This window comes from Onychostruthus taczanowskii, unplaced genomic scaffold (genome assembly GCF_017590055.1).
Source record: "Onychostruthus taczanowskii isolate IOZ18803 unplaced genomic scaffold, ASM1759005v1 scaffold21, whole genome shotgun sequence".
NCBI classification, from domain to species: Eukaryota; Metazoa; Chordata; class Aves; order Passeriformes; family Passeridae; genus Onychostruthus; species Onychostruthus taczanowskii.
In genome coordinates, this window is record NW_024499351.1 from 3506091 (window position 1) to 3650269 (window position 144179).

The 144179-nt window shown below is 40.3% G+C and overlaps 2 protein-coding genes across 2 annotated transcripts; one reads left to right on the forward strand and one right to left on the reverse strand.

The window, feature by feature from the left end:
- The first annotated feature begins 2095 nt into the window (after positions 1 to 2095).
- BFSP1 (beaded filament structural protein 1) lies at positions 2096 to 19854 on the forward strand. The gene is made up of 8 exons (XM_041404410.1): positions 2096 to 2696; positions 8720 to 8780; positions 11709 to 11804; positions 12596 to 12688; positions 13384 to 13491; positions 15611 to 15831; positions 17130 to 17215; positions 18520 to 19854. The coding sequence occupies exons 1-8, from the start codon at positions 2326 to 2328 to the stop codon at positions 19461 to 19463; spliced, it is 1980 nt and encodes a 659-aa protein (XP_041260344.1). The 5' UTR covers positions 2096 to 2325; the 3' UTR covers positions 19464 to 19854.
- A 2693-nt stretch (positions 19855 to 22547) lies between these two features.
- Positions 22548 to 121348, reverse strand: PCSK2 (proprotein convertase subtilisin/kexin type 2). Its single transcript, XM_041404409.1, has 12 exons — positions 120817 to 121348; positions 102950 to 103054; positions 72743 to 72856; positions 71211 to 71319; positions 69131 to 69168; positions 52903 to 52979; positions 47304 to 47392; positions 44599 to 44774; positions 33480 to 33695; positions 32170 to 32270; positions 29407 to 29634; positions 22548 to 25676 (listed from the first exon to the last, which is right to left on the reverse strand). Exons 1-12 carry the CDS (start codon positions 121000 to 121002, stop codon positions 25190 to 25192), a joined length of 1926 nt encoding a protein of 641 aa, XP_041260343.1. The 5' UTR covers positions 121003 to 121348; the 3' UTR covers positions 22548 to 25189.
- Between the last annotated feature and the right edge of the window lie 22831 nt (positions 121349 to 144179).

Below are 144179 nucleotides of genomic sequence, written 5' to 3' on the forward strand. Positions count from 1 at the left end.
TCCCAAGTAACAAGTGACAGGATGAGAGGAAATGGCCTTAAGTTGTGCTAGGGTAGGGTTAGATTGGATATTAGGAAAAAATTTTTGCTGGAAGGGTTATCAAGCGTTGGAACAGGTTGCCCAGAGAAGTGGTGGAATCACCATACCTGGAAATGTTAAAAAACTTGTGATGTGATAGCTGGGGACATGGTTTAATGGTGAACATGGCAGTGCTGGGCTCTTATTAGCCTCTTCCAGACTTAACAATTCTGTAATTTCTATGATTTGCATGTTCACAAGCTGTCTGGAGGCCAGGGTGACTCCTTAAGTCACCTCCATCTCAAAAAGTCACTAACACAGAGCCTGACAGTCAAGTAAGCTTGCCTTGGCTCTGGTAAAGCTGCATCTATTACATACCTACAACAGAAACTGCCCAAGATGAGGTCTTGGAGTCAGGGATCTCACCTTAGAGACATGCATGTAAATGTAAAGCATGCTATACCAAACCTAGATTTTCCCAGTAGAAGGCGTGGGAAAAATTTCAATAAGAGAAACTGGGACTGCAAGGGTTCTCCTGCAGACAGATCGCCCCATTTAGGGACATGGTGAATCACTGAAAGGCCTGTCCTTTTACTACCCAAGGACTTAAGGTCAGCACGGAGTCAGTGCTTCTTCCAGCCACTGAGAGAGACGGAATAGCACTTACAGGTTCTATTATTTTACTGAAAGGCTATCTGAATCCATAAAAACTCTTGCCATGAAAATACACCGCCCACAATCCAGCAGAATCTACTTTCTGATCTCTTCTGAAAGACTAACTTTGTTAAAAGCTCAGCTACATTGTTGGAGTAAGCAGGCTGCTCCTGCCAAAGAGCTGCAAATGCCGATATCTTTATGCAGCATGGAGACCAGTGGTTTCACGTTCACTGGTTCATAAAGATCCCAGACATTTCTGAAAGATCTATCTCTGTTTTGCTATTTATATACTTTGGAAGCAGACTGTGGAGCTCCACAGTCTGTGTGCACAGCCTAATTTAATTTTCTGAGAAATCATTTGTTCTTTCCCCATGGCACTTCCAAATAATCTGAAGTAGAAGTAAGTAGGAAATGTTTAATGAATTTTCCCCCATTTTGATTCAGATTTAGTAGTGGTGAACCCAGACTTTCTTTTTGAAGTTGAACTTTTTGAGTCACCTGAGCACCAACTGCTTTTTTCACCTCTGTACTTGCCATCAGTGCCTTGAGATATGTTGAGCTTCAAAATACACGAGTTCTAAGTATTCATTTAAGATATGACCATCAAGAAGTGAAATTGACTTTTATATGAACTATTAGAAGAGATCTCAAAATTGGAGTGGCTTGGTGTTGGGCTTTCTGTCTGGGCAAATAGATTAGGGAAGAACACGTCCAAGAAATAGTTATTCAACATGAAAGATAGGAAAAAAATACTAGAGGAGATGCATCAAGGGGAAATTAAAGCCTCTTAGGGAATGGCAGCACACAAGACTCCATTACGGTGGAAGTAAAGGAAGAATCCCTGGGATTCCCTTGGGATGATATGGAAAGTTCACCATGAGGTGGACTGGCTTTTGGCTATCCCCAAATAAAGTGGCTTCCCAAAGAGGCTCTGTTAAGCCAGGATTTTTAGTACCGCTGCTGCTTGGATGCTTCTCATGCCAGGTAGAATTAACCTGCAGAAAATCCTGACATGAAGCCTGAAGTGAGAAGCAAATGATCAAATCTTGCCCATGGAGCTGGAGTTACATGAATTTTTATATACTATCCCATCATTCTAAATGATCACAAAACTGTCAAATAACAAAAATCAAGGGCTGCCATCCACTCACACCAAAATCCTGTCTCAGCAGAAGGCCTCTGTGCACAGCCCTGGGGACACCCCCATGGGACAAAACTCTCCCCCCAGCACAGCCATGAAAGGCTTTGAGCTCAGCCTTCAAAACTGCAAAGCAGTTGTTTTGTTTTCCATGGATAATGCTTTAATCCACCGGGTGAAAGCTGGACGTTGCTCTCTTTTATCCTGGCTGTACACGATTGCAATGCTGGAAAAGAAAAGCCCCTAGCCCTTCTGTGCCCGCCGCTCCTCCGAACTGCTGACGCCTGGGTGGGCAGCTCCAAGGCGGGGCCATTGGGATTTATTTAGTTCACTGCCGCAGATGATGCCTTTAGTGCCACAAACCACCCTGGAGACAAGTCCTAATCATCTGGGGGTGGGGATTATGTTCAGTTCTTCTTCCCCAAACCCCCCAGATATAATTCAGATCCAAACTGGAGAGACAGGCAGGTACACAAGAGGGGACCCCGGCACTGCACAGCCCCTCTGAAGCCATGTACAGGAGCAGCTTCCTCCGTGAGGTACGCAAGGAGAAGTATGAGCGGTCAGATGCCTACGATGAGCTGCGAGGCTCCCCGGAATTCGACAGTTTGGCCCAAGCCCGGGGCTTGGAGAACCTGCAGGAGCTCAACGAGCGCTTCGCCAGCTACATCAACCGCGCGCGTGTGCTGGAGCAGCGCAACACCATCCTGCGCAAACAGCTGGAGACCTTCCAGCGCATGGATGAGCTGGTGGGCTTGGACGAAGCCTTTGCTGGGCAGATTGAGTTCAACCGGCAGCGGATGCGGGAGCTGGCTTCTGACCGAGCCAAGCTGGAGCGGGAGGAGAAGGATGCCCAGCGCATGCTCGATGAGTACCGCAACAAGTAAGGCTTGCAATCCATGGAGGATGGGTGGTGTCATTGCCTTAGTTAATCTTTGTAATAAGGATGGGTTCAGTGTCACCAGCTACTTCTTGTGCGTGTGTGACGCCTCTCCGTGGGTATCAGGCTTGTCAAGAGGGACGGAGTGTAAGCCCATGGTGAAAAGTAAGGTATCAAGACTTGGGGAGCTGCAGCTCTGCCTTTCCTGGTCTCACTGTTCATAGATGGGAAAATGCCCTCTCCATTCCACAGCAGCAGCCCTGGCACACGTTGACTGCTGTTGTTCATTAGCCGTAGGAGAGCTGTGCTCTGAGTTGCAAAGACGAAATAACCCTATTTGCCTACCAGGTGTCTCAAAGCGAGTCTTGTGTCTGAGCAACCCAGAGTTACGCCATGCCAAACATCTCCTGAAATATGCAGGATGTCTCTGAGAAACTCTTATTTACGGCCACTATGAAGCATGTGGGCCAGTCTGTGCCAACCACATCTGTGATGTGTCATGAAAAGAAAGGAGATACATTTTTTCCTGGTGTATAAAATTTGCCCTCCTCTTCTTCCTTGCATCTTGTATTTCCATCTCATGCCACTAAAACAATAAGAATAGGCTTCCCCTAATTTCACCTCTCTAACCTCTGTGCCACCAAAAATCAAAGAGCAGGAGCCTCACATGCTGATGGAGATGAGTGCCTTCCCTCCAGCAACAGGCAATTTTGGTCACATGGCTTAATTAAGAGTTGGTGAGCATTGCTCATAGGACAAAAGAGTTTAATCCTCCTGTTGCTTATTGGCCAGGGATTTTTTACCCCCAAAATGGCTACTTCACCCATGAAAATTTGGCACACTGACAAATAAGCAGCCACGTGGGGGTTGTGAGCTACAGCATACCTATAGAAATGCCAAGCCCTGATCTCTCTTTTTTCATCTGACAGGAGAGAATAGCCCATCCAGGTCACTGAGGCTTATTGCTGCCAGTGGTCAGATGCCCACAATGTCCTGACTCAGTGCCAGTGGGTAATAAGCACCTGATTAGGCAGAATTGTATTTCAATATTTATGAGCAGGAAATTCAACTATGAGTCAATGCTGTAGTTTAGCTGTTGACTCTGGTACTTGCTCATGTGTTTTTATTGCACAGTGCTCATGAGTATTTGACTACGCTCAGTACTTAATTTTCTAGCTGCATATTAGTCAAAAATCTGTGTGAATAGGACAGGATTAGTAATGTGACACAAAGTAATTTACTTTATTAGAGCTGCTTTAAGCAAACTGTAGAAAGGCGGGGAATAATACAGGGCATTGAAAATCCAGAGGAGGAGGCAACACCCAGGAAAAGGGCTGTTCTTTCAGAAAGCAAGATTTCGGACCTGCTAAAGGGGTAGTTAGTGGCTTCCTAGAAAAAAAGGGGTGGCACTTTCTTGTTCAAGCCTGGGATGCTCACTCAGCAGCTGTAAACAAAAGAGGGAAACTTTTACTAAATTCAAACCAAAAATTGCAATTTAAAAATTAAAGATACACAGAGCCATGACAGTGGAAGGACAGTGGGTGCTTTTTAACCAAATTGCACCAATTGGTTTACATCAACAAGTGAATTTTGATGGGCTTTTTTTTTTTTTTCCATTGAGAGCTGCTGAATTTGTCTAGAGGACAGGCGTAAACATTTCTTCAGTGTGAAAAAGTTGGGATGGTTTTGAGTTGCAGGTTTTAAAACAATGCCCCTGCTCTGGTAACATGTACTCTGCTATCTGATGGCTCTGATTTCAGTTCCTGAAAGTTATAAACAAAGCTCCCCAAACAAAATATGGGAGGAATTATCTTCTGTGCCCTATTAGGAGCTGCTGAAACTGGAAACATTCCTGTGCTGAAGACCTGTTCTCCTCCCTGAGTCTGAATTCTGTTGGCAACAGGCACTGCAAGTTCCTTGCTGCAACTTGAAGCATAAAGCTTTTGGTGCACTGGGATTAACAAAATCTCTTAGAGGGGAGCATTTTGAATCAATTAATTGACAAATGTCTGTGTCCTTCACTAATGCAAAGAATTTTGACTGTTACAACCCATTCTTTCACTCACCTTCACTGTTGGGGAAATAGATTTGTATCTAAGTAAACCTTTTAAGCTACATTTATATAAATAGGCCTTTTAAAGTTGCATTTAGACAGAGTAGGGCCTAAGACTACAGGGTCAGTGCAATTAAATGTTCATGAACCATTAAAAAGTAGAACTTACATTAAAATTTATTTTTAAATCCTCTATGGACACATTCATAGCTTTTCTCATTAACATGAATAGTTTGGATTCTGTACCAGGGAATAATTCTTTCTCTTGAAGTTGGAAAAAGAAAAAAAAAATCAATGCTGGGAATAGTCTGGATGCATCTTGTAAAAACCACTAATTATGCTACCTATTGACCACCTGACCACCAACATTATAGCAACATTGCATCTGGATGTGGGACAGGATGGTATTTCTCTCTCCATGATATTGGGAAAGATACTGGAATCCAGATTTTAGTGGCCTTGACTGAACAGGATACACAGACTTCAGAAATTAAATGTCTTGCTAATCATTTGTTTAATTAAAAAAATTGTGCACTGCTAATGCAGTGAATTTTGAACATACAACATGATTCCCTGGACACGGTAATTGGCACAGTGCTCTCCAGAACAAGATGTGCTGTGTGGTGATACTCTGATAAGCTAACACCCTTTGGGGCCACAGTGGAGACCCAACAGAAAAGAAGTGGTAAAACACAATAGCTAGGATATGGGGACTCCACTGGAAAAGCTGCCTTCCAACCCCTTCTGCAGGGATTGTCTTGGCACTGCTGCTGCTTCTCTGGGGATAGGAAGAACTTTATCCTGCTGCAGCTAAGATGAGGAGCATTTGCCTGCCCTCCACTCTCTCCACAATCTGCCAGAATATTGTCCTGCGACTGTCAGCTGTGTTATCAAGAAGCAGGGGCTTCTTGATAACACAGGTAGAATCTGTTCATAAATCAGCAAAGCACAACCCTCTTGGGCTCATCTGAGCATTCAGGGTATGACCCTGGATGACAAATATTACTGGCCTGCCCATCATCCTTGTAGGACCTCCCTTTCATAGTCTGTGCTGTCCTTGGCACCCAAATTGCTGCTGTCTGTTGAGAGAAGGTTAGTGAGGTGCATCAGGGAAAGAGAAAATGACAAAGGTACTAGCCAAGAGGTGCTACTGCCTTTCAGTAGCATTCAGCAGAGAGGCACCATTTTTATTCAGATGAAATGCTCAGGTTTGACGCCAAATTGCGTATCTGGCCGTTGTGCATTGCTGGGATGGATTGTCACTGTTTCCTCTTTGGAGGGGAGCGAGCCCTTGCAGCAGAGGCAGGGTCCAAAAAAAAAGAGGTGATTGAAATCTTTAATCCTCTGATCTGCTTTCTTTGAGCCTGACAGCTCCCTCCCCACCATTCTTTTTCCCCGTGCAAAAAAAAATAAAAAAAGAAAACCAAAACAGTTAACATCCCTTTTCTTTCAACAAGTCCAAAAACATTTGTCGCTGACATAAAGCTACATGACTAGGTGGGAAGGTTCATGTTTTGCTGGTTTTTGAAGGATTTTTGGTTTTTGTTTTTGATTTTTTTTTTAATGAAGCAAATTAACTTAATGGCTCTTAAGCTCCAGCAATGTCTGACTAGCAACCATCTAATAAAAAAAAATTTGGACATGACTAGCTAATTACTAAACATGAAAATCAACTTTGAAGCTTAACAGGGTTGTGACTTGTCAGTCATTGCACTTACAAATACATTTCAGCAGGCACAGAGGCATCTTGAGTTCTCTGAAGCATTTCAAAGAGGTCCATAGCACTTTTGCACTGATCTTCTGGAAAAGACTGAACATCACTTGAAAGAAATTCTCCTTCAAAGGATAATCATGCAATACTAACTCTCTCAAGCTGTCAGGTGGATTTACAGCTGTGTGGCACGGCACATATTTGGGTTACTTGAGAGTAAAGGAAAATGTAGCTGAATATTTTAGTCACTGAAAAAATCTTTTGAGTGAGGATCTAGCAATGAGGGAGATCTGAATTACATTAGGGTTGAGGTTTAGACGCTGAATCCATCAGATGGTTGTGTATTACTGTGAATGGAAAACCAGCCTTTTATTGTAACTGTGTATTTGATTTTCACAAGATGCCACAATTTGCTTCATTCTTGCTCAGCTGTCAGAAAGTATCAAAGTTAGGAAAGTGTTTACTGTCAAGCACACACAAAAAATTTTTAAATAAATAGAAAACTGTCTGGAGTTGAACTACTTGGTAAATACCTGAAACAAAGGCAGTCTCACTTCTGAAGCTGAAAAAATATTCTAGCCTTCTAAGTGAAACTGCTGTTAGTACTAATTGGCAAAAAGGATGTTATTTTAGTCTTATCAGCAATTTCTTGAGGTGATGATGAAATAAAACCTCATCATTTTCACTTGGTTATTTGCTGTTCATGTAAGAATTGAAAACAGACCAGTGCCCAACCCTGCTAATATTATGGGATTTCAGAAGAAGTTGGTAAACCAGAGCACCAGGTTAAATCCATTTCCTTGTTCTGCCAAGTTCTTCCTTTGTGGTCCTGGTCAGTTTGTGAATGACATCATCCACTCATCTTTCCAGTATGTGTTGAAAGAGATGTGAATAAAGTTCTTTGTTCATCCTTCAGGAGAACTTAGGTTGACGTGATCATTATAACTTAATCCTTGATGTGCTCAGTCCAGAAACTGTCAAGTTCCCTGTTGACTGAAGGAAATTCCTTTGATATCACCAGCACATCTGGGCTGGATCAATGAATTTAGAAGACAGACAGGGAGCTATGTTCTGTTCTGAATTTTGGCTTGCATTGGCATCCATTGCTTTTACTGCAAATGAAGGATCCTTATCACCAGAGCTGACTTGTCACCTCCCAGAGTGTTTCTTATAGAAAGTAAGATAATTATAGCTTTTTTATATATATCTACATCTATTTTTTTTAGGGAAAGTAAAGTGTTAAACTTAAAGGGTTAAGACTGTATTTCTGCTGCTGTTGGAGTTTGATAAGTCACTTGTTGAGTACTGATGGCAAAGTCTCACTGCCAAAGTTGCTTCTGGCTGGTGGTTTTTCAGGGGCTTTTTTTGTTTGTTTCTTTGTTTGTTTGTTTTTTAATCCAGTCTCATTAAATTAAGCCACGTCTACTGTTGAAATTTCATATTAGGTTTACTTAAGGAAGGGAATAAATTACAATAAACAACAATTAATTTTTTGCTCTGTGACTAAAAGGATTTTCTAGAAGATAATTCTATTTACATAAAAATGTGGAGTCCTAATTCTTAAAGAATATGTGCTGTTTCCTCAAATCAAACATAAACATATTATACATCCACCTCAGCACCAGGAACATGCAAGTCATGCACTTGTGGATGTTTTATAAAAGCGTAAGAATAGTTGGTTAAATGCAGTCCTTACTAAGGCTCACTTGTTGTTTGACAAAGTTAATATACAAATTACCATTAAATGGGACACAAATCTTGATCCACCTAAGCATCCTAATCCAATGTCTTTCCTACACGGTCAATATGCAAAATTGCAATCTTCATGTTTAATGTGTCTGTCATTAAAACGCTTATTGAACAGCAGCAGGTACAGTAGAAAACCAACAATGTAATTAAATGTTCATGTGCCATTGTAGCAAGTCCTCACAGAGTAATCACTGCTGAATGGCTGTCACTGTAGTTCAATACCAATGGAATATGCTTTTATTGTAGATAATCTATCCTTGGGCATTCTGTAAAAAAGTGATAGCAAATATATGGTATTTCATTGTATTCTGTTATGTAAGCCAAAGACCAGAATTTAGGCAATTCTAGGACCAAAAAATAACTAATGCTAATCCATTAATAAACCTTTTGGGCCCTTTCAAGATTCATATTCTCCTTTAGTGTGAAGCATATCTTGTGCATGACAGTGCAGATAAAAATGCAGTTGCAGAGGGATGAACTGCTGAACTTTTATCTCCTTTTCTCTACTTTCAGGTATAGAAATGAACGTGAATATCAGCAGAGGCTAAAAGAAACCCTGGAGCACCTAAATAAAGTAAGTCTGGGAAAATGCCAGGGGAAAAGTGTACAATTTTTTCCTTTTGGTTTCATTTACTACAGCGAGCTGCTTTGAAGAAGCAGTGGGAAGATAAAATGTCAGAGCAAGGCATTTCTTGTCATTATGCCCTTCTTCATCCTCCCCCTCCCTGTGTAAGCGACTGAGCCTCAGCATGACAGCCTTTTCCCCATGCTTTTTAAACATAGCTACTGTATTAAAATACAGTCACTAGTGATAACCATGCCATGAATAATTGCTGATTAAGTCCATGTTTTGAAGCCTGGAGTGTCTCAAAGCTCCTTAGTCCCTTGCAGGATACGGTCAGCCCTTCCCAGGACAGACCCTCAGCTTCCCATTAGGTTTCCAAAAAAAAGAGAAGCTGCAACTCCCCCTGGTTTGTTCCTTTTACATCAATATAGTTTTTAGTCTAATACCATGGGAAAGCAATAATAAAAATAATAAGATTTAATATAATACAAAGCTTAGAGAAAGATAAAAGTTGGCTGAAGTATTTTGGAAGTTTCCAAACCAGGTCTGTGAAACTGAAAAATCTCGAGGCGTCCTCTCTCACTGCTAGCCTTCATCTGGGTGAAGAGCACAGTATTATATCTTTCCCCAGTTCTACTTTGCACAGGCTATCATTCATCTTCTGTACTGGAAAAACAATTAAAGGTGGATTAAATAGAGATTATTTTTTTATTTCCTTGCTACAAGTGGCTGGACCTGCTCAGCTGAAGCATTGTCATATCAATGATATGTATGTTTTATAATAAGAAAAGACGGAAAGTGCATTTCAGCTTTTCTATCTCCAGTGAGCTCTTGACATTCCGCATCAGTTCTGTTTTCCAGAACACTCTGCTGTTGAACATCCTGCAAACCCTTAAAAATTTTTGTGAAGGTAACCCTTTTGTTATGGGTTTGTTAGAGCTGGTAAGTCTGTCTTCACAGTTCCTCTCAACGAATCTGCAGCTAAAGAAAAGTGAATTGATTCACTAACCTTAGGCACAACTCACAAAATCTTGAGGCATGAGGGTGTTTTTTATCCCACGGTGTCCCTGGACACCTCTGTTGCAGCTCCTTCCACTGGGAGCACCAGGTGCTGGAGAGAATACAGCTGGTTTTGTGTACAGGGCCCAAGATGTGACGTGAAAACCTGCATGTGCAGGTGCAAACTCATTCTTTATCTGACAGCTGGGAAAATACTGGTTCTGGAGAGATGTAAAAAATTTTTCAACCACAGTAATAAAAGTACTGCTTCAGCACATGGATCAATGTTCTGGAATCATAACATAAAGCACAATGGCTTTTCAGAAGTTGAGTGATTAGCAAATACTGCAAAGTTCAAAAGAAAATGCGCAGACACTGCATGGTTCTGATACACAACTCCATCGAGGAAGCTGGTCTCTTTGAAAGCATGGAATAAAAGCAGAAGTATTTTTCCCCTTTAAGGGAATATTTGGAAAGCCAAAACCTGATTTTGTTTATTGCATGCAGAAATATTTGCTTATAGGTGTTATCTAAGGGCCTGGGGGCTCTTTTTGGCTCCCTCCCTACCCTCCCAACATGACCATTGTCCTGCTGATCTTCCTCTCAATAGGATGGGAGAGGAGTGCAGAAAAGCAGCGGGCATTCCTGATGGCTGGCTCTGAATGTGCTGGGCTGGATGTGTCTGAATCAGCCCCTGGCTCACAAAGCAGAGCCTGCTGGAGAGTTCTGTGCCTGGGAGGCTTAGCAGCACAATAAGACAGCCAACATCTACACATTTTTGGAACAGCGCATGCTGTAGGCATGCAAAAGGAAAAAATCCTCTTCTACCAGTCATGTGCTGCACCCACAGTGGTTTGTTTGCAGCCCGTGATCCACTCACAGAGGTATTTTTACAACTGATAAAGGCACATGCGTAATTTGAAAGAGGTACTTTCAAATACTTCTTTTTGTATTCTTTGAGTTAAATGCAGAAAGCAGGACTTTCTTGAGGCAAATTGCAAACTGGTGGAGGAGCTGGCACGTTTTGTAGAGTTGCAAGGAAGACTCAGTTAAAATTTTTTAAGATGCTTTCCCAAAAATTATATTTTATGGTCATAGTTATTGCCAAATCTAAAAAAGAAATAATTCATTAAATAGAAAAATAAAGCATATTACTACTCTCACATGTTTGTAAAATATATTGCCAGGTTCCGTGGAAATTACTCTAAATTCCATGTTTTGTGTTAAATAACGTAACATAGGAAAAATATAAATGAAGCCTTTGAACAGAAATGAAGATTTCATTAGATATAAAGACCAGTGCCACTCATACCTGTGTACTCTGAGATCATGGTTGCTAGTCATATGGTTTGTTCTTTGAACTAATTGGATGTTAGGAACTTTTGTCTTCGCAAATCCCAGTGTTATAAACTTGTGCAGCAAGGTGATTTTTTCTAAACTTGGTCAGCTGTCATTTTTACTTCCAGAAATAGCTCCAAATTGACAAAATTTGTAGCATTTGAGAACATACCAAAGAGGGTGCAAATACTGCGGACCATCCTGTGTTTTTAGAAGGACTTCTTAGGGATCTTAAAAAGGCATCAGGATACCTCAGATCTTGTCATGACATTAGAGAAATCAATGCCTTAGTCTGCTGATGTCATTTGTTTAAGACTCATCCACCATTTCAAGATTTTAACATCAAAATCTGATGTTGCCTCCCAGCATTATTTTGACAGTGGCAGCACCAGACTCTATTGTAAATCACATTTGTGCAGGGCATGGTGAATAACATGGCTCCTGTTTGTTGGTTTCACGATCCTGCTGTATGTTTCAGTAGGCTCACGCTCCAGGCAGGCTGCTCCATGTGCACAGTGACTCACGCAGTGCCTGTGGGACTGCTGTGGCTTTGGCACTCCAGCCACATGTACCACCATGCCACGTGTCTCTGCATTGCAGGAAGCTGATGAAGCCTTGCTGTGCAACCTGGAGCTGCAAATCGAGTCCCAGTTCCTGCAGGATGACATCAATGCTACAAAGGACAGATACAAGAAGGTAACTGGCTGAAATTGCTGTTTTCCTTGTAGAGATGGATGTGGAACTTTGCCCTTCTCCATGATCAAACGGTGGCAAATTAAAGCAAATTGCATTTATATTTTGGTGGGTGCATATAGTACTATTTATTTTCAGTGGGCACCACAGCCAGATGGTTTGCAGCACCCAAACACACTTCTCAGGGTCCAGTCACTACAGCTGTAGCAGAGTCTTGAATTTGTCAACCTCGTGTCATGGTTTAACCCAAAGTGCTGATCAAGCTGTCTTATATTTCATGCTAAGGAAGCTGTTGCTTTCATCATCCAATTTTTTGGGAGAGGGCACTCCAGGTAATCAGCAGACATATGCCTGTGGATCTGTGATTCCACTGCAGCTGACTTTAACATTTGTTGCCTTCTTCATGGGAGAACTGTGGGTCTTGGGATCAAGCCACTGTCCCATCTTTGCTGCTTTTGAAAAAAGTGACTTTTTTTTGGTGCCACATGCAAAGATATTTGTGATTCTTGTTTTGAAAATCTCCTATGAAATTGGAAATCATAAAATCTTCAATTAAGACTATGAACTGTATAGTCCTTATCCAAAAGTCTGTTATATACCCTCAGTATGATGAAACTGCTAGCACTCCTGCACTCAAAAGCAGTTATAAGTTGTATTCCAAACCCAAGCCTGAAGAGGAATTGGACTTTCATGGGCTAAAAGCATTACATATGTAAAAATAAGCCCCAGGAGTACATGGAAATGTCTACCTTACTATGGCATTTTCTAATGAAAATGTTTTTACCTTATCACAGAACCTCATGGAAATCCAGACCTACGTCAATGTCTTGCAGCAGATCATCCAGACAACTCCTCGTGTGTCCCCAATAACCACTGGCATATGTGAGGCAAGTATTGCTGTTGGGAAATACATGCAGCTCTAAGTAAGAAAGAGATAATGTTTACACCTAAAGTGTCCCAGATCCTTTAACTTCTGCTCCAAGGTTAGGTGACAACTGTCAAAACAATGTGTGAGTACTGAATAGTGAATATGGGAGAAAAAAAATTACTGTAGCTTTGAAAAACTGTATCAATGAGGAAAGAGAGATTAACTTTGCCAGGTGCAATCCAGCATATATATTAGTCCCAAAAATGTGTGGTACAAAGGTATTTGAAGTAATTGTGCTTCTTCTCTGAGGAGGAGCTGGCAGGATATATGAATATTTTAAGAGAAAGGAAATCTTATCCTGAAGGGGTGAGATGGTGAAAAATTTAAATGAAATTAATTGATACAGACTAGATGAAAACTTGGTGATTTCCACCAATACGAGTGGCTATGGCAGGAATGTTCAATATTTGTAAGAAGATGTGAACAGGTTTACAGGGTCTAAGCTGTACTGTTACAGACCTGCCATCTGATATCTTTATTCTTAAAGCTGTGCCACTATTCAACAGAATTTGGCCCGAGGTTCAATGCCCACCTTTTATCTGTCATTTGCCATTTTCTATTTGTCTTTACAGTTTACTTCCAGTAGCGCAATTTTTGGCTCTTTTTAGGAGTGAAACATAATTTCCTGTACACACATTGTTTTCTTCCAACCAGGAAAAACTGATAGCAGAGAGGAGGATCCCTGTTCTGCAGAGCCAGCTGGAGGAATACAAGAGCATCCTCTGCCAGCTACAGGCACAGAAATACAAGCTGCAGACAGAGGTACTGGAATCACTAGCCATAAACTCAACCATGTTGCTCATGAACTGCTTTTTTTATGGTTACTTGGTAAAACCTCTAACATGGCTTTAACATGGTTATGTTAACTTGGTGGACTTGGAGTGTGTTTTCCTTTTAGATTTCCATCTTTTTCTTCAGCTGTTTCATTCCCATTCTCTCAATGGAACAAATTGTCAGGTTTAGATGGCCAGGGTGGGCTGTAGGTATTGTAGGTGCAATGAAGCTTTGTCTTTATCAGAGTGGCTGATGAGGGAAGATTTCCACAATGCAACTGGATTCCTGCAGGACAGAATCAGCAGGATATTGTGAATGGAAAAGTCCCACAGGGCTCGTATGACTTTCTTAATTGCTGAGCTCTGGCTGGAAATTGGCTCCATGAAAACCGATGGGGAACCCTTAGGGCTCTGCCCAATCCTCTCTACCACTGCCACATCCAATGCTCAGGTTGCTGTGGGAAGAACTGGACAGGTTTGGGGAACAAAGCTGAGAGGGCTGTTGAGCTACATTTGGCCTTCTGCCTTCATTGATGTCACTACTAAGCATTAAGCCAGCATCTCTCCTGTGCTTGGACACTACCAGCAGGAAAAACCATATGCTTTTTGCCATCCCCTGATTTGCTAAAAATGTCTGGCCAAGACTTTGACTAGTTGTCCTTGCCATCTCCCAGCCAAACCTGCCCTAAATCAACCTTCTGTCTCCAGCCAGTGCCTACAAACATGAGTGCAGTGCAAGGCCGAGGGAGGAGGAGGAGGAGGAGGAGCAGCTGAAGGCTGCAGTGGATAGAAACCAGATCTGAATAGTTGCCAATGGTGTCCCTGAATATTTTTTAGCAGATGGGGTGGAGAATGACCCCAGGTGCAGCTTCCTTTGTGCCTCGAGTTGTCCATCCAGGTGAGAAGAATGAAATATTGACCAAAACATCTTTTGGTGGGATTTTGTGGACAGCCATAGCAGCAGCTTATAACATCCTGAGCATGACTTCTTTGATTAGGGTCAGGACAGTGTATTTTCCTAGGTCTCTTTCTCACATCTGATGCTCTGGGGGAAAGGACACATGCACTCTGGGATGGACAGGAATCAATATGGGGATGAGATAGTGACTCAATATAGAGAAAAAGGGGAGGAAATCAGCCTTCTGCTGGCAGGTGGAGAGAGGCAGTCTTTGGGGAATTAATGGTGCTGCTCTCAAAATAAAATCTTCCCATCCCAGTTAGAAATAGATTATTCATTCATTCATTCATTCTTGTTCCTTGAGATTAAAAGAGTGAAATAGCTTTATGAGTGGAGATCAGTAACACAGTTGCTTGTGATGGTGAAGGCTGGATCTGATGACTGAGGTGTCATCAAGTTTCTTTGCTTTCCTGTTTCTCGACCTGACAGCCATGTGCCTGAGAGGTCCTGGACCCCACCCCATGAGCACTGAACAGAGAAGAGTCTCAGTTTACTTGTACACTACAACATAACCAAACTAATGACAAGGGACATCACTTCTATATTTAGGCTCTTAAAAGTCCCTTTTCTTATCATGCCTGAAGCATATAGAAATAAATCAATTATTGAATAATTCATTAGTCACTTATTGCCCCATTAACTTTTTGTGAGTTCATCTCTTTGAAATGTAGGGAAAAAAGGGACAAAATAACGATAATAACTAGCTGAAAATAGCAGAAGAAAGTGAGAGGAGATTTACAGGGTGAAATATCCCACCTGAAACTCAGCATTTATTTTTGGAAGGTGACTTTTGCCACCTCCTGGTTAATGTGCTCATTGATTTTATTGCTGAAGTAAAAAGACTGAGGAATTGAACTCAAAAGGAGAGTTCTTTGTTTAAAATGTGACTTTTGGTCTTATTTGCCCTGTCTGCAGACCACAGAGAGCTCAGCTTCCCAGTTAACAACTTTTACTGTCCTTTTAAGGTCTTGCCCACTCTGATGAGTTACTGCTTTTTGAATAACCGAACAAAGGTACTGAAATTGCTCCTGTGTTTCAGCAGTGCAGCATCATATTGTGATAAAGCATGACTTGCCTTTCATTATGCTTAAAATATGGGAATGGTGAATTTTTCAAAGCTGCTTCTTTCATCACCGATTTTATTTACCAGACAACCATGCTGGAGCAAGCAATTAAAAACACCCAGGAGAGTTATGACGATGAAATTCAGCTTTACAATGAGCAGATTGAAAACCTTAGGAAGGGGATAGAGGAGGCTGAGAGGATCTTGGAGAAGTACACCACTGACTGCCGCCAGCTGGTGATCTACCAGCAGTCCCTGGAGAATGAGCTGGAACGGTACAAACGGATCATCGAGAATGAGGACAGCCGGTAAGGCTGGATTTCTGGGCACTCACAAAGGGACCAGTGATCTCTATTATTATCTCGTTTGAAAAATATATGTTTAAGGACATTTCATTCACCCAAAGCTATAGCATTTTCACACCTTTCACTGGTAGATATCTAGGGATAGAAATCTATCTAGATGCAAAATCTGGTTAAACTTCTGCCAAGGAAAGGGTCAGAGCCATTTTGGGCTTTCCTGTCCGTGCAGTCTCCTTTCCATATGCTGTTCTGGCATCAGTGTACAGAGGTCAGGAGCACACAAAAGCAATCTGAACATCCTCTCCTCAGACAGGGTTTTGGTGACACTCGCTCAACACAACTGGCAGGTTGATTTTTGGAGGGTGCAGACAAAACAAATGCCCTGTAAAGCAAAGCATTCTTCACAGCAAAGCGATTCCTCAGGCATGGGGAGAAAGAGGAAAAATACAAGAAATTGGCAGGGATTTGGGTTGTGCTTAAACCTACAGAGGAGCACTGTCTCCCTCTAATGTCAACCATCAGCCACAGTGGAGAAAAGGATCTTTCACAGCAGCAGAGCCAGACCCCGAGGCACCCCAACTACTGCTCCAGGCTGTGCAGAAGATTCAGGGGAAGAACACTCACTAAAAAGTCCATCCGATGTGTGGGGAATGGGAGTTTAATTAATTTTCAGGGTCTAATTTTGGACACTGAGTTCTAGTTAGATGTATCTTAACAGAGTAATTCTCAACACCAAAAATCTTATTGACACTGGGTCTCTGACAGGACAAAATATCTCAAATTCCAGCAGAGCAGACTGGGGAGGCCAAAGATGCAGTAACTGTTTTGCAATAGGACTGCCTCTCAATTTTAATTTTTAACCCTTAATAGTACTGACTCCTCAAATGTTTTCCAAGGAAGACTGCTCCAAATTTCTATTTTGCCAGCCAGCATGGTAAAAATGGATTTAGAGTTCTTGCTGACCTCTGGTAGGCTTGGATTTACTGTTTGCCCATCTAAAAACTTCCCATCTTTTCAAAGTGCCATGCTAAATGCAAAGCTGTTGCTATGTGTTGTAATTACTGGTGTACTTTACCTACTGGAGTATCCCATGTCTCCTGCTGGCAGAAACCAGCCTCACTCCAGTAAAGGTGCTGTGGCTGTCTTGATTTTCCCCAGACAACAAGCAGGTTCCCGTCATTCTTTTTGACTCCTCACCACAGAGAAGTAGATATCTTTAACCTCTGTGCTTAATTTTGCACAATTTCACTTGCTTTCACTGAAATGGTGGAGAGAGAACTGATGGATGCACATATTCTCCACAGGTTAAACTCTGCTATAGCAGGAACCCCAGTCACACTCTTCACACAGATTTACCGACCTGCCCAACCTCAGGCTTCAAGAGGAAGAGGTAACCTGTGATGTGTCTTTCTGTGTCTGTCAGGACATCTTTGCATTTTAAGCTCTTTGTCCATCTGTCTTTAATATGGCCACCAGTCACAACAGCCTGACTACAGGTTTGTAAATGCAACCACTTCAGCTTACCTCAGCTGGCCTTGAGACAAGCTGTCAAAGGCCAACACCACAAGCAAAAACATTTCTTTGCTAATTTCTACAGTTTGCTACTTAGGCCAGTCAACAGTAAAATCAAAAGGCACCTGAAATGGTGGAAAGAGCTGTAGGTTTTGTGTTGACTCATTCTGAGTTTGTTTGCAGTTGAGTGATGTGCAAAGAGCACCAAGGTGTGTTAAGTGCAGCAGGCCATTTTTGAGGCCTGTTTTCCTATGAATTATGTTTTCTCTATGTTGTATGTTGGCTTGACTTGTTAGAATTAGGATGCTTGTAAACCTGCTGACAAGGAAATGGCCAGGGCTAAATGAGCAAGACTGCTCTCAATGAAGGAATTGATGTGATAGGTTCTAACATATGGGATGACTTAAACCCAAGGCTCACAGGGGTTTTAATAATGACAAGCTGCCTTGAGAATGGAGACAAACCATCATATGAGGGATGTTTTTGGAATGCAGCTCTAATTTTTCTAACTGCTTTGTGAACTGTAGCAGTTTTATATTAAATGGGTCCATAATGCCTGAGGCCAGACCCTCAGCAGCTGTAAATAACTGCTGTTGTGCAAAGTGGTGTTTTACATGCTGAGGATTTGGCCTGTCTCTAGACACACCACTGATTTCTCCTGCATGACGAGCATGGTATTTCATGTGTGTTACTGTACTGTGGCAGGGGACAAAACAGCTGCCTTGGGGAAAGTATGTTAATATCTGTCTGTCCCCATGTTCTTGTAATTACCAGTACCTACCCCTGTCTCCTCTGCTCTAGCTGCTTATGCCATGGAAATCAGTGACTTGCCTGTGCTCCTGCTGCTGCTAAGCTCTCATGGGATCTGTGCCTACCGATTGCCCAGGAAATCAGAATCAGGGGGTTCTAAGAGTGCAGTGACAGTGTCTGAGTGATGCCTTTGTAGGTGGGTGGCTTCTCAGCTCTGTGACCACCAGCCACTGCTGCTCCCTCCTTACATGACTCTCAGCATCTGTCCATACTCCAAATTTTCAGGAGTGGAGGTGCCTGGCTTGCTTTTAGCCCTTCCTGGGATACAAAGGCTCTCCACCTGCAGTATTGAGGGCAAGAGGCAGCTCTAGCATTTGCAGTGACTGTATTCAAGCACTATTTGTTGTTCTCTTTGCTTTGATTTTTCTTTAGATATCACCCAGGCCATGCAAGACATTGCCAGTATAAAGCCCAGACAAAAAGGCCTGACAAAGAAAATTGCCAGGAAAAAGGAGCTGATGTCAAAAGACATAACCAACAGTCACTCGCCTGAAAGAATGTACGAAAGAACTCTGGAAGGTTTTGACCAAGACCACATGGAGTTTAGGCGTGAAGGCTCAGTTAGGTGTGAACCTGAGCAAGAAGGATCAGAATTTGATGAAAAAGAAATGGGCCCAGAGGATGTACCTGATGGAGCCCAGATAAGTAAAGCCTTTGATAAATTGTGTAATATTGTGAGGGAGAAAATAAGAGTCCACAAGAGACCAGAGGCTAAGTCTGATGCCCATCCCAAAGGGCGTTATGTGCTGGTGACAGGGGAGGAAGGCTATGAAGAACCTTGCATCTTGGCCCCCTGTATTCCTGCTGGGGGAGGGATCACAGTTTCCACTGGCAATGGGAAGGTGATGAATGGTGGTGTGGAGCCCATACCAGAGCTGCCAGAACCTGCTGAACCACCAGAAAAAGAGAAAGGGGAAATCTGTGAAAGGAGAGAAGAGTTTGAACTCCCAGATAAACAGAGAGAGGAGGGGAAAGAAGATGTGCTTGAGTGGGGGAAAAAAGCAAGAGGAAAAATTGAGCAAATCACAAAGTACCCGGAGATCTCTGAGCCTGAGACAGTTACTCCCTCTGGTCTGATAAGCCCAACTGAGCCAGGACTCCTTCGAGAGACAGAATATGAGCGAGAAGATAAGCAGGGCCTTTTGTTCAGGGAAGCAGCCTTACCTGGCTCTATGAGCTATGAGAAGGTGGAGGTGGTGGAGTCCATTGAGAAGTTTTCAGATGACAAAATTCAGACGTATGAAGAGACAGCAATGATTGTTGAGACAATGATAGAGAAGACAAGCAAGAAGAAACCAGGCGACAAAGGCTCTTAAGTGACACATACCCGCTGATAGTCGATTTGTCTGGCATAGTTATTAAATGACTGTGTTTTTTTTCCTGGCCGAATGATACAGTAGTGAGATTTTTGCTGTTTGGTATGGAACAGATTGAAACCTTGATGGCAATTCTGTCTGATGTAGGCTCACCTTTGGTTCAACAACCATTAGCACTCTCCAGGGCACATCCTATACAACTGATTTTCATGATTAGGACACATGGGAAGAAATTATTATGACAGAGCTGCCTGGCTTTCCACAGTATCCGGGACAAATTTGCATATTCCTCTACTACTCCTTTAACTGCCATACAACCTCCCATCTTTGACACAGCTGCAAATGTTAACTTGTGACATCTGGTTCATTTAATAAAAGTTTTGCCTTCTACCAAAGATACCCGCTGTGGGTTTATTTTGCCTATAACATTGACTCACAGACCCTACTTGTAAACATCACCTGACTGGTGTGCAGGAGGTTTCCCAGGGAAAGGGCTGGATACCTCTTAAACAACCTGTTCCAAATCTCTCCCTTTCAGAGTCTTTAAATAGCAATAAGCTTGGCAGACCTTTCTTTTTGGCAATAAAGACAAACTTCCTGTATTCAAGATAAGCTCTTACTGCTCTTAATAAAATTCCCTGAAGGGAGATCTCCCTTACAAAATCTACTGTCTGTCTTTCACCAGCACAGCTAATGTACTTATGAATGCCAACGAGCTTTTGAGCAGACTGGAGCCAAAGACTGAGTATTTAGGTATTTTCTTTTTAAGTATTTCCTTGGACTGTAGAGTTTCATACTGCCACAGGATCCTGTCTCACTCCTGTCACCTGCAGGCAATGGAGCTCCACAGGATTGTTGAAATAAGCAGTGCCTTTCCACCTCCCCATGCCTGGGCAAGCAAAAATCAACACTTGCAGCAACAAGAGTCTTGCGGCTCCCAGAAACCTTCAGTTCAAGAAAACAAACAAACAAACAAACAAACAAAAAAAAACACAAAGAAAAAATCAGGGAAAGGAAATATTTTGCTTGTATGTGTGTAAATAGTGAGCTCTACACCATCTAGGCCTCAGCTTGACTCCAGGCACACAAATGATCCCGCTAAAGCCTAAGACTTACTGAAGGGTGGTACTAGATTAGTCTCCACACATTTCTTGTTCAATCCGATGCCAGTTCTCTGTTTTCATTTCAGCTTTCAGCATTATTGTGCCTTTTCTTTTTGCCTGTTAACTCCTGTCAGCTGCAGCAAAGCAAGGTTAAAAGCCATTTGAGCTGACAAGTCTGAGATTCAGGAACTCCTCACAGCACCCAAGGCTTTCCTTCAATAATATGTTGAGTTATTTCATTCATGAGGTCCAGCACAGGGGTAGCATCTGATCTACTGTGATTGCTGCTAGGTCTGGTAAAGTGGCACCTCATTCTTTGAAACAGGGACAGGTGACTCTCACAGTCACAATTTTAGTCAGGACTTTTTGTTGATGCTGGTTTATTGGAGTGCTGTGGGAGTTTACTCCAGACACGGCTTACTAGAGTGTGTTGCTTTTCAGTTTAATATATTAACAGTGTAAATAACTCCAGAGAAGGAAGTTTATCAATGCCTGTGCAGGCTGGGCTCTGGTGACCTGGTAGCAACTGCCCAGAATAATTGGTGCTGAAGGAATTAGACTTCTGCAAGGTAAACAAAAAAAAAAAAAAAAAAAAAAAAAAAAAACCAAAAAAACAAAACAAAACAAAAAAAACCAACCCAAACCTACCCTCATTGCAGCAATAGGCAGGCTCTTTAATAATTCTGTCACAAAGCAGAGTATAAATAGGTTCAGGCAGGCAGGACATAGATGGAACTGGGCATTCTTCCCCTTCTCCCACTCCATCTGATTTCACTGCAACACAGTGGACCCAATGTTCAGAATACAAAAAGCCTCATTCAATAGCAAGGAGGCAATGTCAGGACAGCCTGGGCGAGGTGTCCAGTGTGTGAATACCTCCACCACTTAATCCTTTTTGTGCTGTGGTGTCATCACTGGCTGCTGACCCAGACCTGGTTTATGATGCCTGTAACCCTTGCTCAGGATTTCAGTGTGATGTAAGAACTGCTCCTAAATCTGGTTTGATGGCACTTACTTAGTGCTAAAGGAAATCACATAAAGCATTGCCTGGGCAGCAAACAGCAGAAGTTGAGGACTAAGAAGAGGTGAAGGCTAAATTCTGCTATGATCTGTAAACTTTCTGTACATTTGCATGAAAGTTATATAGAAAACCACTAGTAGTATCTAGTTAATAGTGACCATGCTGAAGTGTATAGTAAATCTCGTAATTTTAGGGGCTAACATCTACATTAAATGCAGATCCTCAATGAAGTGTTTAAATGCTAAAGTTTAATGGTGAAATAGTTGCAAGCATCTATTCAACAAGAGACTGGAATGAGAACCAGGTTTCTATAGGCACATTCTCACTTCTGAGGCAACCAGAACTAGATCAGGAGGTTCCCTTCCAGATCTTACTGCTCCAGACATGATAGAGTATTATAAAATGAAATATACTTTCTGCTGTGGGAACACAGGAGCTAAAAAGTACCCAGACGTTATGGGGGGAAGTAGAGATGAAAAGGGAAACAGGGGGTTTAATGTGAATCAAAGTGCTCCAAACAGCAGAGGAAAAAAAAATCTGCTGCAGCATTTCCTTAGGACCAGAGCTGCTTATGAGCTGAAGTGAAAAACTGCCACAGTCTCTATTCCTGATCCTCCTCCTCCTCCTCCCAATGCATCTCAGCACCTGCCCTGCTGCTGCTCTTGCAGAGTGACCTTGGAGCAAATGGGTTTGAACCATGAAAATAATGCCACGTAAATTAAAAAAACCTCCTCCCAGCCTGTGGCGTGAATCTTGTATGTGACAGAGTTTCACAGTTAACATAAAATACTTTATTCATAATCTGCTGCTATCACCTCTTTATCTTCTCCATATCCTTAAGTAAATGCAGGATATAAATTTCTTTACCAGTGTAAAAAGCAGAGAAGTAGGAAGTCATCACACTGAGAGCAGCATTTTACCTCCCGTATACCTTCAGATAAGCAATGATGATAGAACCTGCCAGTTTATAACAGCTCTTTATTTTACTGATATTATAAAACATCATCACAAGGCTCACCTATTTTGCATCATGAGCTTAATTTTCCCTTTTATTATAAATACTAAAAAAATTAACTTTCTTTTGCATCAGCAATACCATAAAAAGTCTAACTGGACATATTTTTCAGTGATCCCTTGAAGCAAAAATCCCCAAGAATTTGAAGTAGATCTCTATATTGTATATAAATGTAGTTTTATATATATAATTATATAAAAATTCACCATTTCTGTATATCAGTCACTATTGTGATTTTTCAATTACTAAATTATCAGCATTATGAAAATATGGACAGCCATCTAGTTATTTTGCTGCTTTATAAGATATTTAATAATTTAACAGACAACTGCAAAATTACATGAATGCAATGGAAAGTCATGTACATGTTCATTTAAGAGTTCCACATGGACTTTTCTTATTCCAAAACTTTTCCAAATTTTAGAAGTCCAGTAAAAGCTTTCAGTAACCTCTTTCTTTGATCACATACACACAAAAAGTTACGATGTATGTGTATTATACCTTACATACCATATGTAATTCTAGACATATTTATATGAAAATATACATAATGTACTCTGAATATATACATTGTATGTTAGATATATATATAAAACACACACAGACAGTGATAGCACAGGTGTGTGCATAAATATATATATGGTAAATTTTTCTGATGGGACTGCTGCACACAGTGAGAAACGTGTGAGTAGTGTGAGGCTGCTTGGCTTGGCTTTAGAGTGTAATTCACATAGACTTTGAGTAGGTTGAGCTGTTTGTTTTTCATTTGGAAAAGGAAAGAACAGGCCTCTTATGGAAAAATAAAAGATGGATACTCTCTTGAATTAACATTATTCTCATACATTCTTAAGTGAAACATGTCCACCATAGAACCTTTGGGTTATGTTTTTAATTTGTTAGATAAATATTTACTTACTAAATGTGTTTCTACTACTATGCACCGGATCAACCAGGACAACTCTTATTAAAACATCTTACATTCATACTCTGCATATTAAAAATACATAATAAAAGTCAGAAACTAGTCACTGCTAAAATGTAGATCTTGGATCCTGCAAAGATCTGAAATACCTGCTTAAAATTACCATTTGAGTAGGTCCACTGATGGGCTTTAGTGCAAGTGCCTAAATATTTGCAGAATGAAGACCCTTTATTTCTCAAAGGTTAAATTTGGGATCTCACACCTGAGAACATGTAGTGGTTGCTTCCGTCAGTAATTCTCAACAGGGAGAATATTATCGTTTGCAGCAATAGCCAGAGCATACTCTTGAGGATGAGAGAAATGGACTTTAACTCATGTCCAAAAAGTCAAGGTGGGACTGACTTTAAACAGAAAAAACAATGACTGCCAACAAATCTTCCCAAATATACTACATTTTATTTCTCAAGAAGGCCAACATTGCATTACACTTTAATAACTTCAGCATATTTTTCTCCTTAAATATATCTGTATAACATAATACCAGCAAATATATAGCTTTAAAAAAAGAAATTTAAATTAAAAAATGCTTTGGGACTGAAACTGTGTGCTTCAAATTTTCCCCACAGCAGTATACTGGCAGCTGGGTTGCAAACCCCAGAAAATGGGTGTCTGTGGTTGGTAATGCTGACACAGCCTCATTTTATAGTGCTGGAGAACATCTCAGTAGAGAGACCAGCAGATGCACACAAGCTGCCAGAAATCCTACAGCTAATCCCTATGTGCTTGTTCTGCTGTAAGATGGTAAATTGATTTAAATTGCCAAAATTACAAATAATAATAATAATAAAAAAAACAAACCCAAAGAACAGCAACACAGGAAAAGAATCCCCAAAACAACCAAACTAAAAAAAACTCCAGCAAAACTGGGACTTGTGCTTCTAAGAGGCCCCGACCCGGTTTGCAAATCACTTCTCCCTGACACCCAGCTTTGGCATCGCTTTGCCTTCCTTATTGCATATCTGTTGATCCATCCTGTAGCTGAGGTGTGTATGTAGTGTAACTGTAGTATGAAATAAAACTCTCAAAACAATTGGATTTCTGCCAATCAGACTGGTGAATTTTCCTTATCTCTGGATTATTTATTTTTGTGGGGTCTAGTGGTACTTTGGTTGAACCCAATGGAGGAAGTCCCACTGAAGTCAGTGATGCAGAAGGAGCATGTTCAAAGACCTCTCCAGACAACCTCTTTGTGATTCCCTCTCTCTCAGTCATTTTTCAAAATGTGCTCAATTATCACCAACTTCCAGTGTTAAAATTCATTCTTTTTTTAATACAAACATTTACCACAGAAATATGAAGGGAAAAGCCATTAACTTCTTTGCAGGTTATTACCTATTTGTATGACACAAAAGAAAAATCATCATTTACAGTCACAAACTGTACACAGTATTTGGTGGGAATATATTTTGTGGTTTAGAGATAAAAAATGGACTGCTTCAGTGGCAATTAAAATAATTATTGACGAGATAGAAGACTTTAAAATCAAGAAGGTGATAATTTGTCTACAGAGACAATCATTGTAATACGTCTAACACAGAGGTTTGGATAGTAGAACGGTGAGTAGAGGGGTCTGGGGAAGGAAAGACACCGTCATGCAACACAGCACTACTTCTTGCTCAGTATACTCTTCAGGCTTCTCTCCACTGCTTCATCTAACTCTTCTTCCAGCTCTTCCTTCTTGGACATGGCCAGCTTGGACTGATAATCTTTTACGATTTGGTCTATATACGGTGCACTCTGAGTCCCATGCAGCATCAGTGTCCACTCCTTCAGCACACCCCGCTGGGGCTGGCTGCCAACAAACCCAATCTCCAGGGCCCAGGTGCCTCGGGGGTCTTCTCCCCAAGTGTGAGTCGTCATGAAAGGCCATTTGTCAAAACCCACCTTGGAGTCGTCATCCCTGGGGCGCCGGCTCAGCAGAATGGACTTTGTTCCCATCGGTGAGGTCATGTTGATGTTGAGGTCTCCTCTCCGAGTGGAATTCACAGTTATAACTGCCTGCACGTGTTCCAGGTACCGGACAAAGTTCTCCTTCCCCTCACACGCATCGGTTGTCAGTGTGAGGAACAGTTTGCCACTTGGTGGTATCTTTCTGTGGGTCAAAAGACAATTAAGCAAATTAAAACAGTACAATATGGCTTATGCTAAAACTACTAGGTTTTAGTGCCTCACAGAAAAACACTGTATGATTTTCCTTATTAATACATGAAGAAGTAAGGAAATAATAGTTGCAAACTTAGCCGGAAAGCAAATGTTCCCCTTTTAGAAAATGATACCAAAACCTTAATTTGAAAATAATTATGAAATGTACACCTACACAAAGAGAGAAGTAATACAAATTTAGAAGCACATACTGCTCTTTAAGGACTAACATTAATGGTTGTCTTTACTTATCACTCCTATATTGGGTAATTGCATAATAACATGCATACTCAGCAAAAGAACCATGAGTAGTCAGTCATGTCAGTTTCCTTAAATGACAGCAGAAAATGCCTCTCAGGTGTTGGAGGAACCAATTGCACAGAATTTCAGTGCAGTCACATTAAAGCCTATGTCCTTGTTCTGCTTTGGAAACCAGCACAAACGTGGGATGCTGGAGTCGGCTCATTTGACAAATAGTTTTCCACGAAGATTTCCATCCTTGATCAGCTCCCGTACATGAGTACATGCATCAAGGAAAGAAGCTGCCCATGTTTACTGAGTTACCAATGTGCTGTCTGGCCCAGGAGCTGAGGCTGTAAAGTGCCTTCTAAACCTGTTGGGGTCAGGATACAACTTCAATTACCCACTGCCTCAGAAACTGGCTGGCAAAATACATGGAAAGTGTAAAAATGCTCTACATCTTCACCATCAGTGTTCTTCGAGCAGTGTGACATTTTCCTCTGTCTACAAGAAAGAACTGAAAGACAAGAATTACAGCAATCATTACAAAAGGGACCAAGTCACAAAAGACTCCAGTCACCTTGTTATTATCTTGTCTTCCAATGGCTTCTCCCTGACCTTAGTTGTGCAAATTGAGAATCTTTTGAAGGGCATTGACTACACTGTGGTAATGAATACCTTCTTTTCAAAAGAAATCAGTACCAGCTTTTTCCCTCTGCTAATGAAATACCATATTCTTTGGAGACCAGTGAAAGTATTTCAGTCAAGCCTAGCTTCCAGGAATTCTTTTCTTCTTGAGATGAGCTCCAGATATTACACTTGGTACCTCACTAAGTGGCTCAGGCCAGTCTCTGCCCCACTTCCATAGAGCATTACCTTCTTGGAAGTACTTGCAGAGCAAAACATCATTTAGATCTAGATCCTCAAGGCATTTAAACACTTATCTTAAAGTGAAAAACCTGTGTTGTTCTGAATATTATGGAGGAGAAGTTGGCATAACATAAATATTGTATAGCTAAAACATTTGAGCATCTAATATAATACCCTTGAGATACTTATTTTACATGCCAAAGCACAAGAAAAATGCACTACATGCAGACAGAGGTGAAGGATTGTAATTTCACAGTTGCCACGTGCTTGCAGTTTCTCTGCATGGGAAGCCTCCATCTCAACTCAATCTGAATTCGTGTTGTCTCAAAACATTTTCATGCAGTGGACAAAGCTTTGTCAAACACTGCTTCATTCTCAGAGATGTGACAAGTGTTTTATCTCCTTCAGTTAATGAGGAGGGACATCACAGTGTAAGTCCTTTCTTCCTGTCCAGACTAAAGCCCAAAGAAACAAGAGCAATGTGTTCCCACTACATCTGCTCTGCAGAAGGCTTGACAGCTGCAAAAAGCTTTTCTTTCCACCTTCTCAAGTACTGCAGTGCAAAAGTTCTCTCAGCTCTCTACAAACACGAGCAAAGGCTTCTTCTATTTCCCTTTCCTGTTAACTAGGATCGAATAGTCTCTGCTTCACTAGGGTAATTACTGTAGTCTAGGTGAAATTTTCCTAAAGAGACAAAAAGAACCAGGGTTAGTGGAAAAAGCCTGACACAAAGGTGAAGAAGAGAAAGTGGATTTTCCTCAGCCTTACCATGTGCCACTACCCAACTTGTGTATGTATATATATATATATATATACACACACATATAGTATGTCCATGGCATAGTAGCCAGTGGGAGATTATATATAGTATATCCACTTTTGCATGTGTAGTACCTAGTGGGAGATGAGCAGAGGAAGCTCTTGTGTAATCCTGTTCCTCAGTTAATGGACTGAATTGTCTCAAAATATTGCATTTCCCCAAATGAGCCAGAACCCTTGTCAGGAAAAGTTCCTGTTGCTAACAAATGTTTCTGTTTTAAACACTGATTGCTTTCAGCACATGGTATATTATGTCTGTTAATTATTTCCTGGCCTTTTGCTTAACTGACAATGCTGCTCTGAAACACACTTCCATATCAACTACTCATCTTCATAAATCTATACAAAATACATATGTTATGTATACAAATACCTATACTTAAATAAAAAGATAGAGAATATATATATATATATATATATACACACACACACATATATATATATATATATATAATGTTGCTTCAGCAAACCAAACTGAAAGGATAACCCGCTTATCCACAACAGAAATGCAGAGTTTTCATTTCCAAAGAATCTCTGGAGATGCTGGGACTTAGCTAGCTATTTTTTTTGCAATCCAAAAAATTTACATGTTACACTTCATAATGCTTATCAGCTCCTGTCAGTGACATTTTCATTGGGGAACACAAATATTACAGCAGTGCTGTTAATGTATAGATGTGTCAGGCATTCCTTACAGCCTCCAGAAATAAATGTTCTCTCCTCCTCTAGGATGATCCCCGTTTCAGTAAATGGAGCTGCCCTAAGATAAATGAGATTATTGTGCATTTAATTATTAATAAACTAGAGATATCCTAAAACTAGCTTTGGTATTCTCATTTGTTTTTTACCTGTGAGTATGCATAAGACAGATAAATTAAAACTCAGAGCTCAGCTGTAGAACCTTGAATCATGCAAATTCAATTTGCAAGGTTGGGGGAAAACTCACTCTTTCCCTGGCTGAGCTATGTGCTAGGACAGAATCCTGGTTTGTTTTCTTTTCCCAGCAGAATAATGTTCCCTTCAAAAATGGCACTGAAAAGTCAAATTTCAAATTGTATAGATATAATTCAGGCCATTATTAAGTTAGTATTTCAATTACTTAAATTAAACTAAAGCTATTGTAGTCAATTAGTATTCATTCATTCATTTGTTGACTCATTCACTTTAGCACATAAAGGTAAATCAGAAAATAACCTGACTACCTACCCTGAAATTAGAGAATTGAAAAGCTTAAGGCAAGCAAAATTAAATACTGTCGTGCCTAGTGCTGGTAGCTGTAGATGATTGTTTCAGTCTTCTGGAGATAAAACTGTCTGCTGAAGAATCTCACAATGAGATATGACCTGGCTGATAGATATTTCATGTGGCAACAGCTTACATAATTTACAGTGCCAGTCTCCCACATTCTCATTTGGGAATAGGCTCTTTATTCACAGAAACTTTAGCACAAACATGCCTGTGAGTGCCCAGAAGAAATGGATGTTGCTATTAACCCTACTGGCACTAACACATAGGATGGGCCATAGAATGTCTTGCCCCAGCAAGCCAGGAACTGGAAGATCATATAGTGTCATCAAGCATTGTTGATAAAAAATGTTTTATCAACTTATTACTGGTAATGTTATGGTTTCTTAGGAAACAAAAATCCTCATTAAGTTTCTTTAACTGTCTTTGTCAACATAATTGTATGCTTGCAGTCTCCCTAGATGCCTGAAGAAGCCAAACACATCCACCAGACTATTCAGACTTACTCAGGTTCCTGTATTGACCCTCCAACACAATGGAATCTCTCAGGAACAGTCTTCCAGTCTTTTGCCATCTTAACCATGGCTCCTGCATCTAGGACACCATAGCCAAACAAGTGGTTGAACTCCAGCCCAACGCCGTTCCTACGCCACCTGTGAACCTCATCATGAAGCTGGTTCCTCTTGGAGGTGAGCACTGTCAGGTGCTGCATGTCTCTCCATGTCAGATGCAAGCTGTGGAAGAGCAACATGTGAAACAAACATTACACAATTTCCAAGCAGATATTAAAGAAAAACTGTGCTTGAGTAAGGCTTTGGGTGAAGTTTGCTTCTATGAGTAACACTGGAATTGTAACTACACACATATCAGCAGCAAAGCTTCTATTGATCTCAGTGGGAATAAGAACAGGTTTGAAGTATATAGCACTTTTCCAACTATGTTCTCCAAAATTGCAAAACCACTTCTGATTAAAAACTTCTTTTAACTAGACATTACAGATCCAACATGCAATTTTTAAACTAATAAAATGAGTAAGATATTATACCAGATCCTGAGAAAAATGCAAAAAATTCAAGGTTTATAAAAAAACTTCACCTGGTTTTCCTCTTAGATTTTGCCCCCTATTTCTTGCCTGCTCCTCCTGCTTTTCCCATGGAGCTTCCAGGATCCACCCTCAGAAGCCCTAATCTGATGAAGCTGCTGAGCTCTCACGATCCAGGTGTTAGTAATGTCGGGATTCTGTGACTATGGATATATGGGCCGTGGGTGGCTGCAGCTTTGCAGTATAAGGTATGGCAGAGGTTTTTCATCCATGTTATATTAGCATGGATGGATGCAGTCAAGTAACATTTCCCTAGTTGCAATGGTTATTTTTCATCATTGCTTGTCTTCCTAGATATACAGTGATTATGAAAACAGGAAGGGCACTTGTTATTCTAAAAAGCTTTAGAACTGACATTCTAATTCTACATAACTAAAGCTATTCCAGTAGTTTTATGATGAACTCTTTCAACATCACAATATGTCTGATTCAAACCATCAGCCTAAAAGGATGTGCTTTTCAGCTTTCTGTGCCCCAAGTAATAAGCATGTGTGCGTGCTGAATGTATACCAGAATAGCCAATTACTGTCATTCCCCCAAGGTGACACAAGACAGCTGAAAAGAAGATATCACTTGCATCATTCCTATTGAGATCTTTTAAGAGCTTGCTACATATCTTAAAGCTCTACTTTCTATTTCATGGATTGGTCTGGTTCGAGAGAAATGTCAGTCCTATATTGTGTATGAGCTGACAGACATAATGCAGGCAAGAACAGGGTTCATGGGAGATTGTCAGTGATTCCTGGCAAGGCTTGTCCAGGATAGTTCTGCACAATAAAATTCAATACAGCCAGAAGGATATGGGAGACACTGACAGCTCCTTCTCTCCCCTGCTGCCTTCTCAGCAAAGCCTAGAAATTCTAGTGCAAGCCAGGGGTATTAAGTCTAATTCCTATTCATTATAATGGGATTTATGAGTAGCTCAAATGAAGAAGAATGATAATTATTTCTGAAATATTTAGGTTCCAGTCCAGTTTAAACATTCAGTGTTCAGAAAATTCATTAAACATTTACATTTTAATGGCCATATTAATATTTTATATAGTGGCTGTCACTGAATGAATTTGATAGTAGAAGGAATGATCATACAAAGCTAAACATTTGGCATGTGTTTTACATGTATATAACCTGAAAAATGAGACTTGGATGAAGTCATGTTCTGAGCATGACAGCTATTGCTCTGCTAATGTAAACTTGGCCTCCTCTGACAAATCTTCGTTATTCTGCACTGTTGAAGGAAACTATGCACATAGTACTCACTTCATGCCATGGTTACAGCAACTGAAGCTCTCTATCTAGGCAAATGTTGCCTCAGTTCATGAAAAAAAAATAACATAAAGTAAAAAGGTGGTGTAAGTTATTGATAGGAAAACTTTTCCTAATCAATAGAGAAAAAGATAATGATTTCAAGAGATAAAAAAGGTTCCAGTGTCAGGAATACCATGGAAATGGTAAACAGACAATGGATATTTACTCCTTCAAGTAACAGAGCAATTACACAGCACAGAAGCAAGCTACTGGCAATGGGTTAAGAAAATAAAGAAAACATTCCACACCACCATTGCAAAAAAATATTGAGGAACTGATTGTTACTGGATGACCTAGGTGCCAAATACAGACAATGTGAAAAAGAGTTAGACAGCTTCAAGGAAGATCAATCTGCCTGTGTCTGTTAAACAGAAGAGACCCACTGCTGTCTCTACAAATCATGGATCAACAAAACTCTTGTTGAAAGATCACTCTTAATCCCCATTTCTTGTCCTCTACCTAAGCATCTGTCATTGCAGACAGTGCCCTGGCACAAGATGAACTCCTGTCTGGTATTACAGGGTCATTCTTATGTTTCTGTAGGCTGGGCATTTCACAGAGGACATGTGGAAAAAGTAAATAATCTCTTCCTCCAAACAGTGCTAGAGAAGTCTAATCCCTAGATGCAGAAGATGGGGAGGACACAGAGAGAGCCAGACAGCAAAATACATCTGCCATGCAACTTTGGCAAGTTGCTCCATCTGCAAGTCACCATGCACGTCACTACTGTACGAGTCAGCTTTAGAGCTGGTTATTGCAGCCTCGTGCCACAGCCAGCCAACTGAAATGATGAACACCATTAAACAAACCATAGGCCCTCTCCTCCCCAGAGCTCATGAGGAATTTCTCCACAGCATACTTAGCCTCCAGCGCCAGGGCGAACACTCCGGCCGCTTCAGGGGCAGCTGCAGACGTGCCTGAATGACGCAGGGTGCAGTTGCCATACAAATCTGTTGTAGCCTGCAATGATATTAGATGCAATTAATGAAACCAGCTATCCCATTTTCGTTGCAGCTACAGACTCAGAAAAATACAGAAAGTGGAGTTTGTGCCCTTGCTCTTTAATTGTGTTCATACCCACGATCTGTTCTCTTTTTTGGAAGAGTGCAATCAATTTAAAACCATGGTGAGACACATTTAGAGCATAAATGAAAGAGCAAGTCATCAGGTAGTCAACCAGTGGTCATTATCACTTAGAACCCATCTATTTCTTACAAACACAGCTTAACCAAAGGCCTTAAATTCCTTTCTAATTATCAAAAAGATTTGAAACTAGAATTGTTAACATTATTGAGCTTTTTAACATTTGTCCAACTCTGAGACCAGAAACAGCACCAGGCTGCTGTCTTCTGTGCAGATTAGTCACTAGCAGAGACCAGAAGAAAACTTCAGAAATGCATTTTATGCCACAGATCATTTTGGCTGGTATCATCACAGAGCTTACTGAAGACAGAAACCAGTGCTCTGTCTGCTACTGCATGTGGGCATTTAGGATTGCACAGTGTGTCTTGGGGATTTGAGACAGGGTCATGGAAACTGTACAACAGCTTTTTGCAAAAACTAACCTTGAGTCAGTATGCCTGCATTTTCCACTCAGTAAACTGAACTGAGTTCTGGTTAGTCTGAAGGTGCTGAAGAGCAGTGATCACTACAGTGGAAGAGAATCCCAAATACAACTGGACAGAACCTGCCTGTTTTCCAGCTGTAGGTATGGCCCTGCAGGAACAGCAGACTCTGGTAATCTGAACCCCTATATATCCTCCGTGGGTTACTAAATGTCATTCTGCTCTGTGCTGCTTGTACAGCAGAAGTCTGCCAGTACAAGTAAGCATGATCTCAGATGTTAACTTAGATTTTTACAGAGACCTTTTGTCACACTGTCCTCCAGAAAGATGGCAACTGAACTTTGTAATCTGGTTTCTGATAAAGGAAAGCACCAGCTTTCCTTTGAAGCTCTAAAAGATGGAAGATCATTGCTGTTCTCAGTAAAAATCCCATATCTTCTCAGCTGACAGTTTTGGCACCATCACATACTGCGAATGAGAAAATATTCATCTCAACAAAGAACCATCTGCTGCTCCAAAGTACCCAGAGTTGCAATAGGTCATGCAGATAGACATACATCATGCACAAAGACAGCAACAGCAGCACAATAGTATCAGGACTCACCACACCAGCCTCTGGATTTCTCTTCCTCCCGTTACTGAAAGTGGAGGCTAAGGTTGAAGAGCAGCTTTCATCATACAGAGCTGTCCGTCCATCGTTTATGGCAGAATTGATGGAGATTGTCCACATGCTCGATGCATAACCATCACAGTTACAGTCATCATAGCTGCCTCCATCTCCAGAGGCCCAGACATAGATGCTGCCTTTTCCACCCCGGCCCTGTGAGAGGGGAAAATCGACCCTCTGGAGTCAAACAGCAAATAGCAGATAGCAGCAACCTTAAACTTCGGAAGTGCTCAGGCCTGAACAACAGGCACAAGCCAAAGTTGACTTAGTTGAATCCTGAAAATCATGTAACAGATACTGTCTATGTTAGCCATTTAACAAAAGAACTTTGCACACAGACTGACCAAGCTGCTTTAATGCGAACCCATCTGCTTTAGGAACTTTCACATGACCTTGTGTAACCATTTGCAAGATATGTTAATAAATGTATCATTTTCAGAAAACTTCCCAACTGACATCACCAGATGTTTATTTGCAAGAAACCCCTATCCCTTCCATGGCCTGGGCTCTGGCCAAGCCCTGGTCCCTGTTGGTTGCGAAGTATGTTATAAAAACCACATTTGCAGTGACTTTGGAGACCTCACTTAGGAGTGAACGCACTTCTAGGACATCCCAGTTCCCTGGAAAGTTCTCCAAATCACCACTGCAACAGACCCAGCAACTGTGGGTTCTGGAAGATGGCAAAGTATTTAGGCAATTGGTGATGTATCTTTTTCAATCACTATTCTCTGTCTCTCATACAGTACTGATTAGGTGCATTATCTTGCTTGTTTTGTTTGTTGCTGAAGCCAAGTGCATAGTAAGCTTATTGTTTTATTTAATGTATTATTTTGCCTCTGTGTTGCCTTAGTATTAGTAGTAAAATAAGACCATTCTTTATTGGTGTCCATGTCTTTTAAATCACCCCTATCAACTGGCAAAACAACTGCACATCTAATTGTAAAGCTGAGCATCTATAAAGGAGAAATATGGTACAAACAAAACATATATGAAGCTTCAGCTGTGATATACAGACCTATGCAGATTATTAAACCCAGGTAAATGGCAGCCAAAGCCAGTTTCCGCAACCTTGTGTACACAAAGCACTTCCATTTATCACCTGGTTTGCTTCACACCCTGAAGGCTCCTGATGCACAAGCTAAGACATGGATTCATTAGCATTTATGTCATGGTCTAAGTGCCATGAGGAAAAGTATTCTTTTAAAAGGGATATAGGTCATCTCACAGGCTGGGTTTGTAAGATCTAGTTAAGTTCAGACAATGGCTGAAAAGCTCTACCAGCACCTTGTTCTCTCAATACATTTCTTTTTCCAAATGTATTATTGGCTCAGAGCTGTTTTTCTAACAAACCAGATTCTACTTTTAAGGAGAAAATAAAGCTATGAGGCCATACCAATAATCTACAGAAAAATGGCCAAGCAATTATGCTGAGATGGAGAGGACTGACTGATGCTGAAGAGCCACTATAAAGGCTTGCCATTAATTAAATGAAAGAAATCCACACCCTCTACCTAACTTCCAGACAGGCAGGTAGTGGGAAGGGATCAACTCAGCTCCTTCTAATTCCATAATCAGAAAGAGGTAGGAGCTGCCTGAAAGAGAGTCAGATGTGAGAACTTCAACTCTCAGGGAAAGATCAGTGCCATGGAACTCAAATCTCAGATCTCCATCTGATTCCAACCCAGCCACCATTTCTCTCTATGTTTAGTTCAAGTAATCCAACATTTACTTCCAAGAGCACCAGAAGTCTTCAAGGCTGGAATTTAACACACTGTTTAGATGCACTGAGTAAAAGACTAAAAAATTTCTTCTGGTCTTCTCATTGCCCAGCATGAAATGGATGTTAATGAATATACAAACTTAGTAACCTGCAGTGGCATTTTAATAGGGAACCTTTTCAGTCAGGATTTTAAATCAAATCTGAGTTCCCAGCAGTAGCTTCTATTTTTCATTGCACCCCACTGAACAGAGCAACCTCATTATTTCAAGCATGTTAGTGAGTTGCATTATAATCCACTGAATTGCACAGCAGGATTGCTGACACTGGGATATGTAACATCTCAGGCCACAGATTTTCATAATAAAGATAATGACTATGAAAAAGCTCACTGAAATCCATCTAAGAACTTCCACAAAGGCCTGGTATCAGTTGCATTTTAAGGGAGGAGAATACTGTTGCAAAAATATGTACTTTTAAGATCAAAATCATGTTAGCAATTTATTTTAAAAATAAAAATCAGCAGAAAAAGACCAATTGTGTCTTTTTTCTCTTTGATTTTTTTCCATATCCCACCTTTTGCTCTGACTGCCATTAGTTTACAGGGCCCAAACCTGGTCTTTGGACTGCCTTCAGAGGCTACATCCCAATCTTGCCACCACCATGCCAACCTACACCACCTCACCGCTTTGCAACCCTCTACCTGCTTTGGACAGCCTCAGTCCCAAAAAAACAGGTGGCTGTCCAACACAGAAAGCAGGTGGCAAGAATAGGATGCTTGTCATGTATAGACCCGTTCTTAAACAATCTCCTTTCTTGCCATTTGAAAGGGAGAGGAAACACTTCAATTTCACCTGAGAAATTCACTAAAATATTAAGATGAATTTAACCTCTGCAGTGTTCAGCACAGAGAAAAAAACTTTGCCCTGCTCAGCAGGACTGTTCCATGCTGCCAAGCATTTTACCCCATGGATGGGATTTGTAGCAGAATGGCAGAAAATGCATGTAACAGATTGTTGGTGTGAGGCAAGGGGAATTCACAGAGGAACTGAAACTCTGGGATGGGTTTTATGCATGCAATTACTGTAACTTTGAGAATGGCCTCAGGATATCACTTTCACAGGAGGCATATCCATAAGTGGGTCTTACTGTTAAAACCTACAACTCATCTCTTAATACTCTAATTTCAATTGCCTTTCCTTCCTAGCCAGGACTGGAAAGATGAGCAAACACTACTGGAATAAACTGACAGCAGCCCAACTGCATTTACTTGTAGTGATGCTTAGGACTTGTTGCTCACCTGTCCCACAGTCAGACCCCGCAGTGGGACTGCCTGCACAGGCAAGCTGTTGGTGGCTCTTCTCAGGCATCGTGCCATTTACCAGGTAGAAATATATGGCTTCAGGAGAAGTGAATTTTCAATTCTCTGAATAGTAGTAGTAACCAAACTGATCTAGTCCTGATCTAGTGGGTGGCATCCCTGCTAAAGGCATGGCAGGGGTTCAAGAATTAGATGGCCTTTAAGGTCCGTTCCTACTCAAAGCACTCTACGATTCTATGATAACCCAGGAAAAAAAACCCAAAAAACAAAAAAACCCAAAACCAGTCACATTAACTAAACATCATTTCTAAAGCTCCTGTTTGCATCTCAACCTTATGTGAACCTAAAAAATGTTACTAGTGTGACTCAAGCTGCTGTTCATGAGGACCAAAAACGGGATGGAAGAAGGCAGTAGTAACATACACTGTAAACACCAGAGGGAGCCTGAGGGAAGAGTCAGGGAGAACACAACACCACAGCAAGGTTGTAAGATACGTTTTAAAAAGTATCTTTCCTCCAGAATCCTGTAGAAACCTGCTCATTTCCTCCAAAAGTGATGTATGGCCTGGCACTTGTCCTTCTGAGCCATCTGAAGATACATCTCACTCAGAGCTAAAAATGGATCAGGGTGTGTTTAATACCAGCCCAAGAGAGGCCCAGTTCTCAATTCAGAATGAACCAGAATTAAATTTTTGGCAAGGCTATATGTTTAGTAATTCACAGACAGTTCCTGTGAAGCTCTCTTTAAGAAAAGAGCAGGTTTTCTATTTCCAGTGTCCTTAGTGAGAAGCTGCACTATGAAGAAAAAAATCCCTGAGAAATATTCTTACTCCTTTTTCTCATCTTCCACAAGTGCATTATCCCAGAGAAATATCTTTTGTGAACTACCTTGCAAAAGTTAGCTGGCAGAAGACTTCAGCCTTTCTCTCTTATGTAACTTCAGGCATGTCTTAAACTATGTTTTTTTTTTCATTCATTATGCCTGCTTGTTGTTTTCTTCATTCATTATGCCTGCTGGGCTAGTACCTGAGCCAGTGTTTCCTGAAGCTTTGATTGTTTGATTGCTGCATAGCCACCTACTGCTGCAGCCTCAACAGCTGTGAGTAAAGCCCAGGGTCAGGAAGCAAAAAGGGCCTTTGCATAATATCCACAGATATTTAATTCAGCCACGCAGTGAGATGTTTAATAGAGTCTCAAAGCACACACATGTGGAGGGTTTTTCTTTGTTTATGTCATTTTGTGTTGATTCAGATGATCTTTCAGAGAAGCTTTCTTAATATCGAAACGGAGTTGTGGAGACCCTGGGGCAGCATCCCCTGGGTTGGGGAAACACAAGAAGCTTCCCTCGAAAGCCAATAAATTGGCTCCTTCCCCTGTTCCTATGTCTGTTCCTGTGTCCCTGAGCCACTCCCTCCCTATTCCCTGATTGTCCCTCATCTTTGTACTGCCCTGAGACCAGGGTCACCCTGGGGGCTGCTCGAGAGAGGGGAACCTGGACCCTCCATGTGTGTGTGCTTTGGGACTCTACACATCTCACTTCACGGCTGAATTAAACATCTGTGGATATTATGCAAAGGCCCTTTTTGCTTCCTTACCCTGGACTTTACTTGCAGCTATTCAGGCTGCAACAGCCTACTGCAGGGGTGGCTATGCAGTACAAGCCAGCTGGAGGCAGTGAGTCCTTGGCATCCCTGAACTGCTGCAAATTTTTTTTTTGCCAGGGTTTTCTGGAGCCTGCCTGCATGCTCCTGCATCCCTGACATCTCTCACTCCCCTGGCTCATCCAGCTGCCAGGATGATTTGCCTAGAGCAATCTGGTAGCCTGTGACTTCTTGGATCCCTTTGCTCCTTTCCTGTACTGATGACTTGGGCACTGTAAAAAACCTAAAGCAAAATCTAGGCAGAAACACTTTTTTGACAGCCAGCCAAGCAACCTTGATTTAACCTCAGCGATACCTCAGAGAAAACTTAGCAGGAAACATACTTGGACTGCCAAAGTTTGCCACCACACAGGTTCAGGGGCACAGCTACCCTGTTTGAGCTGAATGCCTTTGCACTTCTCCTACATCCGGTTCCTTCCGAAAGCCTGGAGATGCTGAACTGTCGCCCCGAAAAAGCCCAGCACAGCCACAAGCCATGCAGTTCAGCTCAGAAGAAACAGCAACAGGGTTATCCTCTAAAATTCACCACTGATGAAGGCCCTGTCCCTTTCCTGCTGGCCTAATCTTCTGGTATTCAACAGTGGAAGAGGAAAGGCTGTTTTGACAGGAGCAAGAACTCAGTTCAACACTCAGCTACTGTGCAAAGCATAACTGTCACTTGGAACCTCGCTTCCAACATGCTTCTCCTTTTTCTGTCCCTTTCATATTTGCTGTCTTTAATAACTGTCTGTTCAGTTTGTCCTAGCAGATTTCTGAAACTATTTGGGTCAAGTAATAACCACCAAACTCCAAGACTGCTGCATATGAGACTCTCAAAAAACCTAAGGCATATAATTCATAAACCATAATAAAAGGCTTTCTGTAACTTATTTTAGAATTGGTCACAGAAGAGTACTGAACTCACATATGCCAACCCACAATTAATTGCATAATTGTTAATACCTCCTTTAGCTAAAAATAATGGCTTGAGCCATTTTCTATACCTAAATTGCTGTTGAAATTGGATGGGCTTCTCTTAGCCAAGAGAAATGTATGTAAAATTGTATTTCTGGTCAAGAGAGGCAGCATTAGGTTTCAGTGAGGGTTCAGTCTAGCAGGGCAATGAGGATGGAACTTGGAAAATGCTAAGGCAAAACCTTTTAATTAGCATTTATTTTTTGCTGGATTCTGGGATGTGTACCACAAGTGATAATACAGCAATTCTACAGGCCTAATTCTAGTATCGATATTATTTGCAAAAAAATCAATCTCATCCTCTTCTCATTATTTCTGAGCTAGATTATAACTGAGACTCTGCATACCCAATTTACTCTTCAGCAGTGAAAATGCTGGTTTCCCTTCACAGCATTCCCAAGTGGTGTGATGAACTCTGGCCTCACAGGTTCACCTGTGCCCCTGGAAGCACAGTGCAAAGGTTCCCAGCTTGCAATATCAGCCTTGCTGGTAAGCTAAACCATGTACCCGCTGAGCTGTGGCACAGAGATTAGACAAAAAACACTCCTGGGGGCAGAGTGAGACAACAAAATCAGCATTTTCAGGCTACATTATTGTCTTGCCTCCTTAGAAAACATCCCTGTCAGATGACCAGGGTTCAGAATTCCAAGCAGATACAACATGTGTGGGGTTTTAATAAGGTTTGATTTTATCTTAGATGAATAAGACAGGGCATGGAATTATAATGCATATTTCAGACACAATGCAATACAATGGTAAAGGGCTCCCAAGTTATAAAGAAGCTTTCTGGGCTTCCTCAAAAAGTGAGTAATCAGATGGTTGCCAGATCATAATTTTTCCTTTCCTCACTTAGCTGTTGAAAAATAATGTTAGAGGCATCTAACTGTATACACTTCATTAACGTGGTATTTTCAAAGAACGGTAGCACAATTTCTGTGCACTTGGAGAGAGGCAAATGAGAAATATTTCCTTTTGATTTTTTTCATTTTCCTTTCTTCCTGCACTGGTGAGCCCAATTACAAAGCCATGACATGACTATGAATTCTTAATACTGTTCCCCTGGTAATTTGCACTTGGGCATTGTTTTCTTAGGTAGAACTAAATTAGGGAAGCAATAATGTTTTCACCAGCACAAGCAAAAATGGTTTATGTCTTATAAATTCTGGCTGAGAAGGTGAAGTCTCAAGGAATTAATTCAGTCCATGAGCAACCACTCACGACCTCCTAATATAAAGCCTACATCATAAAAATGCAATAGATAAGAGACAAAACTTCTTTTTGTTGCCTTAAATTCCAATAACTGAAGCTGGAAAGAACTGGACTCACAAAATGGCAAAAAAGAAATGTTTACTGGACACTACACTAAAAACAGGATGTACCATAACATATAAGTGGAATTAGTTCTTGGCCTAAGTCGCCTTTTCCTGTTTAAGAGGATGGCTGATACAATTCTGGATGCAAGGTACTAGAGAACAGAAAGTCTCTATTTTAGAGAGATGTCTTGTCACAGGATTTCTATCTATCATCTCTACCTCCCTCTGCAAGCCTTCTAGTCCCCAAAGTGGTAAGCACAGACAAGGGATATGTAAAACACACAGCATTGCTTTGTCCAGTCATACTATGCATACAATGAAGGCAAGACCCCCTCATTAGGCAAGTACTATAAACATAAGACTTTCAGCCTAATTTTTAAAAACTAGAGATTTTTAAAAGTCCTTTCCAGTTACATCCCATATAAGTATTCTCTAGCAGCTGAAAGTCGCATCAGGTAAGAGTGTTCATCTGTGTTCAGGCCAGTGCTGGTAATTGCCAAATACTTGTGGACCTTTGTGTGGATGAAAGTCTTTTCAAACCCTATTCCCAGGTTCTTGCTAATTCAACTGTGAGCTCATCTATCCTTGCAGTGCAACACAAATACTCAGTGACCCAGCCATGCTGCTGACCACTGTCCCTGAACTAAAGCCATGAGATAACACAGTGAAGCCAGATCACCTTAAAAAAATGAGTGGGATTATGTCTTAGTAACAAAAAGCAGCTTGAGTACCTTTCCCAATAACTTCTGATTCCATGGGTTATGCTGACACCCAGTTCAGGCACACACTATCCCTTTTGCGCTCAGCCTTAGGCACAGCTAATAAGAGAGCCCATAAAGGAGTTTCCAGTGTGATGACAGACTGTGTTGTCCTTAATCATGCTATTCAGTGCTGCCTCTATTCGTGCTATTTACCTTCCAAGCGAACAGCACTCCAAAATGAAGGTATGATTAAGGCAAAGGCAAGAATGAGTTTAGCACATGCCAAGAATGGATAATGGAAAAGGAAAGGTAGGAAAATAGAATCAGAGAATAGTTTGGGTTGAAGGGATCTTTTAAAGGCCATCTAGTCCAACTCCACTCTGCAATGAGCAGGGACATCTTCAGCTAGAAGAATATATATCAGAAACAGAAGACATGTTGGTCTTAGTCCACCTGTTTATAGCTGGGTGACTTCAAGACATAAAAATAAGCATATAAATGTGAAGTTTCACAGTTTCTGTAGTTTTTATCCTATTGTCATTATCATGTGACTAGTTACCCCCACATTGCAGTAGCTCTGGAAGAAGAAATTCTAAAGGACATGGAAGTGGAATGGAGGTTGAAGGCTGAAACACTTGGCAGTGTCCTCTTTGAACTGGGCTCCCAAGTGTGGAGGCAGCAAGGCAAACATTACCTGTGTTTGTCAACTCAATTAAATGCATATTCTGTGTAAGAATTCTATATCACTCCTACTTACCGATTTGTATTTTATTGCATTAGAAGCAAGGATATTAATCTTGCTCCATGCTAGAGCTCTTATACTGCCTTCTAGGACATTTGGAAGTATTGCTTTTAGTTTAAGAACACATTTTTATTCTCAGCATGTTGCTTCCTCCCTGCCAATATTTCAGCTTCATCATTAATTCGTGAACCATAACTCTGGTGAGAATCAGCTCTAGGCTGATAAAAAGAATTCCTACGTGTTTTTTCTGCCTCTCAGTTTACAAAAGATACTTTTTAATAAGACAGGAGGGTTACACTGAAAAATAATAATAAACTAGATTTACATTTTTACAGTCAATAGAGAATGTGATGCATATATTATAGACCTATACTAGGTAAAAGGGTATTACATCAAAGGCTTGTTAGTCTTCCTTTCCATGCAGCCAACTCTGTAGTGGGTTTTTCAGAGCACCATGGAGAATACCCAGCATCCACTGACAGCTTGAAATATCTCTAGAAAATCTGGCTCTCCAAAAAAACCAGATCAGAACAAACTATACCCAAAAAAACTGTTCTATTAGCTAATGTAATGAGCAAAAGAAGGGTAGATACAGCTATGATCACAACACAAAGGGAGTTATTTGGGGTGGAACTGTCCCATCTTCTGTGGGAGACTGCCAGGAGATAGCTGGGATACTGCCACTACAAGGTTAAGTGTAATTGCCCCTAGACAACAATATATTTTTTTAGGTAGAATCCAGTATAATTCCTCCTAATTCTGCAATGGCTGACAGAACGGGTTTACTAAGGCAGGCTCTCCTGTTAATTTTATGTCTCCTGATAAGAGAGACATATGTCTCCTGATGAGAGCAATCCTTGCCAGAGCACAGCTCACTGTCACTGTGCTCTCTCTTTCCTGAGCCTTCAACCCAAGTGACCTCAGGGCCTCTTCTGGTCTTAATACTACAAATTATTTCTTGAAGAGAATCACAAACGCTCCTGAAGGCAAGGTATTAAAAAGGTAACATGCCCAACACTGAGTATGGGACTTCAACCAAGCAATAAAACAGAAAAGAAAAATCCCTACGCTGATATTTAATATTCAAAGAGACGGTTAATTTCAGTGTAACTGCACAAATTAAAGCACAGGGCAATATGACAGCAAGTTAATTCAAAGGTATTTTATATACCTAATTACAAAAAATCGCCATGATTATGATTTAACATCTGCTTCTCTTGAAGGGTAAAATTAACTCTATCTCAGTTTTCATTCTTCCACCTTTTTTGCTACTTTTACACAAGTTCTCCATTGGACGAGGACAACACAGAAATTACATGGAAACTTTTCTGTGTTCAAAGTTTGTATCTGCTACAACCAACATTAGTGGAAGAGAGATCACGCAACTATAACACATCAAGGTGCTGCTAGAACTGTCACACACCTAAGAAAGATTCTCCTCAAGACCAAAGTGTTTAACGGGATCTTTATGGAAACACTAGATAAATGAAAATCACAGGAAGAAACACAGCTTGTGTAAGGTGACTTCAGAGGGACTCTGAACTCATCAGAGGTTTGTACAGTTTATACTACAAAACTGAGCAGACTCAGAAGGAATTTTTGACAAGTCTTCCAGTGTTATTGCAGTACATTGCCAATTTTATGGGTGGAAGCATGAAGATGCCTATAATCCCTCTGTTACAGGCAAAACATCTGAGGCTCAGCATTTGAGGAAGCTTTGAATGCTTCACTACTTGTCACAGTGGTAGATTTAATTATCATGTCACAAAACATGGTAAACAGAATGTGCTGCTTACAGTGAGCTGGTGATGAAGAGTGGGAGAATCTGGCACGAGTAAAAGGTAGAAATAATTTGGATGGAAAAGTAACTGTGGAGCTCCCACAGAAAACCATCACAGATGTTCTGGGTAATTTCAGATTTTGTCAATACAAAAACCCATCTATATTCAGCCAAAGGGAGGAGGCTGATTCCCTACAGCACCAGGAGGCAGCCATGGTTGCCTTGGCTGCACGACTCTAAAGAGGTGGAGACAAAGCCATGCAAGGCTGGTTTGTCTGGGATAATTTATTTTATTTTTGAGTCGTGGCACACACATTTCCCCCAACCATCTTATAGCGTGCAGGTTAAACAGACTACAGAATGATATTGAGTGTCTTCTACAAAGACCACGGACTGCTCCTAGAAGGAGTTGGGAATGTGGGGATAAACAAGAAGGCTCCTGGATGATATTAGTCCAGGGACACCTGAACTGTTGCAGTTCAATCACAGCTGTAATAATGACCACACATGAGTAGCCCAAGAGACAATAATTAACAATAATTAAAAATTAAATTGGTAACATGCTAAAACAGAAAATGCAGTGTCAGTAGCTCAGCTGACATATTTCAACCTGGGGAATATTTACAGGTTCAGGCTCTTCCATTTTGACTGCGACGGCCTATGGAAAGCATCTCTAAGCTTGACTGGAGATAAACAGAGTATGCTGAGACTATTCAATAAAATCAATACCAAAAACATCAAAGGAACCTTGAAATATGGTGAAAGTTTGATAATTTGTGCAAATGCATTGTGTTCCCAAGTCACTGGTTTCAGCACAAGCATGTACGCACCATTCTGCCCCAGAACCCAGATTATTGAAACTGTTACCTTATTCACACCATCTGCCATTGCTTGCAGTGTTAACTCTCTAGGTCCATCCACAGTCTTCCCATTATCAGTTGGTCCCCAGCTGGCACTATATATATCTATGACTTGAGGCATATGACTGATGGAGGAAGCCTCAATAATGTCTGTCATAAATGGCTGGTCCAGCATTCGAATACCTGCAGTTTTAATCAACATAAGCATGAAATATGCATTACCCAGCACCAAAGGTAATCTCAGCACCTGCAGAAGGCCCCCCAGTTACAGGTATTTTAAGTCACTGGCAGTTTTATCCATTCAGTAATTCTGCACTTGACATTCCCATGTCACCAGGGTGTGCTTACCCAGCAGGATGTCAGTATTAAACACCAAGGCAGCATGGCCCAGAAAGACAAAGAACTTTATTGTTAGCTTTTTAATTACACAGTGTTTTCCATCTACTCTTTGAGAACACTTTAAAAATAACAGAATTAAGCAGTCTCAGAAACCCAGTGCTTAAATAGTCAATGGCATTTAAAATAAGATTTTGTAAGCTAGCAAAAAAGAGTAAGGCACCCTCACTCATCTAATTTACATTCAGTTTTGTGTTCACATGTCATTAGTTTTTCAAGTAATTTTTCTATTTACTTGGGTACATGTCCAGAATTTAATCAGAGGAGGGAAACATCCTACTCAGCAATTTCCTGGAAAAATATAATTCTGCCAACATGCAGATGCAATAGCAAAATATGGCCAGCATGTGGAGGAAAAAAGCAAACTAAAACTCACTTCCTTTAACCCATACTGCAGTAGAAGTTAAAGAGTTTAAATGATACAACCTTGAGACATGTCAACTTCATAAAACCTCTAAGTGTTGACTCTAAGTGAGCCAGAGTGCAACAGACAGCAGTGCAAGCCCTTAAGCTTCCATTGTGCCTCACACACAGGACAATTTCACTGACAGCCAACCTGTCACTTGGCCTCTGGATGAGACCTGAGTAACGAGGGATTCATTCAAGCTTAATTTGTACCCCTGAGTTGAAGTTCAGCTTTTACCAATGGTTTAGGACACAGATTATGCAGAAATCAGTGCCAAACAGTGTGAATGGAAATAAGGATCCTGATTTAGAAGCCAGTGGCTTTATAATATTCAACAGAAACCCAAATGTGTCAAATATAAGGCTGGAAAAAAGGTGGTATAAATTTCAAATAGAAATCAGACCAAAGCTGGATGTTCTTGATGGGCTAACATGAGCTAGAAATGATGAAGTCAAACTCAATGGGTGAGAAATTGCTTCCCATACTTATAAAATGCAGATCTGCAACCAGCTTCCCATTCGTTCTGCAAACATGGACTCCAAACCATGACAGCAGCAGACCCTCAACTTTCATGGGCTTCCAGTGCCATGGACCACACAGTGCTGTTGCCAATGCACATTGTCCTCGGGCAGGGAAGGCTGGCTGGCACTTCCAAAAATTTGAGGGGATTTTACTACAAAGTGGACAAACACAGAAGATTATTTGTAGGCTGTTGGTCACCAGGAATATTGTCACACCTCTTGATTTTTAAGCAACCAGCTTGAAGTTGTAGAGTTATATGACTAATATGGACATGGTCCAGACAAAATCCCATGCATCAATTCAGATTCCTTGAAGAATAACTCTTGAAAGAATGTAAATTTTGTGGAATGTCCCATCCCTGAAGGAGATGTTACCCTTCCTGAAGAAAGGAGACATTTATTAGACCTGCCTGGCCAGTTACTAACTCTCACTGATATTTCTTGGGTAAGAGCTTAGCAAACATTCTGTGGTGGAGATTCAGCTTTTAGTTATGTAGGTGACAGGTGAAATGTGGCCTTCCTCAGATTCTCCTGACACTACAGTGAAGCAGGAGTTGGCCAAGCAGAGCAGAGCTGTCCATGTACACACACTGTGGACCATCTCCAAGAAGCAATGAGTACAGCCATCCTGATGTCCTGGTGTGGCTCAGAGAAAAGTGAAGTGAAATTCATAAGCATCTATCTCTGCCTGCTGTACCTCAGTTATCATCATGGAACTGTCTTAAGAGTGGGAAAATTGGATTTCTTCAGATTCAACTTCTCCACACATGGTGTGGAGAGCCTAACTCACTCCAAGCACTGTATTCAGTATATATGTGCAGAGAAGAGCTCATTAGAAGCAAAAATACCCAACACACCCAAGGTGTGGATGCTGGGTGCTAGGTACCACCTGTTTCATTCTCTGCATCTGCTCCTATCACTCTGCATCCCTGTTAAAACAGAGGAAACCTACAACCACAGAGATACACAGCACTGCAGGTCCTGCCCTGTGAGAGCCTAAAGAGTAAGAGGAAAATAAGATTTGCCTTTTCAAATGGTTTTTAAGTGCAGCAGGAATTTATACTTTACCTCCTGCAAAATGAGATTTTCCACAAACGATTCCATAGCTATGCAGGGAGAAGCACTGAAAATCAGCATACAAACAGGAGCTGGTATATGGAGGAGCAGAGCTGCTCTTTTTCACTGGTATTAAAGAGCCTTTATTTATAAGGCCCTTGATTGAAAAGGCAAAGACATGGAGAAATTCCTCTCTCCAGCTACTGTGAAAAGTAATAAACACATGGTCCGACACTGATCTGCAGCCCTGTCTGGGGCAACACCCTGTGCCTCTGCAGGAGGAGCTCTGCCTGAAGCACAGTGGGCTATTTACACCTTGGATTGCTACCATACCTGCCACTTTGGAGTTGTATGCAACTCCCACGCCGCAGATGTTGTTGTTGGCAGCAGCAGACACCTCTCCTGCACACCTTGTCCCGTGGCTGTGAAAAGGAAGGCAGAGAGACCAGATGAACCCCAGCGAATGCACATGCTGAGCTGAGCTGGATCACTGTGAGTCTGTTTTGCCTCAGTCAGCTCTCAGTGCTGCAGAGGAAAACCATTCAATGGAAAACTGTTGAGTGCTGAATACTGGCATGAGTTCATTCCTTGCTGAAGCAGGCAATATCCAGGTTCCCCTCTGCAGGAGGAGTGAGGCTTGCTCTGAGTTAAACATGTATCCCTACACTGCATTTAACTGTAAAGTTATTCAGGCCTTTTCATTTTAGCTTGTGAGACAGGTTCTGCCTCGTTAACAACTCTTAGTAGAAACAGCCCCTGACAGAACAGCATAAATGTAAGATCAATATTAATTCCTTTATTTTTGTGTCTTGACAGCATGACACCCATTACTTTGAACCTTATGGAACAGTCTTGTTGCCTTTTTGCTGTCTGAACACATACAAGGAGCATATCCCTGCCCACAAAAGAAATGCTAGAGGAAGAGGTGGGTGCAATACCAAGAAAGCAGCAGAAGGGAACCACAATGGTCACTGCACTCCTCGGCAGCAGAGCTGCACATGGCTGGCCAGGCCCAAAGCTGTGGGACCTAAGGCACGTGCATCCCTCTCATCCAGTGACAAATTCCCAGAAGAGCTGACAAGGTGGTCCAGCTCACAGTGCTATTGCTTTCTGCTCAAGTGGGAAAAGTCTCTGTTCTGATACAGAGGTCCAGGTTTGGGCTGACACATGGTATTTCAATAATACCTGGTGTCTGTGAAGTGCTTTGCAGCTCCTAACAGAGACTCTTTAGCTGCAGTGGCAGTCACTGGCACCACAGGCAGTGGCTCCTACAGGAAGGGAAATTGCATTTTTCTTTCTCCTAATTCATCCTAGAAATTAAACTCAAGAGAAGAGAAATACAGACAACATAGCCTAGTTTTTAAAAAATAGCATAGCAGCAGGGAAACTACTGAAACCTGTGCTGCTGTCAGGTTTTTTTTAGTCTAAGATGTTGATTCAATATATGACTCCATCCTACTGCTCACATCAATCCACTCTGAGCATTGAAACTGGCACAGATCCTACAGCATGCTATGGATTCATGCAATTCAAAATGCTGCATTATAAAGGTTATACTGAGTATCAGATGGACCATCCTGGGAGGCAGCAAAACTGTATTAATCATCTTTTTCCCATCTCTTCCCCTTTACGTGTGTCTGGCAAAGGTAAGTGCAACATTAATAAAAAGATAAGAAGCAAGACATACTTTTTCCTGCTCTGCTTGGGAGAATATATTTTTAGAGGCAGTTCCATAAAGAAAGATGACAGAAGATCTAATCTGCTTTCTTTTACAAAGTGGGTAGAGAAGACAGCAATACAGATTTCTTATTCAGCTGCTGCAGAAATTGCTATCAACAATCAAACAACAAGATTTTCCCTCATGATCTTGCTCAAGGAATTCACTGGTAGGTGCTAGCCATGCTAGGCATTCATTATCTAGTCACCTATGGGCCAACTACAAGGCACAGAGAAGAATAATGGCTTTGTTCAAAATTGGCTTGACTAATGCTGGGTGCAAAACATCACTGATGCTGCCAGATTACAGTGAGAAAAACTGCATTAGGACCTTCCTGACAAAAAAGTTTTACCAGAAGGTCTTCTCCCTGTCCTAGTCTCTCCAGAGCAGTGGCCCACACAATGGAGACTGTAAACAGGCCTATTCCAGCAGCTCAGAGTTTCAATATTGTGCTGCTGACTAGAGAGAAAAAAAAAAAAAAAAATCACGTTTGAGTTAGTGGAAATGCATTTGGTTGAATTATTAATGGCAAATATCTGACTTTTCCAACTCAGCCCTATTTGCTGTTCATGTATCATTGATAAACCCTTTGTGGTTTCTATGAAGTGACTCATGTCAGAAGAACAAATCACAGCCTTTCTCTACAGTGTTCACCTCTTCCCTATTTTGGTATTTAAAGTAAGGGGATAGAATACAAAAATATTTTCATCTGTGCTACTTCAAAGGTAAACCATATATTAAGAAGAAGAGCAAGTCTAACATAAACTTCATGTAAGTGAACACATTTTACGTGAACGTGCATAAAAAAGTAAGGGGGAGAAGTGGATTTAGTTGAAAAAGATTTTTTTATACTGTATTTTAAAAAATACCTATACTAGCTACGAAAATTTCACTCTGCTTTGTCTTTGAAAAGAATTCTGTTTTAAAATCTACTGCCAATGCTCCTGTGCGTACCTCCCTACTGATGTATTTTTGAAAGTGTCAGAGGCGGCACAGATTTTTACTGAGGCTCCTTTTCAGCTGCTTTGAAATGCTTCTGCAGACAGCAAAGGACAGGAGCCATCCATCCTATCTTCAGCTGTTTGCAGGGGAGGGCTATGCAGAGCTGCAGTCTCAATAGCTGGACTATAGAAATAATAATAACAGAAATTCTAATGGTCCTAATAGAAAGGACCATCTGCCTTTCTTGACCAGTTTAGCTGCTTGCACTGGGCAGCAATTAAACATGCAGAGCTCAGATGGACAATTTGTGGGGCAAATGCAATCCCTTTTTTACTCACATGACATTGTCAGCCTCTAAGAATTTGAGTGTTCAGAGAAGGGAAAGCATTCTCCTGCTTTGGTTTGGATCCACAGTTAGCAAAAGATTCTTACATCTGAAGAATATAGGTTTCCAAAATAGTAAATAAATTTTTCCCTGATAACTCATTATCTGAGTGAGAGAGTATACAGAATACAAAGGCCATAGGAGCAGAGATCAATACTGGCTATTTAGGTCAGGGCAGAAATTTGTAATCTCATTGCTCTGAGGTGGAGAGCCCAAGTTGTGCCTTCTGCATGCTCACAACATGAAATCAGAGGGCAGTATGAGGCCAAGCAATCACTGAATCACTGATTCCTATGGCTACCTCTTCCCTGCAGAATGTGGTACAAGCCAAGGAACTGAATGTGGTTCAGAAGGAGAGGGTGTTCAAAATCAGTCAGTTCCCAAAGTGGTTCTTAAAAAACACTGAGTTCTGTGGGGCTGCCTCTCGTTTTGGGAACAGGGCTTGATCCAAGTTCCTTCACTGCTCCCACTGCTCCTCAGGCTCAAACACAGCTCTGTTCCAGGGTGAACCAAGTGTCACTCTCCTGCTGGGTCCCCAAGCTGTGGATTTGAACAGTCAAACAGTGAATACAGCAAACATGAGAATAAACCCCTTGGCTGCCAAGCCATCTATGGGCCTCTTCTTCCCACAGCAGCAGCTGAACTGCCTGAAACCAATATCCTGCCTGAGGCACCACCCTTCCCTTCCAAAAACCACCCTGCATGGTTTCATAGGCCAATGGCTCTTAGATGGAAAGGCCAAAGTGATTCCAGCAGTCTTCCAAAGCCCCAAATGGAAGGGGAATTTGTGCTTACAAGCAGAGCAGCTGTGATTAATGGAATACTCCATGAAAAACCTTTCCTATTTATTCTTAAAGTCTAATGAACACATTCCACATGCAGCTGGCAGCTCACAAAAGCCCCTTGGTGATCAGTCCTCTGCTTCTTGTTCCACAAATCACTTGAAATGCTCACACAGAAACGTATTCTTTATGGAAAAAGGAATATTACACTATCCTATTTCAAATCTGATCCTTCTGCATGCATAAAATTCGATGGGAGATGCATCACTGGCTGTGCAAAACCGAACCTTTATTTCAGGTTTCTCTCAATAGATATTCCATGTAATCATGCCCTATCCAGATGCACCTGTGTAGCTACACATAGGGACAGACAGAAGCAGACAGCTTTACCTACCAGCAACACTAATTCAGGAGTCAGAAGCCATGGCAAGAGCTTATAGAGGAGTATTTCAGCTCAAATAATGGAATAGCAAAGAAATACACAGACAAAAACAGTCACAGCTACTCCTGGACAGATGGATATTGTGTGCTGGTTTGCATCTTAACCTGCAGAAAACTAAGAATCTTGCATCTTAAATCCTTCCTTATTCTATGAAGGCAAGAAATGGATGCCCCACTGAATGTGTTGCTCCCATGATTTACCTTGCAAGACAGAAAATTCCCTGTCTTGTAAAAGAAATCTGAAGGTTCATTGTATTACAAAGTGGTTTGGGTTGGAAAGGACCTTAAAGATCATCCAGCTCCAATCTCCCTGCCATGGGCAGGGATGCCACCCATGAGATAAGGTTGCTCAGGGCCCATCCAGCCTGGCCCTGAACATTTCCAGGGATGGAGCATCCAAGGTTCATTGACAAACAATGTAATACTTCCTAGGCATTGTTTCTATTTTTTTCTGAAAAGAAAGAACAGTAAAGGATATCTGCAAAGAAATTTCTCCATTGTTTCCCCCCTTCCTACTGCCGACCTGAACTCTCCATTCCCCCAAGAAACAGAGGAAACTGTTGCAGTTCTCTGACAATCTGAATCATGTTGTTCTCAATTATTACAGATTGGGTCACAAACAATAGTGCTGCTCACCCTCAATTCTTCACTGAAGTGCCTGAAGTTAGCCAGGGGCACCTGGGACCAGAGACAATAACCCCTGCCATGTCTGGAATGCTTGAGGTCTACTCAAAGAGACTTTGGGATGTAACTCTCCCTCCAGGGAGAGTTTACCTTGCAGAACAGGTAAGGATGGAAAACTGGGCCCCACAATAAAATACTTGATGGCAGCAGAATCAGTGTTAATGGGACTTGGCAGAACATACTTAATTTTATGAAGTTCCACACTGAAAACAACAAAAGCTACCATTACACACTAAAGTTAATTTTAATTTTCTTCGTCTCCAGAGCTAAGTGGTATCTACCTCTTAAAAAGATCCTTTGCATAAATAGAACAAGAAAGTCAGCAGACCTTCACAAATTAGAGCCCTAGTCTTTCTGTGACTTTCCATTCACTAACTGGATTCATACTACTTTAAAAGTGTCAGATGTCCTTCCCAAAATGAAGCAGAAATCTCGCTGAGATCTTGCTTTGGCTGAAAAATGGCAGGACTACAAAGAAGGACATCACAGCTCCTAACTCTATTTAATCCATTCCAGGAGGCCCTTATCTGAGGTGGAAGCACAGCTGCTTCTTTGTTGTGTCACTCTGACAGAACTACAATTGATTTCTTTAGAAATAAAAACAAAAACCCCCATCCAAAACTAGGAGACCATCCAGTCATCCTAAGTTACAGATGAAAACCACATCAAATAGGCCTGAACTATTTTTTGATAAGCACTCAGTCTAAGCCCTGAAATCTTTAAAAAGTTTTCAACAAAAAGGTATGTAGCCACCACTTATCCAAACAATCTAAAAATATACTTTTCTGGAGCAGCAACTTCATTTATAAACTATAAACCTAAAAAAATGACATTGTAAGTAACCTCTAATTTTCAAGCAGCAGTGAGACTGCAGTGTCTGTTCTGTGATGATTGAATTCAGCAGAAAACAGACATTTCACAAAAATGCAGAATTTCTTACACAAACCAAAGTGAAGGGCAGGCTGCCCAAAATCCATTTACCTGTTAAACCAGTCATCTGTGTAGCGGGGATAGGGGTAGGGATCATTGCTGCTGAAGTCGTAGCTGGCTTTGGCATTCTACAAAACACAAGGAACACAGAAAATCAGCTGAAGAACAGACATGAAGTGAAACACAAATTGAATGAGAAGCTGAGAATCAATAGCAAACTTTGCCCTCTTCATTCTGCGAGATGTATCTGGACAGAAACCAGGCCCATTAGTGCTGTGCCATTTCCCATTTTCCACACCAGCAAGCCTGGGGAACAATGCTTTCTGGCATGCAAAGCCTCCTGTAGACCAGTGTGGTCAATTGTGAGGTGGTGTGAGAGCTCGGGTTACTACTGAGCATCAACATCAACACTTACCAGAGTATTCAGGTATTAAACTACTTGGCGTGGAAAAGCAAAGATTAAATCCCATTTTCCAAATGGTGGTGGAAGTGACATGACACATGGGTCTTCTACAAAAGAAGTATTTTTGTAAACCTCATTTGTGGTACTACAACAGTCAGATTTCTAAAGGCATTTCAATGCCTAAGAATGTAAATTTCTTAAAATTCAACTGCAAAAACTGCATTAATGGTCAGCACATATGCCTGAAAATCTCTTTGCGTATTTTCTCATTCCTTTAGTTGTCTGAACAGCTTCACAAACATGGCTTTCAGGCACTTCTCAAAATGTCATCCCATGTCTCGGTTTTCTATAAAAATCTAATTCATTCCTGATTTGTCCTATCAGCAGCTAAGGACACTCAGCAACTTTTTGAACTGAAGCAAATAGAAAGTTTCAGGAAGTCAAGTGCCATCTTCTTTTTTCTCTCTTAATGAAAAAATAAAGGGTGACTGAAAATTAGGCTTTAAAAAATATTTAGCAGTTTCCTCTCAAGTGTACGTTCATTGAGTTTATGTTTTAATAATCATCATACTCAAGGAACAGAATTATGTTAATTCTTAATTAATGTGTACTTGTATTCCTTTTAAGATTTGGCTGAGCATGCTATTGAAGATAATTTGAGACTTGTGCATGAATAGCTTTGCTCCTAAAAACATTCCCTTTCATCTGAATCTCAGTTCCTGAGATACAGGAATAGACAGTCCATTGGTAGCGCCCAAGTTTTGGATTCAAACCCTTGAACTCCCAAACACTTGTTCCAGGATGAAATGAGGACAACATTGCCCTTGATACTTAGAGGGCAAAACTAAGTGTCTTTCAAGTTATTGTACAGGGGGTTTTTTGGGTGGTCACTTCAAAGCCTGGTTGCTTATATTCAGCACAGACAGTAAATATTTTGCAGCATTTGAATGGAGCAGAGACTTTCAGAATGGCTCTCAAATGGCTTGATGCTGTCTTCCAGCTCAGAGATTAATTCTTTTTTGAGATCCTTATGGATCTCTCCATATCTCCACGCTCAGGCCCTGATTTTCAGCCTGAAGATGCCATCCAGTCATGTCAGCTATAGCCACAGTGCTTCTAAGTCTTTGTGCCCAGGTGTCTGATTAATTTGCTTCTTTTAATTACCCCAACTGCTTATACAGCACTTTGAATGGCACAGGTTTGCATGAGCTAAGAGTAAACAGAACATCACTTTTCAGCCAGGGAAAAAAGGAGAATTTGACATTTGTCTATAATTCATGAGCAGTACCGAGAAGGTGGACAAGCAGTTATTTTTTACTACTTCTCATAATTCAAGAAATTGAAATTACTGAGGGGGAGACTTAAAAGCAGCAGAAAACAAGTACTTTTCCACAGAACACGTAATGAGTTACAAAATTCACTGTCATAGATACCACACAGACATATTGCCAACTTCATACTCACTCACAACTTCTGCTTCCACTCTAAAAATATCGTACAAATTTAAACTCAGCCACGTGTCAACCGTGTTTTATTTTCCCATTTAGCAGAAATGCAGTCACACTTACATACCCTAAGCTCAAAGGGGGTCTGGTAAGGCTGACTTTTCAGGACATCATGAAATATGCAGGCACCTTGCACTTGCTATCAAGCACTCTCGACTCTAGAATTCCCCTGTGCAAAAATTAAGGCTGAGAAGCCCTTCTAGCTGTGCTGCTGTACCACTGGTGTTCACAGCAGTGACAGACAAAGGGATTCCACCCTGAATGATTCAGACACCCTACAGCAAACTGCAGCTCTGCTGCAGGCCCCAGGTAAGGCAGCTTATGGAAAGATGCCTTTAGCAGGCTATAAACCAAGTTGTGCAGTCACATCCTTTAGCTCTCATTTGCTCCATTTTGGATCACAGCACTCATAGGAAAAAGATAACTAATGGAGTGGGAACCATCCGAAAAGGGCAAAATTAAGAAGAAGTCTTGGAAAGAAAACAACTGCTAACTGAGCAATTTATCTTCATTAGGGTCTTTGAGAAAAGACAGTGAGTTTCAGCTTTGTGAAGGAGTATTTCAACCACACTATGGAAGCAGTGAAATGGATAATGAAACAGCAGAGAGAAGTACAAATGGACTGCTTCAAGTTCCTAATTTAAAGATTAAATCTACAAATACTTAAGCCTCAGCTTTTGTTAATTTTTTAAAGCTAAAGTAAGAAATTAAACGATTTCAGAATTGCACCACAAAGGGAACTGCTTGAGTGGACAGCTTAAATATTTCATTTTGTGTTTTGCAAAGTGAATATTAAAATCTGTGTTTTGCCATTGTCCTCCATAGACTGGAGCCCCCAGCAGGCAGCAAGAGGGAGTTTATTGCTGACATGGAGAATTAATCAGCATAGGAACCTGTGAGGTTGCAATCAAAACCAGTGCAGATGAGGAGCCACAATAGCACACTGAAATGGGAACACTGCTTTTCCACTCAGGTGATTCAGTGCCCTGTTTTCTTGCCAAACTAGTCTGCTGGCAGTTCCTTCTCTTAGACTTGAATTGTTTAACATTTGATTTTCAATGTCTAAGGTAGTTGCCTGGTTTTTAACCTCAGGGAGAACTTGAGCCTCCAACCTCAAGCACTGGTCTGCCCTTAGACCAGTCACTATTACAACGAGGTGAATCTAATCCCTCATGTTCCATCAAAACCAGTTCATTGCTGCAGAGTGATCTGATGTTTATCAGTCACTATCTATACACAACTACTTATAAATAATATCTCTTTAAAAATAATATCTCTTTAAAAAATGCTACTACAGAGAGGAATGGTATTTCTCTCTAAGGAATATCTCTATTTTTGTCTTCTAGCCTCTACACCAAATAAAATACTAACAGAAGAGTATCAGATGCCAGGATGAGACCTTTTCAATAATTTATTAAGTAATGGCTTGTATACCATGACACAAATAGATTACTTTTGCCTCTGTATAATATTTTGCTTTCCTTAAAAATAACCTTAGACTAGAACTTCCCAAAGAATTGCCTTGTACCTTTTAAAACACATGCAGTAAAATCATCTGTGGAAAAAATTCATTATGCAAAATATGACACTAACAATAAATCAGTTGTCCCATGAGTTGTTCAGCACTGTAATAAAATTATGTACCTTGAATAATGCAGTAAGCCCATAAATTTTTGTCTGACTTCAAAAGCTTCTGCAGTGTAATTCACATACACTCTCCTTTTTCTCTGTAAGTCAAGAAATATGCCTATGCCCACATGCTAGTTCAGGAGACAATTAAAGCCACATTCCCACTGGTCACAGGCTGATTCTATTAATGACATTAAAGTCCTGTACTAGATCTGAGGTAGAAAGATACCTTTTTTTATTTTTTTTTTTTTGGATTTCTTTACTGATCCAAAGAGAAAGCAAAGCCATGAACTCAAATTACACATCTCAAGGAAATGGTACTAAAATACATCTGAACATCATGTGGTGGCAAAATGAAATTCAGTTCTGTACACACGGGCTTAAATAAATGGAATATGCCCACCAAAAGGTGAGCAAGGAGACAACATGTTTAACTTAGGAGAGGTGCTGCAAGGCTTAAAGGTCATTAACAAAAAAACAGAGGCACTGCTGCTGAGTCAGCCATTGTACAATAAGCCCTCTCCTCTCTGCCATGGGAAGCACCCTTTTATTTTGGTTTGGTTTGTGGGGATTTTAAAATGAAAATGAAAAAAGCCCTGTAACTTTTTTAATACCTCTGTCTCTATACGAACTAATGTACATGTTCTATATTTTTCTATCCAGCAAATTCAGAGCCAGTTTGAAGACCATGTAAACACTAAGAATATATCCACAAAGTAATGGGTTTTGTTCAAAGATATTAACCTTAGAAAGCAAATTCAGAACTGGTGGAATCTGCCATGTGTCTCCAGAAACTGCCTTTTACCCAGCTCTTACAGGCATATCACGAAAGCAAAAATACTGAGCCAGACAACACCAGCCAGATCTTGAATAATAAATAAGACAGCAGCACACTTCTCTGCTGTTCTTCTTTTCAAAACAGCCACAGAATAATAAATCAGAACATAATTTGAAATTGATGGAGTTGTGTCCTGGGTCCAGAATAGTACCTGAGGTGCCTGTAAGCCCTCCTGGTATTCCATTTCCAGGTATTCCAGTACAGGCTCTGCTTGGCCACAGAATGAGCAAGTAAAGAGCTCACCACAACAATGATTTCATTTTGTAGTTATTACTGAAAAAAACCTTCAATTTCTTCAACAATTACTAAGCATCTGGGTTAGGCCAAAGGAAAAACTAGTGGAATTACAGTCAAAAGAAGATAAGCTTACTGCAAACAAGTTCCTACTGCTTAATTTACAACAGTTAAAGTTGTTGAGCTTACAAGATGTAAGAATTCTAATAATCCAGGCTCAGAGTTTATAGGAAGACAAGTTGGCTGTCCCCCACTTCTGATCTAACAACTTACTTTGCAAAGCTGAAAGTTTTTCACTTCTTAGGCTTAAAAGCAAACAAACAAAAAGGCAGTTAAAAAAACCATGGAGTCTCACTTTAACACTTACATTTATCTTCATTAAGGTAGCATTATTTTTTAGTTACAGTTATGAAGAAAAATAGCTTTGCTGAGGTCATATCACATTGTATTATTTTTCTATATTAAACAGATTTCTTTGTCAAGTAACTGATGATCCTCTCTACATATCACTTAGCACTACAATGTCACACAATCACTTATTTTACTTTTACCACAGTAATGGCCTTCCTATTTCCCCTGCAGACAAAATGAGAAAACCAGCATTAGTTACACTGCTGGCTGATGCTCTCCAGCATGTGAGCATCTTTAAAAAAAAAGGGTGGAGTAAACACACCAGCTCCAAAGAGCCGAAAAGAAATCAGAAATTAATTCTTAGGTACCAAGATTGTCAGGTGTTTTCCCAGTGAACAAAATGAAAGTCCAAACGCAACCAGCTAAATGCCATCTAACCCCGTGGCTGTTTGCTAATGCTTAGCTCAGAGGTGTAGAGTCAAACAAGACCAAAAAAATGGGAATCACAAAGACTCAGAGAAAATGTTATGTTGGGCAGAATTTTTAAGAGGTAGAGAATTCTTTTTTGCAATAAATTTTTAAAAATAAAACCAGCTTATTGAAATACCCTCCATTATTTTCCCCTGCATCTTTACCTGACATAGGAAAAAAATAAGAAATTGAGGCAGACATGAGACTTTATTAAAAAGAAGCAGCCAAATTAATTTCTGTTTGTAATAAAGATACTGCTTCATGATTCACCTCTTGGCATTCTTAGCCTGCTCCACAATTTTCAGTCTGATGGGGAAAAACCTGAAGCACATCACCAGTTGTTAATTGCTCAGAGCCAGAGCTCTGAAGGCAAAAAACAAGTTAACCTACAGAACTGAAACCTACTTCTACTTAGCCAAGCATTCCTTAATTTTCAGAGGGGGTGCACAAGAATCTTTAAGCTGTACCTATAACACACCAAGGAGGTATGCTCATAGGGAGTCATGACACTAAGGCAATAAAATTAGTAAAATAAATATAAATTAGGCAACTAGTTGCTGTTAAAGATTTTCAGGCCAAGCAGCAAATTTAAAGCCTTGGGTTACAGAGTGAACTCCTTGGTTTCTTTAATTTGGGGGAAATGAAAAGGGGGTAAGAGGGCATATAAGTTGTTAAAGAAAAATGAGTCCTTGGATTATTTTATTATAATAGGAAATACAAATTGTGCAATTACTTCTACAAAAAAACCTCTGAACACACTTTTCATCTAGTTTTAGCATTCCATTTTATAAAAAACCTGGGCCACATTCCCCTTCCAATGGATAATTTTCCCCTTCAGATACTTTCATTATGCATTAGTTTGACCTACTGAAGTTGAAAAACTAATGGAGGTACAAAGCTGGCAGCAGAGAAATGAGGTCCAAGTCCATTATTCTTTGTTATGTCCCTGTAAGAAACAGATGACAAGCCCATCACTACATCAAATATGTGTTTGCTGGGCACTGAGCTGCAGTAAAGGTCATGTTTGCAATGTTTTGATGGCAGCCAGCACTTAGAGCCTCCTGGAGGGATCAGCAGAAAGGGAAGGGGAGCTAAACCATCCTGCTCCTGCCCATGAGCCAACACCTAGCAGAATCTGCCATGGGCTCTTCTCATCAAACACAGCAAGATCCAGATCACACCCAGCACCAAGGTCTCTTAAGGGGCATGTGGGGGATTAGGGAGATTTTTTTTTTTTCATCACTGTGAGAAAACCTGTAGCTCAGAGGCTGCAATACAAACTCAGCAGTCCTTCAAGTCAAGTCATTTAGCATGACATGGTCTGGCAAGGAGTGGTCACTCATGCTGGGAGAGCCAACCTTTCCCTGCTGCGGTGTGTGACCAACAGGCACTGGCACCCACATTGCAGAGTCCAGAAAAGCTGACAATTATCAGCAGCACTCACAGCAAAAGGCAGCTGTGACTGGACTTGTGGTTGCAGTGGCACTCAGAAAACAACTATGGCAGGTTGTTAAAGATGACCACTTCTAGAGGCTACACCAAACTATTGCTACAGAACAGCCAAACTGGAGCTTTGCAAAGAGGGAAATCAAAATGGCTTAGGTGGTTTGAGGGGTGATCTACAACAGAGAGACCTGGTCTGTGTGGGTTATGGAGAGGGGAGGACTGGGAAAACTAGTCTGGTGATGCAGAGGAACTGAAAGTGAAAGCAGACAAGACAGAAAACTGGTTGGGTATTTTCCTTCTCATCAAAGGCTTCTCAGCAGACAAGAGAACTGTGAACAACCACACAGCTGGTGTTTCACCTAAATTGCATGGATATGGAAGATGAATGAACACATAAAAGTGACACTGTAGATGAAGCAAAAGGAGGTGAAAATTTCATAGAAGAGACTCAAAATCATAATGCGAACTATTACCTGCATTTCTTCTGTCAAAAAAAAACAAACACAGCTTGATTTACAATCCTTAGAGTTAAAAGGTCTCGAAGACCTATTGTTTGTTATTTCAGTTGTAAGCTGACCATATTAGCATCCCAGGGAAGAATTATAATGTGATTAATACCTGTAAAGACATGCTGGGCTCTCAGGAATTTTAATGTGCAAATTTAGATTTTCTGGCATTAATTAAAGTTTGCATTGCTTATTCCATGTGCAATCACCTAAATTCAAAATTACAGAGGGAAAAGGTGGAATCTTCAGAATGTGCTCATGTAAATCCATGAATAATACTAAATTTTCCAAGTATTTAAGATTTTAAATAGTACATGATCATTCAAGATTCTTCTGTTAAAGATTAGTATATTTGATCATAGCTAATGTATTCACAGTAATTTACTGGATGTTAAAATTTCAGAAGTGTCCTAGACATCATTAGATGACTGACAGAAAGATTCTCAACTACATCTGTCAGACACAGTATCACGGTTGACTAATCCTGCAAATGAGTTAAGTGTCACTGAATTAAAGTGATTTAGTTTCTCACAAGAAGGAATTCTAAAAAAAACATCTGCTAGCATTGAAATTATTAAGTCCTTGAACACAGCACAGTCTTCATCCTCACCTTTGTACATATTTAAAGACAGACTCACCTCATTCAACAAAAGTCAGAACATGGCTTGCCTGAAAAACATTTCCAACAATTCCCAATCTGCATCAATGATTACAAGTAAGGACAGCACAGGGAACATGTGACTGAGGTATCCACTACAATATACATTTAAGTTTCACCAAAAGAACATCAATACAGTACTGGAAGTAGCCAAAATTTCATCAAATACAAGCTCCTTTTCCACAGGAGAACATGCTATCCCAGGCAGTCATGTTTCCACAGCCCTTGGTATCATTAATTGCTCTGCTGAAGTCTGTGCCTCTCACTGTTATGCTTAAAAAATAAAGGCAATGCACAGTAGAACAAACTGCTATTTACATGATCTGTCAAATTGCTGATTTTAACACAAAAACTACCATTGACTTCAATGGGGCCAGCATTTTATAAGACACTGTGCACCGCTATTCTGTTCCCTGGTAAGAGATGTTCATTATACATTATGCTTCTATTGGGAAAAAACCAGAAATTATGAACATTATACTTAAATCAAAGCAATCTGAAACAAGGCAGAGGTTTTAAAACATCTTAACTACCTACAGAGCTGCCAAGAAATAAAATATTAACATGAAGAACATAAATGCATACAAATAAAATCAAACAATGCAAAGCAAACAATCGTGCCAAGATGAAGTGCCAGGATGGAAAAGATTGAATTAATTTCAAATTAACCAAATTAATTTACAGGTACAATGAAGGAGAGGTGTTTAAAGTACTGGTGAACATCTGTAGCTTTATTTACTGTATCTAGGCCATTTTGATTTCAAAAAGAAAGGGCACTACTTGTGAATGTCAGATCTCCTACACTCTTTTACTTTGCAAGACTGGCTTATCCAGAGGGCTTGGCCAAAGCTCTCCTTTTAAAAGCAGTTGAAAGTCCAGTAGTTAAAAGCAGATTTGTGACTTTCCTTGCCAAAATCACCACTGGGCCCAAAAAAATCTCCGTAAACCCCATCAAATTTTGATGAAGCTTTGTGAGGGAACAGTGCTCCACATGCACCATCTAATTCAGACTTCCCTGGTGATACCTTAGTAACCAAAAATTACTACAGCATGAATTTTAATTAAGTTGCATCTAAATGTTGGTGGATATTCAGGGATTTCCACACTAGTTAGGGTCTTAAAAAATAGCAGCAGCTAAATAACTATTCTTTGAGAAACAGAAAATAAAGGCTTTCAAATGGAAAAATCTTAAAAAATTGTTTGGGCCATTTTCCATGCAAAATGTATTACTTTCACTTTGGAGAAAGGAAAGCTATTTTTTTCAATTTGTTGAATTTGATTTTAAAATTACATGGTGTTCACTGCCTTCAGGGGATCATATGTCTGACCCTCTTCTCCCAAGTGCACCAAGCACTAGAGTGGGATTTTAGTGCTGCTGTTTTAGTTCAGCACATTCTGGATGTCAGATATTTAAAATTAGGTTGAACAGATCCAAAATAAAAATATTTCACTTTTGTTTTCCCATGGACACTTTAGTTTTATGAAAAGGCTTACTTGGAGAAACCCTAGAGAGAGGCACAAGCCAATTCCAAAAACATCAGCCAGAACTGATGCAGAAGTGTCATCTGCTCTTTCATCCTTGTGCATTTCTCATTTCAACAATCTTAATTTACTTTCCATAGATGATGCCTTAAGTGAAAATTAATACTAGTGCTTTATGATTAAAGTGATTAGCCACCTTGCACTTTCTCAGTGTGCAACTGATTAAGTGCATTGATTATAGAGAAAAATAAACGCTGCAGACAATGAGTGCTTGTTAGCTTGCACAGTAAGTATCTTTGGCACCATCTCAAATTGCTTACACACCAGGCATGTATTTAACTTGAAAATTATCCCCTTTTCAGGTGGTTCTAATATAGAATAAAGCTGGAAACTTTCTGCAGCATACATTGATCTCAAAATAATATCGGGCAAGTGCAACTACAATATGTGAGTGCCTTTTGATTCCAAAGGAACAGTGTTTTGAGGCTATTTTACAGCCAACATAAATCAGTGCATCCCCCTGGGGAGGCCAACATCAGTGGCGTGGTGCCAACTCCAGCTGCATGGATGGTACTAATCACTAAGCCCCAGGTCCTGTCAAGCATTCAGCGTCCAGATCTCTAAAAATGGGCTTCAGCAAAGCCTTTCACATAACAACTTTCAGTGGAAGAAATCCAGCTTTCAGCTGTAAACACAGCTCTGTGACACAAATCACCTCTCCTTAAGGCAATCACACCTCCCTCACAAGTCACAGTCTCTTTTGCAGGAAAAGCCTCTTTCTGTGCCCTCTGGCCATATGAAATAATCCAGAGGAGAAACAGCCTTGACATTCTTTCTGCTGTTCCAGCTTTTTGATTGAGTTGAAAGCAAGAGATTATGATTACAGAAACTTTTTACCTTTCATTAAATAGGAAGACCCTGACATCTCCTTTACACAGGCTTCTCTCCCCCACTGGCAGTGCTCACGTTAAGCAGCAATGAGGCACAGTGCAGAGGAACTGTACAGTCATCTTATTTAGACTTCAATACACGAGCACCAACAACATGTCCCTTTAATAGCAGTTACTGTTGGGAGCAGGGAAGGACTGTTTGTAGGAGCCCATTATGTTTTCCAAGATTTGAAGCATTTTCTGTAGGTGACTAATTCAGGACACCCCTCCAGGTACACTGAGAACCTTATATGCCTGGCTGATTTGATCAGGGAAGGCATCATCTCTTTTTTAGCCTTTATTATGTTGTGAGGAAAAATCCAAAACAGATTGCACAGAACATAGAAATGAGCCCAGAAGCTGATCCTGCACAGAATAACAGAAAAAATAGCCATGTCTGAAAGGGAATTTAATTCCTTTCCCAGTAACTTCTAATTTTTTCCAGTGAAACTTTGTTGTCATGCATGTCCTGAGTAATCATATTCTAAACTCTAAAATAAGCCCCTGAGCTACCAGAAGCCACCTGAGCAGCATAAACAGCCCAACAGAAGGCTACCAGTTTTGACTGCTAAGGCATCAATCAGCCTCGCATTTTAACACTTGATCCATCCTTCCATCCTGGCAAAAGAGAGGCTTCCTTCTGTCTCAGCAATTTCTTGAAGCAGATTGTGGCAGAAATTTCATTAACAGCCTTCATCCATCAGTGTTCTAACTGAATTTTCAGTGCGAGCAGAAGGATGTATTGTGAATTTATCCCAGGATTTGGTTGATAATTTTTAGGTTTTATGCTAGTTTTTATTTTAGAATACCTATTAGCAAGAACCCAACTCCAAAGCAACACCAAAAAACGCAAAAGAAAGCAACCAAGCCCAAATCTAATTAGTGATGTGCTGAAACAAGTTTATTTAGTCCTTTATTTTTTATAACAAATGCTTTTTTAACATTACCATTAAAAATAGATGCTAGCAATGACAGTCAGCACATAGAGTTTTTCCATATAACACCTTTAATGTATCAGAAGCAAAGGTTTATTGAAATGAAGTGTCTAGTGCATGTGCTGCATAACCCTTTGAAATGCAGTAGGAAATGTAGTCTGTCTCAGAGTCTTTTGAAAATCATGCCATGGGAATCAGATCTCATAAAACTGCCTGATATCATTCCCTGACACTAGGCCAGTAGGAACCTGACTCTCCTATGGTTTGTGTTTACGATTCCTGAGGATTCCCTGGGTTCACATTAAGTGCAGAGACAACATTTTCTTCCCACCAGTTATATATGGACTCTGCTGGACTCAGGAAAAAAAACAGCTGGGATTTTGGGGTGGGGTGAGCAGTGGGTCACCCAGGCCAAAGCAGTGTGGATCAGTAAATGTCAGTGAAGCTGTGTCAGCTCTACAAAATCCCACAGCTAGGCCCCAGAGATTTTTACAGGAGATACTGATGGTTTGTACTGGTAAATCATTGCCATTAGGCTCATGGCTACTGGAACAATTTGCTAGTCCTTTTTGTGCTGTGCAGGGAGGCCAAATCATACTCAGAAATTCATGTTAATGAAGGAAGAACAGACTTTCTAAAAGTAAGAAGATCCTTCCTGCTGTTGCTATGCTTTGCTGCACATATTGCAGTGTGAAATTTATTGCCTGTACTATTTCTTATTCCTTTTGTGGCTGTAAAGATTATTCAATGGTGTTTTTGTTCCCATAGCAAACAAAATGGCAAATGCAGCTCAGAACAGAAGTGGAACATTTTCTTGCTTCGCTGCTTATGTGATAAGATAATTATTCCAAAAATACGCTCCCACTCTCAGCAAGGCAGGGGGAGCTGTTATGGTATTGGCTGGAGACAAGTTATCAAAAGTGATGACAGAGAGACTGCTTTGTGTTTGGAGATGCTGACAAAGCGGGAAGAGAAGACAGGTAAGGCCATCTGCTGTTCACATCTGAATGAGAAATGGTAGATGATGGAAAACTTTGACTAACCCCGAGCTAAATCCAAAGGAATCCTCATTCCTTACATAGGGCCTTTCCTGTGTACAGTTGGAGTGACAGCTGGCAAGGACCTTGGAAGATAAGGCTGCACCACAAAGACTCGTAGCACAGAGAGGAAAAGAGAGGAGGTTTGGGGAAGGCCAGCAATGAACCTCTGCTCAGGTTGATGCTTGTTTGCACGTGTTACATCTGTGCAATTCTAGAGTTCAAAATCTTTTCAATTGCTATCTATTATTGAGAATTGCTACTTGATTCTCATTCTATATGTGTCAATACTTGGTGAAAACATCACCTACTCACATAGTGACCTCCAGTTTTCCTATAGTGTTTGTCTTGCTCTCTCTCCCTCCCTAGGTTTTTTGAAAAAAGCTTTCAGCTTCAGGCAGAGTTCAGACACTGAAACCAGCAATTTTTCACTCCTGGCCTGAGTCTCTTGGTGGGATCCTGATTTTTCTAACTACTGCTAATCCAGGACAAACCCACTTATAGGAGATGATCAGCTCCCCATTGCCCTAAGTGGGAAAATGCTGCTACACTGACCTTCACCAGCAGGCAGTGGCCAAGAATAAAATACCACAATAAAAAACTGGTATCAGATAGAGCTCAGCTTATGTTTCTGTTGGTGGAACAAGAACTCTCCATTTGCTTAGTTTTTTCTTTGAAATACTTTGCTATGTCCATCCCCAACAACTGCTTTTTCCCCCTTTTATTAGACATATCTCAGATGCAGCCCCTGTAACTTGACATTTCTTTCTCACTCAGATGCTGTATCTTGGAGAAATTGTCCTGAAAATTGCTGGGTTTATATGTACATTATGATTTGAAAGCAAACCATGGTGTAGATTAGGCCCCAGCTTTTTAATTATCAGTTCATAATGAAGGGCTCTCTTTGTGGTGAAAAAAATAGTTTCCTGAAGGTTTCCAAGGTTCCCTGCAGGGTTTCCAAGGCTTGGAAGAAAATATAGCTCATTTGACAATGAGTCTCTCTGCATTCACAGTGTAGAATGGAAAATTCCAGCTTTGCCATAACTCCCTGATCCCAGAAAAGCAAGTAGCTATACTGCAGCAAGCCAGAAGGCAATGCTGGGAGAGCAGTCCACCCACACCATGAGCAGGCACATGTCTTTCCATGTATATAAAGAGCCCAGAAATGGATGATTCAAGCAGTAAATCTTAGAAAACTGCAGAGAAAAATATGGATGGAAGTGCACTCCATGTGATAGGTGGAAGTTCAACAGTCTTAAGAGAAAGTACAAAGTTTTCTTCTTCAGAAAGATCTTTCTCTTCCCTGACCCTGCATTTCATCTAAGTGCTGAGCTCCATTAAACTATTCAAGCAAGAAAACCAGAAAGTGAAAATCATAAAAGACAAATTAAAATGAGAAACCAAGCCCAAGGTTTTACACTTGAAAATGCTCAACTGCCAAACCTACCACCTTTGAGAGACTTTCTACTTGCTCCCAATTTTCCAAGCAAGACGTACAGACACTGCCAAGGTATGCAGGCTTTAATACGATTGAAAAGATTTTTATTTCTTAAAAATAAACAACAGAACTTCAGAGAAAGCTGTCCCAAAGTGCAGATATAGTGAAACACCAAGAATGTGGTACAGGAGTTGCACAAAGATGACTGCAATTGCTATGTCAGCTTAAGAGACTTGTTTCAGTGCATTTTTACATCCAAACTGTTATTTTCTTCAGTGGAATTTAAGTCCTCATCTTTAGTTCATGCCCAAATTACTCCCTACTGGGAAAAAGGCCCCTGTGGCCTCTGAGAGACAGCAGAGGCTGCCAGAGCAGGAACTCTTGGGACTGTGTAGCCTGTGCAGCCTCACAGGGAGAGGCAAAGTACAGGTGAACCAAGCCCTGCACTCACTCTGCTGTGGCTGGGCAAGGGAGGTGATGGCAGGTTTTAGCAGCAGGAGAAGGAATCAACCTTGTCCTTAACCAGCCACCTCTCAGACACAGTGCTGTGACAGCCTAGGACCATAGACCTCATGTGAAAAATTCTATTTTGGATTTTCAGTATTAAAGCCTGGAGGTCTTATCCCCTTCAAGATCTTTCAGATGGGATTTTTGCTGCTCCTTTAATGACTGTCTTACCAACCAGCCATTTGCTTCTGCATTTTGTATTAGCCAGCTGATCTTCTCTTTTCCCTCCACAGCCTGATCACTGCTACACTACAGAACCTCTCCTCACTTGGACAGTCACTCCTGCACAAATCTTTTCAGATCCTTGTTTCAAAGTCAGTCTCCTCAAAAGTCTTCCATGACTGCCATTAAAGGTTTGATGATCCTCTGTGCAGACAGCTTTTCTTTCCAATTTTCTTTCCAATATCCAAGGATCTTTTTCCAATATCCCTTAACTCTCAGATTTCTCTCCAGTTCCATTATTTCAGGATTTCTACCATCATATCTGTGCATTGCCCTTCTCTGTGTCACTGTCCACTAATTTCCACAATATTCACAACTGCCACTCTAAAACCAATATATTTCTGCTAAACCTGACAAATATTTATCCATCAAACACAAAATATTTTGGAATTAAAAGAGAAAACACTGTATTACAACAGAATCTAGTTTTGGTTTCTGGGCATGATCCTAAATTCACTGTTAACAACAGAACTCTTATATCAGGTATATTGGGCAGAATTTTTTCTTGTCTATTTGCAACATAATTTTTAGAAACAGAATGTGCCCACATACTTTGTCCACACTTGCTGCTGAAAAGTGAATATAGAGCATGTGCTTTGCCCACATCACATGCTACACTATACACAGAGCACAATTTCTGCAAAGAAAAAGGCTGCCTTTAAAAAAATTATTTATTTCTATCAATTTATGGGAACATCCTACTGAGTTATTTCTCTTGGGAGAGAATTCTGCAGTCAGGGCACAGGGTTTAATTAGCTGCTATTAAGCCAGTTCATAAGGAGTGAAACTGGATAATCTGCATTCTATGGTCAGCTGTTTCCCAAATGCCCACTCCAAAGCCTTCCATATCCATTTTCTATCTACCAAATGTGCTTTGCTTCTTGCAACACAAATAGGTTTTCATCCTGTGTGTGTCACTATGTTCCAAACTGCCCGTATGTAAAAATAACTGTCTTCCTTATTTTGGAGTTGTTCTATCCAAGTGGCTGATATTTTTTTCCAAAAGCTCCAGCACACCTTATTCCTCTTTTCATTTAATTATAATTGCAAACTAAACCACATTGCTGAGCTGAAGCAGCCTGGGCTTCCCTCAGGAAGGGACCTGAAGATAGGAGTGCTAGTGCCAATGGAGGGTTGGAGGGAGACGAAGAGTTAAGAAAGGAAGAACACTCTAGTCCAAAGGTCTGAATCCTGAGGTAGATTTGTGGAACAATCAACTTGCATAGCATGTACTGAGAATACACAATCTGCCCTGCACATGCTTTGAAACACTGGATCAAAACACCTGGTATAAAGGAATTAAACTGGTTTTGGAGGTTTCAAAGGCTAATACCTGCCTTGCCACAGCTCCATGGCCCTCCAAGTGATAGGGGCATTCTGCATCTTAATAGCAGGACTTAGAAAAAATTCACATGTTACTCATTTCTGTCCTAAATCCAATACTACAAGCTGCAGCTTATTTAATGTGACACAAGACTGTCATTCCTCCACAAAGAGCCTTGTCACATTTCCACTCCTTGCACAGGCAGCCCCATTTTCAGTCTGCTCCTTTCAATGGGAAATGTATGATCACTAAGATCAGGAGTCCAGCTGTACTGCTCTTCTACTCCCTATTTAAAATTTTGTAGCAGAGGGAATACAGTAATAAGAAAATCCACATCTTACAGAAAAGGTCAGCATGAACTTACGTAGTTTGATGCAAGATCTGGATGCAGATAATCAATTCCTGCAATAAGACAATGACAGAACAGAAACCAAAGGTTAAGAGTTTCAAAAAAGATTTTCTAATGATCACAGAACAAGATTCCTTTACAACCATAGGAGAATAATCATGGGGAATAATGCAACTGATTGAAGTGAAATTCCAGTTTTTAAATGTGGGCTTTTCAATAATTTATGTAAAAATCCAGATGCCATTTGAAAAAGTGAGCTGAATGACAAAGTTTATTGTTTTGTAGACTAGATCATATTTATTTATAAGGTTTAAATCACAACTTAGCTTTGTATGAGTTTTGTCATCTCAAGGCATACCAAAACTAATAAGATTAGTAAGCACTGGATCAGTACAGGATAGAAAAATGAGTATTTTTAACCACTGTAAACTAGAAAATTACCTAGAGTAGACTTGGGGTGATCACTAAGGCAAGCATTTCAGATTATTTGCATGAAAGAGAACTTTTAATATTGGATTAAACCATTTTAGCAAATATCTGTGTATAGGCTCCACATTTTGGTAGTGTGCTAAAGATTCTAACTGTGTAATACTCTTTCTATTGCAGGGCAATAGAATAATAGAATACTCATTCTACTGCATGGCATCTTTCTATACATGGCAAATGTACAAATCCCAGTGGATGGTGTAACAGAGGTGGCAGATCCACACTCAGCTGGGATAAGATGACCTATTACATAGACATTAAAACACACAAAACAATGACCACCAATCTCATGCTACATTTTCATCATCACCACTCTATCCTGTTTTTCCAACCACCTCCCCATTACATGCTCTATTTTATTTTCAAGGAGAATGCCATATCATCATTGTTTTTCTGATGGAAAGATTAATTCTCATTCTGTAGGGTCCTTAGCATTAGATTTGCCTTAGGAGACCCTTGTTACTGATCCAAATGGTAGATGGACAATAAAAATCTCTATGAAGAATCCTGTTATTCAGGCCATCTTTTTTTAGAGTTACCAGAAAGAAATTATAAGGCAAATTACTCCCTTCTCTGAAAGCTGTATATGATGGACCAGCAGTTTTATTGATGCAAAGCTCAAGCAGTTTGCCATCGTTCCCAGCACAGTCAGGCCTTGCTAATCTGAAAGCCAAGTCCTGCCTCTGTGAGATCTGTGAAATCATGACACAAGAGGTCATCTCTCAGATGAGATTGATCTTTCATCAATACATAAATCAGGTTGCTCCAGGCTTTATCCAACCTGGCCTTGAACACTGCCACAACCTCCCTTGGCAACCTGTTACAGTAGCTCACCACCCTCATAGCAAAGAATTTCTTCTTAATATCCAGATGTCTGAGTCTACTTTCTTACTTCCACAAAAACCTTGCCATAGGAGTAAGCAAGTGAGGAACTGAAATAAGTAAGGACAGATCCCGTTTGACTCTAGAAAACATATGTGGATACAGACATTTTATTTATTTTTAATTTTATTCAGCCCCTTTTATTAAAGGAAAACATTCAAAATTCATTCCAAAGGAGAGTGTTGAGAGGCTGCATGGAATTCCTTTACTTCAGCAAGAACCCATAAGTAGAAGAGCTGAAACTTCAACTGTACCTTTTATCTTCATCTTTCCTGATCTTAGTCTGAAGCTAGCAATATATCTACTATGCAGATCTTCACTGACATTCAGCACGAAAGTGTTTAATTATTTCCGCTATCAAGGATGACTTTGAAAATAATGTAATCCAAAAAACATTTTCTTAGGTATTTTTGGACAGCAATTTCCTCCTCCAGTCAGTGCCTACAGAAATCAAGGGGAGTTTCTCCTTAGGTTTAATGGCCATTACAGTGTGCCCTGAAAGACATCTGAATGATAATTGCAAACTATTTCTAATGCTCGGATATCCATTCCTCAGTACCCCTATCTTTGTATCATATTTTCCCTGAAGATGTCAAAGTATTTATAGAGGCTGGTAGTTTCACCACTACAAGCAATCAACTATTACTTTTTAATCTTTTTTTTTAACTTCAATTACATGAAAAAAGTCTACTTAAAAGTATTAAATTAGAACTCCGTCTTCACTTACCATCATCCATAATTCCTATGGTTACTCCCTTCCCTGTGTATCCCAGCTCCCATGCTTCAGCTACGTTAAGGTCAAGTCCAGGAGTCCCATCTGCTTGACCAGTGTTAATCTAATACATCAGTGAAAAAAAAAAAAAAGCTTTTTTTACTTGACTGACATATTTCCACAGCCACTGTTTTTTCCTTTATGTCTCTGCATGCATCTTTGGTACAGAAAATATATTCCATATGTTTTTGGAGTATGCATCTGTCCATAATCATATCTACTTCAATAACGCAGCTTTAAAAAAAACCAAACCCAACAACAACAAAACAAATCCCAAAAAAAACAAACACCACAAAAAAAAACCCAAACCAAACAAAAAACAAAAAAAACCCCACAACAACAACAAAAAACCTGAAAAAACCCAAAACTGGTAAAATTCAATTTTTTGTGGTTTATAAGATTTGGTTAAACATTGAATCTTTTGGACCCCAAAAAAGGATTTTTCCACTTAACATGTCAGCCAGTGGATCAATCCAGGAAAAATGTTAGAACAACTGATTTTTATGAGCAGGAAATACTTTTTCTTAAAAGTAGGGATCCACTGTATAGCTTCCTAATTTTTTCTTATTTTTATCACTGCAACATTTTGATTAACTACCAGAAAATAACTGAATTAATCCCCACTTTAGTTTATCGACTCTTCAAGGATAAAATCCCATCCATGCTAATGTGCCTCCAATTCATTTGAAACCTTTTGCCTCAGGAAAAAAAAACCAAACAACTGCAGCCATATTGGATGGATTAATGAAACATAAGAAATGGATTAAGAGGAAGAAAGATTACTCTTAAGCAAAAATACCTTTCTTAAGTTAACAAGGCAGTACTGCATTTACTGAGTATTTCATCATAAATATGTTGCAACAATAAAACAGACCAGAATTACTTTATAAATTTTTTAAATTAAAAAATCATTTCACTTCCAAGTAAAAATATAACTTTTCTTTCATGCCTAAAGACGTCTCACTCTAAAAATATGACACAGAAAAACTGAAACAATTAAGCAAAATATGAATTTCCTCTGACATTAGCTGAAGCCAAAATTCATCAGTTTTCAGCTGTTCTTTTTTTGACAAATTACATTCAAATTTCCATAAGAAAAGAAAAGCTTTAACTTTTGTTAGCAAATACTTTATAGTTTTTTGTTATAATTCCATAACAATATTTTACCTGGCAACAGCTCAAAGACATGATTCGTATGCAGTTCTAGGAGTCACACCAGCACACCATCAATGCCCACAGGACATCAATATAGTTCTCTTTCCAGCCTTCTAAGGAGCTTTCCATTGAATGAAATGAAATTTATCACTTGAAATGTGCTGGATCTTCCCAATAAAAAGGGGTACAATTAAAACCAACACAACAGAGCCTTGGATCCATTCCCAAGTCCTGCATTTGGAAAGAACTGTTGGAAAACACTGCAACTGCACAGCACGGCTTGAATGACAATTATTTAGTTATGATTACTGTGATTTTCTCTCAGAACTTACCAGGTACCACTGCTTTGTAAATAAAGGATCATTCATGTTGATGTCAATGTCATTGATGTCTCTATATCCTCGCTTCCTTCTGATGAAGCCCTCCTGTTGCACAGCTTTCCTCACCTGGAAGAGTTAATTTTTACATCTTTACCTCAGCATTCTTGACACACATAAAAAGCTTATTTTAGACTTGTTTTCATGAGTGATAAGGGTTATGAAAACACACTATTTGTGTTTGTGTCATTCATTTGCAACTTCTAAACCAGGGACTGATTCCATTCAGAATTTACAGAGGCAGAAAGCTCCAGGACTACTGCAACAGCTGTGAAGGGAAGAGACTCCCCCAGAGTGTTCTATCTGGAGAAAAAACTCATCTTGAACATGTTTTAGACACCAAACAATCAGCATAAGAGTGAGTCCCTCTCCAGGCATCATTATTATCACGAGTCCTCTTGTCACAGTTGTATTTTTCATCGCCATCAAAATAGAAGCTAAAATTATTTAACCGATTCCAAATATGTCACAGCTCCAAGCTGTAGACATTTGACAAAATGAGGAAGCAGGTCTCAACCTCACTTCTACTTTTTCAGATTTTTCTCCAGGGCATTATAAGATCATTAGATAACCTTTCCTGCCTGATAGGGAGGAACAATCTCATTATTTATGTCTCAATGTTATGCATGAGGTGAAGGATTCCTATAGGGGTTTCCTATGGAAGCCTATTCCTATTCCATGCTGGCAGCCTTGTCATTTTATTTTCATCTGAGAAATCTATCAAAACTCCCCTTTTTACAGTAGGACAGGACACTGCCAATGAAATTTTCTGGGAGAAAAAATCTGGTGTTGTGAGCTTTCATCATTTTCTGAGGCTCTCAAAAATGTCTCGTAAAATGATCTACTTTCAAGGATTAACCTTGCAATAAATAAGTGATAAATAAATATACTGGCAAGAAAAACTACATGGCAAAGAAGTCACTAAACTGACCACACTGGCTGAAGTATAGGATATGAAAATACAGGTTATAAAACACAAGTCATCACAGATTCCCAGAAATCCCTTTCTTTATGCACTGCAAATCCACAAGACATTTAAGGAAGCACTGTTGAATATAAGACAAGTTAAACATGCAAATATCTTTGGAGGCAGGAACTTCAAATGTCAGACCATAACCACCTTATTTGTACCCATGTAAAAAAGCCTTCCTAAAGGAGACCACTCAGTGGCTGCAGCTGGAGGTGTAATATGTAATAACACATTCATAGAAATTGCAAAAAGTGCTGTCAGCTTCGGCACACTCATTTTGCACTCTTTAGCCTAACCTGGTAACAAGATAGAGTGAAGAGTACTAACATTTAATTGTTAAAAAAAAAAAAAAAAAGGAAAAAAAGAAAAAAATCCAGCCTTCCTGATCAAAGAGGAACGATTAAAACCATTAAATACATGTTTAAGTGCAGCAAAAAGGAGTACAAGACCCCCTAACATTTACTTAGGTGTGTTCTTGAAAAGAATCCGTGGTTATTAAATAAATCTTATAACTCAGAGAACAACTTCTACATATGTGACTTTGGCATTTCAGATTAAAAATGTATACATATGAGTTACACTGCTGTGTCATAGCAACTTTGTGTATATTCAATCAGATCTTAGGACAGTTGAATCATTCTTGGAGGCATCTTTCTGTCTCAGTTAATTAAAGCATGAGCATAAAAGCCAGTGCTCAGTGAGGTGTCTGTGATAGAGGTGAAACTGGGATCTAACTGATGGGAGCTAAAACCTGTTTTCCTCCTAGCTCTGCTGTTTCACTATAACCCCGAAAACTCAATACCAATTCAGAGGGAACAGGATGGTGCACAGCATGGCCTGAAAAGGCAGGGTCAAAGGTTTCCAACAATACACTTGTATGAATTTTACCTCCTTAACTAAAGGCACAAAATGGTAAAATACTGAATTGGTTCTTTCATTTATACGTGTGCTCCCAATGCTTGTGCAGGTTCATTAAAAGTGGAACGGATTGAAAGTAAAGAAAATACCCAATATGAAATAACCTGGTAAGAGGACAGTGACTAAGCAGGATCCATACAAGGTGTACTTCATGACACCAAGTCGCTGTACACAGTAAAGAAAGGTATCAGCACAGCGTTTGACAGCTCTAACACAAAGCTCAGTGATGCCATGGAGACAGAGCAACACGTGTCACTCTGCCTCCCCCCTCCCAGCCTCACCCCTGCCTCTCTGCTTGCCACTGCACACCCTGAGCTGTCACCAGAGAACATAATTAGGAACAGAAGACAAGCCTCATGCAGAGGGATGCCAGATAAAAAGATTTCAGGCGTTTGTGCTCCCATGTAAGCTTGCTGGCTCTGCAGGACCTGCCTGCATTAGGGTACTGAATTAGGATTAAACACAAAAGGACTTCTACTAATTAAAAAGCAATGCTGGGGAGCCCTGGCTTGTCTTTTAAGACAACGGAGAGGAAGAGAGGGAGCAATGTGCAGAAACAGCACAGGGTGTTTTCCCTCTTCAGCATCACCTCATTTGTCTGATTTGTTCCATCTTCACAATACAACATAGTGTATTTTCTGTATAACATTATAATTTCCTGAGACAAGGAAATACACCCCTCAAAGAGGCATAATCTTCACTGAACTGAAACCACTCTGCAGGCTGTTTTCTGAATGTTTCACTTAGAGAAAGGGCATACAGGATGTCACCATCCATACACAGAACAGTCTCAGAAATTCTGGGACCTTTTTTCACCACAAAAACCAAGTGGGTTTCCTCATATTTGCAAATGACAGTAAGTCATACAATTGAATCTGGAAAAGATCAGGCATTTTTGTGAAAAGAAGAGTTCAAATTTTTGGAAAAGGTCTTGGTAGCTTTTTCCATGAGCTACAAATTGCCTTAGTCAGCTGCCTTGCAGTGTGATCTCAACCAGCACAAGGTAAGAATTTGCCTTTTTCCTCACAAAGACATGTTTAGAAAGCAATGAGCCCAAGAACAGGTAACATTCATGTATTCCAGAAAAAAAAGATCCCAAAAGAACAAACTTGGAAAATGATAATGCAAATCCAGTGATCTCGGTGGAAAACTGCCCATTTAGGGCTGCACACAGCTGACACAGCAAAATCCTCGTCTTCTTGCCAGCTGGGTACCTACGTTAGAAAAACACACTGTTTTTTCCCAAGAAGGAAATTTCTGCTTTCATATCTAGTCTAGATCAGGAGAGGGACTGCATCTCATTCTACTTCAGAAGGAAGAGTAGGCCTCCCCAAAGGCATTAAGTACCACATCAAGGTTTCAAAAACATGTGCAAGAGAGAACACGTCTGCATGTCCAACAGTAGAAAAGTCCTGGGAAACATTTTCATCTTGTAACATCCATAATCCCATCAGCTTGTGTGACATTCAGACCTGGAACCCAGCCCTCAATCCGATGCACAATGCAACCTCACATCAGCTTTTAAGTCCTTGTTTCTCTAAATGAAGCAGGAACAGCAGCATTCATAGGACTCAGGCTTCTGATAACAGTCACTAAATGATTCAAGCCTGTGAGGTATATTTATTAGAACCTAGTGAAACAACATTTTCTTACAAAAATAGCATGAATTTTACCATCTCAAAATTAGGCTTATTTATCTACAATAACAGCCTTTAGTTTATTTCATTCTTAAGTAATGTCTTCCTTTTTCATTAGAATACAAGTTTAAGTACAGATCAGAACCTGAGCAACTACTTTATTAGCATAGAACTAAATTATGAAAAAGTTACTACTAGCTGTGTTGCAAGCAGAATGAAGGTCATGTATCAAAGGTAGTCCATGGATGGCTTTCTTTACAAGGAAAAAAAGGTTTCAAGTATTGATTTTTACTGTACTTTTTCTTATGCATGGTGCATACAGTCACTTGGATGATAATAAACCAGCAGGATACTGGATGCAAAACCGATTAGAAAATAATCAATTGACTGCAGTACTGCTCTGGAAGGGCCAGGAACTGCAGCACTCTACTATGCTCTCTGCTCCCATGAATGCCAAGACAATCAGCTCCTCATTTCAAAGGAACAGGGTTAATTGCACCGATGAGATCCTGCAGTTAAATGACTCTGTTATATTGAGCATAAATGACAGACTTGCTAAATTATACCAGTGGGTGTAAGAAAGTGGAACAGTACCCACAACTTGAACCTCAAATATCAAGAACTTCAAAAGAGCAGAATCTGAACCAAATACCAGAGGAAGAAGGCAGTCCCAACTGATGACATTGAATAGGCATGTTGGGGCGTTTAAAAACCAACAAGCACATAGCAGCAAGCTGATCAATCAATGGAAGTAATAGTTCTTTTTTCTCTAAAGCCTCAAGGTTAATACAGGTCTGTTCCTGAAAGTGAAGTAAGAAGTGGAAACCGATAGCCGGTAGTTTTGAAGAAGTCAGGCTGGTGGTTGGACTCAGGCCCTATAAACTGTACTGAAGATCAACATCCCTTGAAGGTGGTTTGGGACAGTGTGTCCAGATGCACAAAGGCATCACCAAACAAAACAGCTTCAGATAGTGGAAGGCTGTACTGACTGTTGGTAGCATTAATTTCTCATATCCAAGGAAATATGGTGGCAACAAAAGAGAGAGACAGAAAAGTTCAATTGAGCCAGTGATCAGCACATCCAATGTGTTGGAAAACACACCAGTTTAAAAATTTTTGAATAACTTTACTCAAGGGGTTCTGTTTGCCTATCACTGGGGAAAAAGAATTTTAAGTTTCTTTCTAGGGGATTTTTCCTCTAGGTGAGGTCTGATGAATTTAAGATCTCAACAGACTGGGAATAGCCCAAAAGATAAAGAACCACCAGTGGCCATCTACGAACATCTACCCCAGACTCTGCCTCTGGTAGAGTTGGAGACATCTCCTCCAGAAAAGACCGGTAAGAAAATCAAGGAATGAAGATCTACTTAATATCAGAAGCAAAGAAATACGGATCCAATAGGACACCAAGTACTAAGAACTACACAACTTTAGACCAATGAACACTGACACAATTGGTTTTTATGAGATTTGACTGTATAAAAGATCTGAAAAATCTAGTAAAGACTATGTGTCATGGAATGATTCTCTCTGCACACTCAGGCTATGCATGGGTAAGATTTCTATGATACATCTTGGCCAGATAATAAAGTAATTGACTCTCTAACATTAAAATTGTTGTTAGAGGGTTTTTGTTTTCCTCGCAGTTTTGGTGACAAACCTTTTAGAAAGTTATGAGAATGGGACAGCATGTACACACAGGAGCTTTTAGGGGTATTATCCATAAATTACATCCCTCTGCTACTAAAGCCAATACAGAGTTACTGAGTGCATATTTTTCACCTCTGATTTCTAAATTTACTTAGACAAAGACGTTTAATTTTTCTGTATCATGGGAGGTGCATATATTAGAGAAATACAATGTCAGAGACGACCACCCATCTCACATTCTACATTTTTGTTAAAGCTACAAAGTAACCCATTTTTGTGCGACTCTCCACTACAAAATGACAGTAATAACATTGAAGCTACTCACTAGCAAAAAGAAAGTACAGATCTACTCAGACTGCAACAAGTCAGATGAATAAAGCAAAACTGAATCACTTTTAAAAGGCACTGAGGACAGCTCATTTCTATAAATGAAGTGATAACTAGGGGAGCAGTTTGCAGCAGCTGCTCATGAGATGGACTCAGGCTGGAAGTTTGTGGAGAACTGTCTCCGCTGGGAGGGTGCCCACAGTGGCATGGGGAAAAAACTCCTCCCTGAGCAACCAAAGAAACCAGGTGATGAACTGACCATAACTGACCATTCCCTGTTGCTCGCACTGCTTGAATAGGAGGCAGAGCTGGGAAGGAGGGAGAGGTGGGGGGAAGATGCTCTTAAGGGTTCATAATCCTGCTCTGATTTGGTTAGAGTACCAAATTCAACTCCTGTCTCTACCTACAGCCTGCATTGCTCAAGATGTTTGATGAGTGATCTCTCCCAGTCCATATCTCAACACAGGAACCCTCCTATGTTATATTTTCTCTCCTCTGTCTAGCTCCGGAGAGGAGTGAGAGGCTTTGGCACGTACCTGGCATCTGACCAGGGTCAACCCATCACACACAGCAATGCAGAAAATTGGTGCCTTTTCTGTGACAGAGTTGGTTCCATCTACTCAATTTTGAAGTTTCTGAGCCAGTTTTGTGGCCCAGAAAGCACAAGCAGGGATATCAGGGGGCTTGTGAGTGTCACTGACCTTCCAATCCTTACTAATAAAATGAGAACTGCTCCTCTCAAGCAAGCTAATGACTTTCAAAGGCTCTCATGGATCTCTCCATACCTAGCAACAAGACACTGTTGCTAAACGTAGGTGTTTCTGGAGAATTATTCCTAGCAACTTCTCCAAGTGTCTCCCCAGCTGTATCCTGGGGACTGTTTTGTACAGGGACTTACCCTATAGCAAAAACATAGCAGCTGTTACAGCATAAATCCTGTGTTAGAGCACAAATCTCTAGAAATTTGGAAGACTACCAACAGAACTTTCCCTACCACTTCTAAGCAAAGGACACATGAATAATTTTTCATTTTTTTTCAATTTCAAATATTTCCTTAAAGGAAAAATGCATATCTTTCCATAAAATACTTGTATCACTCTTTATGTATTTTTAAATGGTTATTTTCTTAATGATGAGCACAGACAACATGAGAATGGCTTTGATTTACAGGAAAAGTAACATTCCCTGTAAAATAGTTATTTTTCATTGTTTTTAGCTATACCTCTACCTTGCTTTTACTTTTTTGTTACTAGTTGAAACAATGTCACTGGATATCAAGGCCCTCCTGGGTATTTTTATTATCACACTTGGATGTTCTGGACCAGTTCTAGTTTTACCCTTTCTGTAACCAGCCCCATTTGCCATCCCAAACATGTCTAAGCTTACACAGATCATCAGCAGATACGTAAATATCCCCACAGTGATCCCTCTTGGCATGTCTCCTCATTTTTATTTGACTCCAGCTTATGTTCCTTGAATTTCTTCTCTGTCCATCTAAACTTGGTATTGCAATGTGTCACATTTGTGGGTGAAGAAAATAGGAACAAAAACCTGTACAATAAACTGTACAATAAACTCTAACAAAAGACTTACTGATTGCATTCTGCATTAAGACCTGGCATAGCTGGGACTGCTCATTAACTTCTCTGCAAAAATCACAGAAAATCCTAACACTAGAGGTACAGCCATTTAGGAAACCACCCCAGAAGTTCATCATCAATCAGACAATAATAAAACATGAAGTTGAACAGCCTGAGTTCAAAGGTTTCATACAGGTAAATAACCTTTCCTGATGAAAACACAACTTAAAGGACTCCAGTTTCAACCAAGTTCATATTTTTTTAAAAAAAGAATACACAAAAACTACCATCCTTTTGCCTTTTTTTGTTATCTTTTGTTTTCCTGATATTAGTTCAGTTCTTGGTAAATAAGGAGCTTTTGAAAATAAAAGAAGGGGAAAGGAAATCAATATTTTTGTCCATTTAGCAGGCCTCTCACAGTTCAGTGACATTCAGGATACAGAGAGTAAAGAGACAAGGAATCAATGTGTAAGAGGAGACTGCAGATCATATTCAACCTGCTCAGCTAAGCAATCAATAGCTCCTCCAGCTTCTACTTTGAAATGCAAGTGAGCTGGTCAAGCTGCAATGTAAAATCAATGCTGAGTATGGATGGTCTACAACGGAAAATGCCAGTTTGGTAAAACAGAAATTTTCATGGGATCATGCCCTCTTTGACAAGATTTTTTTTTTGCCCTGGGGTAGAATTTATTAAGGGGAAACACTGAGACAGAGGAAAAAGCCCTGTATATCTTGATATTCTGTGCACTGCCTCAAGAGCAAGCAAACTGGTTCCCACCTCTACTTTCTCTTCAGCTGGGCAGGAGGGGCATATCAGGATCCACACTACCACAGGTTCTGGCTATTCTCAGGTATGTGTTTCAAATTTTTTTTCCACTGCTTAGACGAGCCAGCATGAGAGCAAGAACATTTCTGAAATCTTAAGAAGTTTCCAAAGGAATGAAAGACTTCTTCTTATTCTACATAATACCAAAAAAAAGACAAAGTACATATCTTTTCTTCCATGTCTTCTTGCAAGATAGCAGAACAGTCACTTCAGTTACAAAATCAAAGACCTCTGTAAGAAAGAAATGTCCTGGAGTTTGGCTATAACTACACATTAGTCTTTCCAGTAGACATGCAGAGACTGCAAACCACAGGGACGCTTTATCAGCAGCTTAGCGGTAAATTTTGCACTTTGCTGTCTCACCAGTTAGATGGGTCAAAGAAACAATCAGCCTTTCCAAATCAATCAGAATAATCACCCCTCAGTGTGGGTATAAACAGCATGCCTGGTGGCAGAAAATAAAATAGGGCCTTTTGTATATAGGTCATTATCAACTGCAAATCCTACCTAGCTGCAAAATTAGGAGAACTGTGACTTGCAGAAACTTTACCTGATATTCCTTTGTCAAGTGCTGCAGATATGACTTTCTTAAAACATTATGCTTGCAACAAAACCAAACCTACCTTTTTCTTCTTCTTTCTCAACAGAAAAAAGTCTTTTTGTAGAGTGATTTTTACTTATTACAAAGAACACCATCAATCTTTGAAGTGATAACCAGAGTCGGTCTAAGTTAAATTTACCTCTCTGTGGTATAAAAAAGGTTTTAGCTTAAATGGGAATCAGGCCCAGATCACATTTAAGATTGCAAACCTTTTGGCTGTGTCTGTGCAAAGAAGAGAGATGCTCATATGATGCTGAATCTTCTAATTTAATTATTCTCTCTGTCATCACTTGTAACTTTGGACCATTTCTTATACCCCAAGGCAGTCATCCAGCAATGGATTCCCTCCTACTCCACAACTCACTGGTCCTATGAGGAGATATATACTACACAATCCACCTTTATATAACCTCCTTTTTAGTGATTCCCTTAGTACAGTAGCTGCTTCCACACAAGCAATGAATATCTGATATATCCCAAGAGAACAGAAGTGCTCACAGGCTAAAGATTTCTCCAACTCTGTTGATTTTAAGTTAATTTATTTCACAAAGCAAGTCTTCAGATATGTGGGAACTGTGAGAAAATACCACTTGGAGAAAAATCAGCTGAATTTGGTTTTTATGGGAAGAACTAAAAGGTAAAGTTATTCTTTTTGTTGACATGTCCCCTGGACTCACTCTAACACAGAAGAGACTTGTAAATGTGTGAATATTTGTGCTAATGCCCAGACACATTTGGAGTCATAAAGCACCACTGGTAGCAGCTTCACCTCTAACTTCATGTATTTTCTTTGTAAAGATGTAAATTTGTTTTATAGACATTAAGTTTCAGTGTATTCCATATGGACAGATTAGAAGGGCTCTGCAATACATCTGTGGAGGTAAAGTTTAGGGAAACTGAGTCAGCAGCATGAAGTCTTAAACTAAGTCTGCAGCATATGCTGAAAATACACCCCCTGGTCACCAAAGTGATTCTGCAATTAAAAGCCAGCTTCTGACCTTTGCTATAACTCATCATACTTCCACTTCATTCTCCACAGCCTCCTTCCCACTCAAATTTCATCTAAATAGCTCATCACTCACCTTAGACCATCTGCTTGGAAAATGATAATATATATTTTCTCACGGAATTACTGGCACACATTACCCTTGTTTCCATGTTACAGGAAACACACCCTAATGTCTCACTCATTGAAGAGCTGCCTGTTGCCCTGTCCTTTATGTCATTTGTTTTGCTCTTCATCTGTATTCCACTTCTAAACTGCTTCTGAGTCAAAAACCCAGACACTTTTATACAGCTGACCCCTAAATGGAATAACAGCACTCAGTCATGGTAACCACAGCAGGACCTGTAGGCGGCTTCCCTTGTGCCTGGAGCTTAGAGTAAAAGTTTACTTCAGCTTCCTCTGCTCCTTCTGAGAGCTGGGCCCCACTGGATCCAGAGGCAGCAAAATTGTTTCCAGAATCTCTGCTGAAGAGCAGCTTCCAGAATAAAAATGGGATCACAGCCCTGGGAGGGAAGGCAGGCAGACTAGTGTCAGTGATGCTGTCCAACATGCAGTGCATGAACTAAGCTGAAAACCAATCTTACCTAAATTAATTTAAGAAAGCCTGAATTAAAAGAATTATTTAAAACTAGCTGTCGGTCCTCAAACCTGGAGACAGGAGGTGACAGTGAAGTAAAAGCTGGCTCCACTGTGTAGAATCCAGGCTTTCTCAAAATTGGTTTCAGAAAGCACACCAAGTGCCTTCTGATTGGATTTTCCTGGCTGCAACCCTCAGAGTGCCCTGAAGAATGTAATTATTCTCTTTTGTAACCTCTTCTGCACTGCCACTGCTTAATACAATTTTTCTTTTCCCTGCTTTTCCTGCTCTGTGATCAAATGATGCAGTTTGAAGCTGAGAAGAGCTACTTTGGCTACCATGAAAGGGAGCGCCTCTGCACAGACAGGACACCACAGCCAGCCACACAGCTCTCTTCCAGCAGCTCCAGGTCCCTGCCCTGGTTCTGGTCCTCACTGCCCCATGCTGACAGACTGCTAGGAGGGATTACAGCCCACTGCTGTCAACACCTCCCAACCAGGTGGTAATGCCAACTGCAGAAGATCCATTTAGCTTTAATAAAGCACAAAGACTATTTTTACAAAGCTGCCTGCCTGGAGTGATATAGCGACAGTCACCAAAGAAGTTTAAGCTTTTTCTAGTATTTAAAACCTGCAATGCTTAAACGTCAATGTTCACATGAGTGGTAGTGACATACTAGTGAGCCTTTCTTGACCATCTCTAACACCTTCAGAGCTCTGCTGCTATTGCAGTGGAAACGAGATAAAAAACTGCAAACCACTGATTTTCCTGAAGTCCTGTCTAGTGGATAGTACATGGGCTGCACAACATCTTCTCTGAGGAAATTTCATAACTGGAAGCCAGACACAAAACAGAAGCCAGGCAGTCTTTTGACAGAGGGAAAACTGCAATTATGCTGCTGCTGACATTCACACATCTGCTCATGCAACCAAAAGCAGAGCAGTTGCTCACAGCTACTTAATTACCATAATACACATGACAGAAAAGACATAGGAGCTTGCTTCCATCACTGCCTTTCCCAGCCAAGTAGGAAGCTACTGATGATTTATATTGATTGAGCTGTGCAGGTTGCAATTTCAGTGCCTAGATTCAGAGGTTTATGGATCCCCATCACCAACCACATTAATAAAATAAGCAGAGGTTTATGTATCACTGCTGTACAGCACTGGGTTAGTAGAGTATAGCTGCCAGGGACAGGCCATCTGCCACACAGAAAGCATCAAAACAGAATTTCTAGAGAACAATTTCTGTAATAAGAGGAAAGGTGGGAAAAAAGGACAAGTAAGGGATTGGCTTACAAAAAGCAAAGAAACAGCCAGAATCCTTCTGTTCTGGCCTTTATCCAAACTAGTTTTTGTTTCGATATTTTAAGAGGACTGTGCTTGACCCTTGTCAAAACATGTACATCAGAATCCTGTCTTTTAATTGTCAAATGTTCTCTTTCAGTTGCAGCTGATGCCTCCGATTTTAGGTTTTGTATTGTTCAGATTCTGTGTTGCTTTCATGTGTGGGTCCGCCTTCATACTAGGGATGGTAAGCTCTCTTCACAGAGTACGTAGACAAAACAATTCCTTCTCTAACTGGGGACCAAGGACAACTGATCCAGATCTTAGGCCCAAGAGCATAAACAACATGGACTGAAGAGAGAAAAACAAGAAGGATGGGACTTCATGGGCTAAAGCGGTAATTAGACAAAACGTATAAAAGTGTGAGACCCTGTGACTGGTCATCCATTTTGTGACCATTTTTGGGTTCATCTTGGGTGTAGCCCTCCCTGGGCTCTTACACTGTCCAAGATGTATCCATTGAGGCCTTTAAAAAATCCCTACTTTAGCTCAATCTAGTCTCTGTTCTGGGTCAGCCTTCATAAGGCATCACAGCCTTGGAGCCTGCAGAGTGCAATTGCAGGACTTGCTGGTGGCCAGCACCAAGGCAGGGATATCCACATCAGAGCGCTTTTCCCACCTCATCCCAGAACCTGGCTGCTATCAATTGGCAGAACAGTACCATTCTGGGCCTGAACTCCTGAACTGTCCAGTGCTCAGCCTGAGCAGCACACTGAACCCATATGCCTCCAGCAAAAGCTTACAGATCTTTTCTTGACAAGAGAGGCACCAGACGATGAATGACTTGGCAAAGGGATCACATCCCATAGGAAACTGTAGGCAGGAGAGCCAACACAGTGCAGTGGTGAGGACAGACAGAGCTGGCCCAAGCGTAACAGAGTCCACAGAGAGGGAAAAACCCATGAAATTAAGACAAGCATTAATATGCTCAGAGTTCATCCCAGAGGAAACTCTTCTCAGTGACAACACTGAGGCAGCACAAGGTATACCCATCCCTGGAAGAGTTCAAGGCCAGGCTGGATGGGGCTTTGAGCAACCTGATCTTCTGGAAGGTGTTACTACCCAGCAAGGGGGCTGGAACTAGATGGTCTTTAAGGTCCCTTCCAACCCAAACCATTCCTTGATACTAAAACACAGAAATGTGGTCTGAATAATCTTCATAGGTTTTCTCAACACCCACTTCAGCAGAGAGGCTTTTTACATCCTTGCCCATGTTTTCCAGCAGCCTGTCCTACAGACTGCTGGCCAAGCCCCTTTCTAAAGAGTATCTGCAGAATTAATTTTTTTTTCAAAAATCTTGGAGGCAAAGGGGTTTCTGCCTTGATTTAAAGGGATCAGGTAATCCAAGTAATTTGGAGTTGTCATAAGCCCCTCTATTTATCCACTGTCTAGAGCAATGAAAAATGGTTCCTGAAGAACACAAAACTCATTATTAATTGCCGTTGCATGTGCACCAGCAGGGATTTTGGTACCAGAATTTTTCCTAGTTCCCACTGGGTTAGAGCAGAGGCTGGTTTAAATGAAGTGATAAAATTGTCATCCTGCTGAAAATTCTATGAACCATTGTTGCTTTTTTTGGCCAGGAATGAGGAAGTATCTTTTCAGTTCAGTTATTAGCATAAAATAATTAGACTTCAGGGTATATTTTGCTCCCAGTGCACATACATAACTTGCATTAATATTAATAGGGACTTCTCTATTCACGCTCATTGAAAGGAGCCCATACCTCAAAGGACTGAGAAAAGCAAAAGCATATTTAGGGTTTAGTCTATCACTGAAGATTTCCACAGACTCCTGTAAACTGCTGTCTTCGTTGTATACTTCTTTCTCTTCCTAGTTTATTTCCAATTAGACAAATATTTAGCAGATCATGGAAGAACATCATTTGCTCAGGATTCCCACTGCAGGCAATCAAAACTGTGCATGCAAATTCTATGGAAATTACTCTGTTCAGACTTTGAAACCAAATTCATGTTATGGTTTCCACAGAATAAAAATTTAACAGAAAAGCTTCCCTCATGAAAATGTATTTCTTTCATATGAGAAGTGAAGAATCTCTGATTAATACTAACAGTACCTGCAGCACATGCATTTAGGGGTTCTTCACATTTCCAAAAAGCCAGAATTAATTTGTGTTATGGCAAGCACTCAAGATGTATCTTCCCAGAGCAACAAAAGGGAGATTTGGGAAAATAAACTACTACAGCAGAGGGATTCGCTTCATGGCAACTTGAAGAGATGCCTAGACTGGCACCAGGATAGAAAGTCCTGTGTGTCTTGGACCTGAAGAAATGTAAAACATCCAGTGCTAAATGGCAGAATCACAGACATGGCAAGTCGTCACCAATGCAACGACATCAGAGGTGATGTCCTTTGTTCTGGGCCTTTCCTTTAAGGGCAAGGTGAGCTGTACCTATAAACGACCATCACCAAATAAAAATTATAAACAACAAAGTGATGCCAACAATGGAGCAGAATTATATAAGGGACGAAACTGCTGAAGTCTTGGTTCAAAATATCATTTTATGAGATTGAGGGTAATAGGAGTGTTCTGCAAAACAGGAAAACCCGAACAAAAGACCAGAAAAAACCTCTGGGGTCTATGAAAAGGCCTGAAAATTTCATTTATCTCTTCTGGGTAGGGCCCCTCATCATTCCTCACTCTTCTTTCAGGGAAGGTCAACCCAGTTGTTATTGTCAGTCTCTCTTGTTTCATCTCACCCCATTTCACCATGGACCAAATTGCAAATGAGATGTGGATAATGTTCTAGCTTAGAAAGAACTTTTTAAAATGCAATCATATTCCCTATCTCAACACCAGATGCCACTGGAACAACAGCAAAAAAAAAACAAAACAAAACAAAAAAGAGAATGGTGTCAGAGGAATAAACAGTCAGGACAGAGGAGGCAGGAATAATTAAACTCTTAAGCTCAGGAACACCACAGCAAAAAATAATCAGTGAACCTCGACAGTGCAACAACAGTGTACATTTGGTATTAGCTCCTTGGAAAAGATTCAGTTCTCCAGAAGTGCAAAGACCCAGGTTCCATCTCCTCTTGTCCAAGGGTAAATACACTCTATTAATTTCTGTGAGATTACTTCAGATTTTCACTGCTGCAAACTGGAGAAACATCTGTCTCGTTTTTAACACCACCCCTCTAAGGAAAAACTGTTCAAAGCCTCCCTCCAGTTGAACTCAAACTTCACAGGTCCCAACAGGTGATGAAAACTGTTCAGGGCAATTTTTCTTCCCTTTATATTAATTCCCAAAGCAGGCAACATTTAGAGAGGCTGAAAGCACAAGCTCATACCTTACATGAACGTGTAACTGAGGTCATGGCTTGGCCAAGAATGAAGGAAGGATATGTTTATTATGTTTGGTTTTTTCCTTGAGATCTCATGAAAATACAGTCCTTGAAAGGTACTTTATTGCTCAGAAATCTTATCTGAGGTCTTTATATAAAATAGGGCTGAAATGGGAAATTCCACCTTATATGTTGTCAACCTTCAAAAGAAATAAAAAAAAAGGCAGAACTGAAAAAAGTTCTCTCCTCTTCTCCCATCTTATGTTTTCTCTCAGTTTAACTCAGGAGTTGGCACAAAAACCCCATATAAATCTCAAGCAAATTATTCATCATGTCTTTCATCAACATCATTAGCTCCCCTAGTCAGTCTGGGCAAGCAGCTGCTGTTTTAATCAAGCAAAACATATTAAAAGAGGTTTCAAATCACTTCACAAAGGGGACAAAAACTATTTATCATTTCATTTTCCATCTCCATCAGAGTGCAATGCACTCACAAACAACAGAACCTGGGCCAGAACCTGGAGGCAGTGCTGCAGTGTGGGATCAGACCTAAGAAGATTCCAGGTCCAGATGATTCTCCCGGTAGTTGGGGCAAAAAGACTGCAAGGAGCTAAATAACAGCTTCCTACCTGCTGAGATCTAGGAGACCTCCAACTTCCATACGCAAATGTTATAATAAAAACCTATAACACCTACGTAACTCTAATTGCTAAGAAATCACTGATACATCTATCTGACAAACCATCTCCTCCCCAGCCAATCATTACAAGTTTGGGGACAGTAGTATAGTCTAATGCAGGTCTAAGGTACCAAAAAAACCACACAGTTCCCCAAATTTCAGCTGCTTTTCACCTGAAAATACAAAGGCAAGGAGCTGTTGGATTTTGCCTTCTGGGAAACATTGCACGTGTATATTTCAGATAGATGAAGTAAAACACATTCAGTCAATTTGTGCATATTTTATGCAAAAAGCAAGTTGTTCACTGGACAGCAAAGAATGAAAATAGTAAATGAAAAAGTGTTATTTAAGTTAAAGTCTCCTGAGCATGAAGTCGGCTCTAATCTCTGTTAAGGCTGGAGAGGTTTTCTCCATCTGCTGCTGCTTTTACCCAGGATAAAGAAATACCTGGGAAAGGCCGGAACAAGCCATGGATTGTGTATTTCATGAATGCTGGAAAAAAATGTGGGATGAGCCATGGGGAAGCAAGGACAGGAACAGAGGCAGGACCACTAGTACTGGAATATACCTAGAGAGAAATGACTCCATACAACTGTGTTGTTATTTTATGCTTAGATAGCCTCTAGCACAGTAATTTCTCCTGCACCTCCAGCTCATGCATGTGGAAGCACCAGAAAACTAATTACAGTTTAAGGTTACTGTCCTTTGTGTAAGTCTTTTGGGCTTCAGAGGATCTGCTCTAATCTCTTGGGTTTCATTTTTCTCCCACTGTTCTCATCTCAGTTTTCTTAGTGCCCAGATGTTGTAAAGACTACAAATGGCTGTAATCCAACTTCTATTTTGTTGTTGTTGTTGGGATTTTTTTCTTCCAGACAGTAGATTGGGCATCTCATCTTCCTCTGCTTTACTGTATAACCTTTTGGAAAATTTAAGGTCGCCTTCCTCCCACATTCTTTTCCAGCATTTATGAAATACACAATCCATATTTGAAATGTGCTTTGAAACCTGTACTTAAATATTATTTCATTAAATACTACAAAAGACCACAAATTATTTCAGATGGACAGATCATTTCAGTGGGAGAGCAGCAAGTGTCAAATTACTGAAGCAGTCCTTTTCTCACTTTTGTCTATTTTGTAGGCAGACAGAAAGTATTTGGGAAGATTCATTTGACTTTCTGGCTCCCACTGAATTATTCATTGTTTGCAAGACAAGTAGGTAATTCACCTTGCACACACTTCTCAAGTGCAGTGCTAATAAGAAAACCATGCTGAGTTGATTTTTCTGACAAACAACATTCTCATGTAAATAGCTGTCCTTAAAGAAATACATCCTCTCTCTATGCAAAAATGTTCAGTATTCTACAGTGAATGGCAGGACACCAATAGATATTAAATCGATTCAGACTCCTAAAAGCAATGTTCTTTTTCATATCTTTCCATCTCAATCTGGAACTTGCATTTCTTTCATACATTTAAACTTTCTTCCAAACCTTGCTGGCACATGAAAGTGAAAATACTTCATCATTAAAATCCAAATTCTGAGATAGCATATGGCAACTCTGAAATGAAACAAAAAAAAAAAAAAATTTCTCCCTATGGGAAGTTGCTTGCTCCATACAAAGTTTTCATCCTTAGGGATAACAACCCAAACCCAATCATTTACGTCCCCTTTTCCACGTTTTTCACCAGCTACCTCCCAGGAACTGAAAAAAAAAGTACCAGTTGTATCTCGTCTTCTCAAGTCAAGTGGTGGGCTTTTCAGTTTGCAGTGAATTATAGACCATGAGTAAAGCACTTTCTCCTTTGAGGGACTGCACCACTCAGCTTGCATCATCTCCTCAGAATGGGAAAGTCTGCTCTGACTGGATCAAATCTCAGCCTCCTTAGATGTTTTCAGAAAAGGCAGAGTGAGCTGAGTTCCCCTGGATTTGTCTGTGAGAAGTTCTAGTCCCTCACAGTGGCACTGCTGCCTCTAAGTTGGTTCTTAGCCATTCAGAACCAATTAAGAAGACAAGTGAAGTAAGCAGCGAGCTGCCCAGGAGAAGGCTGGCTGGAGGAGTCCTGGCTGATCATCAGATGCTTCTTTTGGAGGTTGCCTTCCACTAGCTATTCTTCCTTGAAACATGCATGAAACATACTTTTCACATTCTAGAAACTGGACTCAGACAGACAGAAGCCTGGGATTAGGATTTTCATTTGGAAAGAATAATGAAACTGAAGAAAACAGTCCAAAATGACCATGAAACAAAATCTGGAAGGTTCCAACCAGAAAGTCTGAAACAAAATGAAACTTTTTTTTTTTTACTAAATAAAATAATTTGGTGTTATGAATTTTTTTTTCCTGATGAAGTATTTCAAATATGAAAATGTAGATTCTACTTCCTTGTGACTCACCATCAAAAATATGAGTTGAAGTCTTAAAGATATTTTTTCTTTGGGAAAACAGTAATTATAGTTAGTTGGCTGTCAAATGGAAAAATTTTTGTAAGTTTTTCTTATGACATGCCCTGCACAACTTGGGGAAAGGCCCTTGAAAACGGTGAGATGTGTACATGGCTAGAGCTGGAAACAGGGAAATAAGTTTAACATGGATATTTCCCTTTCTGTTTTCAGAAAATAAACAGTCCAATAGCAATCAAGGGAATTATTCCAAGAAAAGCTCATGTTCCAAAGAAATAAAACATATTCCAATTAATGTCTTCCCAGAGAGCATTCCAGTTGAGAAGTGAAAATAGAGCAAGCACTGCATAATTATATTAGTATATCCTGGTCTAAGATATCCAGCATTTTTGTCCAAATTCTACCAGTGATACTTGCTGGCCCAAGAGAGCAGGTCCAGGAGATAAGTGAAGGTTTTACAACACAAGTTCAGCTTGTTTTGAGTTGGAAAAAAAGAGCAGCTAAAATGGTGCTTACAAGGTTTATAGGAAGTATCTCATTTTTTTAAGTCACTGTGGAGTCACTGACTACACAGTGGTTTTTCCAAAGCATGAAGTAGCTACAGCCAACAGCTCCTCAAAGTCCTTGTTTTGCTGGGAGAAAATGCCTCCAGATATAATAGCCCTGACTTTGGTAGAACTGCAGGGAGGACGAAAGCAATCCAAAAGCTCTGCAGGGCAAGGCTGGCTGAGCGCCAGGGAAGCAACAGCCAAACACAGACGATGGGCTCTGCACTGAGTTTATCATATTTGCTGGATGACAAAGCCAAGTTAGATAGGAACAAATGTAATCAATCCCTCAGCCTCAGACTCCAAGACAAAACACAGGGCATCTCCTCACCCCGGTGGCTTATTTTATTTTTCAGGTTCTTGATGCAGACACATCTAACGTTATCTGTACCTCCTTCAAAGAAAAGGAATAGGGGTGTGAAGAGCTGGCAAGGAAGAAGTGAACCAGGTGTTAATGCTGACCGTAGCACTGCAGTGTTACATAACCTAGAGCCTGGCAGTAATCAGCTCAGTGACATTGCTGTGAGACCAGAAGCATAACAATAATAATTAGATCTGGCAATTCTGGCTCTGCTGTGAAGACTTTATGTCTGCAAAGCTCATGGATCCCTTACCACATGTTCCTCTGTATGGAAGTATAACGCTCAGAATCAAGTAAGATAAAGACCATGAAGACAGACAATTTACACTGATGACATACTAAATCTGTACCTATAATAAGGGTGTACTTCTTTTCAGCACTCAAGAGAGTAGGAAGCTTGCAATGTAAAACACAAAGCTGTATCTTCACAGAAATGTAGTCACTCAGATATCACTCCTTATAAGCAAAATTGCAATATTTAACAGAGTCCATTTATAATGGTAGGGAATTGATACTTTACAGATAATTAGGGAAAATATGTACCATAGAGATGTTTAATATTTCTTAGTCTTTCCATGGTGTTTTGTTTTTCTCTCCCTCAGTATGGAAGTTCCCAAGGCCAAGAAGCATTTATTCAACTTCACCAACCCATGACATACATATTAGCATTTTAATTATTATTGGCTATTTTGAGCTTTTATTGGCTGAAAAAGCAGTAGTTCAACGCAGCATCAAATAACTACTGCAGCAAACTACTACTAAAATAATTTACATCTAAACCTTTCATTTATTTCCATTGTATCTCCAAATACTGCAATCAACTTTCAGTGACCTTTGTAAAACCCCTTTTTGTATTCATAGAGCATGTTATGCATACAAACAGTAAAGTAGGTTAAATGGCATGAGTGGAAGCACTACATAATACATTTATTGTGTGATACAGTACCATATGCCATTGAAGAGATTCTTTTGACTTAAGTCTCTTAGGAGAAAGGGGGTGGGGTTTTCAAAGTCACAGCCCTGTGACACAAGCCCTGGTACACCATGCTTAGATACCCCAAAAAACTACACCAAAAAATATTCTAGTCTTATGTTATTATTGATTTAACTGCACACCCTCAGTTGCACCACATTTTATTTACTGTCATATATATTAAATGCTTCTGGTCATATAAGTGTACACAAAAGAAACCCCATCAACTGTTTTAGTATTTGATTTTAACATTGATTTTCTGACATCAATTAAGAGTAGAAATAAACTTACAATTTTGCTTCATTCTGTACCTATCACCTCACAGTCTGGGTACCATATACTAACAGATACAATATTTTACTAATTCTATAATCTTCCCAAGTTGTATGTTAATGTATTTAAAATCTTTTGAAAGGCAGTTTTTCAGCCTCTGCATTTTTTATTAGGTTTAGAGATATGCCCAAAAGAAAACAGAGCCCAAAATGTCTGGTTGCATTGTTCCTGAGGAAGATTTCTTAGCATACAATTTACTTGGACAGGAGAAAAGGAAGTACAGCTGAATAGACACACTTCCTAAACTGGAAGTGAAGCCAACCTTGAAGACAGAGTTGCACACGGCAGTCTGAATTCTATCACAGCTCTAATGTTGGTAACCTGGTAATTTTTGAACCCCCACATATTTTGCACTCGTCAAGCACCAACAGTATGCCTATGGATTCCTGGATCCAGCGAATGCTGGGATACTCACAACCTTCAGTGACTGCTAGCTCAGCATATCAATGCACTGCATTTCTTTTTCAAAACCAAACCAAACTTGTCCTAAACCAAAGCAAAATTCTGCATCACAGTGGGTTCCATTTAATGCAAAGCCACTGGCTCAGTGTGTCCATTCTTCTCTACATCCTACTAAAAAGACCTTAAATCATACAGCCTCGCCACTGCCACTGCTTGTAATATTTAACACACCTCTCTGAAGATCCTAGGCTGGAAACTGCACAGACAAATAACAAAAGCAAGGCCTGCTCTACAAAACAGAGATTCTGCATCAGGCAGGAAACAAGAGGGAAACAGGAAAAGGCAGAGGGAGACAGAGGAGCAACACTGCAGTCAGGAGACAAGACATCAACAATAAAGCAGAAACCTGACTAATGCAAATTCAGCAAATTACAGGCAGCAGAAGAGAAGCTGGATGTAGCCAGCTATCACAACAGGTTTTTGTAAAAGTACTGAACTTCCTCATGGTTACAAGCAGTTTTGAGAAATAAAGCTCCTTCTATTGCCTCACCCCAAGTACCTTGTTCAGCAATACGAAAATGATGCAATACATGACACGAAGCAGCTTCAAGGGGTCACTTGAACCATCCCAGAGCCACAAAGAGAAATTAGCCACATCCAGCTCAGCCATGGTCACTGTCTAACCTTGTCTTAAAGCCACCAACTACCCAGACTCCCCAGATCCTGGTGGCACCAAGACTACAGTACATCACTGATTTTATTTTTGGAAAATTCTACATTAATCTGCACAGTGCTGCCTTTGCCCACCAGTCTATTACCCTAGAGTACATTCATTTATATTTTCTTTAATAGAAACACTTCTAGCTTACCCTGTAATCTCAGTTATAGAGTATTTTCATAAAAGACACTCTATGTTTGAGTTTGATGTAATTTTGATAGTCTGTTACTTTATTGTGTGCAGCTAATGGTGCTTTTTCATAGAACACAGACAGAAAAGATTTTCAACATTCTTTAATGTTGATGTTGATCAATTGGGCTCTTTTCTCTGTCTTTCTAGTTACAAATACAGATCAGTTAAGATTAGTTTTTACATTGTGCTGGACATAATTTTCTCCAGTAGCAAACTGTTTGAAATATTCCATACTCAATGGTGTCGCGATATTTCACTTTATAATTGTATTGCACATCACAAATAAAATATACATATGCAGTCCAAAGATGAGGCAGCGATGCCACACAAAATCTGAGGAATTTAAACTTAGAAACTGTGAAATTCTTCAGCACATGCTCAACACCCTCACACTGCAGTGGACTTCCCTATCATTCTAAGTGATAGCTTAAGTATCTGAATAACTCTAGGCCTCATAATTTTTTATTATCAGAGAGTCCTTTTTCTGAAGACAGAAACTGATCATATAATAATCATGATATCTGAATTAAAGAGCAGCTAGGTGTTTACAGCTGGAATGCCCACTGGTCAACTACACAAAACAGAGCTGGACAGGGCTTTCCATGAGCAGTTAAATCCAGCAACCCTTGCTGGGCAGGAAGAGAGTCTACAAAGGCCAGGGATAACAAAAATAGGACTCCCTAAGCTTCAATTTTCAACAGGCAATCACAGGGATTTCAGCAATCACTGTCTGCAGTGACAACAACCATGCTATGTACCTAGTACAGTCACAAACCAAACTTGACGCCTCACTGAATTTCTGATACATTTCTTTTGACACTATCACAGAAGCAATTTAATGACCTAAAGACTAGCTTATCCCCTGCATTCTGCAGGCAGAGGAGTACCCCCTTACTTATACAAGCATTGCAAGAAGGGCAGAGTAGTGGGAAAACCTTTTTCCTCACTTCACAGACACTTCAATCTCCTCTTTGCAGCCCTGATGATTTCTTGTTTGGAATGACACCGTTCATGCACCATATGCAGCATATTTCCTGCAATTACTTATCTGTGCCCTGCTGCCTGTATGACCCTTTTTCTTTCCATGTCTGAAGAGCAGGTTGAATGCCACCTTCTCAAAAACTGACTCTGTGTCTGAGTTGTTTGGGTTTTTGATTTTTTTAACACTGTGCTGTAATCTCTGCTGCTTCTTCCTTCTTGTGTTCTTAGGTAATAAACCCATATATTTCAATAATTCCATAACCACCCATCAACATGTGCAGAGGGTCCAATTATCATAAAAGAAACATGCCCATTTAAGCATTAAATTTTCTCAGCAATAAGACACAAGATCAATTACCAGATGACATACAGGTGACTCAAGTTCCCTCAAAAGAATTGTCTTTTTTTCTTACAATGCTGGCCAGCTGGCTTCATTATTAATCAGAAACACAGAATCTTTGAAAACAGCCCTGAGCTGTGTGGGAAAGCAAAATAAATACAGTACAAGATGGTTATCAACCTGAAAAAGGTAACAGTACCAGAAGAGGCACCCTCTGAACAGGTACATACTCTTGGAAACCCTTCCTCAAACACACTGGATAAAGCATAAGACAACTTATATCAGAAATGATAACCCAGGGATCCATTCATGGAAGTCACTGCCTGTTTTCTGCATAACATGCTTCATTTCATCAGCATGGCTGAGACAAAACTTTCTTCAGTACTTGTGTGCAGCACAGCCTCAATGAATAGTGTGTAGGTTTGAGGGTAGTTTGGGGTTTTTTTCAGCATTGGAAAGAAGACATTTCCTCCCATGAGTTTTCCTTGGCTGTTCAATATTTATTACAGATACTTAAGCAGAGCTTTTACTACCTAATGTTCCATTTCATATCAAAAAGATAACACTGATGCAGGTGTAATGCTGCCCTGTAGTCTCATAAAATTATGGCAGCTCCAAACTTCTCCCGAACATAATCCTACCAGAATGCCAGCCCTATGACAACAGATATCAGAGCAAAATGCTAAATAGATTTTACTGGGAAGTCTGTCAGCCTCTACCATCTGCAGCATGTATTTACATAAAAGAGACAAAAACATGAAGGGCTTTTTGTCCTGCCATTCTGCCATCTCTCTGTCGTAACACACACCACCCTCCCTGCACGGCAGAGAACTGGATGGTGAACCTAAAACCTCCATCTAAGATTTGAGAGGGGATAGCAAGTCTTGGGCATTACATTAATTTATGTCATGTTTAGCTCCACAGAAGTTAAAAAATTTATATGAATCTAGGATCACTGCTGTGGTGAACTACACAAACAGTGCAGTTTTTTCCCTCCACCCACAATATCAACAGCAGGATTACGACAGGGAACTGGTCAAGTGATGGCCCTTTCTTCTCCTGCTGCCCCTTTGCTTTCAGGAGCAAACCAGCCTTCTTCTCAGATGGAGGAAGCATCTTGGGATACCTTCCAATCTCTTATTTTTTTTTTACCAGGGAATCTGGTCAGTAATCTGAGAAATCAAGATGTGATGATGGGGCATGAAGCAGGAAGAAAAATGCCAAAAATTGCCATTTAAAAAACCCCGAATTGTTAATTGCTCTTACTGCTTTGCTGGAGGGACAGAATGTTATTTGCCTCCAGTAACGGAAAGCTGGAGAAACAAGTTACACCTCCACAGCAAATACAAAGGTCTGAACAAGGGAAAGCTCCAATGGCTCCTAGTGCTTGTATCCCCAGAGCACTGCACTCCACACTGGCTGGAGAACTACAGAGAACTGAGGAAAACTCGGTTTTCCTGATTTTATCAGGAAGATTTTAATTGCTGCAAAGGGGAAGATCTGTGCTGACACCTAAGGGAGCAAGACAAAAAGCTCCACCTTTAGCCCAACTCAAACCTGTCACTAATGTGCTGGAAAAGGCCCTGATGATTGACTTACATTGTGCTGCCATTGCTAAGGGCTGCTGTGCTGCTGCTTCCCAAGCTGCCACCCATCCCTCTTTCTCCCTGTTAAAGGGGAAACATGGATAAAATATTAAGCTCTGGCAGCACTGGACAGCCCCTGCCTGGCGGGGAGATAGAGGGCAGTTGTGCATTCACAGGTTGCAAGGGTCCCTCACAAATAAGCTGTGAGACTGATCCCGGAGCCTTTGGGGTCTGATCCGGTTGGCTCTGGACCCCTGGCCCCTCTCAACCTCACAAGGACACAAGTAAAATAGAGGGGGGCTCTTTCTCCTTGGGACAACCATCCCACCATTATGGAATTCCTCTAGGGGCTCCAGGAGAGGTGAAAAGAGTTCCACTGTGTGATGGTGGCAGGTTTTAAACCCAGGGGAAGGGGGGCAGAGGAGAGGAGCCACAGCCAACGGGACACAAGTGATGGCAGGGGCAAGAGGAAGAGTAACCTGGGGAGAGACCACCACCACCACAGGGGCTTTGGGGGAGAGGGGAAAAACAGAACAAATCATGTGATACAAACATAATACTCAGTGCAAAATACCAAACCCAGTGCAAGACAACAATAAGCCAGTCACATTAAGGGGGCACATAAAGGATCTCAGGCGAGAAAGGTGATGAAAGATTTTTATTTGTTCAACTAAAAGCATAAATCCTCTGCATTTACAACCCTCTTCTCTTTGTCCTATGAAACAAGCAGTTTGGGAGTACTGCTAACCATGGGCACCTGGTTAACTACTCCTGAAAGAAGCTCTGCATCCACCCTCCTCAGATTCCTGGATCAGCACAGCCAAGTCTCCCTTTCTAATCCCTTTCTGAAATGTAACAACTGCCATCGCTGGGATGTTTCTTTCCAAAGAAATCATCACCTAAGTGCCAAACTCACTTGCAGTGGAAGATGTTCATTTAACCTTTCCTCCCTCCATACATACATATTTATTCTCCCAATAGCAACACAGATCCACTAGCATAGAGATATCAGTAATGGGACTCAGCTCTTCTCTGTATATTACAGCTTCTTCCCTGAGCAGGATTAATCTTGGCAGCTGTCTGACAAAAGAGACTGTGTGGGAGGAAAATGGTTTTATCTAAAACTTGGAAAAAACCAAAATAATCTTTGAGAGAAAAAATTATGTTTCAACCCTTCTCCTTCAGTGGAAGAATATTTACTAACAGAAAATAACCACCAAAAACAAAAGTACAGAAGTATTGATCAAAAAGGTAACAAAATCACCATGAATTTTTCCTTTCCTTTTATTTATGTGGCCACTTTTTAAAACGTTTACATAATAATACAACTGAGACCACAGTTGTATTTATAATATAGGAGACTAGAAGGTAAGTCAGCTTTGAAAATGACAGTGAAACTGTACTGGGTTTGAACAGCCTGGTTTTGGTAGCAGTGGGGCTGCAGGGGTGGAGTACTGCACAGCAGCAGCTGTGCATGAGATGGACTCAGGCTGGAAGTTTGTGGAGAACTGTCTCCTGTGTGAGAGCCCCCACAGCGGTGTAGGGAAACAACTCCTCCCTGAGCAACCAAAGAAACCAGGTGATGGATCATAACCCCATTCCCTGTCTCCTTGCACTGCTGGAGTAGGAGGCAGAGCTGGAAAGGAGGGAGGGGTGGGGGGAAGGTGTTCTTAAGGGTTCATAATCCTACTCTGATTTGGTTAGAGTAATAAATTCAATTCATATCTCTAGCCTGTATTGCCCATGATGTTTGATGAGTGATCTCTCTCAGTCCATATCTCAACACATGAACCCTTCATTATATTTTCTATTCCCTGTCCTGCTGGGAAGGGGAGTAACAGAGTGAATTGGCATGCACCTGGCACCCAGCCAGCACCAGCCCACTACAGAAGCAAATCCCATGGTTTTGTTTTCCTTTAGCTGTGGTGGAGCAGGGAGGACTCCCATTTCCCATCCTGCCTCTACTGCACTAACAAACAAGGCACTATGAAGTATCTTTGTATCTCTGACTCACCTTTCCAGGGCAATCACATTGATAAAACATACCACAGGCCCTCACTATTAAGAGCAAAGTTTGCTCTTACAGAAGCTGTTATCCCCCCTTATTCACAGGGAAGACTCTCTAAAGGTGCCCTTGCTCTGAGGCTGTGTTGTGACCCACACTTAGGAAGTACAGATTGATGTCAGTGTGGGTACCTTGTTTCCAGTCTCTCCAACCAGAACATGCTCCTCAATGTCCCACTCAGCTCATGGACTCCTCCACTCCCAGATCACTCAACTTTCTCCCTGACTCTGGGCTTTTGTTCCAGCCTGTCCCACTTATTCTCTCTTCACATTCACACTGATGCCTGGTCCCATATTATTCTGGCTCCTCAGAGCTTTATTCCACCCAGGGGCCGTATCCTTGCTGCCACCTCCTCCAGGCTGTCTGCATCCATGGGTCATGGCAAGGGCTACTTTCCTGTCTGCAGCTCCAGGGAAAAGTACAGCAGTCCCTTCCATGAAGTCTTACAAGATCAGAAAAGCCTAATGGCTGACCTTTTGGTCTGAGACGAAAAGGTTTCTGCTAAAGGAATAAACAGATAAAGGCACACAAAAATGCAATTTCACATGGAGAATGCTGGAGTAGCTGCTGCTATGTCTTAGCTCATTTAGAACTCCAGTTTAAAAATGTAAAAATGGTAGAGGGAATCCCTCCCCTCCCTGCAATTCATTTGGCACCAAAGGTATATAAGCTAAAATAACAAAATAGAAGTGCACCTGGAAACCACAGAAATTTGTAACTGATGCACAAGAGTCAAAGCAAACCTCTCCTGCAAGGTTCTCCATACCTCAGATAATGTAATGTAAATAACAAAACAGCCTCCATTTGAAGCAGTTTAGTTCACTATGGAATTTGCCACCTTGACAGCAAGGATCCCTGACAGAACAGTAGCGACATCAAAAGCCACGGTGCCTCATGCACCTGCACTTTCTTCTTGAACAGTACAATAGGACAACACACTATGTGACAATGCTAAATGTACCTTCATCCACTGCCAGGACTGCTCCAGGCTTCAGCAATATGAATCCATTAAATAATGTCAAAACCATTGTATTTGAGATGGTTCTTCAAAACAAAGATTAGTTCTTGCTGGATTTCTAGAAATTTATTAACATTCCATTCCCACTCCCTTGACTGCAGTGATGTTATCACATAATTGCTGTAATGTTTTTAGCATAGCTCCAAATTATTTTGGTTCAAACATAGAGTAAATTTTACACAACAAAGCATTTTGGAGCATTTTAGAAGACATGCAGATCATGGAAATGATGCAGTAACCTGTTTGCATAGTGCTGTGATATCTGTCTTAGACTACTGAAAAGCTGACATGGATCCTCAAGGGATTTCCTTGATTAAAAAACATTAATTAATTGAGTGAACATCTGTGCTGTTTTCCAGCTAGTAACTAAAATTAGCTGGGCATTGTAACCTCCTTAAAAGTGAAAAGTATACAGAATAAGTGCTGCCCACTTTCTCACATTTGGGTAGGGCCAAGCAACTTTTTGCAGCAGCATTTACTGTAACGGATCCTGAGAGATTTTTATAGCCTTGTGGTGGAAATTTTCTTCCTGACTAGCCTGAAAACAAGAACATTTTATTCTTGGCTTCACACACTAACATATTAACCATGACAGTGCTGACATTTGTTGCTAAGTAAAATTGATCGTAAATGGTCTAGAAAGCTGCCATTACATTTAGAAATTACTTTTAGAGTTTGAAATTAAGTACTGTCAACACAACTCATGTTTCCATTTATACACAAATTTGACAGGAATTTTTATGGCTTCACATAGAAAAGAAGAAGGGAGATAAGACTAATTATTTTAATTGCTCTCAAACTGTATTACATAAAGCAACTGACCTATATGGTATCATAAGAGCTCAAGGACTATTCAACAGGACAGGCTAGATGAGAAAATGTCATGTTACACATGGAGATGAGACGTTGCTTCATCCCCCTTCCATTTTCCAGTGCAAACCACGAAGTCAGAATTCACCCAGGCGCATCCTTTTCCTCACATGGGAGATAGTGTCAGTTATTTAAACACAGCTTCCCTGAAATCAAAGGAGGGAGCCACTGGTAGGCAGGAGCACAATGAGGTGGAGATTATCAGAAAAAATGAGATTTCACTGCAAGTGACAGAAGCCCACTGTGAGTACGGAAACTGCAAGCATCAGATGACTCCAAAAAAGACCATCTCTGAACGAGAAGGTAGATTCACTTAAGCTGCTCTTAATAGCAGTGCAGACACTTAGTCTAGAGGAATCAATGCAAGAGCCAGTCTGGAATTAGTACAGGAGTGCTCAGATTTGTAATGTTAGGCTGCAGTGAGAATTGGTGGTTTCATACAAATATCACAGGTATTTGTAAAATTTTCAGAGACTTACAGAAATCTTTATTTCCAAAGAGCATATGGAATGACTCTGCACAGTGAATGTACCCAGACACCACTTTTAAATGTTCTGACTTAATTGTGTGTTTTTTCTCTTAAATTTTCTCATGTATTTTTTCATAAATGACTTTACAAGATTGGGTGGTTCAGAGACAGGAAATATCTCAGGACATTTGCTTTAGTATCCACTAATTGTAGATTTTCCACAGTGATTTCCTTTCTGACCCCTGCTTAGTAAACAAAATAATGGAAGCCTGTGAATTTCTGTTCAAGGCAGGTTGAACATGTCTCTGCCTCATAACCCCTCACCTGTATCTGGTTTCTCCATGGAGAAGAGGACCAGGAAGAGACCCCAGAGCACCCAACTATCAGCATCTTGGGACAGAGCAATGGGGCAGGCAGCATCTGGAACCTGTGTGGTTCCCTCACATGGCTCTCAACTACAGAAGTGACCAGCTATGGGCACCCTAGCTGGACCTGGGCCTGGAATCACTTGAAATTTCTGCAGAAGCAGGAAAATTAATCTGGGAATTCATCAGACCTTGCTTGCTCTGGTGTCACAACAACAATTATGGTCTTATTTAATCTATTTTCCTCTTCTTCCTACTCAAGTGTTTCATTGTCACAGGTGTTCCAATAACACAAATCTGGCAATCACATTCTGTCTGGAATAAAATTGTTTCCCCCTCTTCACAGCGCAGTGAACTGAAATCTTAATGAAGGATTAAAAAATAATCTATTTGCTGTCATGATATCATTCCTTAGGCTGACCTACTTTCTTTGGGCAGTAAATATAATTTTTGTGCTACCTGGTCCAACTTCAGCCCAGTATTAAACTGGTGCAAAAACTCTGCATATAAGGAAAAAGAATTTGTCAGTGCCAGCTCATAGCTTTCCACAAAAGGGGCCTTTTTCTCCTGTCTGGGAGGTTTATACTCTGAAAACTGAGCACAGCATTTGTAGACTGCAATCAAGAGCCTCTAAAAGAACTACTCAAGTTTGACAGCTTACACTCTCCTAGTAACTGGTGTTTATACTGTTCCTGAGAAGGAAGGAATCTATGCTGGTTGCTGAGAAAGTGCCACCATTCACACCACAAGGTATTCAGAGCTGAATAACCCATGGGTAGCAGGATTCATGGAGGGGACAGCCAGGAGATGTACCTCAGATGGCTTCTCCCCACATTACAGAGTGCACAGAGATGTCCTGGAGACTATGGCATCACTGAGTCTTACTGGAGAGAGGACACATCTCAGAGAATGTATGTCTACTTCTAACGGTAAAGTAAAAATAAATGCTGAGACTATTTTGGAAGTGTGTGCATACAGAAGCCACCAAGCTTGAAACAAGCACTGGGGAAAAAACCCCATAATCATATCCACAGATTTGATCATCACCTGATTGCATAAAAAATGGTCTGTGCCACAAAGAAAACATGACAGTGCACATAATGATGAAACACTTACCCTGGAGTCCTTTTCCAGACGAAGCTTGTGTTGAAGGCTGCGTCTTCTCCTGGCTTTAGCAAGACCATTGTGATAAAAAAAGTATCCAGATTCTAAAAAAGGGAGCTGAGGAAGAAGAGAGGAGAAAAAAAATAATGGAGTTATTGGCTGTTAATAAGGATGACAAGAAAACTTCTACCTGTGAAGGGATTTAGGAATCTACAACAAGACTTGTGAAGAGTTATACCAAAGAGCCCAAATCACTCCTGAGAATGCCACTTTTAAGTTATTTTTGAGAAGGGCATCCAGCAGCATTGAAGTTGTTCGATACAGTTTTACAGTGCATAACTTCACTTGGATGCACTTGGTACTCTTTCCACCTTAGATTTAAGGTCAACAATGCCAATATTTCTGACAGTTTTAGCTAGCTGAAGCAAAGAAGTTCCCTGAACTGTGATTTTTTTTCCTTTTTCTTAGATCTGTTCAAGCCTGCTCTGGACTGAACACCGAGAAGAGCACCAGCAGCTCCACCTGAGGCCCCTTGGCCGAGCCTGGGCCACGGCATTTCCAGCACCAGAGAAACTGATCAGAAACTAAGTGAGACGAGCTGCAACCCGGGGAGGGGACTGTTCTGAGTTTGGGGAATTTTTAGAGCAGTGAGAAGTTTTATTGTTTAATATTGTTTAGGTTCTATTGTTTAATAAACAAGTTTCTTTCCACTTTTTCTCCAAGGAGATATTTTCTCCCGAACCGGTTGGAAGGGGAAGAGCAATTAACTCTGCTTTTGTAGAGAAGCCCCTTTAAGAGTTATCTCCCAAACTTGCCCTAAACCAGGACAGTACCCCAAATCACAAGAGGAAGTATTTCCTATTTCCTGAAAAGCCAAAATAAAAGAACAAAATTAATTACGAAAGATTTGAAACTCCAGAGAGCATCTCTCACCACGAGAGCCTTACATAAATGCTTTGCTGAGCTGTTGTAACATACCCAAACTGACACCATAAGATGGAAGGCAGAAAGCAAAGAGATTTCCACTTTCAGAAAAATACAATACTTGGAGTTTCTTCTGAGCACCCCGAAATGGAACGTACAAAACATATTAAAGAAACAGACAGCTCAGTGTTCAGGTGGGAACAGTGTTCTGCACCTTGAACGTCCAAGACATTTAAGGAGCAAGCAAACACCTCTGAGGGGCTTCCCATTATTAAATGCATTTCTCTCCTCAGGACTGTCAGAGAGCAACTGGAAGGCTCATAGACATTTAGCTTTTCGAAGGCTAAAAGACAGTGTTAGGAGAACATCATCCCACTTCCAGCACTTAATTAGGAAGCTCCACTTGAATCTCAAATGATCAGTTCTTTCCCCATTTGAACTTAATAGGGACATTCCAGTTGAACATTTAAATCTAAGCAACTAACTGCACATTTTTAAACTAAGTTAGTCCTTGTAAAAGTTGAAAAAAATGGTTGAGAAGTTACACATTAATGCTATGAATACTTCAACTTCAAAGGTTTGACTACCCTGCATGTAAAATACCTATTTAAAAGAGATATTCTAGAACAGCTATGACAGCCTGTTCCTCTCCTTTTTATTATCTGTACTTCATGATAACATAAACACCTTAGCAGGAGTTCAAAGTTCTTTACTGAAATACCACGGCTGATGTCTAGATGGAAAAAATGTTGAGAGAACCTGGGCTGAATACAGGTAGCAGCATCATGCTGCCATAAAACAGCTTCTGTTCTTGTATACACATATATACAGTGCATAAATATAAATTACCTTCTATGAAATTACCTCCTGTTTCAGTCAGTCTATCAGTATATCTGGTACACTTCCACAAACATAGTTTATACATGGAAAGCAGTGTGGAAATAGAAGATAGTGAATTCTGAAAGTTTAAAATCCAGTCATTCCAAAAATGAGTATGCAAGTTTGGGTTTTCTTTTTGTACAAAGTACTTCTTTATGTTAATTGAAACATTTATTATCAATGAAATGAAAGCATTTAATTTTCATGTTAAAATTTCATTCTGTATGATATATAAGCATGAAGTAACTTTGAACAAAAAACAAAGCATTCTGTTCTGAAAAAAAGACCTCTTTTAAAGTGTTTCTAAAAGGTTCATCAAAATCATTATGGTTCCCTGAAGCTGATCTGCATGGCTGACTGGAAAGCTTTTCTGGGTGAATAATCAGAATATTTAGCTTCAGCTCCACACACCTGTGAAAAATACAACAGCTGAGGCAGAAGGAGAAAAAAGATTATGAAAGCTCACAGTGAAGGCCACCAAAGTCTCCTCACTTTGTATGTATCTTCAGAGTCAGAGCTCTGAAAGTTCAAATTCTGTCTGGGTTTAGGTAATTGTTTTAAAAAGCAGATTTACATTTAAACTTGTATCTGACATCTTTACCAACTAGGTTATCAGGTATTTACATAATCCAGAGTTTGGTAATAGATCTGGCTCTCCAGGAAAAGGCCCTTCCCCCACACTTAATACATTATGCCTCAAAAACATGCAGGGGAAAAAAAATCTAAACAGGCAGATTAGTTACAGCTTGAAATCCATCCTGGTGTGCTATCCATTACCATCCTTTGCTGTCTGTGGCCCAATTAGCCTCCTAATTCTCTTTACGAAATCAGGCTACTTTTCTTCCTTCTATTTCAGTGTCAACCATTAAAATCAAATCCAGTCAAATATTGATCTTCATGTTCTTCTATTAAAGATTAGTCTAAGCAATTTTGAAGATATCTGGAAATATATAATAACATATATTTGCTGTTTATTTTCCATATAAGGTTAGTTTCTAATACCTTTTAGCATGAAGCAATATTGCATATAGTAAACTTTTAAAGCTGGTGAATTCAAGTTTGACGATAAGCAATTACAATTAGTACAAAAAGGACCAGATTTATGGATAAAGTCATAAGATTGACTAAGATTATTCCACTCTTTTCACAGTTATCCCAGTAATCTTTGAGGAACTCTGATATTTTACGGTTCACATGGTTTTTCACACCAGATCAATTAAACCCAGAGGGAGACACCTAGGAAGGCAGCTCAGTGAGGCAATACCTGAAAGATTATGTGATCCAGCACTGTGGATTGTGAATAATTAATAGCAGAAACCAAGCAATTTTCAGGAAGAATCTAAACCCTACAGTAAATCCTTGAAATCAATGACCATACATCTGGGAGAAATCAGACACCAGGGAAAGGGCCCAAAATGCCAAGCTTTGAAGAGTGTTTTGCACTGAGATGTGTGAATACCACAAGAAATGACTGAAACTTTCAATTCTGAGGGACTCCTGCTGCCAGATCAGTAACTTATTGGTCCCAACCAAATGGAGGACACAGGTAGCTCACAGGAGGATTTACATTCCCACTACCAGCTACTCCAGGAAGTGTCTTTTGATTTGGAGCTACAGCAAAAGAGCAAATAGTGAAATGAACAGTGCAAATAATGAAATGAAATGAAAACAGATCTCCTGTACATAAAGACTTCTAAGTGCCATCAGTAGTATCTGCTCTGTAATGCTGTAGCTGTAAAGCTGGAATTGTTACGGAGTAAAATTCCTATTCTGGCAGCAGCAGGCTCAGCATGTACCATGGAGCAGTAATGCACTCAGCCTGGTGACTCAGGTTCTTTTTGTAAGACAAAAGCAAAGCTTCCTCAAAAAAAAAAAAAAAAAAAAGCAATTAAGTAAGATAACTAATTACTGGAAAGCACTTTAACATTCAAGTGAGGAAGATTACTTAGAATTAGAAATAGGCCTAGTTATTGCCTTGATGTATAAATATTGTCCATTACAAGGCACGACTGCCAGAATCTCAGGAATTACAAGCACTTCATTACTTGCAATAGTTGTATAAATGTACTGGTGGAAAATACATATAAGCAAAACCAGAATCACAAACATAAAAAACAGCATGTAGAGCAAAATATTTTATATCCACCTGTCTCCTTCTTTTCTTCATATTTGCAATCTCCTTGTGGTTATTAATAAACACTTTCTGAAGCAAAAATGAAATCCGTTTAACCCTCTTTCTGAAGGATGTGGACAAGAAAATAACTTTTAAAAATTCAGTGATCAACTAAATGCAGCAAAGGAAAACTCTTTCAGTGGAAGAGGCTTAAATGAAAGCAAAACAGACTTGATGATCTTAGGGTCTTTTCCAACCTTAACAATCTGTGATTCTATGAAAATGGCGAAGATGCAGCATTTGGTATAGAAAGAAGCAGGAAATGTTTCATTTTGTCCACAGTTTTAGCACCAATATGTCTGAGGTATCTTAGCTGTTCTCAGGCTACTGCTGACCCACAGAGGTTGAGGTGTAATTATTGCTGAAATAAAAATGAGTAAAGTTAAATTCATGGTTCTCAACCTTTCTGCACTTTCCTCCTTACAGTCCTTCCCCAGAAAGAAAAGGGAGTGACTCTGGGCTGCCCTGGATGCCACTGCAGGGAAGAAGGGCTGTAAACACACAGCTACAATTCTCCCCTGCCAGGCCCAAGCATTGCTCCTGAGAGGTGCCATTCCCTGGTACTAAAAGGGAGAAAAACTTAGTCCACGGCTGAGCCCTCAACTGCTCTGAGAAGGAAAAATCAGGTATCAAGTAAAGCCTGTTCCTCAGAGACACCTGATCTAGGATGGGGCAGCACACAGAGATAGCTCCCCAGAGCTGATGGCTCCCATCCCATCTTGACAGAGAAAATCAAACTGCTCTTCTTTCTTGGTCTTGCCTTGAACAATATGCACAGTGACACCAGTTGCAGTTTTGCCTGTCACAAAGCAAAGGAAATCAATATAAGCTGCAAAGCAGTGAGGAAGTTTAAAGAAAAGCCACAGAAAGACTAAAATCAGGTACTGTTTCTCATTCTAAAACTGCAGTAAGTGAGACCACCTTGGACAGAGCTAACACAGAAAACAAGCATAAGCATCTCCTGACCAGAAAAGCCCATCTAGCAAAGGTATTATGAAGCAGCAATAAATTTTTAAGAAAATTCCCAAATTGAATTAAGCTGCCAGTGGCATCAATACTTTATCTGGCTCCCTGGGAGAGGTCCAGCATTCACAGTCTGTCACTAGTTTTAAGAGGTAATATAGAATACAACAAAAATAAAGATGAACATTGGTTCCAAGGCTTATCTTTACTATAAAATTTTACTGGCTCCTTGTCTTTAACATTGCATTTTACTGGCTCACTACAGAGCTCTACATACATTATGGTGCCCACAAAAAGCTTAAGAACAACCTGGATTGTCCCCTCTTGTTTTAATGGGAACTATCTCTGCTCAGCCTTCCCATGCTGCCTTTCACACTGTTTCAGATAATGCAGAATCCCTACAGCACTCTGCTGACTTATGTGCATCATTTCCAACTATTTCTCCCCAATACTGTAACATTCTAAAACCAGTTTACTTTAACCTTTTGTTAAGTCACTAATGGGAACAACAGTCTGCAACAACTTTCTTTTGAGCAAAATCATTGATAAATACAAGAAGGTCAATTTATAGCAAGTTACCACCTCCTCTGGCCACCAAAATCAGCATAAATGGATCTGTCAGTGAATGGGATTCACAGAAAGCACTCATTCAGCCAGGCTGACAAAGACCCTCCCCAGAGCTCCTTGCCTGCCTTAGTATGAATATGTGGCCATGGATGTGAGAGTTCAAACAAACACTGGTGCCAAAGGAAAAAATCCCCCAAATAATAATTTAATTTTTTCCTTTTTTTAAAGAAGTATAACATAAAACATGTCTCCCCACAGAGTCCAAGCACTGCCCAAGCATCACTCCTGACTTTGAAAGGAACCATAAATTGGCACAGATGAGCCCTTTCATCCCATTACTGCTCAGTAATTACACCGGCAGAAAATATGACCTAAACCCAGTACAAATAAATGTATTTGATGAAAAGGCAAATACATTTGCAGGCCCCACAGGCCTCACACATTCAGTTACCATTGCAAGTGAAGCACAACAAAGTACCTCACAGCAGAAATTAGAAACCTTTTTATCCCAGTTTCACCAAATGCACTGAGGATGCTTATAAATATTCAATATTAATTTTTAAACTCTCTTGCTCTAATTTTCCCCCACCCCAATTAGCATTAGAAATCATTTTACCTTTAAATACACCTTTAGATGGGAGCTAAGCCTGAAGTCAAAACCACTCACTCACTTTAGGGATAAGGGCCATGTAAGAGAAGAGCCAGCCAGAAACACCAGCAGCCTCAGGCACCGAAATGACACAGAACAAAGCACGAACACTGAAGGATTAATTCAAACACTGGCAGAGAAATGTGAAATAGCACAGAGGACTAAAGCTGCACCAGAGATCACCCAGCAGGAAATCCAGTCACTGCGTCCCCAGGGCCCCAGGCAAGGATTTCCACTTGCTCATTTGTGTGCTATAATTATGCTGAGGGCTCAAAATAAGGATCTCAGGTGGAGCCAGGGTTCTGCACAAGCTCCAAACAGCCCCAAGGACTGGCACAGTCAGGCCCAGGTCTGAGTGCTGTGATTCAGTCTTCTGGATCAGTTCTCCCTGTACCTGTGTCCGAGCCAGCTGCCTCCACTAAAGTCTAATCTGCTTCCCTTGGCAAATCTGGCAGGTGGAGGGGTTATAGCCATAGATTCAACACTCCCAAAAGGTACATTTCGTCTGAAAATATCATCAGATCGTCCTTGTGAAATCAATTCAGTAACACAAAGTGAAAATTTCTCTTACAAATTAATTCATAAATGCCTGTCTTAGACATTTTCATGTGCTTTCAGCTGTTTCATATAAATATCCAACCATCTCTTAAAGGAATCAGCAACTGGGGGTGAGATTAAGGGACCAAGACTAAGTAGAGAGATACAAAAGTCAATGGAAATATTGTAACACACATGATAACAAGGCCACCTGTTACTGTTATTTAGAAGAGTGGTTATCCTGTAAGAACACAGAAATCCTGTTTAAAAAGTTCTATTACATCTCAAGCCAGCAGAGGTCATTTCCCATGGTTTCTCAAAGGTTTCCTCACCTCCACAGCAAAATATCTTCTCCTTGAAAAACAGGTAAAGCCAAAAGAGATGTCCAAAGAATTTGTAAAATATATGCCTTAGGATTTTATTTTATCCAACAGGATAAAACAAAGCCTTTTGCCTAGTCCCTCTTGCATGCAGCAAGAACAAGGTTAAAGAGTCTCCTCAACAGCTGGACGTGAGGTGTTTAATAAAAACCTGGAGGTAAATTAAACTTAACCACTTGTGGACTGTGATTACACTTACACGTCCAAGCTGTCCATGTGGAATTCATCTGAATGCCCTGCACAATTCATGGCAAAAGAGGCCCTTTCCAAGCACGATTCATCTCACTTTTCTGAGGTGGCCATGTTAGGGCTGAGCCCCAGGAGCTCTTTCACTCTGAAGTTTCTCTGATGTTAAATGGCTACTGTCATTTTCTCATCAGTTTTGTTGTTAGATTACCCCACCCAGTGCTTCCAAGCATTTACAAAACACTGCTCCATTGGCTTGGTTACAAGCTTGTGATAGTTGGAATTTGATCTGCAATTGAATGAATCACACAGGTGTAAGGTTTTACTGTACCTGTGTCACTGTTAGGTTTGCCACTGGAGAGCTCCATCCTGCAAGCACATAAAGTCATCCAAGTCATCAGTGACAATACTCTGGATTTGCTGATAGTTTTATCAGTGAATTGGAGAAGTCATTTGACACTTTAAAATTTGTTATTCTAGTTTATGGGAATTGATCTGTGCAGTTTAGAGAGTTTTATCTGTTACTCCCCAGTAACTGTAAACACCATTATCAATTCTACCACATGCCCTGTGGAAAGCAGGATACTTCCCAGATTTCAAGGAGAATGTTGCTTATACACTAGAGCTCAAATTGCACTGTCTGGCTTAATCCAGACTGCCATTACCTGGAGTAGGTGATTATTATTGTTTGGCTGACAGGTTGAAGTAAAGGCTGAGCAATCATCATTATGTCCTCTTACATAAATGGGTTGGCTGTGGGTGTGTGTGCAAGAAGAGCACGCCAGTCAAGCCCTGGGAACCAGAAAAAAAATCTGGAGTTCAGCACCAAAAAATGCTCACTGGGAGCATCTACCAAGTGTGTTGCCATTTTTAGCAGCAACAAACTACCACTGGGAAAAGGAGACAACCTCTCCAATCATTCAGCTACACAACTCGATTACAACTACACAAACAACAGATAAACACACACATCATTTAGAATAATTAAGTAAATATGATTTCATGAGAAGGTGAATCAATTAAATTTTCTTAAAGCAGGTATGTGTTACACAAAATTATTTTTTACACAAATGGGGAGAATTTTACCATTCTATTAAAACAAAACAAAAACATCTCCACCCAATAAAAACAAAATAATAACAAAAGAACAAAATAGAATAAACAAACACACACACACCCAAACCTAAGCAAACAAAAATGAGAAAAGAAGACAAACAGAAATCAGACTCCGGACATTCTTTAGAGACAATTAGTCAATACTTGACCCAGCTAATTAACCATAACTCATTTAGTCTGAGGCAGTCAGTCCTGCACTAATAAAAGGAGGAAAAAGGATGGTAATCAGAAGTGGCTTTGCCAGTTCTATGTTTTATTAACAAAGGTGATAAAATTTTGGCTATAAGTACCTGTCTCCTGCTTGGAACCATGGAGCTCCTCAGGGTATCCTGTCACTTTTTTGATGTTCTGCTGTGTTTTCAAAGCATCTCTCAAGTTGTTAATACTCTGTACAAGTTTTCACACTTCAAACGACCTTCTCTCCAAGATCATTCAACCCATGACCATTTCCTTTGCTATTTCCCTCTCTGCCCTTGCTTAACATGGTAGCAACTCTGCTTTAGGACAGAGCCAGAACTAAATTTGCAAAGACATGAGTTTCAGCATCTTCTTCGTTAGGAGAATCTTGGGCAATTAAAGCTGTAACATTCTTGTTGCAGTTGCCTCCCGTGTAAAATGGCATACTCCTACAAGCACTAGTTTAGTTATTTTATTTATTGATAGGATTCACTTAATAAATGTTTGCACAGTATTATAGGCTGTGATATGAAACTCTTAACTGTAAAATGCCAAGTGCCACTGCAAACATATATTAATGGGTATATCTACACATGTAATATATCTGAGAAATCAGGTACTTCCTTAACAATATTTGTTAAATGTTGTAATATATTTAAGAAATAGAAGATGGAAATCTCTTCTTTCTATCAGAATATCTTCCTTAGAGAAATTGACTCAGTCTGCAAATTTAAACGGCCATGGTACGCTTCTGAGATAGATCAATATTGCTGACAGCAATTAGCACTGCTTGTAAAAGGCCACTTTGCCTCACTCCTGATTTACAGCCTATCTCTCCTTTCAAGCATGCAACCAAACAGGTTGACTAGTACTGTCACACAGGAGCCTAGTGCCACATCAGCTTCAGAAATACAGAGATAAAAGCCATGAGCTAAAGTTTGCTGTTTAAAAAACAACATTCAGATACAGCGTGCCCCAGACACAAAACACCAGTACTTAAACCTCACCAATGAAGAACGGCAACACGCTGCTAAACACAGAGATCATGATCCTCAGTAAGACACTTGGGCATTATTTTTAAGTCTACATTCATGTAACAAAGTGGCTACATAAACATGTGTGCAAGTGCTTACTTAGCTCATACAGCATCTAAAAGCAGTCAGGAACTCAAGCCTGAGTGAAGCAGAGTGATAAGAGCAACTCAGAGCAAAATTAGTTGGTTACTGACAAGAGTTACTCAAGAAGGCACAGAAGATGTGAATTACTCTATTGCAAAGATGCTAGCTCTTACTGACACTTTAAGAAGATCTGACCTCTCTTGCAATTCAAAACCTTTACTCTCTCCTTTTTACTCTGTGTCTGTTTAATGCTAGGCTGCTAAGCAAGAGCTGATAAACAGAAAATGCTTCACAGAGAGGTTTCTGTTATTACATCACACTGAAAAATCTTCCAGTTGCCAGAGAAGCAGTCAGTTCCTTCAGAAAAATATGTGCTTTATGGGAGAGAAGCCCATGGGTAACAATTAGAAACAAAACTGTGACATTAAAGGACAGGAGGGTCACACTGTTTCTCTTTTTTTTTTTTTTTTTTTTTTTTTTAACATAAGGTAGTATGATCGAGAAAAGCAGGGGAAGGAAGCCTCAAGAAAAACATTTTCAGCAGAGCCAAGGAAAAGAAAACATTTTGGAACACTGCTGTTTTCCTTATTTTTGTAAAGTTTCTTGGTTCTGCTAGGAGGAAGTCACAGACACTATCCTCACTACCACAAGATCAGGTCAGAGGCAAAACCTTTACTCATGCCACCACAACCTGGAGAGAGCTCCTGTTGACTCTTGACAAAAAAGCATAATGATCACTTTACAACAAGGAGCAGCTGCTCTGAGTGGGGTCAAGAGCTCTGTGGTAGACAGAAGAAAAAGCATGACTTAAACCTAGCAATAATGATGAGGAAGGAAAGGAAACAGCAACACCCAACACCACCTCTCACCCTTCCTCCCAGGGCCTTGCTCACTGACCTTTCAGACATCTGATAAATAAGACTTTTACTGCCAATTAATAAATGATGGAAGTCTATTGCTGGCAGAAATTGTTTTCAGTCCAGCATGTGCTTATATGTTATCTTGCTCCTATGACATCAGTCAAGCAAGGAAAATGTAGCAAAGGAAAATTTTAATTAATCACTCAGCGTTTCAGCCTTTAGAGCCTGAAAAATGGGTTTCTCTAGCAAGGTATAATATATTTAATGTGAATAATATGTGTTCAGTTAGAAGGGGGGAAAAGGGATTTTACAGAATCACACTGAATGTTTTAATCTTCATCAAAAGAAAGAAAAATATCCACTTGCTTTTCTGACATGGTTCTATTCTGAACTGTATCTTAATTGTAGGAGAAATTGAATGGTTTTACAGTTAAGAGATGAAAAGTACATTTGCCTGTGAAGTTTGGGGGTTTAAATGGCAATATAAAAATTAAAAGATGGAAATGCTGTCAAGATAATGATGTTGTAATCCACAACCATCATTCCATCAATGTTAGCAGCCAGTTCTTCCAAATGTGTTCCAGATCTGATTTTTGATACTTCATTCAAATTCTGAACTGACAGTTCCACTTTACAACTGGCTCTAAGTAACTTCTAAACAGCTAAGTTCAGCTGAAACACTGTTCTAAAATTAATCAATACGGGGAAGCAGAAAGTCCCCATGGGATTGATGGGAATTCAACAGTCATGCTTATAGCTAATTCACCATATTTGGCTGCAGCTAAAAGCCTTAAAAAGAAGCTTTTGCTGCCCTTGGTGTTGCACAGTAGGTGACAGAGACAGTACTCACCCACAGAGCAGATTTCAGCATCACACTCCTCCGTTTCACTGGCTTTTCATAAAAAATGAGTAGGTAGAAAGAAGGATCCTTTGTCATCAGGAAAGGGAAGGCTCTATTCCATCTCTTTTACTACCCATACAAGGAAGAGATTTACCTCTTTGGCTCTAGTTTTGTATCCAACAATTATCTGAAACTAAAATTGTCTACTTAATAATATTTAAATATATATTTGCTGGGTTTCAGGTATTCACAGATTGATTCTTTGGAGAAAACTGCTCTGGCATATTCATCTTATTCATCTGGAAGCAAATAATCTAGTTCAGTCATGAGTATCTGGGATACATGTGCCAATTGGTTTGATGTAAACACTGAGGTCACTATCATTACCATTTGCTTTTTATGGACAAAGTAGCTAAGAATATAACATTTCCACAGAAGTCTTGTTTGAGAAGGTAGGCAATAAAGGACAATGTCCCAGTACACTCCTTGTGAAAGAGCTATTACTACCCAACTTATTTATTTATAATCACAGTGTATAAACAGAGAGAGTGGCCAAGCTCATCATTTCTTTTTTAAGTCCAAGCTCCTGCTACTTGCTGAACACAACCAGCACAGCTGAGTTACACTGCTGAGCTACTGTCACAAATCTATGACCAAAGTGTATTTCACACTGCATGATAAACTGTGTGGCATGGCCACTCAGAACTTCACACAGTACACACCGAATTCAGCTCTCTCTGGGACGCTGCTTTCTGTCACAAAACATGGCCTGAGCCTGCTGAGCTGAAATTAAATCTCCATTTCAGTAGCACAGGGTTTGCCTTTTCAATGAACTTATGAGAGTTAAATGCAGAGTTTGCCTTGATTTACAAGAGCAACACACCAGACTTTGACAAATGCTTGAGTAGTTCAGCTTCCTCCCACCAGAGGCTATAGGTGGATGGAAGGGTTGAGCTGCTCACTGCAATATTTATAGCCACCGTGCAGCAGCATCCTGTAGAGACCTGACCCATTTAATTATCTGAAAAAGTTGGAAAAAAAAAAAAAAAGAAGAACAGGGTTTCTGATGATTGGAATAACATTGCAGGACAAAGGTAAATTTTACATCTATTAACAACACTGAATTTGCTACTACCGCTCGCACAGAAACTTCACCCATTCTGTGGACTGGAACTGCACAGAAGGGTTTCCCAGCTATAATATTTTAATAAGAACTGGCATAATTTATCATTCATTTTAACAATTTGGCTTGATTTCCAGCTCACAGAATATTCTGTGAGCATGGACATTTCTCAGAACTTACACGTGGAAACTATCTACCAGGTAAACTCTACCTATGTTTTGGCAACTACTTTGCAACTGCTTTATTACAAACATTTGAAACTTGAGCTGCATGTGTCAATTTTAACTGTACAACTCCATTGACTGATGAGGTTAAAGGTCATATGCAAACTTCTATTTAGCTGCACTAAGCAGTAACTATTACCAGCATAACTATCCCAGGAGTCTAGAAGCTCTTATGTTGCTGTTGATTTTGCTTGGTTTTGTTTGTTTGTGTTTTTTGAAATCAACATGGTGGTCTTGTTAAAAGCTCCAGTGGAAATTAAATGTCTGCCAATATTGTTCTGACTTGGAATGAGTGAAACAGTCAGTACTCCTACACTGATAGTAACAGCACTGCAGTTGGGTTTGTTTCCCCACTTTAACCACATCAGTCTAGTTACAGCAGTATAAGTTTTCCTAAGAGTTGCTGGGGTCTTATATCTTGTCACCTGGCATGTTTTGTGAAGAAGATAGAAGGCTATCTTTCACCTTCACACAACAGTTGGGTTTTCAAAAAGATACCAAGAAATTCAAACACCTCTGTCCTTTTCTGAAGGAGACAAGCAGCAGACTCAGTCCCCAGGACCATTTGCCGGCTAATAAACAAATGCCAAGGATGCCCAGCACTCTGGGCTACATGGCAGGAGATAGACTAATGCACAGCATGTTCCAGTATGCTGGCATCACAGCATTCAGGGAATGCTGTCCACTTCTTACACGTTTTCTCCTTGACACTGGCAAAACTAAATACAATGTAAATGAAAACCAATAATTGCACATTCCCCATTGGGCTACAGCATCAAAAAAAAAAAAAAGTGAAAAAAGAACTGCACTTGTGATGCAGTTCCTGGGTCTCTACCACATGGTCTATTTTGCAAATGGGTCCAAACAATATGGAATAAATAAAATTATAAATGCTGGCAGCTTTATAAACTGAGAGAATTCCATAACTCTCAGTTTACTGAGCTGTAGTTCAGGAAAAAAAACAAAAATCTCTAAAGGTAAGGTTTAATCTGCATGTTTTGCCAAGAAACAACTACACCACTTATTCAAAACAATGAAGCAATTACAGTGGGGCTCTACAGTAAGGGAGTCTAACCTTACTGTTTTACATTCAAACAAGTGTAAAATCTGACAAGGTAATTATTTTATAGCTCAAACAGAACATGCACCACCAGCAGTCTGAGTCTCTGGCAGAGAAGGAGTTTTACAGAAACTGGGTTAGGGATGTGCTTGAGCCTGTGGTTTACAGATCTTCTTGATAATTTACATATTTCATGTGCATAATTGATTACATTTAAGTAACAGGAATTTTTTTTTGTTTGCTCCAAGTCAGCGAGTGTTTGCTCCTGGAGCGGTTTATGCATTCAAGGCAAAACACAAAGTATTAAAGTATTAAAAAAAAAAAAAAAGCAAACATCTATTTTCCAGATTTAGAGGTTGATCTGCACAGGAGGGCATTTTAAGGGTTTAGTATGTGCATCCCAGGATGAAATGTTCAGGATCCCTGACAGAAATCCCAGCAAAGCGCTCTCAAGGCTGGGAACCCATTATTCTGCCTCTTGGTCTGCCTTCTACACCACATTAACTCCCACCTCGCAGGTGGGAAAAAATAGACCAGCTTTAAGCAACACAAACATAAAATTCTCCACATTTTCAAATCCATGTTTGGTTCTTATTTTAAAATCTGGGGCCACTGAATGCTAGCTGTTTAAAACCCTTCACCTCAATGCAAAATATTTAGCTTTCTAGTTATGGTGGCATTTTGTGGACTGTCTCAGTGTCGCTGTTGTTGATGAAATGGAAAGAGATGCCTAAATTCTGATCTCCAAATAGAAGACCTTTCTAAATGCATCTTCCACCTCTCCTTGTTAGAAATTAATTGAAAAAATGCAAGGCAAGGTCGGAAAGCAGCTTTTTTCAGCCTGCATTAAGAAATGTATTCTGGTGACAACTGTGCCAAGAGGTAAATAAATTAAATGAAGGGGGGGGGGGGGGGGGGGGAACGGGACGATGACGACCCAATCAAAACCAAAAACTTGCTCTTTCTGCAGTTCTTACAATATTAGGGGGGCATTCTCACAACTCCTGAATGCTCAAAGATGGTAAGACTAACCATTTTAAGAAAAAAGTATGTTTTATTACAGAATCTGTTTCACCAGAAATACATGGAATCAATTTTAGCACGTAAAAATTGAGTGAAAAATTGCAAATATTAAAATAACAATCAAAGAGCACAATCAGCATTACAAAGATGTCTGTATTCAGGATTAATTCAGGGAAGATTAAAGAAAAATTTACTACTCTTTTTGACACATTAGGATCCTAGACCTAAAAAAAAGCACCTGTTTATGTAAGAACCAAGCCCTTCTCAATCAATTCATCAAGCACTGAATTTAAAGCACACATTCAGCCTACCTGACATCTTGTAGGGGTTTCAAAATGATGGAAGGAAGCATGGCCAAGGAATCAATTAGAAAGCACATCATGCAGTCCATCACTTCAATCTTAAAGGCAATGCTTTCTCATGCATTTCTACAGAAATCTGCTGTTAAGTAAACATAATGTGCACTTGCTCAGAGATTGCTTATTTTTGGGGAAAAAAAACGTGCACTAAAAATACATAATTTAAAAACCAGCTCCCATAAAGTCATGTTAAAAGAGATCTGTGATACCCTAAAGGCATAAAAGGAATCTTTCTCATACACATCTTAAATTCACACACAATAAAAAAAGAATCTGCTCTTGTGTTCCTACACTGTACTGAAATAAAGGTGATTATTCTCAGACCATGGCTCTTCTCCAATATGGGCAAAGTTAACTGGATTTGTTTTAAGTAAATAACTCAATATATCATCCGAACAGCATGTGTCATTGAAGTAGCTAAAAGACCACTTCTATTTCTGATGTAATTTGGGAGTGGGGGGGGGTGGGTGTGTGCTGGTATTTTTTGAGTATTTCATTAGACAGCACATCTGCACACAGTAGTTTCCCTCGAGAGCTTCCCACTAACAGCTCTGTGCTTCTCCACACGGCCACGTTCAACTTCCTGCACTGTCGATATCGCCATGAAAGCTGAGTCTGCAGACTGTAGGCTGCTAGACAAGCCTGACGATAGCAAAACAGAGAGGAGATTCTTCAGCACTACCGAAGAGCCACTGGTATAAAGGATACATGCTTCTACTGGCAGCCAATTATCGCCACCCAAACCCCGTTAAGAACAGAGATTGCTATCAGCCTCTCACTGATTGTCCTCCAACATGCCCAGTAAAATGTCAAACCCTACCAACTTTTCCCCTTCCCTAAAATTACTGCCTTGCAGAAAGCAGAGTGCTATTTCCTCTTACAGCTGGGGAGGAGGGGTGGCAAGCTTTTCAGGGATTGGGATAGTATAACCCAGAAAACTTCAGACAGTACGTGCTGAGTACAGGACCCAGTGCAGCCACCCGCTGCCCCACGCCATGAGCACGCACACACACACATCACACCATGGCTCTGCTGGGCTTCATTCCTAGAGACACCCGTGTCCACAGCCTCCTCACAGCCAGTCCTGGAAAGCAGGTACTCCCTCTCCTCTTGCACACCCGAGGGACTTCCCTCCAGCTCAGGTGAGCTACAAGGCTGATTTCCATGAAGAAGCTGTATGTCTCCTAATGGGGCCAAGGCATCCTGGGGAGAAGCATGGTAGAGGGGAGAGGATTTGAACAGCCCACAGGCTGCATTTCCCCATCCTACAAAATCCTCTCTCTCTCTGTCTGTCTCTTCCCCACTTGGACCACAGGATCATTTGAAAGCATCTAGCAAAAGTCATACGAAATTGATCTATGCAGGAGCATACCCTTCTTTCCTCATAAGGCCTTATCAATCAGACAATCCCAGGAGAGGAGGAAGGGAACACCATCAGGAAGAGACTAGAAGAGGAAAACTGTTAACCAAAAAGCTGTATCTAAATCTCATATAACAAAACATAATCCACACAATGAATCCTTTCCCAAATGTATCAGCAGCTATCTGTCACTATCACGACAAGGCTGTGTGCCTAAAACAAAAGCATCTTCTCAGAGCAGGAATTAGCTGTGGTCACAGCAACAATGATCTTGTCCTTATTTCTCTGACAAGCTCCCACTGGAGTTGAAACGAGGCAACCTGAGGGAGGGAGCCTCACTTGATATGTCGTTTTAATTTTTATTTTTAAATCAAGGTTTACAGCCATTTCACTCAGTCATGTTCAGGGTGCTATTATCACTCATTTCCTTGGATGTAGGATCAGGCTGCATTGCATAACTACCAGGAAAAGAAAAAAACCCAAACAAGCAGCAGCAACACTCACAGCCCGCTTTCCTTTTGCACCCCTCCAAGCAAGTCTGCCAGGAACTGTACTGACCAGAGCACTCTATCAGACTCTCCCTGTTTTCACCCCAGGTCTTATTGTACCCTAAAATATTTAGAGGTCCAATTATTATTTGAAAGTGAGAGATTTCTAGCAGAGGTGGACACTCTAGGAGCCAGGAGGGGAGCTGTCACTCTGGCTACGTTTGATTTCCTAGGATCTCAGGAGTCAAAACAACCTCCAATGGTACTTGAAGTTTCCCAACTTACATTTTTAGGGAAAAGCGTTCATTACTTATCATGGGATCGTCCTATTTCACAAGGAGAATAACAGGGGTATTAAGAAGCCCACCAGCATCAAAACCTGAGTGTCAAACCCCCTATGAAATCTTCTATTCAAATTGTGTGCAGGCTTCTCCATGGAGATGAGGCTTTCCTTTTTCCGCAGGTGCTCGAGCCGCTCCAGGCGCGCTCGGGAAGCCCTAGGCGGCAGCCCCAGCCCCGCAGGATGGGAGCTCCTCCATGGCAGGATGTTTACATAGTAAGTCAAAAGGCACCGAGTTACCATGTGGGAAACTCCGCTCTCCCTCCAAGATAACCACCCAGCTGGGCCAATGCCGAGGAACACCCGCAGTTGCTCTTGGCACCGCTATTCCTCCCAGCCCCTGGAGAAGCGGGAATTAGCGCGGGTCCAGCGGGACGCGCTCCGCGCCGTCCCTCCCGCAGGTGAGCGGCGGCCCGCCCCGCGCCAGGGCCACCCCGGCGCGGCCGCACGCCCCCGGCAGACACCGAGCCCGCCTGCCCCGAGCGCACGGCCAAGGGCACCGCAGAGCTCCGACCCCGCGCGGGGGGCTTACCTTGCGCACCCCGCCGAAGCCGTGCTCCGCCGCTACCCGCTCGGCCTCCGCCTGGCCCCCGCCGTGCAGCTCCACCAAGAAATGGTTGCTGTAGACGGCTCCGCGGGCCGGGGCGCCGAGGAAGTGCAGGAGAAAGAGGAGGAGGAGGAGGAGGGAGCCCCGAAGAAGCGGCGGCCCCGGCGGCATGGCCCCGCGCTGCGCGCCCGCGGAGGCAGCCCGCCGGGCGGGCGGGCGAGAGAGGGAGCGCCCAAAGGATGGGAGGGGAGGAGGGCGAAAAAAAAAATTCAACCAAATGGGAGCGGCAGAGGCAAGAGGAGAGCAGCGCGGAGAGGACCGGCCGGGCGGCGCGGATGCGTGTTCCACGGCGGCCGAGGGGCAGCAGCAGCCGAGCGGGGAGGGGGGGGACGCGCCGCGCTGCCAATCATGGGGGGGAGGATCGCCTCGGCCCCCCTTCCCTCCCAGCCCCCGGAACGCTCCGCACGCCTCCCCGGCACCCCACCCACGCTGCACTCCCACCTTCCACAGCCCTGCCCCTGCAAAGCCGCACCTCCCGATCGCAGCGCGCAGCAGCCCCCTCCCAGCTCCAGCCGAGCCGAGCCGAGCCGTGCCCGGACCCTCCGGCCGTGCCTGCTGAGGGGGAAGGTCGCCGAGGGGAGGTAGACACCCCGAAGCTGGAGCCTCTACGCGGGTGGCTGTAGGGACTGGAGAACGAAAGACTTTGGCAAGACCCTGACCCTCGGGACTGGCGCCCAGCTTCTCTCTCTCTTCGACCCAGCGAACACAAAATATCTGGAGTTCCCCCCTAGCCTCCCGTTCTAGCCAGAACCCTGCCCCAGCTGCTCACAGGGCCGTCAGCAACCTGCCCTTTATCCCTCTTTTTACAAAAGCAAAAGGACAGGGAGGTGGTTAAACAGTGATAGTGCAAAGCCAGGGGAAAACCTCAGGCCCAGGGCTCCTCACTGACTCCGTCTATACTGCCGGGATGCTCAGGAGCACAAAGGTGTCCAGGCTCCCTGAAAAATCCCCAAACAGTTTGCAGGGGATGACTGACAGGAAAGTACCTGGGCCTTCCCAGTGCTGAGACAGCTGAGCGTTGAGAATGTTCCCTGCACAGGTGGGATTGCAGAGGTGGCAGCACCTAAAAAGAATGGGAGCTCGGTTCTGTAAGTAATCTGCCATCTGCTATGATTGGAAAGGAACAGTACAGGTTATGCAAGTTTATGGCAAAGTATAGTTTAGCTTCTTCCCACAGATACGTCTGTTAATTTGTCATACCAAAGGTCAATCCTTTGATGGATCCCTGAATGATCCCCTGGGAAAGACTTGGGACACAGAAAGCCCAATCTTCTTTAAAACAAACAAAATTATAGATTTACTGTAATCTGTCCTGAAAATGGTCAAATGGAGTGCAGATGTTAAATAAATCAGGGAAAACAAAGAAAAACATCAAAAATCACAAACAAGGCTCTTCTTCCATTATGCTAAAATGCTTTAGAAAACGACAGAAGAGCTGACCGCATCGTTGTGAATCCAAATGAGCATTGGTTTGTCATGACAAATTATTGATTTCCTTCCTTTGGATAAAAGAAATCCCTATTCAAACAGAAAGGAAATGGCAACTTGAAGCCTAATCCAAAGCCCAGTTACATCAACAGAAGTGCTGTAACTGAATGACTGATGTTGAAAAAAAATCAAACATGAAGGAAAGGTAAACCATGAGAAATGGCACAGTAGAGAAGGAAAACAACTTTGCAGTCTCATTAAGAGATTAGTATTAGTGATGGTAGAATTCATCTTTTAGATGCTTGTTCTAAGAGGCAGTTGCTAAAAACAACTTTATATATTATTTCTTTAAACCAAGTTGTTTGTTTTCATCAATAGTCAGCAACGCCTCTCCTTACAATATTTTTCCAGTATTAAAGCATTTCCAGGTAACTTGGAGCCTGTGAGCTCCTGGATCAGTTATACCTACTGGTGACTGCTTGACAGCTAGTGGAGGCCCTGCTGGTTTCCATCCACAGCTGTTCCTTGGTATCAGAAACAAAAGAAAAATAAAAGTTGGGGAAAGGCATTTTCTCTAATTTAAATTCCTGTATATAGGTTTTTCTTTTCCCAGAGGACTTCCCTGGGTTGACACACCTCTTTATTTTGGTGCCAGTCCACAGAAAGAGGAGCACCAATAACAAAGGCAATGGAGCAGCCCTCCTGGCTCCCTCTAACCAGAAAGGCAAGGTCCTGCACACATTCAGAAATGATCGTAGCACAGGTCTGGGTGAGGGATGTGACTGAATCATTCTCTGTGCATATCCTGACAGCCCCAAGTGCCACCTGTCAGTACTGCTCTGCAAGCTGGTGCCATTAAAGAGACTTTGCCAACAAGGGAGCATCACTGTCTGTGGCTTGTAAACCTTATAATGACAAGCTCTGATGGCTTGGTCTGTGTGATGTTAAAAAATAATAATTTTTAAAGGATTAATTTAGGAAAGGCTGGTTTAAAAAGTAAAATCTAAACACCAAGAAGAGAAAACTCCACCAAAAGCAGGAATTTAAAGAAAAATAGTCATGACTACAGAAGTTTAAGATTGGACAGGACTACTGGGATTTCTAACCTAGTACTTTATGTTAACTGTAGGACTTACTGGCATTAGTTCTTGCATCTGGTCTGTAGTCCTTTTTTTTTTCCTTAACATACAAATGTTGAATTAACAATCAAGACTGATCTATTACAGCCATTGGGGAAATGTTCCAATGACTGCTTACAGTCATTTGTAAAAAGTTATATCTGTGCCTCTGTTTAAAATGCTGATCAGTCCTACACTGACTTCTAGGTTTTGTTCTTATGAATTTTTTCATGGAACTGCTGAACTGTTATTTTCTCCAGATGAGTTTTAAGATTGTGATAAAAAAGACATAGAGTTAACACTCCCTTGAATGTCTTCCTGTAAGGCCTATTTTCTATCCCTTCAACCATTCACATAAATCTTTTTACTCCCTGAATTGTGAACTGTAACTGCATCAGATATTTTTTCAGCAGAGGTCAGGCCAGTGTGAAATGGATGTTACATCACAATTCAGATATTTTTTCAGCAGAGGTCAGGCCAATGTTAAATTGATGTTACATCACAATTCTGTTCTTACTGGGTACCCATTCTTTGGCCAGCTGAGGATTTAGTTCAGCCTCCATGCTACTGAGTCTCCCTGATGTGCAGCAATGCTGATGCTGACTCTCAGATCTCTCGTTCTCCCTGAGCCCTCTTCAGGACAGGTTATTGTATCCTGCATGGCCAGCAATCTTTGTACCTAGATATTTATGACTCTACTTGGTGAAAATACACATAATTTACCTGCATGGAGCTTTCCAAACAATCACTCAACACTAATCTCTTTATGGCTTTCTTCTTTAACCTGCTCACTTTATTAGTAATGAGTTTATATTGATGTACTGGATTAGCAAGATTTTACGGAGATAATTTCTTGGCCCCAGTCCTTTGGAACCTCTGCGGAATCAAATCAACTCCAGCAATGATTCCCAGTTTGTAAATATACTTAAGAACCTAGCATTTAATCAGTTTTTAGTTTAGTGTCATAAAGGCCATTTTGATTTTTATATCCTATTTATTTACTGACCTGTCACACAATATTAAGGGTCTCCCAGACACAAGCAATGTCATAGATACAATGGATCAAAAAAACCTTCAATTTTTTTCAATTTCTTCAGGTAGTCCAGTAAAAGAGACTAAGGTTCCCCCATAAATTCTGGCTTGTCTAACAGAAGGCAAATAAACAACAATGCTAGCTATACCAGTGAAAACTACAGCAGTGCTTTGAAAAAAATGATATAAAATTCGTTTAAAAATCCCAGTTCTAAATGGATTTCTGACTATATTTTTAAACAACCATTAAATTACTACAATTATTTTACAACATGTAATTGGCTTTCACTATGAGGCCAATGGAGTACTAACTTTAAAGGAGATGTTTCTTTCCCTGGGGGCTGCACAGGATGGTGCCATGCCAAGAGACCAGTATGTCAGAGGAAGTTGCAAAAACTCATTTCCTTGCTGTGTGAGTAAACAGAATCCTAAGTCCAAGATTTACATTGCTTTCATCTTTAATCAGTCATCCTAGCAGATGCATGGGCAGTAGTGTTCTGAAGAGCTGGAAACAGAGCATTGCAATAATTAAATTTTGTGTTATGAGAGAACAAAACACATAAGCATCCCTTGGCACAACTCCGAGTCTCCCTTAAACCTATCTTTCTGAAGCTGTGAAGTGGGCTTATATGCTTTCAGTGGACTCTGGAGCAGGCTCAAAGATAATACCTACATTCAGAGGAACAGAAACAGGATTAAAAAGGCTTGAGAAGAGATTTCCAAGGAAAGGAATTGGATGCATAGTTAAAAAGGCCACAGTTGAAAGAAAAGTGAAACAGTGAAAATTTGACAATTTTATTTAGGACAGGGAATAAACACAGACCTGTATGAATAAAAGCAAGAACTGGAGAATATAGAAGAATATAAAGCCTATATAAAGCTTATATTGCCTGTGTATCAAGAGCACAGGACAGCATGCATAACTGAATGTACAGAATAGAGTGAAATGCTATGAGAAAATGCCATAAAGAAGTTGAGCTGAAAAATCCCCTGCTGAATTGGCCCACTACAGCTACAGGGTCAAAGTCACTTCAGGATTCTAGAAGCTTTCCAACAGTGTGTCTGTCCATTAGCATTGCTGTGGATCGTCTTATGACAGTGTATAAAAGCAAAGTTTAATTGGTTTGTTTTGATAATGAGCAGCATAGGTATGAGCAAAGCAGAAACCACGGTGAATGAGAGCACAGCTACAATCCATTTTGGGCTGATTTGGTAATCAGCCATGTCTGTCTCAAAGAGGATTTTCATAAAACACGTCTAGGCCATTTTAGTGCAATGATGGAAAGATGGATGAATGAGTTACCACAGCAAAGCCAAGCATGATGAAGCAAGCAACAGCAGTGTTTCTGTGTGGGGGTTCTAGATTAAAGAGCTTGGCATGCATCTATCTTAGATTGCTTCAAGATCATTTTCCCTACTTAAAAATACTTCCCTGACCATTTTCATTGTTCTATACTATCAAAATATTTTGTTACTGTTACAAATATATTAACAATGGCAGAATTATTTATAGGCACATGATCTGTTGCATCTTATGTTGAATGTTGTTACTGAAGAGAGGCTACAGCAGGGACTCCTTCTATGTCTAACATATGTGAGCCCAGGAAGCTTAGCAGTTACCAGGCACAGGAATTATGACCAAGGATAAAATATTTTGTGCCATCACCAAGCAAAACTGCATAGATCTTTCAAAGTTAAAAGACATTTGGAATTTGGGAGCCTATTCCAGAGCTTCTAATTATATAAACTTTAAGTTGCAGGCAGAATCTTTTCCATACACTTTTATCTATGCAAGTGTTATATTGCCAAGTGTCAGAGTGAACATGTACTGATTTAGTGACATGATAATGCAGATAGTAAAGAGTGTAGTTTTCAGCATCCATTGCCTGCAGGCCAGCAGGGCTGCAGGCAATGAGCATGGGTGAAGGAAAGGTGTAATTACCTCTTCAAGCAATTTGTTTTTTTTTTAATGCTCCCAGACATAAGGACCAGAGGGGCTGCTAAGCAACATGGTACCTGACAGAGAAGTGAAAACTATTGAGATAACCAGTGAGCGTAATCTCCTACACTTACTTAATGAGGGCACAATCCAAAATCAACAGAGAGAAATAGCTTACAGGTAAAATATACTTTTACAAAAAAGAAAAATTCAGCCCTTTAATGACAGGATTGAGTTTAGGCCTGTGCTGAAAGCCTCAAGAGACTATGGCACGTACATGTCTGTTTTCTAAATAGGAATTTGATTATCCATGTACAGAAGTTGTTCCCTGAATCCACCTCTTAGCCACTGCTTAATGTCCACATAGACAAATGTTCAGCTTAGGCAACTATGGCAAAGAGGTACTAAAATTCATGAAAATATATGCTTCATTTATTTTAAAGGGATATGATTGCCACTTTGGCCAGACTCATATGCTTTTTCTGCTACCAAGTCTTTGCTGAAGACAATCTGTCTAGAAAAATAATGTCTGTGCAAATGATCTTAGAGAACTAGAATTGCTCAGCAGAATCAGTTTGGAGCAGATGGTCTCAGTGATATTTTAGAAGATAACAATGGGTGAGATAAAGCTTTTAAGCAAGACCTGGAAAAACTAGCATTTAAAAAAGCCAAAACAAAACCAAAAGCCAACAACAGACTTGGGGAAAGGGTACAAGAAATCCGAGGTAAAAAGATGTCTGTTGACCACACGAATGAGTGGGTGATGGAAAATGACTGGATATGTGGAGTTAGGGACAGAGATCATGGATTGGGAAAAATAGATTGAAAGTGGAATTCAAGACAAAACATCAAAACATCCAGAAAGTTGGTCTCCAAGAAGTCCACCCACACAGGTGATGAAAGCTTCATCAATTACTAACTCACCTAACTTGGCTTCGGGAAGCTCTGAACTGTGTCTCAAATTAATTACAGAAAGGCTGAGAAATAGAATGCTGTAATTACAGTTTGTTCAACTTTCTGAGCCCCTGCAACTGTTAATCTCCTTGATAGAAGGAATGGGTGTCAACATACAGGTGGGGTATAAATAATAAGCTCATCAACTTTGGTAGAACATTAAAAGAGAACATTTGGCTCAAACAACAAAACAAAACAGCTGTCCCCAAAAATGTTCCATGACAGTTCCATGACAATTTTTTGGGTGTTTGATTACTAATAAAAAAATGTTGAAAAGTCTTGTGTTTACTGTTTGCTTTTCATTTTAGACTTCATTCATTCGAACATGCTATGCTTCCCACAGACGGGGATAATTTTTATCTTAGCAGTTAACAATCATCTATATGAAACATGATATGTTTATGGAATTTTTTCTATTTCCATGCATTAAAATCTCAGGCTTTGTTTCCAACCAAAAATAACAACTCAGAAGAAAATCCATAATCCATTTTTTAGCGCTTGATTTTAAAGAAAAACCAAGAGGAATGATCACAAAAAAATAACTTATAAAGACAAGAATGAAAATAAAACAAGAAGTTGTCCCCATCTGAGTTAAAAGCTCTCTATGAACAGACTTAATTTTGCGTTCATAAATCAGAGATGTGGCACCATATATCCAGATTAATATAGGTTTCTTTCAAATTTATCTTTGAAATTTCAAGTTTCTACAAGGCAAATTAAACTCTTCCACTACTAACTTTGTTCTGCTTGTTTGTAGGAAAATAAACTTATCATGACTTCTTTGTATAAATATCCTTTTGCTAGAACTTACAAAGTATCTGTATTTTCTATTGTAAATTAAAGCCTTGCAGCCCATCGAAAAGAACAGACAAATACAAGTAAATTATCTCCATCATCTGTGCTGGGCAGCTTCGATCAATTTTCTCACAATTCAGCTGCCAAGTATGACCAGAGTTAAGGTGCTTGGTTAATGACTGAGGTGAATTAGGCTGTGATCTTCCTACTACCAGTTTCACACGTCGGCAGTTCACCTCCCACCCTGGAAAAGCCTACAGACCACACCTTTTCGCTCATGTCAGCAGGAATTAGAAGAAAATCCACAAAATGGCTTAAAGCATCACACCAAAATATCAGTTTTAAGTTAATAGATGTTTACCCCTGTTGAAATTAATTTCCTTCAGGATCTCTGCACAGCTGCCTCTCATTTTGTCATATTTGGGTTCCTCATTCCCAGCCTCTGCCTAAAAACCTTTTCCTAGAAACCAGTGGTGTTTTTACACTTCTGGTGCACAGGCACTGAAGCTGAAATGCAGGCACAACCTAAAAATTGTGAAACAAAGTGCAGAGGATGCTGCAGACAGTCTACTAGAGATACTGGCTTTGGAATTATGAGAGTCAGTGTGCCATGTCCCAGCATGGTAAGATGAGGGTTAGGCTGCCACCAGCCACCACCCCAGCCCGCTGTCACCAGCTGTGCCACAAAAAGCTGTTTGCTAGAGGTTAGTGATGGGAAAAGCAAAGGGAGAAATGAAAACTCTGCTTTTTCCCTTTATCTCACGTCTGATGTAATGATCACGTCTGAGGCTGTTTGGACAAAGAAACTTAATTCCACTCAGAGGTTCCAAAGTGCTTGTGCTGTAGACAACAGCAATAAACAACATTTTGTAAAGAAAAATAGAGGATTTTTTAAAAGCCAGGCCATACAAAGCCTACTGAAATTCAGTGGGAAATGGATAATAAAGCTGTGTATTTTTTGAAATTCTTCTCTGGCAGAAATAATTTTGTCTGGATTTTTAGCATGAAAACAAACACCTCTATTCCTCTACCTCTGTTTCTGTAGTGTTGTCCTTTTCCAAATCATTAAGAAGTGTATACATATTGTCACGCTAAGCAGTATCATGGCTTCCTAAAAATTCACCAAATAGCTGCTACACATTCTGAATTTAAAAAGCAAATTTTCAGTAAGAAAAAAACCCCAAAAAACAAACAACCAAAAAAACCCAAAAAAAACCACAAGTAAGTCAAAAAACATGACTTGGGCTCTAAACACCTCTTCTATCATCATTCTGTTCACAAATAAATGCATTACCTGTTACTGTTTCTTCTGTGACATAACTATGATGAACACAACAAAAGCGTGTGCAGGCTGTGCTCAAGAGTTCATTTCAAAACTACCACAAGAACCTGATGTTTGGCTAAATCTTTATTTCACTTGTAGAAAATAATGAAGCCTCAAGGAACAGATGAGAATGCAAGTCTTCAATAAACACCTTAGTATGGGAAAACTGAAATTTATTTTACTGTGTGGTTTGGTTTGGGTGTAATTTTTGTTTTGTTTTTACTTTGCTACATGATCAAATTTCAAAAAGTGAGAACCTATTTCCCATTACCACAATCATGCTGGCTTCAAGGTGGGGGGGGGGGGCGCTTTCAAGAGACTTCTCAATAATTTTTAGTTCTTTGCAATACTTATCTCTCCATGGGAGCAGAGCTGCATCAGTGATTAAAAGGAAATAAAAGGTTCGGGTTTTAAGATGGGTTTGCCTTTGTATGCATATCTTACCCACTATATATGATAATACACTGGTCTTGGCAGAGCCATGGATCACTATTTTTAAAAAATGAGAGAGAGCATCTGGCTCTCCAAATGTGCATTTCTGTTTTGCCCAAAGGCTTGCTTTGGCAGGTTCTTTTAGTCATATCCTGTTCAAGTTACTATCAGGAGCCATCTCTTTGAAAAATGGTGATACCCTCCATGAATAAATTAGGCAGAAGGATCACCATCATGATGAGGGGCATCATGAGACAAAAATAGTCTCAGTGGGAAAGATAGCAATTCTATTTTCTTATGGAAATGCATAATGTAGAACAGTCCTACTAATTTTTCATTGTTAAAGGATCACAATAATGCATTGCAGATATTGAATACCTGTTTGTATTACCAGAAAATACAAAAATGAAAAGAAATTTAGAAAAAAAAAAGGAAACAACCAGAAGAATGAGCACTGGTAAAGGAAAAGGAAAGCGTGCAATGTTCTATTTCCTATGCAACAGTTATGGATCTTATGAAATCATTGCATCTTTGTGTAGACTCTTCTGTGTGATCACTGCCAAAATGTGGGACAAAGTATATCCTTATATTAAACTGATATAGAATGAACAACACTGAAAAAAGGAATTTTTTTTCTTTTTTCTTTTTTTTTTTAATATGGAACAGATGGTCATCTTATCCAAACAGCTGTTGTGGGGGGGAAATGATTCACAATCAGGCATCAAAGGCTAAAAATGGTCAAATTCAGATGCACACCCACCTGCTAAGTAGTGGTATCAGCATCCAGCCACTAACTGATATAAGACAGGAGAAGAGAAGTGAGGCAAGAAGGCTCCTCCTGGTCAGCTCTCCCTGCTGCTCTCAGTAAAATATGAGCTATAATTGTAATTCCAAGCTGGTGCTGAGCAAATCCTCTAACTATGCCTCAAGGTGGTTTTTTGATGTCCAAGTTTAATGCTAACAAGTGGAATTGCCAAAAAACGAAAGAAATAAAAAACCTACAGCCTGTGAAAATAAAAATTTATTTGTTTCAGGAGATTTAATTTTAGCACTAGGTGGCATTGCTGTAAATCTTTCAGTGCCTCTCTCCTGAGCTCTTCACTACATGGGTAATATTCTTAACAGCTGGTGAAATACACAGGCTTCACTGAGGTGGCACTAGCCATGCTGCTCAAAACGTGCACAATGTGTCAGACAGTCTATACAATGAGAGATTTCGTTCTGACTTTGGTCTCAACTCTTCTTTTTACCACTGCAGGAATAGACACAGTCAATAATCAGATGTTCAGTTTCTCCAACTGAAAGACTCAGCCTATCTTAAAGTTTCTATGAAACAATGCAAGCTCACTCTGGTGTTCTTCCCCTTCACAGTCACCCTCAAAAATCTTTCTACCAGAGAAAACACAGTGGGTTACAGCTCATCTTTATGTGTTACATGACAGCTGTAATATCTGGGCTTTTTATCAATTCACTGCACTACTGGGTTGACTCACTGGCCTGTGCAATATGGAAAATATTTTTTAAAGTTGTTTTGCTGGTTTTTTTTTACTAGAATTATTGAATTGTATGTGAAAGTTATTAATGAAAAGTCTAGCAGCATGAGAACAGTAAAAAGCATGGATCTCTAAATATGAAGAAAGTTTTCAAGAGCATGGAACTTATACAAGCCGTCAAACCTCCATTTTCAAACAACCTCAGCAAAATGTGTCTCAAATTCAATTTTGAAAACTCCTGAAATCTCATTCTGACTTCACCAACCAAGCCTTAGGTACTGTGTCTGAGGATTATGACCCAATGTACGGCAGTACTATATCCCAAGGAGGGTTTAAAACTTCTAGGAGATAAAATTCAACCAAGTCCAGAAATGCAATGCTGAAATTTTCTAGGCTGTAACCACCTAAAGCTTAGACTGGGTAAAAAGACTGTTTATGCTCTTCATATTCAGGAGTCACTGGATAAAAAATAAAGTATGGTCTTGAAAAAGTGGTTAGAGCCTAGAACTCCTCACTCTCAGCTGAAAACCTCAGGGACCAGATAAATCATGAGTTGTCCAGTTTTACCTTTTCAAGGGCACAAGTGAGGACATTTAGCTCCTCAGACAAGAAATTCATGCATGTTTTCTGTCTTAACCACCTCATCTTCAGTTCCATTGCTAGATTTTTTTCTTCCTTCCCAAGACAAACCCTTTAATAAAATGTACTCTGAGGCCCAGGTGACACTGTCTGCTTTACTGATTTGACAGGGTGATTTGTATTTGCCTCTGTTTCAACAAATCAGCTCTGTTAAATCAGCAGCAATGACTCTTCCCATTTTCCTGAGCTACACCAAGAAGTCAGAACAGCACTGTGACCAGTGATGCTTTTGTTCAACAGAGTCTGTCCTGGGAATGAGGTGATTTGTAACACTGAGCATCACTGAGTTTTAGCAGAAATACATTCCAGCTTCTTTTAAACCATTTCAGGGCAAAGACAGAGTGCTATTCAATGGAGGAAAACAAGGACAAGGACAAGGACAGTCAAACAAAAAGTAGCTACTTTCACTTTCAAAACTCCACAGAGTTAACTTCTGAAAGTGAAAGAATTTATATAAAACAACCTTTATCTCCTTTACAGTCTTCCTTTTGTGCCTTCTTATGCCAACAAGCAAGCACACAAACAACTCCAGCTCTGAGGAGGAAGATACAGCCTCACAGAAGGGGGTCAAGGAGTCTTTCCCTACTGTCCAATCCCACACAGCCTGAGCTTCATTCACCAGGTCTCAAGTCCTTGTAACTGGGCAGGTGGAACCATTCAATCAGAGTGATAGCTCTCATCCTTCCAAAGCACTTGAGCTCTGGGGATAAAAACAGCTTAGCACTAATGTTAATTATTGTCTTTATTCTACAAAGGCCTTGGATACATATGGGGGTTAAAAAAAAAACCAAAAAAAAACAACAACAAAAACACCAAAAAAAGGAATGTTTCATCTCTGAATCAGTTTAGACAAAAATCAGTGAACTTCTCTTATTCTTGCTTTCATGAAAATGTATCAGTTTCTGAACCCTTCAGAAGGAGCAGGAAGAACTGTGTGCTCAGAACTCTTAGCTCAAGGTGCATGGCACACGCCAGTGTGCTCCTTGCCTAAAAGACACCACTGATGCCCTGATACAACAATCCTCCTTCTCTTCCTTCTTTACTGAAACAAATCCCTTGATAGGTGCAGCTGGAAAACAGCCCCTCTTTTATGAAGGGTAAAGGGTTTTATTTGTTTGGGAATTTTTTTTTGTTTTTCAATTTTCACTTCCATTTGATCACATAAATGACATCTCATTTCCACTCCTATTACCTTGCAAGTACCATTTCTTCCTGAGCTGGCCCAATACAGATGGACCAGTATCATTCATTTGTTCATACTTTGAAAATCTCACACTGAATCACCTTGTTTAGGAGGTGACTATCACAGCATGGCACTGCTGGTACAGACATGGGTTAATGTACTCATTATGCCATTCGGGGACAATTCATCAGTCTGTTAATAATCTTAAAACTGAACAGTGATTGCTAGTAATATATTAGTCATCTTAAAAAAGTACCCACACATCCATGATAAATGATGGTCCTGACAAAAGGATTTAAAAGAGAAAATCTGTGTAGTGGTTGCATACCCTCAAAGGGGAATGGTTAAACACATGAATTCAGAGACTGAATTCCCTCCATTCCTGTCTGACATTCACCTACAATGTATATATAAATTAGAGATATCTAATTTAATCAGGCAGCCAGTATTGAAACACTTGCATTAAATTTTATAAGGAAACATGGAAACACAAAGTACAATATTAGTTCCCTCCAGAAGCAACTGACTGGAGTCTACAAGGATTCTAATTTTTTGGCAGAGAAACAATCTTTTCCTTCTCAAGAACAGAGTATTCTTATTTATCCTTGGCTTCTTCAGCTGCCTATTTAATGTCTGGCATTTCTCTTCTCAGGAACTGATTCTGTTCATTTCTGTAGCAGCCTCATGAGAGTCTCAACAGGGCTGAGCACTGAAAGGAAAGGTCACCAGCAAATCAAAGCAGGAGTGGGCTGTGAGCTGGCACTCACAACAGCAGGAGAAGGATATCTTTGTGGCTACAGGCACGTGAGCTTATTGCAGCTTTCTTGACCTCCTAGGATTTGGCTAAGATGTCAGATCTGAATTTCTTTTATTGAATGTATGAAGAGAAGTCAAACAAATGCTAGGAGCGAGAGTGACCTCTGGAAAGAAGGCATAAAAATTATACTAACTACTCACGCATGTCTAAAGGAAATTATATCTTAAAATCAGTGTTTGTTGCAAGGTTAAAGAGCATCTGAAATTGAAGTACTTATTAGCTATTTTTCTGCTGATAGTCATTGGTAATTGTTAGTTACCTAACATTTCTGACAAATGCAGGCTTTCTCTGTAGTCAAGAATTTAATTAGTTGTGCTGGGAATGTTTGGAACAACATAAATAATTCTGGTCACTCAGATTCTAGAAAGATTGAGATTTCTGCAGGTATTAAAAAAAACCAAAAACACTTCAGACAGTCATGGAAGCCAAGAGTCAGCCCAAACATTGCAAAGTCCAGCTGGGTTTTTTCAATCAGCCAAAACATAAGAGAAGGGATAGGGCTGCTCTTAAAAATGTGATCGCAGAATCACACATCTAAGGGAAAGCACTGACAAAGAAGGGGCATTTAAGACCAGGCACATTATTGTCATAAAAACATATCCTTCTGGCAGGATAACACCTGTACCTTTTGTACTTAACTCTACCAGTTCTGACTACAGTAAACCAAGATCAACTGAGGGGAAAAAGCCAAAAATATGTGGCAAGAATATCTTGACTTGACCTTCTCTACAAAACAGCAGAGGAGACCTTGATCCAAACGTAACAACTCAGGTTCTAGTTGTACCTTGGGGTTCTCTTTGGGAAAGGATGGAGGTCTCAGAGCCTCCCTAAAGAAGAAGCTGAGCTGGAGCTCCCCTTTTGAACTGCCTGTGATCAGTCAGGATCTGTGTGCTAGTCTTCTCCTTTTCCAAAGCCCAGGAGTGTCTGGAAGATGCAATGGTTTTAAGGGCTCAAGAATTTTTGCTCCCATTTGGGTGTGGCAAGGGTAATTACACCCTACCAGTTGGCCCCTGCATACTGCCCAGGAAAATATAGAGATGGAATTAATTAGGAAAAAGTGGCAAAAGTGCCTGAAGAAAGAATGTATGAGACTGAGGGAAAGGAAAAGGGAGAAGAGAAGGCAATCGGAATGCAGAAGCGAATCAAGGAGGCAAAAAGTCAAAGATTTATAAACCAGTAAAAATTTAGAAAAGAAAAATGTTTGGAAAGAGACAGGGAGGAGATGGGGACAAAATATGTGTGAAGCCTATGTGAGAAAGCCACTGCAAGGAGCTGCTATGGAAGATTTAAAAACTGAGCAAATGTGTGAACAAGATGCATATTTCTGTCATGGCAAAAAAGAAGCCTCCTGTTTGCCTCCTTCCAGGCAGTTTCCCTGCAACAATTTCCATTGCTGGTACACCTGCCCAGTATTCATCTCCATATGCATTGATTTTAATATTTGACGTAGTATCTTGCAAAGCAACTGGCGCCAGCTCTAAATAATCAGCTAATGCAGTCTCTGTACATCTGTAAGGGCTGGAATGCAGCACCTTTTCAGCGCAGCATCATCACAGTATGCCTTAAGACTCTGCAAACAAATCCAACTGGTGAATAGTTATTAATTTATCACACAGTTCCCTGGAGCCACAGTAAGGTTCAATCCACCTACTAGATTCACCACACAAATTCCTGAGAGGTCACTTGAATTACTTTTAATCTTTGCTGGAATATGAAAATGTTGAGGTGTGAAATGCCTCCATCCCTTAAAATAAAACAAAATTACTTCACTCCCGGAAAAGGAAAGGTGCTGCTTCAGCTCCATCAGACAACACAGCTTCTGGTGATGTCAACAGAAATGTCACTGACATAATGAGGCAGAACAGGTTGCAATTCTGCACTGTTTTTATTTGGGAGTAGTCATCTCAGATATGCAGGCTGTGCCCCAGAGCTGCTTGCACACAGTCCTGCTGGTTCTACAGCAGGACTGTTTATGTGAACAGAATCTGGCAGTAGCTGTCTTAAGTAAAAAGCTGCAAATTTACTATTCATAGGCTTTCAACATTTATTTGCTTCTGGCTTCCAAAAGTTGCCAAAAACCAGGGAGAAACTCTACCTTCTTTTGTGAAATGGTAGAATAGTGCTGGTCTTTCCAGCTGCAGAGCTGTAACAAGAGGATTGCTGTTAGACATATTCTTTCTGACAGTATTTTTACAGAAGGAAATCAGTGTGAGTAAGGTCGCTTCCTTAGAGATTGTAGCTGAAAACAGGTTGGGTTTTTTTCTTAAACACACAAAAATCCTTAGAAGAATAGAGCTTCTTTTATAAGAGAAGCTGTCCCTATCTCAAAAAAAAACTTCTTAAAGGTTCATTCATACCAAATCATTCCTGGGATATCTGCAACCATCCATTTGCACACTCTGTGACTCTCTTCTAGCAGTCATCCCTCTCTCATGCTATTCCATTGCTAAGAGAACACCACCCTAACTTGGGTGTCTCTTCCTTGCAAACCTTTAATCTAGTGCAGCTTTAGTCACCAAGCTGGTAATACTTTGTTAATTTCTTACTCAGGATTAGAGGGACCCCCAAGCCCCAACTACCTCTGCCTGATACATGCTCTGCTGCTTGTATTTGAAGGGCTACTAGAACATGTTTCAGAAACAGCTGTCTGAAACAAAGAGAGCATTGAGACATATCTGCAGACACTATGGCACAGTATTCCTTGGCTCTTCCTGGGGCTGAGATGGAATCAGTGACGTCTTTATCCATGGACATAATGAAAGGAAATGAAAGATTTTTTTAAAATTTGGCTTCTATTTTTGCAACAGAACTAACACAATGACAAACAAAATTCATACGTGTACCTTATAAAAACAAACATATATGTACCTTATAAGGTACATATATGTAGCTTATAAAATATTTGTAAAAATAAAATTTCTAAAAGTTTTAAAACTTATATAGATAATTATTGTCCTTCTCAGTTTGTTAATCTCAATAATGAAAAATCTGTAAAGCACAAAAAGTGCTTTACAGAATTAGGCTCCCTAATGCACTATGGTGCTCAAGCAGCTTGTCTTTGCAGAGGACCAAGGATATCAGTGACAGCAAAAATCTTCTCTAAATTCTGAAATATTTTTATGAAAACAATTTTAATTTAGAAACCAGAGCACATACTTCTGCAGAGATGGAACAGAAACAGTAGGCAGGTAAAGTTGTTTCACTTTGAAACACACTATGTCCTCATTTCTAAGTGATCTTCCAGTCTTACAGTTCACCTACTTGCCTTCTGCTCTCTGGCACTGCAGAGCAAAGAGCAGGGTTTTAAAAACACTGTGTGTCCCAATGTTAATAGCAAGAAAAACATCATGGGAATGGGATAGGATACTGACAGTAAGTATTCAAATCTGAGTTTAAGGTCCCAGAACAGATTAAATTTACCACTCATTTTGGCTGCAGGATTCCTTGACTGATCATTTAAGCACTACACTGCACTTACACATGCAACTAACATTTAGGGCTTTCAGAAACCTTTCTGAGAAGAGATCCCATAAATAAGGAAGGAAGTTGACTTCAGAACTCAAGGCACAGTCAAAGATAATACCTGGGGGAGAGCTGGGACCAGTAGTGGCTCCTCACAGGGTGAACAGTGACCATGTGTCACTGTCAGACATACCATGCACCCCCCACCATTAAGGTACTGTTTATATAAGAAAGGCTAATGACGTCTGAAATGCTAGAAAAGGAAGTGCAAAACCTTGTGTAAAAGAAAAAAAAGGAGAATAATTTCAGTAGTCTTTAATGTTTATGCCATAGAATTTGAGCCTTTGCACACAGCAGGAGGTATTTGACATTTTCCTTTTCAGAGATTAGCACTTCCAGGTATTGATTTAAACTAGGATTTATACCGTGACTACCATTTTTATGAAAGGCATAATAAGAGAGATTAGCAAGAAATTGCCAGGCACACCATCCTTAATCAGCTGCAAACTGTTTTTATCCTAAACCTTCAGGTTTGTCAATAAAAGCAAAATGTTCATAACTAACTGAGGTAGCAGGAAAAGAGCATTCAGTCCAATTTTGAATACAAATAGCCACTGAGAAAGGGTACCATAAGAGAGTTTTTTATCTTTTCTTTTTAACCTGGAATAGATTAATAATTCATACTCATCTTAAATCTTATTATCTGGTTTGGATTAAGGTTCCTTCTCAACCACAAAGTTCTCTCCACACCCTTTAAAGGACATGGGGTCTGTCTGAGCCTGTCAGAAGGTTGCCAGGAAAACTTCTCATACCCCAGTCCCTTGCTGGGCACAGTCTCAAGTAATGTGCATCCCTTTTTTAGCCTATGAGTCTTCCTTTGGAAAAAAAAAAAAAAAAAAACAAAAACCTAGATTTAAAACACAATGAATAAGGAGAAACACCACCCATTGATCTGTGTCAATACAACCTGAGGACTGAATACATTATTAAGAAAGATTTTCTTTTGCACAAATAGAAATAAAAACCTTTCTTGTTTTGATTTTCAGAAAGAGTTCAGCACATACCTTGCTCTCAGTAAAATTTTCACAGGTGCCTTTCAACATGCCTTGTCCATCCAATCAGTTCTGAAAATCCTAACTTTGCCTACTTGGCAATTGTGGAAACATTTGCTACAGCCAGGTGTATTTTAATAACAAAGAAGAAAAATTGAAGGGAAAATATAGTTTGTTTTTTGTCTCACTTCTAGTTACCCAACTCCTAAATTAAAAGCAGGAAAATAGGTGCCTCATTCACTGCTCAGGTCTGCTTGGAAATGGGTTACCTGCTTAGCCTGCACCATAAGATTTTAACTTTTTATTGGTTAGAAAGCACCAAAGGTTCTTACCACTGAATAAAATGGATTAATATTTACAAGAATTATATTTTTCTTGAGAAAGTTTAATCTTGGCATAACCTTAGATCAATGGTGCCATGATAGGATAGAGCTTTTTCTGTTAAGGTTAGGTTCAAGCAACAAGTAGAGCACGTTTTGTTCACTTTCTGCCTTCTTAGGTAAAGCACAGTGCTAGTCCTTATGAGGCAAAATTGATAGCCTGAATGCTAAAAACCTTTGATATCTCTTCTGCTCTGTCCACAGCCAATGAAAATTTCATAACTGCCCAGTTAAGGAAAAAAACACTTTGAAGCAGCTGTCTCTCATTCATGCTATCTTTTGAGTTCATGTTGTTGATACAGAGATAATGGAAAATTCATCTGTTGTAAAAGGAAAGCCTAGAAAGTGGGGGAGCTGTCCATGGTACCTGGGGATCACCGTGGCTGTAGACACCCGTCTCAGCTGGGCCTGGTCCACTTCTTCACTGCCTCCAAAGCTGTTCCTCCTGTAAGCAGCCAATTTTGGAGCTAGATTTCCTTTCATCCTGTGGTGAATGGTCACAGAGGCCAGGTTATGCTGGGGTATTTGAGTCACAGAAATTGAAGAGCAAGAGAAAAGAGGCAGGGCTGGGACAGAGCCCTGGGACCTTAGTGAGCTGCTTCAAAGGGAATCACAAAGGTGAGGCACAGTCACACCTGTCTTCTACCCCAAACAGCAGTTTTGCACCTTGGAACAGCAGCAACCAGCTTAACTTCTGTCATGGTTTCACCTCAGCCAGCTGTTAAGCAGATCACTAAGCCCACCAGCAAGATGAGGGAGAGAAGGGAAAGGTAAAAGCTGGAAAACTCATGAGTTGAAAAAAAGACAGTTTAATAGGGAATGCAAAAGCTGCATATGCAAGCAAAGCAAAACAAAGAATTAATTTAGTGTTTCTCATGGACAGGGAGGTGTTCAGCTATCTCCATCACATGTAACAGTTCTTTGGGCAGACAAACATCATCACTCCAAACATCCCGCTCTTCCTCCTTCTTTCCTCCACTTTATATACTGATCATGATGCAATTCAGCATGGAAAATCCCTTTTGGCTCTGTGTAAGCCCTACTCAGCAATAACTAAACTACTTCTATATTTTCAGCCCCATGTTCAGCAAAAATCAAGACACAGCCTACACCAACCACTATGACAAAAGCTAACGCTGCCCCAGTCAAATCCAGCACAACTTCCCAGGCCTCTGGCCTAAAAGTAAATAGTGAGAACTCTTTGCTCTGTGAGGGTTTTAAAATTTTATCTATGGTTTATAGTTTCAGAAAATTAGGAAAGTTTTCTCCAGTGGGAAGTACTCAAAAGAACAATGTCAAAATGCAGCACACTTCCATTGCCCACTGGGACAAATTTATGCTGTCTGAAGATCTGACCCTGACTCCTTCTCTCATTTCTCTGCTACTCAATCTATATTCAAAATGTTACCAGAGGCTTATCTTATGAATATTAATACTATTCTCATTCAGTGCTAAGGCTTGGCTCAGGGATGGCGATACAGGAAATCAGCTAAGTAACTCAACTGTCACTCATGGCTCTCTGAAAATATCCTGGTAATAATAAATGTTGTCAGAGATGCTCATGGCTGATGCATTTAAAAGAGCATCCAGCAAACATGAAACTTATGTCTCTGTATACAATGGATCTAACAAAATTGCAGTGATCCAATCAACCAGCCAGAAAATAATTTTAGTTCTTTTATAAACATCTATTTTTAAGCAGGGATACATAGCCATCTCAGAGAGAACTCAATAAACATTATTAACATAAAATAAAGCATAACTCAACATAATTATCAAAGTAGAAAATTAAGACTATTTGTGCCCAAAGAAAACCAAAATCTTCTGGAAGAGGATGAACAAAAAAAAAAAAAAAAAACAAAAAAACTAATCACCCATATTTTTTGTTCATTGTACAGGCCTGTACTGTTAGTTAGGCCAGATTTTAAAATACTAGATTGGACTTTGAAAACAGGCTAATATAGCAAACCAGCCAGACCATAAACCCCCTATAGACTTAATCTAATGGAGTAGAATGTGAATGTGCTTGCACTCCTGATTTCTTACATTTTTTGTCAGACAGTATTAAGAGACAGATGGCAACACTTTTTCAAGGGCCAAATGGTAGCAAAATTGTCAGCCCTCAGTGACTGACAGTGTGTTAGAAGTCATCCTTGCTTTTGCCTTGCCCACTCACAAAACAGTTGCCTGGAACCTGTGATGAACTAAATGTTTTTACTTGCTTGACAGAAGCATTTACTTAGGATTAAAAATCAAAACTCCAAGTCATGAAAACAGAGTTTAATAACTCTGGAGAAGTTGGAGAAGTTGAACTGTAGTTTTGATTACAACTGGCCAGAAATATTTGAATTTTAAACATTTCTCACAAAATTGAAAGATAAAAGAAGTTTGGGGTTAGGAGGTGGAAATGTTCCACCTCTTATATGGCAACATGCATGAAACAGAAAGGAAAACTGGAAAGCATAATGAGGAGCTACAGGAAACACCCAGAAGGATCCCAAAAGTACTGCTCCTTGAGTCCTCACTCTCTAATAACCACTTATCAGTACTGACACCAATGAATTCTCCATATCAGAAACCATCCAAACATTTTGAACCTCAAACTTGGCACAAATCTCTTCCAGAACTGTCAGGTTTTTTTTTTTTTTTTCCTGAAATAGGGGAGTTTGAAAGAGCTATTCTGTCTTGAATATCTGGAAAGCATCTGAACATCCTCTTTTAACCCCACAGCTCTGCAGTTACTGAGCCATCCCAAGAGGGAGAATTCACACATGTCAGTACTTGCCAGTTGTATAGTTACCAAATCTTGTCAAATACAGGTATATATCTCCCTTTACTTGGGAACAATATAACACCATTATTTTTCTTGTGCCCTGTTCCTGCCACAGGGAGGGTGCTGAGCAGTATCATTTCTACATCCTTCTACAGCATTCTACTGCCTTTTCTCAATCTCATCTAAAATGTTCTTAGGTTACAGTTTCTTGAGTTTCCCTTTTCACATACACTCCTCCCAGGAATGGATTACTGTAGTTCAGTGTTTATGTTTCAGTTACTGGCCTCCATCATCAACCCTGCACGCTCTGCTGTTTGATGAAAATGCACTTGTTTTCCTGTTGTGCACAACTTTTGGTTAATATACCCCCAGACCAGAGAAGGCATCAATGAGATATTAATTTGTTGTGCTGCTTGAGTTATAGCTACTGGCTGGGCAAACTAAAAGGTCCTCTATCACAGGAATGGGTTTGTTACACTTAATTGCGTGTCTTACTCTGAGTCATCAAAACATTTGATGTCTCTGAACAACATCAAAATATCCAAGCCAAGTAGGAAAGGCTAACAAAAAATCAGAAAGCTGAATGCTGGCTCACACTGCCTCATATGATTAAAGAGAATTAGAGATTGAGCAAAAAAAGCCCTAGAGTCTGTGACATTGATGTTGTGCAGAAAGACATCTTGGGAGCAGCTCAGACTGCTTCCACTTGGGACTCTTGTGTCTTTTTCACTATGGGATATAAAACAATTAAGCTGCAGCCTGTGTGCCTTGGCCAGCCCAAGAAAGGAAGGAGGAGATGTGCAGAAAGTTTATCATGCCTAAAGTTTATGGCATCTGAGGTTTGTCAAGGTAGCCAGTTGGAGCAGAGCAAGTTTTGAGGAAAAACACAAGGCTGAGAATCATGACAATGGGATTTTATTCCTATCCTGGTCCGTGGAGAAAAAAAAAAGACATTTTATTTTCCTGTTTCCTTACTTATCTCTTGTCTGCTCTATCCACTTAAACAAAAATGCTTTGTGTGCTTGCAAATTGGCACCTTGATCATGAATAAGACTAGAAAGTGCAGCATGCTATAAATAAGCATGTTATCAAAATTGTATTTGCTTGGGAAGCCACTTCATATTGGGTCAGAGAAGTCATTCCTGCCATGCTTCACAATAAAAGCCATTCCACAGGAAGTTTCCTTGCTTTCTGTGTCAGCCAGAGCAGATCTGACAGAGTGGAAATCAGGGGTCAAAGCCCAATCCACAATCTGAATCCTTCCTTTGTTTAAACAGAGAACCCAATAACCTATAAAATATCTCATTAAAACAATTTCAATTTAAAAGAAAGATTCTATTCCTACACAAACTATCTAATCCTCATATCAGATTTGGTCTGTTGTGAACAAAAAGGGATTTTCTTCAAACAACATTGAGAACATTTTAAAGGAGAAGGGCTGGGTATATCTCGAAGTAGGTTTTCCATCTACTAAGTTCTTCCCCAGTATAAAGCCTACATGAAAAGAAAATCTTGCTTAAACTAGAATTTTTCATTTCTTCCTCAATGTAGGCAGAAATGATTCAATACAGTGAAGGAACAAAGAGTAGCTAAGGAGTTGCCCCTCATGCTGCCATCTGAGGCATGGCCAGTGCAGCCAGGCATTAATCTGTAGTGAGCACAAAACACATTTAGAAACACTTTGACTCACTCCTGCAGTCCCTCAAAGGGAAATAGAGCTTGAAAACCCCTTTATTTAATAAGAACCTTTTTCCAGGAAATAGTACCGTGACCAAGCCCAAACATAACATTGTCTCCGAGCTTTGACAAACTGAGATGAGCACTTAAGTAGCCTTAGTACTTAGTTTGCCTTAAGTAGCCTTAGAAATCTATTAGAATTTGATAATTAATAAAGTCCAGTAAAATGGGTTGTTGCATGCATATGTATCAATATCTGTTTAAAAATACACGCCACTGTTAATTCTTATCAGTTTTTTGAGAATGCCAAAGCAAAGAGAAAGTGGAACATCTCTGTTTAATATGCTAATCATGGGAGGGTATCAGTGTTTTACCATGAAAGAAGCTGCACTTTTTATACACAACTCTTTTTTTAGATCTGGCTCATTTCTTGACATGCCACAAAATGGTAAGTCAATACATTTAGATGAAATTTAGTGCCCACATTATTGAAGTAAATTAATCTATGAAGAAAAATAAGGCCTACTAAAAATATGAGTTGAAAAATATGAAGTACATTAAACAAACAATTTATCCAGATCCTTAACAATCTTGCAAGATTGTTAGTAGAAAACTGAATTACAGACGCAAAATACATTCTCTCTCTCAACTCGAACCCTGGGTATATCACATTGAATTTAAAGCTAATCTGATATAAGCTTTGCTGTCCCTCTCTAAGGACAAAGAATTCTATGACATTTGGAAATGGCTACTAGTCACATACCATGCATTTTTCAGTACCATCTATTTG

Bases quoted from the DNA above. Each gene is read 5' to 3' on its own strand.
- BFSP1 (XM_041404410.1), top strand. From the start codon at position 2,326: ATGTACAGGAGCAGCTTCCTCCGTGAGGTACGCAAGGAGAAGTATGAG. The intron at 2,697-8,719 runs GTAAGGCTTGCA...CTCTACTTTCAG, and splicing joins CTCGATGAGTACCGCAACAA to GTATAGAAATGAACGTGAAT. The intron at 15,832-17,129 runs GTAAGGCTGGAT...TATTCTCCACAG, and splicing joins ATCGAGAATGAGGACAGCCG to GTTAAACTCTGCTATAGCAG.
- PCSK2 (XM_041404409.1), bottom strand. From the start codon at position 121,002: ATGCCGCCGGGGCCGCCGCTTCTTCGGGGCTCCCTCCTCCTCCTCCTC. The intron at 52,980-69,130 runs GTAAGTTCATGC...TGTGTTTTGTAG, and splicing joins CAGATCTTGCATCAAACTAC to AATGCCAAAGCCAGCTACGA. The intron at 29,635-32,169 runs GTATGCTGTGGA...GCTCTTCCACAG, and splicing joins GCCCTGGCGCTGGAGGCTAA to CTTGCATCTGACATGGAGAG.